Here is a 144,179-nt window from a genome sequence, read left to right on the forward strand (position 1 = left end):
CCCTCCCCATCCTCCCCCATTACCACCGTGCCCCCAACAATCCCATTCACTGGGGGTTCAGTCTTGGCAGGACCTAGGGCTTCCCATTCCACTGGTGCCCCTACTAGGCTATTCATTGCTACCTATGAGGTCAGAGTCCAGGGTCAGTCCATGTATAGTCTTTGGGTAGTGGCTTAGTCCCTGGAAGCTCTGGTTGGTTGGCATTGTTATTCATATGGGGTCTCGAGCCCCTTCCAGCTCTTTCAGTCCTTTCTCTGATGTTTAAACAGGGGTTCCGTTCTCACTTCAGTGGTTTGCTGCTGGCATTCGCCTATGTATTTGCCGTATTCTGGCTGTGTCTCTCAGGAGAGATCTACATCCGGTCCCTGTCAGCCCGCACTTCTGTGCATCATCCATCTTATGTAGTTTGGTGGCTGTATATGTATGGGCCACATGTGGGGCAGGCGCTGAATGGGCGGTCCTTCAATCTCTGTTCTAAACTTTGTCTCCCTACCCAATCCCAAGGGTATTCTTGTTCCTCTTTTAAGAAGGAGTGAAGCCTTCCCATTTTGGTCATCCTTCTTGAGATTGATGTGTTCTATGCATCTAGGGTAATTCAAGCATTTGGGCTAATAGCCACTTATCAATGAGTGCATACCATGTGTGTTTTTCTGTAATTAGGTTACCTCACTCAGGATGATATTTTCCAGTTCCATCCATTTGCCTATGAATTTCATAAAGTCATTGTTTCTGATAGCTGGGTAATATTCCATTGTGTAGATGTACCACATTTTCTGTATCCATTCCTCTGTTGAAGGGCATCTGGAATCTTTCCAGCTTCTGGCTATTATAAATAAGGCTGCTATGAACATAGTGGAGCACATGACTTTTTTATAAGTTGGGGCATCTTGTGGGTATACGCCCAAGAGAGGTATAGCTGGATCCTCAGGCAGTTCAATGTCCAATTTTCTGAGGATCCTCCAGACTGATTTCCAGAATGGTTGTACCAGTCTGCAATCCCACCAACAATGGAGGAGTGTTCCTCTTTCTCCACATCCTCGCCAGCATCTGTTGTCCCCTGAGTTTTTGATCTTAGCCATTCTCACTGGTGTGAGGTGAAATCTCAGGGTTGTTTTGATTTGCATTTCCCTTATGACTAAAGATGAACATTTCTTTAGGTGTTTCTCAGCCTTTCGGCAATCCTCAGCTGTGAATTCTTTGTTTAGCTCTGAACCCCATTTTTTAATAGGGCTATTTGTTTCCCTGAGGTCTAACTTCTTGAGTTCTTTGTATATTTTGGATATAAGGCCTCTATCTGTTGTAGGATTGGTAAAGATCTTTTCCCAATCTGTTGGTTGCCGTTTTGTCCTAACCACAGTGTCCTTTGCCTTGCAGAAGCTTTGCAGTTTTATGAGATTGCATTTGTCGATTCTTGATCTTAGAGCATGAGCCATTGGTGTTTTGTTCAGGAAATTTTTTCCAGTGCCCATGTATTCGAGATGCTGCCCTAGTTTTCTTCTATTAGTTTGAGTGTATCTGGTTTGATGTGGAGGTCCTTGATTCACTTGGACTTAAGCTTTGTACAGGGTGATAAGCATGGATAGATCTGCATTCTTCTACATGTTGACCTCCAGTTGAACCAGCACCATTTGCTGAAAATGCTCTTTTTTCCATTGGGTGGTTTTGGCTCCTTTGTCAAAAATCAAGTGACCATAGGTGTGTGGGTTCATTTCTGGGTCTTCAATTCTGTTCCATTGTTCTGTCTGTCTGTCTCTGTACCAATACCATGCAGTTTTTATCACTATTAATCTGTAATACTGCTTGAATTCAGGGATAGTGATTCCCCCTGAAGTCCTTTCATCGTTGAGGATAGTTTTAGCTATCCTGGGTTTTTTGTTATTCCAGATGAATTTGCAAATTGTTCTGTCTAACTCTTTGAAGAATTGGATTGGTATTTTGATGGGGATTGCATTGAATCTGTAGATTGCTTTTGGTAAAATGGCCGTTTTTACTATATTAATCCTGCCAATCCATGAGCATGGGAGATCTTTTCATCTTCTGAGGTCTTCTTCAATTTCTTTCTTCAGAGTCTTGAAGTTCTTATTGTACAGATCTTTTACTTGCTTGGTTAAAGTCACACCGAGGTACTTTATATTGCTTGGGTCTATTATGAAGGTTGTCGTTTCCCTAATTTCTTTCTCAGCTTGTTTCTCTTTTGTGTAGAGGAAGGCTACTGATTTATTTGAGTTAATTTTATACCCAGCCACTTTGCTGAAGTTGTTTATTAGCTTTAGTAGTTCTCTGGTGGAACTTTTGGGATCACTTAAATATACTATCATATCATCTGCAAATAGTGATATTTTGACTTCTTCTTTACCAATCTGAATCCCCTTGATTTCCTTTTGTTGTCTGATTGCTCTGGCTAGAACTTCAAGAACTATATTGAATAAGTAGGGAGAGAGTGGACAGCCTTGTCTAGTCCCTGATTTTAGTGGGATTGCTTCAAGTTTCTCTCCATTTAGTTTAATGTTAGCAACTGGTTTGCTGTATATGGCTTTTACTATGTTTAAGTATGGGCCTTGAATTCCTATTCTTTCCAGGACTTTTATCATGAAGGGGTGTTGAATTTTGTCAAATGCTTTCTCAGCATCTAATGAAATGATCATGTGGTTTTGTTCTTTCAGTTTGTTTATATAATAGATCACGTTGATGGTTTTCCGTGTATTAAACCATCCCTGCATGCCTGGGATGAAGCCTACTTGATCATGGTGGATAATTGTTTCGATGTGCTCTTGGATTCGGTTTGCCAGAATTTTATTGAGTATTTTTGCATCGATATTCATAAGGGAAATTGATCTGAAGTTCTCTTTCTTTGTTGTGTCTTTGTGTGGTTTAGGTATAAGAGTAATTGTGGCTTCATAGAAGGAATTCTGTAGTGAACCATCTGTTTCAATTTTGTGGAAGAGTTTGGATAGTATTGGTATGAGGTCTTCTATGAAGGTCTGATAGAATTCTGCACTAAACCCATCTGGACCTGGCTCTTTTTGGTTGGGAGACCTTTAATGACTGCTTCTATTTCCTTAGGAGTTATGGGGTTGTTTAACTGGTTCATCTGTTCCTGATTTAACTTCGGTATCTGGTATCTGTCTAGGAATTTGTCCATTTAGTAGTTCTCTGGGGGAACTTTTGGGATCACTTAAATATACTATCACATCATCTGCAAATAGTGGTATTTTGACTTCTTCGTTTCCAATCTGTATCCCTTTGATCTTTTGTTGTCTGATTGCTCTGGCTAGGACTTTGAGAACTGTATTGAATATGTAGGGAGAGAGTCGGCAGCCTTTTCACATCCCTGATTTTAATGGAATTGCTTCAATTTCTCTCCATTTAGTTAATATTAGTTACTGTTTTGTTGTATATCGCTTTTACTATGCTTAGTTATGGACCTTGCATTCCTGTTCTTTCCAGGACTTTTATCATGAAGGGGTCTTGAATTTTGTCAAATGCTTTCTCAGCATCTAATGAAATAATTATGGGGTTTTTATTTTTCAGTTTGTTTATATAGTGTATTACGTAGATGATTTTCCATATATTAAACCATCCCTGCATCCGTGGAATGAAGCTTACTTGATCATGATGGATAATTGCTTTGGTGTGCTCATGGATTCAGTTTGCAAGAATTTTATTGAAAATTTTTGGGTCAATACTCATAAGGAAAATTGGTCTAAAGTTCTCTTTCTTTGTTGGGTCTTTGTTTGGTTTAGGTTAAGAGTAATTGTGGCTTCATAGAAGTAATTCTGCATTGCTCCATCTGTTTCAATTTTGTGGCATATGTTGGATAGTATTGGTATGAGGTCTTGTATGAATGTCTGATACAATTCTGCACTGAACCCGTCTGGACCTGGGCTCTTTTTGGTTGGGAGACTTTTAATGACTGCTTCTATTTCTTTAGGAATTATGGGGTTCTTTATATGGCTTATCTGTTCCTGGTTTAACTTCGGTACCTGGTCTGTCTAGGAACCTGTCCATTCAGATTTTCAGGTTTTGTTGAATATAGGCTTTTGTAGTACGATCTGTTGGTTTTTTGAATTTCCTGTGATTCTCTTTTTATGTCTCCCTTTTAATTTCTGCTTTTGTTAATTAGGACACACTCTGTGTCCTCTGGTTAGTCTACTAAGGGTTTATCTATCTTGATGAGTTTCTCAAAGAACCAACTTTTGGTTCTGTTGATTCTTTCTATGGTCCTTTTTGTTTCTACTTGGTTGACTTCAGCTCTGAGTTTGATTATTTCCTGCCTTCTACTCCTCCTAGGTGTATTTGCTTCTTTTTGTTCTAGAGCTTTTAGGTGTGCTGTCAAGCTGCTGATATATGCTCTCTTCTGTTTCTTTCTGCAGGGACTCAAAGGTATGAGTTTTCCTATTAGCACAGCTTTCATTGTGTCCCATAGGTTTGGGTATGTTGTACCTTCATTTTCATCAAATTCTAAGAAGTCTTTAATTTCTTTCTTTATTTCTTCCTTGACCAGATTATCACTGAGTAGAGCATTGTTCAACTTCCATGTATATGTGGGCGTTCTTCCCTTATTGATGATTTCTATGGAATCTTCTGCTCCTGAGATTCTCTGATCTATCTCTTGTATTCTGTTGGTGATGCATGTTTCTACGGCTCCTTGTCTCTTCCTTTGGTTTCTATATCTAGGGTTGTCTCCCTTTGTGCTTTCTTTAAACATCTATTTTCATTTTTAATTCCTTCACCTGTTTGATTGTGTTTTCCTCTAATTTTTTCAGGGATTTTTGTGCTTTTTCTCTGTATAGGCTTCTACTTGTTATTTGTGTTTTCCTGCATTTCTGTATGGGAGTTCTTTATGTCTTTCTTGACGTCCTCTATCATCATGATCAAATGTGTTTTAAAATCTAGATCTTGCTTTTAGTGTGTTTGGATATTCAGTGTTTGCTTCGGTGGGAGAATTGGGCTCCATTGATGCCATTGATGCCATCTTGGTTTATAATGCTTGGGTTCCTGTGCTTGCCTCTTGCCACCAGGTTGTCTCTGGTGTTACCTTGTTCTGCTATTTCTGACAGTGGCTAGACCGTCCTATAGGCCTGTGTGTCAGGAGTGCTGTAGACCTGTTTTCCTGTTTTCTTTCAGTCAGTTATGGGAACATAGTGTTCTGCTTTCAGGCGTGTAGTCTTTCCTGTCTACTGGTCTTCAGCTGTTCCTGTGGGCCTGTGTCCTGAGTCTACCAGGCAGGTCACTTGAAGCAGAAAATTTGGTCTTACCTCTGGTCCCGGAACTGAAGTTGCTCCTGGGGGGCCATGTTTCAGCTCTCCATGAGGGAGGCAACCAGAAGGGCCTGCCCACCCTTCTCTTGAGTCTCTGTGCACAGGGGGCCAAGATGGTGCTAGGAGTTGTCCTCTAGAGTCAGAAATGTGGGCAGAGAGTAGTCTCCTCTGGCTTCTCAGGAGTGTCTGCCCCTCTGAAGGTCTAACTCTCCCTCCCACATGATTTGGGTGTAGGGAGATGTTTGACTGGATCCCTTCAGATCTGGGCACAGTCTGGACTGCAGCATTCAGTGCCCCTTTCTTCCTGTTCCTAGAGGCCCTGTACAGTTTTCTCTTGGGCCAGGAATATTGGCAAGAGTGGGCAGTACTGGAGGTCTCTCCTGCCTGCATTCTCAGTAGTGCCCACCTGTCTGGGTGATGAGCTCTCTCTCCCACAGGGTTTGGGAGCAGGAAGCTGTGGGCCAGGATCAGCGATGTTCGGGCTCCAGCTAGAAACTGGTAGTGTCCAGTCCCAGAGGAATTTTGCCTTTGTGTGTCCTGAGTCCACCAGGCAGGTCACTTGGAGCAGAAAAGTTGGTCTTACCTCTGGTCTCAGGCCTGAAATCGCTCCCTGAGGCTGGGTTTCAGCTCTCTGTGAGAGAAGCAACCAGAACATCCAACTTTAAAATCAGCGATTGAAGGGTGGTGGCCATGGCATGGTGTATGTAAACATTAAGAAACAGCAGCCACCTGTGGAAAGTCATTATCCAAATGAAGATACAATGAGACAGAAAGATTTTCTTGGTCAAACAAAACAAGGAATTAACATCAAGATGATGAATCCTAGGTGTTAGAAGAATTTTCCCATCAGAAGGAAGAAGGTCCCAAATGGAAATGTGGACATTCAGGTGGGATGAGGACACAGGTGAAGTGTTTGAAAAGATTATGCATTAAGGCTTGCATGAAGGAGTAACCACAAGAGGTTAGAATATTATTGTAACAGGAATATATCATGATTATATTATAAAGATGGGGAATTGTTTATGTTTAAGTGTGAAATGACCCTTTATGTCCTAGAAACTGGTAAATATGTTTGTCTGTGATCAACTGCAAGAATTGTATGTGGTGATCCCTATAAATGCCAGTTTAAAACAAAAACACAGAAAGAAACAAACAAATGATGCCTCTTCTGTCAACCTGAAGAGGGAGGCCTAATTTTCAAAACAACTGAATTATTAAAAGAAAAACATGGTGGCCCAAACCTCTCTGATCCCGGCCCACAGGTCCCTACTCCCAAGTCCCATGGGAGAGAGAACTGAACACCAAGAAGTGTGGGAAATCCTGAGACTTCAGGGCAGGACAGACTTCCACTTATGCCCACGTTTGCCCACATCCCTGACCCAACAGGAAACTGCATGGTGCCTCTGGACACAGGAATATAGGAGCAGTCAAGCTGCAGGAACTCCACTGCCCAGTTCTGCACCAAGATCTGAACTGAACTGGTCAAGCAGCTCCCTGCATCCATCCCTCGTGGGGGACAGTTAGACCCTCAGAAGTGTGGACACTACTGTGAAACCAAAGGAAACTACAATCTGTCAACATTCCCAACTCAAGAGGAAAATGCCTTGTGCCATCTGTGGTCCCTGAACCAAGGGACCTAGGAGAAGTAGGGGCAGGACCCTTCTGGTTGCTGTCCCCATGGAGACCTGAAAGCCAGCTGCCAGGAAAGGCTACACGCCTGAGAGCAGAACACTATCTTCCCATAAACTGGCTGAAAGAAAACAGGAAAATGGTCTCCAGGAGTGCTGACACATAGACCCACAGAAGAGTCAAGCCACAATCAGAAACACCAAGACAAGCTAACACCAGACACAACCTGATGTTGAGAGGCAAGTACAGAAACCCAAACAATAGAAACCAGGACTATTTGGCACCATCAGATGCCAACTACTTGGTCCAGTTCTCCCACCAAAGAAAACACTGGATATCCAAACACACCGGAGAAGCCAGATCTTGAATTAAAATTACATTTTATCATGATGATGGAGGACTTTAAGAAGGTCATAAATAACTCCCTTAAATAAATACAGGACAATACAAGTAAATAACTAGAAACCCTTAAAGAGGAAACTCAAAAATCCCTTAAAGAATTACTGGGGAAAAAAAACAATAAAACAGGAGAAGGAAAGGAACAAAATCATCTAGGAGTTAAAAATGTAAATAGAAACAATAAAGAAAGCACAAAGGGAGACAACCCTGGAAATAGAAATCCTAGGAAAGAGATCAGGAATGATAAAAGTGAGCATCACCATCGGAACACACGAGATAGAAGAGAGAATCTCAGGAGCAGAAGATCCCATAGAAAACATCGACACAACTGTCAAAGATAATGTAAAACAGAAAAAGTTCGTAGCCCAAAGCATACAGGAAATCCAGGACAAATGAGAAGATCAAATCTAAGGATACCAGGTATAAAAGAGAGTGAAGACTCCAAATTTCAAAGGCCAGTAAATATCTTCAACAAAATCATAGAAGAAAACTTTCCTAACCTAAAGAAAGAGATGCCCATAAACATACAAGAAGCCTACAGAACTCCAAATAGATTGGAGCTGAAACGAAATTCCTCTCATCACATAAGAGTCAAAACACCTAATGTACAAAACAAAGAAAGAACATTAAAAGCAGTAAGGGGAAAAGGTCAAGTAACATATAAAGGCAGACATATCAGAATTACACCAGACTTCTCACTAGAGGCTATGAAAGCCAGAAGATCCTGGACAGATATCATACAGACCCTAAGAGAACACAAATGCCAGCCCAGGCTACCTTATCCAGCAAAACTCTCAATTAACACTGAGGGAGAAACCAAGATATTCCATGACAAAACCAAATTTACATAAAATCTTTCTACAAATCCAGCCCTACCAAGGATAATAAATGGTAAAGCCCAACACAAGGAGATAAGGTATATACTAGAAAGACAAAGAAAGTAATCTTCTTACAACAAAACCAAAAGAGAGAAGGACCACAAGTACAATCCCACCTACAAGTATGAAAATAAGAGGAAGCAACAATCACTATTCCTTAATATCTCTCAATGGAGATCAATGGACTCAATTCCCCAATAAGAAGACACAGAATAAGAGACTGGATAGGTAGAGAGGATCCAGGATTTTGTTGCATATAGGAAACACACTGCAGAGACAAAGAAAGACACTGCCTCAGAGTAAACGGCTGGAAAACCAATTTGCAATCAAATTGTCTGAAGAAACAAGCTGGAGTAGCCATTCTAATATCGAATAAAATCAATTTTCAACCAAAAGAAATCAAAAAAGGTAAGGAAGGACACTTGATATTCATTAAAGGAAAAATCCACCAAGATGAACTCTCAATCCTAAATATCTATGCTCCATATACAAGGGCACCTACATACGTAAAAGAAACCTTACTAAAGCTCAAAGTACACATTGCACCTCACATAATACTAGTAGGATATTTCAACACCCAACTCTCATCAATGGACAGATCATGGAAACAGAAATTAAACAGAGACATAGACAGACTAAGAGAAGTCATGAACCAAATGGAGTTAACAGATAATTATAAAACATTCTATCCTAAAACAAAAGGATATACCTGCTTCTCACCACCTCATGGTACTTTCTCCAAAACTGAACATATAATTGGTCATAAAACAGGCCTCAACAGATACAGAAAGACAGAAATAATCCCATGCATCCTATCAGACCACCACGAACTAAGGCTGCTCTTCAATAACAAAAATAAGGAAAGAATGCCCAAATATACATGGGAGTTGAACCATGCTTTACTCAATGATAACTTGGTCAATGAAGAAATAAGGAAATAAATTAAAGACTTCTTAAAATTTAATGAAAATGAAGGTAACACATACCCAAATTTATGGTACATGAAGAAATCTGTTCTAAGAAGAAAACTCATAGCTCTGAGTGCCTGCAGAAAGAAACAGGAAAGAGCATACATCAGCAGCTTGACAGCACACCAAAAACGTTTTAGAACAAAAAGAAGCAAATATACTGAGGAGGAGTAGAAGGCAGGAAATAATCAAACTCAGGGTTGAAATCAACCAAGTGGAAACAAAAAGGACTATACAAACAATCAACAGAACCAGGAGCTGGCTCTTTGAGAAGATCGACAAGATAGATAAATCCTCAGCCAGACTAAACAGAGGGCACAGAGAGTGTGTCCAAATTAACAAAATCAGAAATGAAAAGGGAGATCTATTGATGATCAACAGAATCAGAATCAAATTGATGATCAACAGAATCAGAGGAAATTCAAAAAATCATCAGATCCTGCTACAAGATCCTGTATTCAACAAAACTAGAAAATCTGCAGGAATGGACAATTTTCTAGACAAATACCAGGTACCAAAGTTAAATCAGGAACAGATAAACCATTTAAACAACCCCATAACTCCTAAAGAAATAGAAGCAGACATTAAAAGTCTCCCAACCAAAAAGAACCCAGACCAGATGGGTTTAGTGCAGAATTCTATCAGACCTTCTTAGAAGACCTCATAACAATACTGTCCAAACTATTCGACAAATTTGAAACCAATAGAGCACTACCAAATTCCTTCTATGAATCCATAATTACTCTTATACCTAAACCACACAAAGGTCCCACAAAGAGAACTTCGGACCAATTTCCCTTATGAATATTGACGTAAAAATACTAATGGGGGTTGGGGATTTAGCTCAGTGGTAGAGCGCTTGCCTAGCAAGCGCAAGGCCCTGGGTTCGGTCCTCAGCTCCCCCCCCAAAATACTCAATAAAATTCTTGCAAACCCAATCCAAGAACACATCAAAATGATCATGCACCATCATCAAGTAGGCTTCATCCCAGGTATGAAGGGATGGTACAATATACAGAAAACCATCAATGCAATCCATTATATAAACGAACTAAAAAATAAAATCCACATGATTATTTTATTAGATGCTCAGAAAGCATTTGACAAAATTTAACATCCTTTCATGATAAACATCCTAGAAAGAACAGGAATTCAAAGCCCATACCTAAACAAAGTAAAAGCCATATACAGCAAACCAGTACAAACATTAAACTAAATGGAGAGAAACTTGAATCAATAACACTAAAATCAGAGAGTATAGAAGGCTGCTCACTCTCTCCCTACTTATTCAATATAGTTATCAAAGTTCTAGCCAGAGCATTCAGACAACGAAAGGAGATCAAAGGGTTACAGATTGGAAAGGAAGTAGTCAAAATGTCACTATTTGCAGATGATATGATAGTATAATTAAGTGACTCCAAAATTTCCACCAGAGAACTACTAAGCCTGATAAACGACTTCAGCAAAATGGCTGTGTATAAAATTAACTCAGACAATTCAGTAGCCTTCCTCTACACAAAAGAGAAACAGGTTGAGGAAGAAATTAGGGAAAGAACACCCTTCACAGTAGTTCCAAATAATATTAAATACCTCGGTATGACTTTAACTAAGCAATTGAAAAATCTCTGTGATAAGAATTTCAAGTCTCTGAAGAAAAATTGAAGATCTCCAATGCTCATGGAGTGGCAGGATTAATACAGGAAAAATGGCCATTTTACCAAAAGCAATCTACAGATTCAATGGAATCCCCATCAAAATTCCATCCAATTCTTTATCGAGTTAGAAAGAACAATTTGCAAATTGATTTGGAATAACAATAAACCCAGGACAGCAAAAAGTATCCTCAACAATAAAAGGACTTCTGTGGGAATTACCATTCCTGACCTCAACAGTATTACAGAGCAATAGTGATAAAAATTGTAGGTATTGGTACAGAGATAGGCAGGGATAGATTTGAAGAACCAGAAATGAACCCACACACCTATGGTCACCTGATTCTTTACAAAGAAGCCAAAACCTTCCAATGTAAAAATGATAGCATTTTCAACAAACATTGCTGGTTCAACTGCATGTCACCATGTAGAAGAATGCAAACTGATCCATTCTTGTCACCCTGTACAAAGCCTAAGTCCAAGTGAATCAATGTTCTTGCATCAAACCATATACACTCAAACTAATAGAAGAAAAAGTGGGGGAAGAATCTCGAACACATGGGCACTGGAGAAAATTTCCTGAACAGAACTCTAATAGCTTATGCTCTAAGATCAAGAATTGGCAAATGGGATCTCATAAAACTGTAAAGCTTCTATAAGGCAAAGGACACTGTCATTAGGACAAAATGGCAACCAACAGATTGAAAGAGGATTAATATCCAAAATATACAAAGAACTCATGAAGTTAGATTTCAGAGAGCCAATAACCCTATTATAAAATGAGGTAAAGATATAAACAAAGAATTCACAGCTGAGGAATATCGAATGACTTAGAAACACCTAGAGAAATGTTCAACATCCTTAGTCATTAGGCAAATGCAAAGCAAAACAACCCTGAGATTCCTCCTCACACCAGTCAGGATGGCTAAGTTCAAAAACTCAGGTGACAGCAGATGCTGGCAAGGATGTGGAGAAAGAAGAACACTCCTCCATTGTGGGATTGCAAACTGGTACACCCTCTTTAGAAATCAGTCTGGAGGTTCCTCAGAAAAATGGACATTGCACTATCAGAGGACCCAGCTATACCTCTCCTGGGCATATACCCAAAAGATGCTCCAGCATACATGCTCCACTATGTTTATAGCAGCCTTATATATAATAGCCAGAAGCTTGAAAGATCCCAGACGTCCTTCAACAGAGGATTGGATAAGAAAATGTGGTACATCTATGCAATGGAATACTACTCAGCTATCAAAAACAATTACTTCATGAAATTCATAGGCAAATGGATGGAGCTAGAAAATATCATCCTGAGTGAGGTAACCCAATCACAGAAAAACACACATGGTATGCACTCATTTATAAGTGAATATTAGCTCAAATGCTCGAACTACCCAATATGCACAGACCATATGAAACTCAAGAAAGATGACCAGAATGCAGGTGTTTCACTCCTTCTTTAAAAGGGGAACAAAAATATCCATAAGAGGAGATAGGGAGGCAAAGTTTAGAGCATAGACTGAAGGAATGACCATTCAGAACCTGCCCCACATGTAGCTTGTGATTCCGTAAGAACAACAATGCCAACCAACCAGAGCTTCCAGGGACTAAGCCACTCCCCAAAGACCATACATGGACTGACCCTGGGCTCCAACTGCATAGGTATCAGTGAATAACCTTGTTGGGGCATCATTGAAAGGGGAAGCCCTTGGTCCTGCCAAGGCTGGACTCCCGTGTATGGGACTGTTGGGGGGAGCGGTAAAGGGGGAAGGATGGGGAGGGGAACACCCGTATAAAAAGGGAAGGGGGGAGGGTTTAGGGGGTTGATGGACAAGAAACTGGGAAAGGGAATAACACTTGAAATGTAACTAAGAAATACCCAATTTAATAAAAATGGAAAAAAAGCCAGCTCCAATTGAATGCTCTTGTTTATAATAATACAAAAATAACATATTAAAAAAACAAAATAAAAAGAAATAATGAATTTAGTCTTCATTCTTATTTTGTACATGGGAATTAGCTAAAGTTTTTTATAAGCTTCAACTGAAAAGCTAACAGGATTGAATTCTTAGAACATGAGGTGGGAGTTGTTTGGTGGTGGGTGGAGTACCCTCATAGAATCAGGGCTGGGGATGGCATAAGGGGTTTGTGGAGGGGAAACCAAGATTGGGATAACACTTGAAATGTAAATAAATAAAATAACCAATGTAAAAGGAGAAAAAACGCTCAAATTAACAGCACTTTCAGGTGAAGGACAACTTCAGGGGACCTGAGTTCAGTTCCCAGAACCCTTTTTGGGTCGCTCACAATCTCTCCAACTCTGGTTCTAACAGTTTTGATACCTCAAGCTTTTATGGGCACCTACATTCTTGTGCATACATAAAAACAGGGATAAACATCCACATAAATAAAAATAGTTTGATAAATAAATGACTAGCTCTCTATGACCTGGGATAGGACAATGGTGTCTTGTAACAGTATCAAAACACAGTAATACCAGTTATGTGTGTATATCTAAATATATGAGACTCCATCAACATTTAATAATTTGGTGCCTGAGGTGAATTAGTAAAGCAAAAAAACTAACAGCACAGAAGATAGCATTTCCAATTCTGATAAGAAACTTATATAAAATGTTTTATCTACATATGTATCATCTTTCTGTCTGTTCTGTATGTTTATACATCTTACTCTTATCATTTGATAATAAAAGGTAATATTTCTAACATATTTTTGTTTTTTAATCCCTCCCCTTCCCCCCTAATATATTTTTCTTAAGTAAGTACAGAGACAACCTGTATACTGTTAACAGAAAAGTCCTGATATACTGGTCATTGGAAATCATGTGTGAATTCCTATTATACACTTATTAGTATGGCTATAATCAGAAAATAGATAATAACATAATAGATTCTGGCAGGATGTTGAGCAACTGGAATCCTTTCACATGGCTGGTGGCAAATATCAGTGCAACTGAATTGCAAAGCAGTGTGGTTGTGCCTAAACGTGTCTGTCACAAAGGGATTTGTTGCTGTAAAATTATTAAAAGGGCTGTCTTTTACCCTGCACTAGGTCTAGCACCTGAGTGCCCCAAGACATCAGTATGATGTCTTCATATCAGGCAGCAAAGCTTCCCACTTGCTCCATCCCATATCACACTGCCGATTGCTACTCTCTGAGCCTGGCAAAAATCTCTCTACCTGTCTAGTTCCCAAGGCAGGTTGCCACCACACACTCTCTTGAATTCAATTAAATCTCCACATGAAACAACACACAACACAATAACCTTTGATCCAGTTGATAATATGCAATTGCCCACCTCAACATACAAAGCCCTGTACATATCCATCCCTTAAGAATATTCATAACAACCTGTAAATGTGCAGAGAGGAATCTTAACATCAGCCTCCATGTTCTCTCTGCTACTTCCCCTCTCTCAGTCTCCTCCTTTGCTCCTGTCTCCTCCCCCTCTCCCAAACTTTTCTTCCATTTTCCTTCTCTTCCAATGACAGGTCTTGTTCTATCCTCTACCTGCCTTCACTTGCATAATGTTATCATCCTACAGTGACTGAAAATATCACCGAAAAATTGTTTATGTAGACATCAGCCAAATAGAAATGAAACTTCCCTGACCTCGGCTTTGTCTAGCAAATACATTTCTATCAGTCCATCTTCTTTCATCTGGTTTTCAAAAGGGTGGGGGGATCCTATTTATAAGGTGCTTAGAATAGAATAGTGATTAGTAATAGTGCTTAGAATATACAGACAGAATGTAACAAAGGTGTGTGTGTGCTCAGTAGGCTAGATCGTATCTTTGAAGTAGAAAAGGCCACATTAGAACCATGTTCCAGGATACCTGGACAGAGGACTTAAGAATCTCTTTGGTCTCCTAGCACTCTTTCTGCTTTACTCCAGTCCAGTCTTCTCAAACAGAGTATTATTCACATCCCTGCCAATAACCCAAGTAAGATGGAAATAAGGCTTACTTAAGATTTCTAAATCTTAATGGCAAAAGAAATCAAGAACTGACAATTCGCAGAGCCCTTAAGTTGCTCAACATTAGTTGCAGTCATTGAAATACCCTCATCTGCATTGGTGGTTTATCAAGAAACTGACTCAAATGGGAAGAAGTAACCCAGAATATCCATGATACAATTCACCATCCCTCAAAGATTTATAGAGGGAATTTGAAGGAAGTGGCCTGAAACAAACAGAACATTCTTGAATGGGTTCAGAAGACACCTTGCTGATTCTGTGGATAATGAGATAAATCTTGAACAGCTGTGAAGTACAATTGAAGCAAAATCCTCGATTGTCTTATCTTCCAGGTAGAATTTGGATGGATGGATCAGTAAGCAGAAATGGCATCCATCTGAATGGGCATATAATTATTGTGTCTATAAAGATACTAATATGAGGACTATGCCAAGTGATTTCATTTTAAATCTGTTTCATTTAAATCTCTCAGTGCTTGCTACCAATCAACATTTTTAAATTGAAAATAATTTTTCATACAATATATTCTAATTAAAATTCTTCAAGATCCTCCCCAGTTCCATACCCGCCAAATCTACACCTTTTCTTTCTCTCTCTCATTAGAAAACAAACAAGCATCTAAAAAAGAAAATGATGAAATAAGAGTCCCTGAGCCAATATTTGACTGTGAGTCCTTGCACCTTTCTGACTCAGCTGCTGGGTGGAGCCTCAGAGAGGGTAGCCATGCTAGACCTCAGTCTTAAAGGATCACAGAGTATTATTATTAGTGTCATGGGCTGGTGTTCACTCACAGAATGAGTTTCTAGATGGGCTGCTTATTGCTTAGCCATTTCCCCAGCCTTAGCTCTATTCCCCATCCCTGCATTGCTAGTAGGGAGGATAAATTTGGGGTCTAAAGTTTTGTGGGTGCATTCGCATCGCTCCACTGGGGTTACTTCTTGGTACAGAATGTGGCTTTTTTCTGGTTCCATATCTACACTGCTGTGAGTCTCAGCTACAGTCACCACCATTAAGTCTTGGAATCCTCCGCTATCCTAGGTCTCAGTCATGTCCTTGAGATAACCCCTATCCTCCACCAGGAACAGATTTTCATTCATTCTCATGGCCATCTGGCCATCTCCCAGTCTCTCTCTCTGCACCTGATACTGAACATTCCCCATTCTTCTCCCCTTCCCCTCTCCTACCCAGTTCCCTCCCTCTATCTGCATTTTATGAATATTTTCATTTTAGGAAGCTAAGTGGAATGCAATCATCCTTTCTTGTCCTTTCCCTCCTGTTTACCTTCTTTGGATCTGTAGAGTGGAGCATGGGTTTCCTGTATTTTATGGATATGTACAGTTATAAATGAGTATATCCTTTTAGGTCTGAGTTACCACACTCAGGATGGTATTCTCAAGTTCCATCCATTTGCCTGCAAAATGTATGATATCTTTGTTTTTTAATAGCTGAATAGTATCACATTTTGTAGTTGTAACACATTTTCTTTATCCATTATTCAGTTAAGGGACATCTAGGTCATTTCCAGTTTCTGGCTATTACGAATAAAGCTGCTATGAACATACTTGAGGAAATATTCCTGTGTTATGGTGGGGTGTCTTTTGGTTATATACACCCAGGATTGGTATAGCTGAGTCTTGAAATACAATATTCCAGGAGTAGGAGTTATCCCTATAGCTGTTGCCTGTTTCTGTAATATGTTCCTCTTGCTCAGCTGTCTTATCTGGTCTCAGTGGGAGAAGGAGCACCTAGCCCTGCAGAGACTTGCTGCGCCAGAGTGGGGAGATACCCAGAATGGTCTCCACTCTCTCAGAAGAGAAGGGGAGAAGGGAAGGTATTGTGGGGGGGGGGGGGCAGAAAGAGGGCCCATGATCCAGATGTAAAGTGAATTCAGAAAATAAAATAAAAATGAAATGAAATGAAATAAAATGAGATAAGTTGAAAAACAAACAAATTGGAACAGGCATAATGAACAAAAATGAGAAATAAAATAAAAAATAAACAGCCAAAGAAGCAGCACAAAAAACACATATAGATGAACGTGTGCGCGCACACACGCTCGCGCACACACACACACACACACACACACACACACACACACACACACACACTCTGACAGAGAAAACCATAGAAACAAAATTGGAAACTATAATATATGTATCAGAGATCTGTAAAGTTAAAATAAAATTCTCCACAAAAGCATTTTATTATATATTTTGAAATGGCAGATGTTTTATCCATGAAAATTATTTAAAAGCTCAAAGAAAAACATATTCTTAAAGTATATTGCAACATAATTTTGGTAATAATTTAAGCCTTTATGATTTGCCTATAATTGTGTGTAAGCCTGTGTGTGCATCCTGCTATGGTTTGACTCTGTATGTAAGTAAAAAGACAACCTTTTTTGTTAAAGAAGTACAATTATTTCTTCACTTCAGTGAGATAAACCTGTCATAGTTACAGACTAGATGCATGCATCCAGTATTCTTTGGCAACTTAAAATATGGTTGAATTCACTGTTTATAGAAAAGTAGATATATTTCTCTTCCAGGCTTTTAAAGCAGCATTGATTTTTCAGTAGATGAAGAAATAAATTGAACTGATTTTAAAGATGCCTATGAGACCTCCCTCCACCTATAATGAGCAACGCTAATATTTGTCATTGGGGTTTAAAATCTGCATTTTCATAAAAGAACCCTCCCAAGAAACATGAGAAATAGATGTTCTTGGATTCTCTTTCTTATGTGGTTTATCTGCTAGCACAATTTAATATAGAAGGAAGGGTAAGGGTGACACTTCATATTTTTCATTTATAATCTGGAGTCAGACTGGAGACCATGATGTTGACAACCTTGGCTAAGCCATATAATTTTGTTATACCTGTGGTTCCACCAGGCAGTAGTAATATCTGTAAATTTGATTTGATGATTATATACATTAATGCATTGTAGAGGTCACATAAAATACCAGGCAAATGGTCAACTTTCAATAAATGTGTCCATTGTTACTTTGTAAGAGCAAGGATATTCAGAAATAATAAAGAGACGAACCATCTTTTTTAATTCTGGGACCTTAAACTGTTTCTATGAGAAAATAACTGATAAATACAAAAGCTTGAAATTCCCATGATACAACTCACAGAACATATGAAGCTCAAGAAGAAGGAAGACCAAAGTGTGCATGCTTCAGTCCTACTTAGAAGAGGGAACAAAATAATCATTGGACATCAAAGGATGGAAGGAATTGGGAGGGAGAAAAGAGGGGGAAGGAGAAAAAAGGGGGAAGGATTAGGTGTGGGAGGAAATGGGGGAGATTCACAGAAGGTCAGGAAATTGAATAGAGGTGTGTAGCAGTGGGGGATGAGGAACTTGTGGCACCAGAAAGTCCCAGATGCTAGGAAAGCAAGAGTCTCTAAGGACCCAATGGGGATAACATTAGCTGAAATACCCAGTAAAGTGGAGAAAGAACCTGTAGAGATCATATCTAGAAGTTAGGCAATCAATGTTGAGGAATGGGGACACCCACCTATCTCCAAAATTTTATCACAGAATTGTTCCTGTCTAAAGGAAATACAGGGAGGAAGAGTGAAGCAAAGACTGAAGGAAAGGCCATACAGAGACTCCCCATCTTGGGGATCCAGCCAGCCACCAAACCCAGTCACTATCTCTGATGCCAAGAAGTGCTTGCTGACAAGAGCCTTATGTAGCTGTGTCCTGAGATGCTCTGTCAGAGCCCAACCAGTATAGAGATGCAGATGCCTGCAGCCAGCCTTTAGACTGAGCAGAGGGACCCCAATGGAGGAGTTAGGGGAAGAACTGAAGGAGATGAAGGGGTTTGCAAACCCACAGGAAGAACAAAACCAACCAAACCTCCTAGAGTTCCCATGGACTAAACCACCTACCAAAGAGTACACATAGAGAGATCGTGGCTCCAGATGCATATGTAGCAGAGGATGGCCTTATCTGCCATCAATGGGAGGGAAGGCCCTTAGTCATGTGAAGGGTAGATGCCCCAGTGTAGATGAATGGTAGGGTGGTGAGGTGGGAGTGGGTGGTTGAGTGCAGGGAGCACTCTCAGAATAGCAGGGGCAAGGGGGGATGGGATAGAGCTTTTACTGAGGGGAAACTGGGAAGAGCAATAACATTTGAAATGTTATAAATAAAATAACCAATAAAAGATTCTGAAAAAAAATAGATAGAAAAAAAGAGAAAAATAATAGAAAAAAATGTGGAAAGACTCCTTTAGTGAGAAGTCTTTGTATCAGACAGGTAGAGGGTCAGTCCGTCATTGTGGGGTAGGCAGGACCATAGCTAGGGCAGGTATGGTGAAAGGAGTGGCCAGAGTCACAGTACATCAGCAGTTAGGAAGCAAAGAGTGACCAGGAAGTCGGACTAGGCTACAAAACCTCAAGATCTGTGCCCTTTCATCCACCTTCTAACACAAATTTTGCACAAATTTCTGAAACAGGAATGCTAGCTGTGGACTGATGATTCCAAAGCTTAAAGCATTATGATGGGAGGAGATGCATTCCAAAGTGAAAGGCACACTTGACACAAGGAACCTGGAGAAGCAGGACACAATGGCTGTTGTTCTCGGGTGATGGATGAAGGTTTTCATGAGTAACTGATTTGGTTTAGGAATATTAATTGAAAAAATAATGTCCACTCCTCCAGCAAGAAACTAAGTGTTAAAAAGAGTTTTCTTTGTTGTGATTGAACACAGTTTGGGGGTCTAAGGCACAACCTGAGGGTAAGGAAATATTTGTAGTGGCAAAAACTAAAAAGGAATCTACCAACCCATGCTATTGCCTGCTCTGTTGGGCCACATGGCATCTTCGAGGTATTTTCATCTTAAAGAGTTGAGCGTCTCAACCCAACTCTCCTAGCTCACAATCTCCATCCCTAGCTGCGGCCCGCACCCCTGCAGTAATCTGGCCATTCATCTAGTTCCCAAGGTGGGAGGCCGCCTATCTTGGAGGCTCCCTTGCTTCAGAGACGACTCTTGTTCCCAGCCTCTGCCCTCTGTGGTTGCAGTCACAACTCCCAGTAAGGCAATAAAGACCAAACTCAACAAGCTTGTAATTTAACAATCAGATTTATGTCAGTAAATTCAAACTCCACAAAACATCTGCACAATTACTCACGACCAACTGATAATGTTATAAACTGCCCACCTAAATAAGACAAAATGTCCTACAAAAATTGATCCCTTATGAAATATTCATAACTACCTGTGGACATTTAAGACCACATGGATCTGGGTCATCCTACTCTGCCTCAATCTTGGTTCTTCTTCCTCTTTCTCCTCTCTTCCTCCTCTCTTCAAAATTCTGTGCCCACCATACTTTTTCACTGCCCAGTCGCAGACCTTACCTTGTGCCTGCCTTCATCTGCATAGCTATAATCTACAAATATTTTTGTACAATTATGGAAACCCCTGGAACAGAGAGTTTGAAATTCATAATTGTTTCTTACATGAAGTTTATGGAAAACTTATTTCTGAGAAAGAAGCTCAGTCTATGACCAGTTATCTATCTTTGATTTGCTATTTTCCTACAAAGTGAGTTCCTATGCTACCTCTACACCCGAGAGTTCTGGATTCTTTAGAATCCCTAGAACTGTTCTTGGACTTGTGATATCACCCATTCTGGGCTGCTCCCTTAATTCCTTTCAAGGCTCAACTCTGTATTTCATATACAAGATGGCTTTGGTTTTATTTTAGGAAAAATCTGAAGGGAAGGTATTTGTAGTGGAAGGAACAGAACAACAGAATGAGGAGAATGTTAATGAAACAGTAGCACAGTCCCCGGAGACCAAAGTGCCAGTGGCTTTTGTTTAAGGTAATAACCAGTTTTCTACCTGAGTGGTTTCTAAACACCACAGAAACTTGGCGTGGAACAGGGATGCTTTCAGATCTAAGGAACAATAAACAGCTTGTGTCGACTTTGAAACACTTTCAAGTACTGCAGCTTCCCCACCAGAGGGCAGTTCATTTGGAGCTCCATCATTGCAGGAGCTATGAGCTTGAGGCTGGCACAAGTACTGTGCCAGCTGTTCACACTTCAAACACAGACCTAGAAAGTGGCTGGGATCCCCTGGAGGAAAAAGAATCTCTGGCTTCTTTGTGTTGGTGAGCTTTCCTGAGTTTTACTTAAGGATGGTCTGGCACTGCTGGGTGGAAAAGCAGATGGGACATGGTCTGCAGAGCCCAGCTGATGGGGGTGGAGGGTGTAAAGGATGCCAGGAATCTAAGTGGTGACATAATGCATTTAGTAGGCTGCTAGCATGTACACATTGTGTTTAATTACCCATTTTGCAAGTCACAAACATATGCTCTGTCAATTATCATTGCTTTCAAGGTATGCTATTATCTATTATGTGCTTTAATGAAAGAGTATGTGCTCTCTGAATGAGTCCTGCTTATACTCAGCATATTAACATTATATATTACCTTTATCCCTTTTGTTCATGCCCATCATCCTCTGCCTGTCCCCTACAAATAGGCATTTTAGAGACACAAAGGAAATCTGATTTTGTCCTGAGTCCCTTAGTGTGAATTCAGTAGGGAAATGGGTCAGAGAAGGATTAACAACCAAAGGAATCAAACTGGGAAAGAGGATAACATTTGAAATGTAAATAAATAAAATATCCAATTAAATAAAAAAGAACAATTCTATGCCTTTTTGTATTCTATTCTTCTACAATGGAAATTATTTTCTTCATTCTGTTCATATTCATACAATGGAAAACATACAGATCAATAAAGCAGAATACAGAGACCCAAAATAAACTTTGACATACATCATCAAATGATTCTTAGCAAGGGTACTACAAAACAATGGTGAGAAGGGCTACTCTAGTCAACAAATGTTACTGGGAAAACCAGATTGTCCACAAGCTACAGGCTGAAATTTGGAGTTCTATTCCACACTGCACACACACACGCACACACACACGCATGCACGCACACATGAATGCACGCACGCACGCACACGCACACGCACAATCTTAAAATAGATTAAAGATGTAGCTACTGAGTATACATGACAAAGGCGAAGTCAGGACTGGGCATTGGTTCTGAGGCAGAGTGCTAACCCAGCATAGCTAAGGCTGTGGGTTCAATTCTCAATGCCAGAAGAGGCAAAAACAGGCAAGCATTCTGTTTATATTTATTAAGCACTCACTTTTTTAATGTACAGATTGGTTGGACTGATTGTAGAAAAATGGGCTTATGTTTATCTGCCATTTTGTTCTTTCATAAAATTGTATTAAAAAATTAGCAAGCATCACGTGCATGGAGAATTGAGACTGTAAAACTGGATCATTATGTGAAAGGGATTAAAATGCTTCACCAAATTAGAATTTCTCTTTTCAATGTAACATAATAATAATAACAAAATAATATTAATAATAATAATGATTATTATTATTATTATTATTATTATTATTATTATTCCCACCATTTCCTGACTGTTTGTCTGGACCTGGGACAGTCTCTTTGCATCTAGCTTAAAGTGAAAAACAGCTTTTAACATTTTAGAACAAATCATTTTTTATTTTGTTTTTGAGTAAGCATCTTAAATAAGTGCCCTTATCTCTTCCACACACACATGCACGTGTACACACACAGCATCACTACTACCACCACCAACACTACTACCCGAAACCAAATAGGGTACCTTATGTATCAATAAGAATTAATAGATAGGGGGTTGGGGATTTAGCTCAGCTTCGAAAAAAAGAAAAAAAAAAGAATTAATAGATAGACATACCATAGGGAAAGCCAACCATTTGTAGAGAGATACAACTCTGCATCAAAATAACAAAGGAAAGCCCTGAATCACTTTATTTAAACTACAACATATCATCAGTTTACAATTGAAGTAGGATTTTAATCCAACACAGTTTAATGCAAGGTTAAAAAAGGCCTTGCTGCATTGACTTGGATAGCTAATACACCAGTCAGATGTATTCTCTCCAAAATTAACCATTTTTTAAAAAGACAATTATTCTATATCATATTAAGAAACTACTGTACTTATCTTTCCTTTGTAGGGGCAAACATTCTCACAAAAGGCATAAATCAACTGAGTTCCAATGCCAGGATTATCTATGGCAAGAGAATCTTATCTTGTACTCAAAGTGTTGTTATGGGATTCAGTCTTATTTGAAGGCTGAATAGTGTATGCCCAATCTCAAATGCGCTAACACTGGGTGTGAGTGTGTGTGTGTGTGTGTGTGTGTGTGTGTGTGTGTGTGTGTGTGTGTGCACATCTAGTCTATGCATACGGATGTCAAAAGATAACCTGTTATTGATTCCCAGATCATCTTTTGCAAAAGAAGAAAGTGAGCAGAATAGTTTTGTGACCTCATCATAGACATGGAAACATTTTTTAATGTTTTCTTGGTTAGAACAAATCCACCAAGGGTGACCTTGAGGCAGTTGTAATACCAAAACAAGAAAAAACTTGAAGCTCTTTATAATGCTTCAAAGATTCCTTGAAGCCTGTAGTTAAATTGTAGAAAGCAAGCATATTCAGGAAATCTTGGCAGCTTAAAAATTTAAGTAAGTGCACATACTTAGAACAATTTGGTGGTGAAGTTACATATAAGCAATGACCACTGAAATTTGTTTCCACTGAGGGGACCCTCCCCAACCTTCACTAGGAATCTCTCTCTCTCTCTCTCTCTCTCTCTTGCTCTTGCTCTCGCTCTCGCTCTCGCTCTCTCTCTCCTCTCCGTATTCAGCATTCTATTAGCCTACCACAATCATAACCATGGCACAAGGTCCCAGAAGCTTGGGGGGAGGTTCTCCCGTCTTCACTTTTAGGCTTTTATTGCAAAATCTATACCAGCATCATCTTACAGAGCAGCACCCAAACGTTTATGAGTAGAAAGATAGGGACAGCTTGCTTAGGAAGCCACATGAAGTGGTAGGGGTAAGGGACCTTCAAATTCTAGGTTTCATTTATTCTTGCAAATTGCTCTTTGCAACACACATTCCTGGTTTTCTAGTTAGCTTGGGGGCCACAGTTTGGAACCTCTTCTATTTACATACTGTGTGCTTTCATTTGCACGTTTTTGTACCTGACTTCTGTGAGATGAACGGCAATCTTCCACTCAGAGGAAATATGGCTAGAATAAACATATTTAGTTTCCTAATTTATGTTCTTTAATTCCTTCTTTTCTTTCACACGAACAACTTTTTTCTTTTTATTTCCTAGAACTACACTGTAGGTTGGCCCAAATCTTCCCCTACTGGTCGTTTATTTAATTCACCTATTGTTACCTCAAAGTTTCTGTGTTATTTTGAATGGAATTCAAAGGTTTAGCTGGTATTCACGCTAAGAATGTTTTCTGGGAACGCTGTAGCTCAGTGTAGTGTGGTAGCATAGCACACAGAGCACCCTGCCTTCAATTTTCAGCATAGTAAACCAGAAATCACAGAAGCCTTCGCTGCAAGAAATATAATTTCGTATCAATAATATCTACTTATGATGACACAATTGTAACAAAAACTTCACACAGAATAGTTTTGTAACTTTACTCAATAAAATGTAACTTTTATATTCTAGCCTTTTTACTTAGAGAGTTATCTTAGGCATTATTCACAGACTTGACTTATTGGTGTTAACCATCACTAAGCTAAAGTCGTGTAAATCAGTAATCAGTATTTTATACAGTGTTTTAACTTTATTGCTTTCTTTTATTTTCAGAACATATATTTTCATAACAGTATATTTTCCACTTGTAATATCACTCACATGTGGCTCCTTATGTTTAAGTTGGCTGACTATAAATTCACAAATTTTATAGATTTTTTAAAAAAATGATTATTTCTATTTTGTGAATTATTTCCCACTGATTTTACGTTTTCCGTTTCAGTGAGTTTTGTCTTACCCTTTCTCCTCTGCTTATTTTACTATTTCATTGCTTGCTTCTTTTGTTTCCTCAGAATTAGCTTAGATTGTACTCACAATAGTTCTCAACCTCTGGGTTGCAAACCCTTTGAGTATCAAATAACACTGTCACATAGATTGCCTAAGAGCATCAGAAAACACATATAATCACATTATCATTCATAATAGTGGCAGAATTACAGTTATGAAGTAGCAACAAAAATTATTTTATGTTTGGAGTCACCACGACATGAGGAACTGTCTTAAAGTGTCGGAGCATTAGTAAGGTTGAGAACCACTACATTATAGGTACTAGATCTTTGTTCTTTTCTCATGCATTTCTCTAGCATTATCAGATTGTCCCTAAGCACTGGATTTGCAGTACACTTCATGCTTTAATGCATTGTATATTCATTTTTCAAACTAGTATAAGCTCTCCTGTGTGTTCTCTTTTCCATGTATTAGTTACAAGTGTCCACTTTCATCTCCAAAATTATTGAGATTGCTCTATTATGATTCTGGTTTTGCCTTGACTTTTAATTCCATTTGAGATGATAAAATATTTTGTATTATTCATCCATTTTCATATTTATTAGCAATTTGACATAACATGAAGACTGTTTCATTTAGACTTGAGAAGGATGTGTATTTTGCAACTACCTAAAGTATTCTTCATTTGCTGTGTCTTACATTGTACTAGGATTGCTTTATAATTCTCTACATATCCTAGGTAAGCTTTGAACTACCAGTAGCTCTCCTGACTCAGCCTTCTAAACACTGGTATTATAGATATGTGCCACCATACCAATCCTGGCTTGCTTTTTTCTATTTCCTTCTTTTTTAATAATTTATTTTTATTAGATATTTTATGTATTTCCATTTCAAATGTTATCCTCATTTCCCTCTCTCTCATACTCCCTCCTCCTGCTTTTATGAGGATGCTCCTATTCCCACACACCGACTCCAAATCAGTGCCCTCACATTACCCTACACTGGGGAAACAAGACTTCACAGGACCAAGGGCTTTTCCTCCCATTGATGCTGGACAATGCCATCCTCTGCAACATATGTGCCTGGAGCCGTGGATCTCTCCATCTGTACCCATTGGTTGGTGGCTTAGTCCCTGGGAGCTCTGGTGGGGTCTGGTTGGTTGATATTGTTGTTCTTCCTATGGGGTTGCAAACCCCTTCGTCTCCTTCAGTCTTTTCTCTAACTCCTCCACTGAGGACCCCTTGTTCAGTCCAATGGTTAGCTGCAACCATCCTCATCTGTTTAAGTAGGGCTCTGGCAGATCCTCTCAGGAGACACCCATATCTGGCTCCTGTCAGCAAGCACTTCTTGGCATCAGCAATAGAGACTGGGTTTAGTGGCAGCATATGGGATGGGTCCCCAGGTGGGCAATGTCAAGCATATTAAGTGGACTGATTATACTGGTCAAGTTAATTATTTACTTCCAAGTATTTTTCCTGCTGACCTATCTATTATAGAAATAACGGTGTTAAAGTGTTAAGGTATAAGTTGTCCCCAACATAAAATAGTTAAGTTTAATATCTTTTGACTTTGTAAATATGCAAAACCTTATATAGTCATTAATAAATACACCTGCAATGTATTCCTGGGCAATTAATTGTCTATGAAACTCTAAGAATACCTATAAGTGACAAGTAACCCTAGGAAAATAGTAAACGATACTTACTTCAAAGCATGCTCTGTCCTACTAACCTATGGTATTTGATGAGCTAGATGAAGTCAGATCAATTTGAATTGCTATGTTAGTATCTTACAGCGTATTTAGCAAAAGCAGCTCTGCTATAGGATCTATAGGAGTATTCTATTTCTACCGAAGCCCTGAAAAGTTTTTGCCTCATTGCTTTGTGGTTCTGCTCTCAGGCACATCCTCATAGAGAACTGAGCACCTTTAAGATTTTTCAAATGGTTCTCTTGATTCTCAATAATGTGCCGTTTTCTGAAATTGGACTTGGCTAAATTTACTCCAGTATATCTTTTTAATAATACCATGGCTTACCTTTCTCCACCCTTTTCCTTTTTTAACAAATGAATTTAAACTGACAGTCCTATGAGAAGCTGAGGAAGAGGAGGGTATACCCACAGGAAGCCCAGCAATTCAACTAACCTGGAACCACAAGATCTCTCAGACACTGAACTCTGAACCAGGCATCATACACTAGCTGATAAGAGGTCTTCAACATACATGCAGCAGAAGACTGCTTGGTCTGGCCTCAGTGAGAGAAGATGCACCTAAACTTGGAGAGACTTGAGGCCCCAATGGAGTCTGAAAAGTGGGAGTGGGATGAGCACATCCTCTTGGAGATGGGGGAGGAGTCCCATGGACCTCCCCAGATGGGTGTGGAGTTTCCTCTGACATAGGTTCTCAAAGCCTAGGCGGGTAAGGAGTCGGCGGTGACAAACAGAAACAAACACAGAAGCAGTTTGAATCTGAGTGTATTTTGCAACTTTCAAGTAGGGGTTTTTATACAGGAGAAACAGGTATTACAGTCCTAAAAGATATGTTCACTGAAGCAGTTACAATGAACAATTATCATAATCATCAGACACAAGGAATTATAAAATCATTCAGGTAATACAACTTCCAAAGAGTGGATTCAAAGAATCAATTACAAATGAAATAAATGTTATTATCACTTAACAAAATAAAATACAAAAAAGTCACTTATAGTTAATAACAAACTTCCAGGAGTGGATTCAAAATGTCTTCACGGGCACTTGGTTAATGATCCCTAGATCCTGAACAAGTTAATAAACTTCCATGGGTAATCTCTAACATCTAATGTCTGTCTTACTAAAAATGCTCGAAGTTCAATTTAAAACTATACTTAAAAATAATGCTGTCCATACCAAAATGTCAGAGCCCACCTCAATTACACATGCATAGCCATATGAGTTTAATATTTTGTCAGAAGGATTTTCATCAAAGTACTATTTTATAATTATATGATTATGAGGCAAGGCATTGGATATCTTGGAGAAAAGGTCATGATCAGTGACCCCATTTCAAGGCGTGGCTTTTTATCCAATTTTCTTGCTTAAAGTCTCAACTATGGTTATCAGGAACATTTCATAAATATAGAAAAGGAAATAGAAGAAGATAAAATAGACTGCCATGAGACCTACAGCTCAATATATTCCTCTGGCTAGAGAGTTCCACAACCAGTTCCAGGAGACCTCCTTCTTTTGGAATCAAACGCTTCAGTTTCTGTGGAACTTTTCGCACAGAATCTACTGGGGTTGGTATGGCAGAGGAGGAATAGGATAAGAAACAGTTGAAGGGCAGACTGAGAGGGGGATAATGACTGGACTGTATTAAAGATAGAATAATAAAAAATATAATTAGCTGACCCACATAGACACAGACACAGACACAGACACAGACACAGACACACACACACACACACACACACACACACACACACACACACTCACCCCACATACTGCTCTTTATGACACTTTCACATATGTAATTCATGTACTTTGTACACAGTTGCCATTTTTCATCTTCTGTCTACTATCACTGATTCCTTTCTTCTTTCCTATAATTCCCCCTCGATTTTCATTTTTTAAGCCATTTTGTGTATGTGGACCAGTAGGTTTAATTAGAACTCTGTACAGGAGCATGAGAAACACCTTATAGGACCCTGAAAACTCTAATTGTAGTTACATTAATGAAGAAAATGTCTCTCTCTTCCCCCGTTAAAATCCAGTTCTGCTTATCTCTTTCCTTTAACTGATATATTTTGTTCATTTACCAAGTAACTAGAGCACAAGGAGATATGAGCGTGAGTTATATATTTTATTATTGTGCTGTGAGATCTCAGGCCACAGTACACACAGAAGAGCCTCAAATGAGAGGAAGGAAGGGGCAGATGAGGAGAAAAATAGGAGGTCAGATGTTGACTGTGAGGAGAATATTCTTTTTGTTGTTGTTGTTGATCTTCCCATTGGGGTTCTTGATTTGGTGAGGTATATATCAACACATGGTGTCATCTCTGTACTCTAGGCCTTGAACTTGCAGACATATGGCAATTCTGAGATACAATTATTCTCTCTCCACCTCAGAAATCCTGCAGACACAGAAGAGTAAGAGGTCTAGATGTTAGGGTCATTGCAACATCTTTACCAGTGTCTCACCTCAAGGGAAGGAGAAACAAAGGGAGGAGAGACATGAAAAAAGGAAGAGAGGTCAACAATTGAAAACAGTTAAAAAGCATTGGATTTCAGAGAGGACTGCCCTCTGGCTTACCTGAGGCTCGTGTCAGGGTCCCACAGTGACTTCCAGAGACAGAAGAAGGATTCGTCTCCCAGTTGAAGTAATTCATCACATCAGCATTACTCCACTCCCATCCACCTCTGTTGGGTTCTTGGCCCTAGAATTGGGGCAACCATGGGAAAAAGGTAGCCATTAAAGCTCTGCTTACATGATCTCTTACTGGCAATAGCTGATACCTATGTTCAACACCATGAAAATTGATCTATTCTTTCAGATACTGCAAAAAATTCAACCTGAATGTCTCCCTCCTATTACCAGTTGCCTAGTGATAATCACAAATTCTTTAAACCCAGAAAAAATAACATAAACCTTGAGGAATATAGCCCACTATGCTACATGTTCCTGAACTTCAAGACACCTGTAGATTCTGTGAAGAACAAAGGCCGATATCTTCCCTTTTGTGTTCTCTCAAAATCTTGAGTACAAACACCCACAATCCCAGAAAAGAGATTTCAAACCTTCACTGAGAAAATTTGTAAAGGCCGTCCATAGTCACATGGACTTCATCTGAAGGCTAGGGACCTTCACAGAACTCAGGGACTTTTCTTTTGCCCCAGTTACAATCCATAATACTGTCTCTAGATGCAATGGGAGGTTTTCTCATGGAAACAGAGCAAATGAGATTGGGAACAGAATCAGTGAGAGTGAAATCTGTTGGGAAGATATGGTATCTCACCAGTGTTGGATCATGGAGCCCAATCCACACGTTTTGGCCACTGTTACCACTGCTTTTAATCAAGGAGGACACAAAGGAAGCTTCAGATCCACTGAGCACAGACACAAGGTGTCCTGATGGCCTCTTCTGGCAGGCCAGCTAGGTAAGAGGGACAGAATGAGTGACAGACTGAAACTTCATTAGCTAACAGTAAACAAATGTAGATGGTAGGGGTAATGAATGAAAGACAGGAGTTCATTGTGATTCTCAAGGAACCATGGAAATTGGAGTCCACTTCTTTTGAGACTGACAGGTACATCCCATTGTTTCCCTCCTCCACACCCACAAGCACTCACATCTGCATCAAACCAAGATTTGGATACACTAAACAAGGCATAGCAATAGGAGCCATAGGCACGCGAGCCCTTGGGGCAGCTGATACGTGAAGTGGGCACATCTTCCTTGGCATCTTCACCTGGGGTGGAAGGAGATAAAGAAAGCAAGGCGGTGAAATGGATAGGAAGGTCCATTTAGCAAAAGTTGATGAGGCCTGCCTTTTGAGATTAAGTCAAGAACACAGAGTATCAGAGTATAGACTACACAGAATACAGAACACCCTTTCTCTCTAACAGTCATCTGAGTCTTGAGATTGACCTACTTTATTGGAAATTTTATTCTTCTAATTTCATGTTTCACTCTTCTCATATTATTCATAGATTCCAAATTCCAGGGCTGTCAATTTCTAAATTGACTCATCCAGTCCTTCTTTTTCTCAACAGTTCATTAATGACTTCCACACATTCCTTCAACCCACCAATTAAAAGGAACCTCTTTCATTTCAGTAATGGACTGACATGATCCTGTCCATCATTAGTGACTTAGTGTCAAGCAGGAGGACAGTTATGTGTCAGACTGTTATCTGATGTGAGGCTCTCTTCTTATTTACCACATGAGTCTCTGCAGAACCTTCCTTTACTTTTTGGCTAGGGACACTCATGGGACATTTACTGGACACTTGAAATTTTACCTTGCACCTGAGATAAGAGCATCAGGCTGGACAGCAGCATCCAGGACATGGTGGTGAGGGCTACACGAGGCAGCATCTTGTCTGTGAAGAAGAAACAACCAGGTCATGGTGTGAGAATATGGTCTAGAGAGGACATGTTGAGAAGAAGAATCTGTTCTGTCTCCTTTGACTAACTGTAGGAAACACTAATTTTCACTCCATTTCTCTCCTTTATTGTGGAATGAAAAGAAAACATCTTATTCCCTTCCCCTGAAAACTCCCCAGAAAGCCTGTGCTGATTCTCAGAGTCCTCTGTTCTGTGTGGACAGGTACCCTCCTGTGGTACAATGGGTGAGCCCCTACAAAGCTCCTACTTACCTGTCTTGTGAACCTGGGATGATTTGTCAGGACTGAGATGACAGCTTTTATAATAGGATTGAAGGGAGGGACACCAAAATGAGTAAGCACAATGCTCATACAAGTCAGGGAGGTGGGTGGTGCTTGGCATGGACTCTAGGGGGTTCCCATCAAAAGCACAAATTTCTTCCCGGTAAAGACTGTAAACTGTTACGTGTGTGGCCCTTTCCTGTTAGCAGTCCTGATGTATTGTCAGGTATGGGTGCAGTTTGAACTTTCTCCACCCTCTCCCAGATACTTTGTTCTGGGAAACTTAAGATAGTGATAGCTGGGCTACAGATTAGGCTGTGACAACATTTTCAAAATATTCTAACTTGGATTTACTGAAGAAAATAAATATTAGCTGGGTACTTTTTTTATACCACAAAAAAGAAGTTGTTACTGTAGATTCACAGGTATATTTCTTGGTACTTTGCTTTGTAAGATTTAAAATATATTAATGATTAAATTTTTAATTAGTTAGGAATTATAACAATCGATGATGGTGGTAAAATAGTTGAAAAAATGGAAAAGTTTAAACCAAGGAGAAAATGTCTAAACTTTGTACCAAGACTTGTAGGAACCTTGATAATAATCGTTTGAGTTGATATTTTAGCTGAGGTTTCAAGGAACAGTGGTTGAATGGACTTGCTTTCCTACTGACTCTTTGTGGGAAGGTTGAGAGACAAGGCCTTGGTTTACTGTAATTCTGAATTGTCCACTTGATGTTCAGAGTCTTGTCCTTAAACTTTAATCAAGCATTCATGGGTCTTTTAGAATCTCTTAGAATGGTTTTGATGCAATTATCATAACTATACTTAAGTGCTGCATGTGATGATTTTATGGTACCAACACTTGTGTTCATGAAGTTAAGGAAATTGTAGATAAACAGAGTGTGCCTTAGCATTAATTCAGCCAGGGTCTTTAACTTGTGCTCATCACTGATGAATGTTCAGGCAGAAACGAGTTAACATTTCATATTAGAATGACCTTGAACTATATCGAACAAAGAAGATAATTAATGTTAAGAAACTTTATCATTTAAATACTTTAAAAAACTAGTCCATGAGGACTAATTGTTGTCCTGAGGTAAAGCAAGGCTTAAATGACACAACACAAATGATTTTCAAAATATGTGGACATTTAACAACATGCTTTAAAAAAGCTCAAATAGAACTGGTCAAACATTCAATATTTATTTATTCATTTACATCCCAAATGCTGTCCCCCTCCATGCCCCCTCACAGAATATCTTCTCCATTCCCCCTTCTTTTACCTCTGAAAGAGTGGGTCCCCCAAAATATCCCCCTACCCTGGCACATCATATGTGCCACGGGTCTCTGTCCAGCCTGAGTATACTCTTTGGTTAGTGGCTCAGTCTCTGAGAGCTCCCAGGGGTCCATGTTAGTTAACATATTGGCCTTCTGTGGGGTTTCTAACCCCTTCAGGGGATAGATACTTCCCTCAACTCTTCCATTAGGGTCCGTAATCTCTGTTCAATGTTTGGCAGTGGGTATTTGCACCTGTTTCAGTCAGCTTGTGAATAGAGGGCAGTAATGCTAGGCTACTGCCTGTAAATGACTAGTGTTACAAAAATTAATAATGTAAATAATATTGATAATTTGAGAATAATTGTGTATGTAAAGTTTTGTGGGAGGAAAATAATTTGAGAAGTTGTAATTATTACAGATGCAACCACTAAAATAAAAGTGTGAATTCAAACAATTAAGAAAATAAAATAACAAAAATTCAATATTTGAGGGAAATATATGGGAAGTCCATTATGTAAAATACATTAATACATTTAGATTCTTTTTTTTTTTTTGGTTCTTTTTTTCGGAGCTGGGGACCGAACCCAGGGCCTTGCGCTTCCTAGGCAAGCGCTCTACCACTGAGCTAAATCCCCAACCCCCATTTAGATTCTTATATGGAAAAATTCGATGGAAAAATAATAATTATGAGATTATGGGTAAAATGTGAACATTTGACAAAGTTAAGGTGTTATGTATTTACATGTTGACATGAAAATGGAAACCATATTACTTGAGATACTTTTATCATTTTGAGCTTAATACAATACTTATAAGTGATATATGATTCACAAACATACATTATGATATAGTCTACTGTGTTAGTCACAAAGATTGGGGTTTTGATGAAACAAGGGGCAATAATGGGAGCATGCTATCTCTTAGCAACAGACATGTAGAAAATCAACATGCTGTGCTCTTTCAATTTCTACGAATTTTTTCATAAAATGTTGGTTTAAAGGGAACATAGGGAGAAGAAGAAAACTGAGAACTGAATTGAGAAAGAAATTGAAAAACCAATTTCTCTCAAGAGCCTGTATGAAAATATACAACAAATGAAGAGAAAGAATTAATCTCAGAAATGCAAATATAGTTTCATCAGGAAGAATCATTTTTCTTTCTATCATATTGAGAAACTTAACCTTAAAGGATAATTTTAGAAAGAAAAAAATGTACTTAGTAATATCTAACCTTTATTAATGAGTTATGAAAGTTGGTAATAAAGTGTACATATTAGTACTTCAATAGAATAAAAAAAACTTCACTGACACAAAAATCAAAACACTAAAAATGTTCCCTTCAAAACCAGGAACCTAAGTTTCCCTTATAATTTGATTCAACAGTATTGGATTACATAAAGCATAATTTTCAAAGAAAAAGAAAATTAAACAATCAAAAATAAATAGAGCTATAAGCATTTGTACAAATGTTCCAATTCCACAAAGAATAAAGCATTGAACACTCTAAATTAATCATTAGAGCTAATAAAAGAATTTAATAACCATGAAAAATACTTTCAAAATATAAATTCTAATTAAACACATATATTTTAGCAACAGAGTTAGAAAAGGTGTTGTTAGAAATAGCACCAGTGTTTTCCTTTTTATTAAATATAGACTCTTTTCTCTTACAATACAATCTGAATAGTTTCCTCTTCCTCTATTCCTACCAGTTCTTCCATACCTTCTCTTCTCCAGATCTACTCCCTTTCTGCCTTTCATTAGAAAACATAAGGCTTCTAGGAGATAACAATGCATAACAAAATAAAATATATTAAGATAAAACAAAAGCCACCATAACAAAAGCCATCATATCATAATTTGAATAGGAGAAAAATAAAATAGCCACAAGAGAAGGCAGAAGAATCAGAGATTGATTTGGTCACAGACTAAAAAGTCAAATAAAAACTAAACTTAAAAGCTATAGTATAGAGAGGATATATATATATATATATATATATATATATATATTTATATATATATATATTATGCAGGGGAACTGTTGCAGATGGATGTAAATAAACCTTGCGATTACTGATTCCGTTTTTGTGAGTTTCTACGAGTTGTTTATAGATACTTGATATGGTGTTCCTCATTTCCACTATCTCCCCAAGTCCTTCTGCCTCCTCCGTCATGGGCTTGGTTCCTTGAACTCTGAGCTCAGAATTCCACATCAAATTCCAGAGGACTTTTATAAAGACATCTAGTTCAGAGCTGTGTGTTCCCAGAGGTCTTGCTCTCCCTCTCCTTGTCCCTCTCCGTACCTCCCACCTTCCTTCTTCCCTCCCTCCTTCCTTCCCTCTCTCTCATCCTCTGTCTCTCTGTCTGTTCCTGTATTCTGTCTCTGTATCTCTCTGTCTCTCTGTCACTCCATCTCTCTCTCTCTCTCTCTCTCTCTCTCTCTCTCTCTCTCTCTCTCTCTCTCCTTCTCTGCATAATGTTTGGTGGTGGGTATCTGTATTTGTTCCCATCTGCTCAGGAGTAAGGGCCTCTGATGATGTCTGATAAAGCAGTGATTTATCCATATAACAGAATGTCATTAAGGATGATTTTTACTTTCCAATGCACTAGGGCATGTATTTCAATCTTACCTATCTCTTTCCTCATTCCCTCCTTCAATTTCATCTTCTCTCCTTATTTTCACCTGATCCTCCTGTTCTTGCCACTCTAACCCCTACCCTGCCTGCCTCCCCTCCATGGAAACTTCTTAACTGATGACCAGTGTTAAAATCTAATACTTTGAAAGTTATAGGTCACAAATCACATATTCTATAGTGCTTGGTCCTCTTTCTGTCCCCACCCATTAAACATTTGTGCATCTATGAAATACCATTTGGATGCAGAAGAAAGAACTTCACTCAATTCCATTCAGAAATCTTCAAAACTCTCTACATAACTTAAATGTAAGGTAAATCAGAGGACAGTCTTCTCATCCCATACCTCCTCCCCCTCCCCATTTCAAAGAGGATGACCCCATCACTCCCCACCCTACCAGACCACCTCACTCCCTGGGGTCTCAATTCTCTCTATGATTAGGTGCATCTTCTCTCACTGAAGCCAGACCAGGCAGTCCTCTGCTGTATATGTGCCAGGGCCTCATATCAGCTGGGGTATGCTGCCTGGTTAGTGGCTCAGTGTCTGAGAGATCTCAGGAGTCTAGATTAGTCAAGTCAGTAATAAATGTAAATTTATCATGACCTTCCTCTTGAATCTCTCTGTGCAATCTTGCCTTTTTGTGTTTCTTTGATGACAGATTGTTGCAAAATGAACTTTCCCCAATGTTAGCAATGTTAGTGATTTGAAACAAGTTTTTTTTTTATTGAGTATTTCTTATTTACATTTTGAATGTTATTCCCTTTCCTGGTTTCCAGGCCAACATCCGCCTAACCCCTCCCCTCCCCTTCTTTATGGGTGTTCCCCTCCCCATCATTCCCCCATTGCCGCCCTCCCCCCAACAATCACGTTCACTGGGGGTGCAGTCTTAGCAGGACAAAGGGCTTCCCCTTCCACTGGTGCTCTTACTAGGATATTCACTGCTACCTATGAGGTCAGAGTCCAGGGTCAGTCCACGTATAGTCTTTAGGTAGTGGCTTAGTCCCTAGAAGCTCTGGTTGCTTGGCATTGTTGTTCATATGGGGTCTCGAGCCCCTTCAAGTTCTTCCAATTCTTTCTCTGATTCCTTCAACGGGGGTCCTGTTCTCAGTTCAGTGGTTTGCTGCTGGCATTCGCCTCTGTGTTTGCTGTATTTTGGCTGTGTCTCTCAGGACACATCTGGCTCCAGTTGGCCTGCACTTCTTTGCTTCATCCATCTTGTCTAATTGGGTGGCTGTATATGTATGGGCCACATGTGGGGCAGGCTCTGAATGGGTGTTCCTTCTTTCTCTGTTTTAATCTTTGCCTCTCTATTCCCTGCCAAGGGTATTCTTGTTCCCCTTTTAGAGAAGGAGTGAAGCATTCACATTTTGATCATCCGTCTTGAGTTTCATGTGTTCTAGGCATCTAGGGTAATTCAAGCATTTGGGCTAATAGCCACTTATCAATGAGTGCATACCATGTGTGTTTTTCTGTGATTGGGTTACCTCATTCAGGATGATATTTTCCAGTTCCAACCATTTGTCTATGAATTTCATAAAGTCATTGTTTTTGATAGCTGAGTAATATTCCATTGTGTAGATGTACCACATATTCTGTATCCATTCCTCTGTTGAAGGGCATCTGGGTTCTTTCCAGCTTCTGGCTCTTATAAATAAGGCTGCTATGAACATAGTGGAGCACGTGTCTATTTTATATGTTGGGGCATCTTTTGGATATATGCCCCAAGAGAGGTATAACTGGGTCCTCGGATAGTTCAATATCCAATTTTCTGAGGAACCTCCAGACTGATTTCCAGAATGGTTTTACCAGTCTGCAATCCCACCAACAATGGAGGAGTGTTCCTCTTTCTCCACATCCTCGCCAGCATTTGCTGTCACCTGAGTTTTTGATCTTAGCCATTCTCACTGGTGTGAGGTGAAATCTCAGGGTTGTTTTGATTTGCATTTCCCTTATGACTAAAGATGTTGAACATTTCTTTAGGTGTTTCTCAGCCATTGGGCGTTCCTCAGCTGTGAATTCTTTGTTTATTGAAACAAGTTTTTATTGTTTCACATGGTCTTCCAAGGTGACTGCATTTACCTTTTTGGTCTCTTTTGCAATCTCTAGAGCTCAGGCTACAAAAAGCCAGGTGGTGTGATGTTGTGTACTTGTAACCTCAGTGCTGGGGAAGCATGGATAGGTGGATCTCTGTGGCTCATTAGCCAAAAAGCTATGCCTCCTTGTTGAGTTCCAGGCCATGTAAGAGATAAGAAGGTAAATACCTGTGGAACAGCAGCTGAGATGGTATATCCTCCGCATACATGTATACCTGTCTGCCTGTACTGGTATACATGCCCTCTACTCACAGAAACCCAAAAGACAGGCAGACAAAAGGATTGACAGACAGACAGACAGAGATTATAAATCACATATTATCCTTTTTTCCATTTTCTTATGTCTAAATGTGTTTTTGTACATTTTCCTTCTAGTATATTAAGTCCTTTAATATTTATTCGATAATATATTTACTCATAATTATCTTAAACTCATAATGTATTTTAAGCTTTAAAATGAGACTTTGATATTATTTCCATAATTAAATGTATTATTTTGAGTAGTGACTTTATCACCGTTGGCATGTGTTTCTCAAATGTCTAATGAGATATTAGACACAAATTCTCTGAGGTACAATTCATCTGTTTTCTATTCTTAAGGAATAGTAGAATATCATGAATGTGGAACAGAGAGCCCCTGGGAAATGAGTTTGTTGTTCCCATGTTAAAATGTCAATCTATATGAAGAATAATTTCTTATTGTTCATTGAGGTCTTCTGTGGGAATCTGTGGAAATAGAAAATGATAGCAGAATTAGCCTGCAAGGGGAGCAATTACAGATAATTTTCACTGCTTTATTTTGAATTCACTTTTAGAAATAGCATTCTAAAACGAAAATACATTCTCTGGCCTTTCCTTGTAGCTTATGTAAACAAAATCTGCTTTAGAAAGTCATCTCATGGCAATGTAGATTAAATAACTTTATTCAAAGAGTCACTGTTTTCTAAGCCTTTGAGTTTATTCCCTAAGCGGCTTTAAAAGAAAGCCTACTTTGCATACACAATTTAGCATGGAAACTTGTACAGATATATTTGAATTACATCTAGGATCAAAATGCAGAATTTGCCCTCATGGTCAACTCTTAGATTGAAGTTTACTAAAAGGAAAAAAGGAAGTAAGAAAAAAGGAAGAAAAGGAGGGAGAAGGGCAAGAGGAACAGAGGGAGAGAATGAAGGAGGGAAAATAGGGAGGAAGAAAGAAGATCAGATAAAAACTCAGGGATGCTAGTTTCTTCAAGATATTGCATCTTGTTGGTTACTAAAACTCAAATGAAAATTTGCTCCATGGAGTTCACAATGAATGAGTTGAAGTAGCAAACCAAAAGTGACTTTCATAGAAAAAATTTCTTAGAAATATCTGGGATATTTAGGCTATTATCCCCGTGTCTCTCAGTGTCTTCTCATCATGTTCATATATTTCTTAGAAAAGAATTCAAATAATAAGATTCCATTATAACTGTAGGAAAATCAAGAATTAGGACATAAGCAAAATGCAAACACAGTCTTGTGAGTTATAAAAGGGTGATAAGAGAACCATGAATATACACTAAAGGGTAAAGAAAAATGTCATGGTGTGTCTCAGAGACAGATTTCACCCCAGAACACTGGAAAGTTCTTAGTAGAGTAGCATGAAGACACTCAAGACAAATCCAGGTGACCAAGGTTCTCTGAGGATGTACTGAGAAATACGAATTTCAGTATTCATGAAACTTTTGTAGTTAGGTCATTCTACCTGAGTAGGGAAGCCATGTTTGTTGCTGTAGGGTAATATGAGGTTGAGATTCCCCCCCCAAACATTCTAATTTGGAAATTGTCCAAGATATTATAGATCTTTTAAAAAAGTGGTAATACTTTATCAACCCATGGTATCCCGAAAATCTCTCAGATACCTATTTCATCCAACTGTGACACATGGCAGTCTAAATCCTAGACCAGCAGAAGGCACAGTGATTAAGGAATTGGACTTCAGGATAAGACGAGGTCTACTTCATGAGGTTAACGTGGAATCACGTAAAACAATGCATGCACGTCATTGATCATGGTGTCATAGTAAATAGAAGCTAATAATATTCTTAACACTGGCTCATGGTATAATCAGTGCTTAATTTTCAATGGAGAGAGCAACATTTGATCTGGAGTTTAGGTTATTGAAAAGAAGCCTCTCTGAATCAAGTTGTAGCTTAGTTATTAGCTGCAATCATTGTGATCTGTTCCTTAATCTTTAATAATGTTCCCTTGGGGGCAAGTGATCAGTACTTGTCTACCTCTCTTCATTCTCAGAATATACGTAAGTGTAGTGAAATTATATTAATTTTTATAAAGGAGTTTAGATGTTACTCATTAAGGAATTTTCTTTTTAAGATTGTTGTCAAAGAATTATAGGACTAATTTGTGAAAAACTTCAATAACTCCTATTTATTAAGCACTAATTTTGTGCTAGCCACTGTGCTCATAACTCTACACACATTAATGAAACACCCAAATTAACATTAGGAAACAACTATTCACACCTTCGTTTTTCACACAAAGGAATGCAAATCTGGAGTGACTGGGTAATCTTGTCATAGATTGGAAGAAGTAGCATTGAAGGTCAAAGTGATTCTCAGCTCACTACCGCCAGCTTCCTCTGAGGGCAGAAGGAGAAGGGAAGATGTAGGTGTATTGGATTTTGCTATAAACCCTTTATTGCTACATGAGGTGAAAGTAAAAGTGTCTTAAACATGTTTAATTTGCCATTGGATATATCTGACTTCAAGATGACTTAAGCATAGAAAATCAGAATCCTCTTATACATGGAGCGATTGAACACTCTGGGGAAATTTTGTGGCCAATAGTCCAGAGTGGATGTTTGCTAAGCCACATTACCTTAATGGACATTAAGAGGAAAAGTACTCAGTGGAGTCATTGGATATCCTTTACTTACTCAAAATACAATTGCACCAATATCTCTTTCTTAGGAAAAGATAGATATTAGTCCTCGTCTTCCTGTAAATTGTATGGATGCTTTAAGTTCCAGCCTTTCTTTAATTTAAGCTATTGTCTCATTTATTCATATGGTCCACTAGTTTTCTCTATCTTTAAATTATCCTGGATATTATGAAGGGCAGGTGTTATCTGTGTACTACAGTGAATGAACACAGGAAGACAGGAGGCACATGCCTTAGGTCTAGGCAACACTACATGTCAGAGCCTATGTAGGATATGCAATGAAGAATCCCAGTGAGTTCTTTCTTAGAGATATTGCACACTTATTATTTCATTTCAGTTAGGATTCTTCAGGCATTCATAAACCATGAATTAAATAATAAAAAGGACAAATTGTTTTCCTAGTTGGTAATATTAAAACTCACCTCAGTAGACAGATTTATTAATTTTAGGACATCTTATTTGCTTTCTCCTAATGGAATTTTCCACAGGTGATTGTTTAGTTGCTTTTTCTGAGTCTCATGTAGAGTTTAAATATTTTCTTTTATAAATATATGTACTTTAAGGAAGATTGGTGCAATTTATTTTTGAAAACAAATAGAAATTGCTCCAAATAATTCTTATAGTAGGAATGTTAGACTGACATTTTGGGGGAATTTTCTAGGCATGTTTAGGTTGTTATTTGTATACATATAAGCCCAAATCTATGCAAATACGGGTTCCATGTGCTGGTTATGCTTTGAGGAAACACTTGTTCTTGGAGTGTTCAGCCATTGTCTCTCCCTATAAGTCTTCCAGTTCTAGGCATTATAAGAGAATGATTTCAGCATATTCTGAGAAGCCATTCTGGATTTGGGAGATAAGAGACATCATAAAACACTACAGAGAAGAAAACATACAGACTACAGCCCTCGAAACCTATGAGAGTGATTCTAAGGGGTGGGTATAAGACAAAGTCCATGAGAAATAACTGTCTTCACCAAATGGAAGACACTGAGGGAGGACTGGAACCATCCGGGCATCTGGAATTATTGTTGACATTGAAGAAATTCTGGGGCTGTAATAAAGGAAGTCTCAGTATTCTTACGGGAAGGTATCAGGAGAGTCATTAGGGTTATATTTTGTTTGCTGGACTTTGTACCCACATAAACCACAAAGTCAAGGCTGATACTAGTGAATGTAGACTAAGCTAACAGAATGATTGAGAATCATTTGTCTCAAAAGCATAAAGGACCTAAGGAATTACTCCACCTTGGTATTAGCAAGGCATAATGCCATAATGTAGGAAAGTCAATGGAGTAAATGGAGGAAGCAGGAAAGACTGGTGAACCACTGAGATGTCACCACAAAACAAGAATATAGATAACATCATGGTACTAACTTCAAACTTATTTTCTTAGAAAATTGTATTCTTAGAAATGCAGTGAATATTTAGGCTTATGCTCTTATTCAATTTTAACAATTATTTTCCAACTGTTTCTCTGTATGGGCTAAGTGCTCATGTGTGTGGGTGTGTGAAGAGTGCTGAGGAGTGAGTCCAATCCCTGGAACTGTAGTAACAGCTGACTGTGAACTACCAAAACTTGGGCCCTTTGTAGTTTCTTACCTCCTACCCTGATGCATGTCCCCAGCTATACCTTTTTGTAAATGGTATTTTATGACTTGTTCAAAACAGCAGCAGAACTAAAGTTGATTTAGAACTACGTGAAAACATTTTCACATATAAACTTTTAAGTGGCACGTCATGTGCTAAACATCTATATTTGCCTTCCTAAGGGAAGATAGGACAACTCCATTTTCTCATTTATTAAAAGGAAATAATACGAGGAAGTTGAGTTGTTAAACATTTGTTCTCTAACTCCTCTGACTTTATGAATCTGACTTAAGCAAGTCAAGGTTTTACTTTTTAACCACTGGCTAGTTCTTCTGTTCTGGGACTGAACTTGTAGAGTGTATTTACCTCAGTAAAGCTTTTTTTTTCTTTTCAGCAAGCATGATTCAGATCTAAGCACTACTAATGGGGACTATGGATGTCCAAGAGCACTGCTTTGAAATAGAGAATGCAGCAGGTAAACCTCCAAGTGTTTGAGTTACTTTGTAGAACATCTGCTTACCTTGTTGCACTTAGCTTATACTTTACTTCCCCATGAAGAAAGCTTCACTGACAATGTCCATAAGGGAAGATTGCCTGTGGTAAATTAAGTAGTTTGGACTATGATTACGTACTTTATATATTCTTTTAATAAAGTGCTGAGTCTTAATCAAAGTCATGAAGAAAGAAAGACAAAAAGAATGTTTCTATGAAGACACGATTCTTTTAGCATGAAGAACAATATCAACATTCTCATTCTCAGTATACTGACTTCTCTCATAATGGAAAAGAAGCTTTTCTTTCATTTTCTTGTATAGTATGTGTATGCAGGCATTTGTGTGCCAATAATATTTATGTCAATATTTAATTTAACTGGACATTGGGAATGGATGACATATTACACTTATTGTACATACACTGAAATATTCTATGATTTCTTTCACACATTAAGTAGGCACACCCCCATATATACACACAAACTTGTATATGTAGAAGAATAGAGGATAGGAACAGACAGAGTTGACCAACTGGGAGAAAGAAGGGTCCTAGTTAGAAGTCGATAGGAGAAAGACCAGAGCCAAAGAGAAAGGTGGAGGCAGAGGAGCAGGAGGAAGAGTAGGAGGTTTCTGTAGTGGTTATTTAAAGACAAAGTGTTAAATTATTTAGCAAAGAAATGGAAAAGCTGTTCCCAGTTCCTTACACTGGTTGCATTCAGCGTCAACCTCATTTGCTTGGTGAATTTAATTACTTTAGAAATCATTTTGAAATTCATAAGTAATTCTTAAACAGTTCCCTTATCAGCTTTCCTTTTTTGTTTTCTTCTTCTTTCTTCCTTTCTTTCTTTTTTCTTTCTTTCAGTCTAAATGGCTAAATTCCTACATTCATCTGCTCATCTTCATTGTTTAAACCTCAACTATCTTGGAGCCAGGAATGGATATCACTCCAGAAGTAGGGATGACTCCCAACCTTAGTATCCAAAGAATGAAGGTTTGAAGATGTGGCAAGGGTCACCATCAAGGAGGAAGTAGGTCCCCGAGTATCCCTTTTTATAAAAGTATTGACTGTTAACGAGTTGGAGGATATTCTTAATATCTTGAGTCAACTCTTTCTAGACCTGTTATGTCCTTGATAGAGTACTTGCTCATGATGCCCATGGGCCAAGTTTCGGTATCTAGCCCAAATTGACAGAACTTATTCTAAACCTGTGTACCTCCAATGAGGAAGACTCTGTTTGACTGCTCACTCACACATGCTACTCATCCATTACAGTGGAACGATATGTCATAGATTTTTTGACTTTTTAGTAGAATAGCAATGGCTGGATGCTAACGTTAATGAGCACTTGTGTAAAGGCAGCAGCTGTTTGATGGAGAGATAACTGGAAGAACAATGAGAAGTATGTGATTCAGTGCTAGCAAGTTAGGAAAGTGGAGGATGATTTTAGGTGAAATAGCTGGGAGGTCAGTTCACGTAATTTTTTCCCCTGAAAAGGAATTCCTTTTGTCTGCTAAAACAGAGTCTGATTTAATCAAACTTCACAACAGTGCCAAGCACTCCTCTGAGCCTTCACTGACACACTCCTCATCCTTCCATATGTCTCTAACCCTCAGAATGAAAAGACAAACTACCTTTGAAGGAAATATATAGTTTGAGATGAAATTTTGAGTTCAGATTGCTATCTGAGCCCTAAATCCAGTGTTGTGTCAGCAGAGATGATGCTGTCTCTGGATTTCTATATAGAGATAAGGCTTTCTGTTGGCAAACTTCGTGGCCTATTTTTGCTGCTACCCTTGTTAATAGGAATAAATTACTAGCCTAAGTTGTATCATTTTTGAAATAAAGTGGAATAGTAGTATCACTTGGAATTTGATGGTCCAAGTTTGTAATTGAATCCTCAGGAGGCTGATACAGGAGGATCTCCATAAGTTCAAGACCAGTATGAGACACCTAGTGAGTGAGTATGAAATGAGACATAGCTAAGTCAGCTTCATCCTGGGACAGGATAGCAAAGGTTGGAGTGTATTTGGCCATATTAGTTACGTTAAGCATGGCTTTCTTCAACTGTGGTAAAGAAGATATTATTGCCATCAATGCCCTTAATTATATGGTCCACATGTTTCAGTACAAATCTACACATGGCAAGTTCAACCGCACAGTCAAGGCTGACAACAAGAAACTGTTATCAATGAGAGAGCCATCACCATCTTTCAGGAGCAAGACCCTGCCCATATCAAAGGGGTAATGCTGGTGCAGAATATATTCTTGGAATTTACTGATGTCTCACCCAACAGAGAGAAGTCTGGGGCTCAACTTAAGGGTGATACTGAATGGGTCATCATCTCTGCCCCTTCTGATGATTCACCCATGTTTCTGATGGGTGTGAACCACAAGAAGTATGGCAACTCATTTAAGATTATTGACAATGCTTTCTATATCGCCAACTTCAGAGGCCCTTGGTAAAGGTCATCCGTGACAACTCTAGTATTATGAAAGAACTCCTGACCACACTCTGTGAGATTACTGCCACGTTGAATACTGGGAATGTTTCCTTTGAGAAGCTGTTTCTTGATCACCATGGGGCTACCCAGAATATCTTCTCTGCATGGTGCTACCAAGTCTGTAGGCAAGGTCATTCTAGAACTGAACAGGAATCTCACTGCTATAACCTTTTGCATTTCTACCTCCAATGTATTCATCATTGATCTAACATAGCACCTAGAGAAAGCTGCCAATATAATGACATGAAGAAGTTGGTGAAGCAGCTATTGAGGGACAACTAAAGGGCAACCTGGGCTGTACTGTGTGCCAAACTATCTCCTCCAATTTTAAGAATGATGTCCCTTCTTCCATCTTTTATGCTGGGGCTAGCATTGGTCTTAGTGACAATTTTGTAAAGAGTATTTCCTAGTATGACAATGAATTTGGCCACAGCAAAGCAGGGGTGGGAATGAACCTCATAGACTTCATGGCCTCTAAGATTTAAGAAGTCCTTGACCATCCACCCCATCAAGAATATGAGACCAAGAAAGACAGTGTTACTCAGCTGCTGTGGTGTCCCTGTCCCAACTGAAACCACAATCTCTCCTCATAGTTTCAAACCAGATGCCCAGAAGAAGAGGAAGGGCTTAGGGTGTCCCACTCTCTTGTACATCAATAAAATTCACTGCACTCATACAAAGAACTGTTACAAATGTCTAAATTGGTTCTGTCCCAGAGAAATATAAAGGAACTACATGTATTGCTGTAATTTTTCTTATGACAAAAAGTATATTGCCTAAGGATATCCACAGATGACTTCATTATATAAAAGTGCTTTTCATTTGAGAACTTGAAATCAATACCAGAACCCAATTGCAGAAAGAGAACTGACCCTCAAATATTAGCCTCTGATCTGTATGTATATTCCATAGTACATGCATCTTCACTCAGAGACATATCACTCACACACACACACACACACACACACACACACACACACACACACACTCAAAATTAGTAATAATAACACATTTCAAATATAATTTACTTGGCCTAATAAGTCTTAAATAATAAAAGTATATAATTTTAAAATATCAGAAGGCCAACAAAATAGCTGTGTATAAAATGTGCCCCTGAATAAAGGACAACTCTTGAAAGGTTTTTCTTTGACCCACAAATACAGTAGTACATGTGTCTATAAACATAAAAACATACAAACAAATTAATGTGTGTATATAGAAATAAAAAAGGCGAATGGAGAGATGGCTCAATGTTTAAGTGCACTTATTGCTCTTCCAGAAGTCCTGAGTTCAATTCCTAGCAATGATATGCAGGTTCACAACCATGTGGGATTCAATTCCCTCTTCTGGTATGTCTGGATGTAGTTACAACGTACTCACATACATAAAATAAATAAAGTCTTTTAAAAAATCAAGAAAAGAGAGGAGGAAGTACAATGGATAAACAGTCAAAAGTGATGGCTAGAGACCCAGTGAAAAGAACAAGCTAGTAACCCAGCCTACGTCCCACCCATATTCCAGCACTGATGAGTGTAAGATTTTCCACTAAAGTCCAGACAGCAGAAATCCCCAGAAGGCCAGTGTGCCTCTGAATAAACAGAGATTGCTTGGAAAAGCTGGAAGGAGGAGTACTCCCATTCCTGGTCCTGAGCCGAATGGCTTCCTTTTCCAGCCTTCTGAATCTTTCCTTCAGGGAATATTCTTTTATCAGCATTTGGGGTATTACTTGAGTCTCTTAACCTCTCTTTCATTTGGTGCCACTTGGATGATGGCCTACTTTTCTCTGTGTTAGTATAAATCACCTTTCCAGATAAAGGGCTGATAAGAAATTATAAACACCAAGGTGTAATTAGGACCAGATCAAAGTCCACTCCTTTTCAAGGAAATTGAATTGACTAATCAAGATGCAAACAATACCAGGCTGCAATTACTAGTAATTAAAAAGTAATGATGGGTCTTTTTATGTAGTCCCTGGCCTTGTTGATCTGATGGCTCCCAGCATAATTGGAGTTAGGTTTTTAAGAAACTGGCTTTTATTATTAAATGGTATTGGGAGGAGAACCAGTTCAAGCAGTTGGTTTAAATTGGGAACTTGAGGCTTCCTGCCTCTTTTCCTTGTCCAGAAGATGAAAAGGCTTATGGTATTATAGGCAATTCTGTCCAAGCCAAAAGGCCAGAAATGCCCAAACCAGGTGGGAATTAAGGCTTTACCTCAAGCTTTAATTTGTTCTTCTTTTCCATAGTACCTGTGTGAACACAGCTGCTTGACAGTATTCCTGAGGGAGAGGCATGTCCCTGGGATTTCTGGACTGAACAGCTCAACATTCCCAGCCATTCTTTAGCACACTGAAGGTTTCTCAGCCCAAGACAGCAGCCTCAGGACCTGTTCCTGCTATACAGGAGCTCCCATACCTCTCTTTCATCTTTTCTCTATGTTATCACCTAGGAACTGAGAATGAACTTTCTTTATTTCCCCCAGAATCTCATCCTCTTGATGATCCTGAAAACCATTCTTATATTTAGTGGGACAAAGGTCTATGAAGCTATTGGCCTTTGGTGGCTCTGATAATCATTTTGTGGAGGACCCTAGAACTGGAGCTGTTTCTTACCTAATACAACTTTATTTCTCAGTGCCCCTGCATTCCCTTCCCCACATCAATGGATTTTTCTAATCTTTTCCTCTGTGGATTTGCCTTAACTTAATTTTGCCTTTCTGTCTCTGAAAGTCCATATGCTGCATCAATGTATAGTGGGTTTTCTTAGAGGAGTTTTGCATTCTGTAACAGGACTTGATGTTGCCCTTTGTTTCTTAGTGGGTTTCATTGTTCTAGTTGTGTTTTGGGGGGGAGATAATATTTTCATTTAGGTATTATGGTTTTACATCACCAAAAAGGTCTTTAGTGGTGGCAGCATTGAGTCTATGCAATGCCCAGAAGAGTGCTCCCTACCAGTGGTATAAGAGAAGCCAAGGGTCACTAGAAGGAGTAGATATTGAACTTCCAGAGAAGAAGAGATGGGATTTTCTGGGTTACACTGCCCATGGTGGTGATGTTGGAGGCACTTGAAAGTGGGAGATCCAGAGCATATAATAGGAAGGAGTGAGCAGGAAGCAGAAAACTGACTTGGAGAAGTTGATATATAAAAACAAAGTCAGAGATAGAGAATAGTTGGCCGTTTTTGGCGGGCTGCTATAACTCAGCCCTTGCCAGGTCCCATATGGTTCAATTCCATTCCACTATGTCTCTTATGTTTTTCACTTTTGAAAACCTGGCTATGTCCTGCAAGGTAAACAGTACACATAAGAGTAGGAGTGCAAGCTCAGCAGCTCTGAACACCAGAGAAAATGTAAATCTCAAGAGTTCCATCCAACACTTAGCCCCGAACTCTGAACACAGTTGACTGTAAACACCTTGGCGATCTTCTGGAATTACCCTTATCATTGACTCATCTACCATGTGGAAAATTTTTTACCCTTACTTTGTAGTTAATTCTTCACAATCTGTTCTCAATGTTGAGGGCAAACTAGGCTCTGGCTGTAACAGAGCAAGCTCCCATCCTCAATTAAAAAAAATTAAGAGATCTGAATTTATCTTGAAAAGCAGAAACAGATTTTATTAAATGAGGCATTTTGGGAAGAGATACAATGAACCCCTTTCCAAGTCAATCTTTAGGGGCCCTGTAATGGATCTGACATGAAAGTAAATGGTCATAGTTGTGCATAAAGCAAAGCAGTCTCAGTTAAAGCTGGATTCCCCACCCACCCCTCCCTTCCATCATTTATTTGTCAAGTCTCTTCTGCAAGGAGGTCTGATAAGTTACAAAAGTCTTTCAGGAGACAAGTATTTCCTTTGGTTGGGTAAGACTTCAGCCTTCTCAGTATAACATTCCATTTTCTTACTGTTACCATTTCAAAAATATAATTGCCAAAGTGAGTGGATATATATATATATATATATATATATATATATATATATATATATATCACATAAATATCTTTGCTTCTTATTTGATCTCACTTGTGTTTGAGTGCCAAAGGGACAAGGGGACAAGGGCAGCTGAGTATCCTGTCATGTTCAAGGCATATATATATTATATATATATATGGAAGAAATACATTTGTTAAGAATAATGAGGACTCTCCAAGAAATAATAATCCAAGAGCACCTGGAAAACGGTTTCTGGCTTAGGTGAGTGGCCCCTGTTGAGATACTTATACTGTGAGATAAAGGTGTTCATTTAATGGGTGGGAAAGGCATCTTGGAAATCTCTGGAATGAAGTTAATGGCAAATAAGGGAGTAGCAAACAATTCTTCCCACCAAGGTGTCCATCCTCACCAAATTCTGGAATGTCTTTAGTGCCCAATATATTTCCAGCAGTCATGCAAAGGTCTTTGAAATGTGAGGATGTCCATATCTTTCAAAAGTGTGCCTCTTCTACCTTTCTCATTTCCACAAATAGTATCAGTTTTTATCTAGATACCCAAAACAAATCTTGGAGGTCTCCTGAGTGTCCCTTGCTTTTATCACTTCCAATTCAATTAGTAAAATGGATAGACAGGACGAGAAAGATTGGTCAGCTCATAAAGGTACCTGCCAAGACTGATACATTTATTCCCTAAATCAGTATAATGGAAGTTGGAAATTGCACTCATACTTCATACGTGCTCTTTTATATACGTGTACCTACACACAAAAGCACTTACAACACCACACACACATGTGCATGCATACAAACATGCAAGCAATAAATAAATGTAAATATCATCAGTGTAAAAAAATTTTTGTAACCATATCCAGAATCATTATGGTTCACAACAACATCACGAGGAACCTAAAGCACAACTGATTAGCAAGTGTCTGTCCTCTACTTAGACTTCTGATCTTTAGAAACGAACTGTGAATGACCTTGAGAATAATTAAAGTGTATGTCCATGAATTACACTTAGGAAAAACAAGTGAATATCACCTCTCTGAATTAGTTTATTGTTTTAAACTCTACACCCTTCTCCCACACCCTTACTTCCAATCAGCTAACTACAAGCTACCAATCTGGAAGTCGTATAGTTTCTGTCTCTGGATATAGTCACATTCAAATCCTTCGCAGTGGCATGCACCACCCCTTACTCCATATTACTTGACCAGGCTTATATTTTAGGTCTTTACTTAAATGTGACTTCTTTAATGAAGACTTCCTTAGGATTTCTTTGACAATTCATCTTTGTCCCCAGTTATTCTCTATGTACTTGTCTATTCTATATCTCTAAGCTCACATGAAAGGCTTAGTAGGTGAGTTCAATGGTGTCACTTGAAGGCTGATGGATGAAGGCAGTAGTTTCCTAAGTTGTTTGTTCTCTTGGCTAATCTTCTACCCATTTTCCCTTCTTAAGGATCATCTTTCACTTAATTCATTTCTACTCCACATGGTGCTGTTAAGAGTATGGTTATAGTGTTGGCTACACATGTAGATTTGGGCAACAGTCACTCAGCAATAAATAATGAATCTTGAGAGGCTTAATGACAAAGATTTCCTGCCCTTTGGGAACTGTCAACGTAATTTGAGGGTTACTTTTTAATTTTATTTTTCTTGGATATTTTATTGTATTTACATTTCAAATGTCTGTCCCCACTACCATAACCCCTCCCCAATTCTCTGAGGATGCTCCCACTCCCACGAACCAACTTCCAACTCAATGTTCTGGCATTCTCCTATACTGGGGAAAAGAGACTGCACAAGACCAAGGGCTTTTCCTTCTACGGATGCTGAACAATGACATCCTCTACAACACATGGGGTAGGCATGGGTCCCTCCATGTGTACTCATTGGTTGGTGGTTTAGGCCTTCAGAGCTCTGGTAGGGTCTGGTTTGATGACATAGTTGTTGTTCTTTTGGCGTTTCAAACCTCTTCAGCTCCTTCATTGAGGTCCCCTTGTTCAGTCCAATGATTGGCTGCAAGCATCTTCATCTGTATCAGTAGGGCTCTGGCAGAGCCCCTCAGCAGACATTCATATCAGGCTCCTGTCAGAAAGCACTTCTTGGCATTAGCAACTGGGTTTGGTGGCTGCATATGGAATGGATCCCCAGGTGAAGCAGTCTCTGGATGTCCTTTCCTTCAGTCTTTTCTCCACTCTTTGTCCCTGTGTTTCCTCCCATGAGTACATTGTTCTGCCTTCTAAGAAGGACCGAAGCATCTACATTTGGGTCTTTCTTCTCATTGGCTTTATAGGATCTATAAATTTTTTCTTAGATATTCCAAGCTTTTGGGCTAATAGACACTTAGCAATTAGTGCATACCTGTGTTCTTTTGTGATTGGGTTACCTCACTCAGGATGATATTTTCTGGTTCCATCCATTTGCCAAAGAATTGCATGTAGTCATTGTTTTAATAGCTGAGTCTTACTGCATTGTGAAAATGTGCCACATTTTCTGTATCCATTCCTCTGTTGAAGGACATCTGGGTTCTTTCCAGTTTCAGGCTACTACAAATGAGGTTGCTATGAACATAGTGGAGAATGTGTCCTTGTTACATGTTGGAGCATCTTTTGGGTGTACCCCCAGGAGTGTTAAAGCTGGGTTTTATATTCAATTTTTTGAGAAACTGCCAGACTGATTTCTAGGGTGGTTGTCCCAGCTTGCAACCCCACTAAAAATGGAGGAGTGTCCTTATTACTCCACATTCTTTCCAGGATCTACTGTAATCTGAGTTTTTGATCTTACCCATTCTGACTGATGTGAGGTGGAATCTCAGAGTTCTTTTGATATCCATTTCCCTGATGACTAAGGATGTTGAGTATTTCTTTAGGTGCTTTTCAGCCATTTGGTATTACTCAGTTGAGTTTTTGTTTAGCTCTGTGCCCCATTTTTTTTTTTTTTTTTTGGAGCTGGGGACTGAACCCAGGGCCTTGCGCTTCCTAGGCAAGCGCTCTGCCACTGAGCTAAATCCCCAACCCCTCTCTGCCCCATTTTTAATAGGATTATTTGATTCTCTGCATTGTAACTTCTTGAAATCTTTGTATATATTAGATGATATCCCTCTTTTGGATGTAGGATTGGTAAAGATCTTTTCTGAATCTGTTGGTTGCCATTTTCTCCAATTGACAGTGTCCTTTGCTTTGCAGAAGTCTTGCAATTTTATGAGGTCCCATTTGTCAATTCTTAATCTTAGAGCATAAGCCATTGGTGTTCTGTTAAGGAATTTTTTCCCCTGTGCCTATGTGTTCAAGGATCTTCTCCACCTACTCTTCTATTCGCTTTAGCATATCTTGTTTTATGTGGAGGTCTTTGATAAACTTTGACTTGAGCTTTGTACAAGGAGAAAAGAAAGGGTCAATTTTCATTCTTATACATGCTGACCTCCAGTTGAACTAGCACCATTTGTTAAGAATGCTGTCATTCTCAAGTGGATACTTTTAGATCCTTTATCAAGGATCAAGTGACCATAGGTATGTGAGTTCATTGTTGGGTGTTCAATTCTATTCCATTGATATTCCTGCTTGTCTCTGTTCCAATTCCTTGCAGAGTATATTACTACTTCTCTCTAATAAACCCTGAGGTCAGGTATGGTGATTCACCAAGAAGTTCTTTTATTGCTGAGAATAGTTTTCACTATCCTGATTTTTTGTCATTCCAAATGAATTTCTAAATTGTTCTTTCTAATTCTATGAAGAATCCATTTGGATTTTTAATGAGGATAGCATTGAATATGTAGATTAGATTGCTTTCAGCAAGATAGCCATTTTTACTATATCAGTCCTGCCAATCCATGAGCGAGGGAGATCTTTCAATCCACTGAAGTCTTCTTTAATTTCTTTCTTCAGAGACTTGAAGGTCTTGCCAGACCTTTCAGTTGCTTGGTGAGAGCCAAACCAAAGTATTTTATATTATTTGAGGCTATTCTGATGGGAGTCATTTCCAGAATTTCTTTCTCAGCCTGACTATCCTTAGAGTAGAAGAAGGCTACTGATTTGTTTGAATTAATTTTATAACCAGCCACTTTGCTGAAGATGTTTATCAGCTGTACATGTTCTCTAGTACAATTTTTTGAGTCACTTAAGTATACTATCATATCATCTGCAAATAGTGATATTTTGACTTCTACCTTTCCAATTTATAACACTTTGATCACTTTTTGTTGTTTAATTCCTCTGGCTAGGACTTCAAGTACTATATTGAAAAAGAAGAGAGAGTGGGCAGAATTGCCTAGTCCCCAATTTTAGTGGGATTGCTTCAAGTTTCTCTCCATTTACTTTGATGTTGGCTGTTGGTTTGCTATGTATTGATTTTACTATTTTTAGGTATGGACCTTGAATTCCTGATCTTTCTAAGACTTTTTACCAGGAAGGGGTGTTGAATTTTGCCAAATGCTTTTTCAGCATGTAATTTGATGATCATGTGGTTTTATTTTTTTCTTTGAGTTTGTTTACATAGTAGATTACTTTGGTGAATTTCTGTATATTGAATCATCCATGCATCCCTGGGATGAAGCCTACTTGATCACGCTGCGTGATCTTTTTGATGTGTTCTTGGATTTGTTTTGCAAGAAATTCATTGAGAATTTTTCTATTGATATTCTTGAGGGACATTGGCCTGAAGTACTCTTTCTTTGTGGGCTCTTTGTGTAGTTTAGTTATAAGCGTAATTGTGGCTTCAAGGAATGATTTGGTAGTGTTCCTTCTGTTTCCATTTTGTGGAATACTTTGAAGAGTATCGGTCTTATATGAAGGTCTGATAGAATTCAACGGTAAACTCATCTGCTACTGCTTTTTTTTTTTTTTTTGCAGGAGGTGAGAGGGTTTAATGACTGCTTCTATTTCTTTAGGGGATAAGGGACTGTTTATATGGTTTATCTGATCCTGATTTAATTTTGGTACTTTGTATCTGTCTAGAAAATTGTCCATTTTCTCCTGATTTTTCTGTTTTGTTGAGTATAGGCTTCATACTAAGATCTGATAATATTTTTAATTTCCTCAGTGTCTGTTGCTATGTCTCCCTTTTCATTTCTGATTTTGTTAATTTGGGTACTGTCTTTGTGCCCTCTAATTAGTCTGGATAAGCTTTTATCTATTTGTTGATTTTCTCAAAGGACTAGATACTGGTTTTGTTTATTCTTTGTATAGCTCTTTTTGTTTGTTCTTGGTTGATTACAGCACTGAGCTTGATTATTTCCTGTCATCTATGCTGTTTCATGAATTTGCTTATTTTTGTTCTAGAGCTTTCAGGTGTGAGGTCAGGCTGCTAGTGTATGTTTTCTCCAATTTCTTTTTGGAGGCACTCAAAGCTGTGAGATTCCCTCTTAGCACTGTTATCATTGTATTCCATAACTTTGGGTATGTTGTATCTTCATTTTCATTAAATTCTGAAAAGTCTTTAATTTCTTTCTTTATTTTTCCCTTAACCAAGTTGTCATTGAGTAGAACATTGTTCAGCTTCCAGGTATTTAAAGTATTTCTCTTGTATTTTTTTGTTTGTTTGTTTGTTATTGAATAACAGCCTTAGTTCATGGTGATCTGATTGGATGACTGGGATTACTTCAATTTTCTTGTATCTGATGAAGCCTGTTTTGTTACCAATTATATAGTCAATTATGAAGAAGGTACCATGCAGTGCTGAGAAGAAGGTATATTTTTTGTTTCAGGATGAAAGGTTCTAGACATATCTTTTAAATCCATTTGGTTCATAACTTCTGTTAGTTTCACTGTGTCTCTCTTTAGTGTCTGTTTCCATCATCTGTCTATTGATGAGAGTAGGGCATTGAATTATTTCACTATTGTTGTGTGAGGTGCAATGTAAAGCTTTGTGAGCTTTTATGAGTATGGGTGTCCTTGTATTTGGAGCAAAGATGTTCAGAATTGAGACTTTATTTTGGTAGATTTTCCCTTTGAAAAATGAAGTATGAAGTATGCTTCCTTATCTTTTTTGATAACTTTTGTTTGAAAGTTCATTTTATTTGCTATTATAAAGGCTACTCCAGCTTGGTTCTTGGGATCATTTACTTGGAAAAAAATTCCCAGCCTTTTACTCTTAAGTACAGTCTGTCTTTTCAGTGTTTTGTGTTTCCCGTATGCAGCAAAATGCTGGGTCCTGTTTATGTATCCATTCTGTCAGTCTATGTCTTTACTGAGGAATTGAGTTCATAGATGTTAAGAGATATTAAGGAATAGTGATTGTTGTTTCCTGTTATTTTTATTGTTAGAGGTGGAACTACATTTGTTTGGCTCTCTTCTTTTGGGTTTGTTGCAATAAGATTACTTTCTTGCTTTTTCTAGGGTGTGGCTTCCCTCCTTGTGTTAAAGTTTTCTATCTATTTTCCTTCGTATGGCATCTATGGTAATTGAAAGTTTTGCTGGATACAGTAGCCTAGCCTGGCATTTCTGTTCTCTCAGAATCCATATAACTTCTGTCTAGGATCTTCTGTCTTTTATAGTCTTTGTTGAGAAGTATGGTGTAATCCTGATAGGTTTGCCTTTATGTGTTATGGGATCTTTTTCCCTTACTGCGTTTAATATTCTTTGTTTTGTATATTTGTTGTTTTGAAGATTATGCAATGGGAGGAATTTCTTTTCTGGTCCAATTTATTTGGAGTTCTGTAGGCTTCTTGTATGTTTATGGACATCTCTTTCTTTAAGTTAGGGAAGTTTTCTTCTATAATTTTGTTGAAGGTACTTATTGGCCCTTGAAGTTGGGAATCTTTGTTGGGTATCTTCTATACCTATTATCCTTAGATTTGGTCTTATCATTTTGTCCTGGATTTACTGGATATTTTGGGTTAGGAGCTTTTTGCTTTTTGCATTTTCTTTGACAATTGTGTCAATGTATTGTATGTTATTGTCTGCCTCTTGAGATTCTCCCTTCAATCTCTTGTATACTGTCGGTGATGCTTGTATTTATGACTCCTCTTTCATAGGTTTCTATCTCCAGGGTTATCTCCCTTTGTGATTTCTTTATTGTTTATATTTCCATTATTATGTCCTGGATGGTTTTGTTCAATTCCTTCATCTGTTTGGTTTTGTTTTCCTGTTACTCTTTAAGGGATTTTTTTGTTTTCTCTTTAAGAGCCTTTACTTGTTTACCTGTGTTCTCCTGCATTTCTTCAAAGGAGTTATTTATATCCTTCTTAAAGTCCTCTATCATCATCATGAGATCAGGTTTTAAATCCAAATCTTTTTTTCTATTGTATTGGTATATCCAGCAATTGTTGTGGTGGCAGAACTAGGTTCTGATGATACCAAGTAGTCTTGGTTTTTGTTTCTTAGGTTCTTGGGCTTGCCTCTTGCCTTCTGGTTATATCTGATGTTAGTTGGTCTTGCTGTCTCTGACTGGAGCTTGTCCTTCTGGTAGGCCTATGAGTCTGTGAACCTGTATGCCTGTGAGCCTGTGAGCCTGTGATCTTAGGATGAGAGCTCTCCTGGGAGTCCAGATCTCTCCGGGCAGGTTTTGGGTCTGGAGTGCTGTGGAACAGCCTTAGCTCTGCGTGCAGAGGGAAACCAAAAGGGTCCTGTTGCAGGATCCCCTTTTCTTTCACGTCACTCATGCTTTTGGCTGGTCTCTCCTTGGACAATCAGTGGAAGGAAAATTGGGTCCCACCTATGTGCTAAAGAGTGAGAGCACTCCAGGCAGATCAGATCTCTGTGGGCAGGCTTTGGGTCTGAGAGCTGGGACAGTCCCAGCTCTGAGTGCTGATAGAGATCGGAAGGGTCCTGTGGCAAGTCACCCTGTAGATCCTGCACCCTTTTGTGTTCCTGTATCATTTCTCCTTGGACAGTAGTGAAGAGAAAGTGAGATCCCACCTGTGGGCTGTGGGCTTAGAACGAAAACATTCTTGGCAGATCAATTCTCTGTAGGCAGTTTGGATCCGAGAGCTGTGGGACAGCCCCACCTCTGAACACAGATGGAGAACAGAAGGGTCCTGTCCTAGACCACCCTGATGCTTCATGCCCGTTGTGCTCCCCAGGTGGGTCTCTCCTTGAACAATCAGTGGAGAGAAAGTGGGGTCCCACCTGTGAGCTTAGGAGTGAGAGTGCTCCTGGCAGACCAGCTCTCTGGGGATAGGTTTTGGGTCTGAGGGCTGTGGGACAGTCTCAGTTCCGGGCATAGATGGAGAAGAGAAGTGTTGAATTTGAGTGTTCTAATGAAAAGGAAGACTCATACTCCAGTTAATTCATGGGCAGTTATTGAAAATGAACATTTGAGAATATGTTTTAGACAATCTTGGTTGCCTTTGCTTACCTGGGTTTTATATAGTTGTTGTCAATCTATTTTACTGAAGCTAAGTTTAGTTAGGGATACAACTTCAACCATTTTCCTCATTTTTGAATTTTTACTACATTTCCTGTTATATACAAGGTTCTCAAGAGACAATGGCTAAAGAAATTGAATTGGATGTCGTGAGATGTTCCTTGAAAATATGATTGATTTGGTATGGTTTAAAAGGAGGCATTTCCTGAGAGAACAAACTTTATTTTGCATAGGTATCTACTTAGTATCAGCTAATGGCAAGGAAAACCCTATAACTAGGGAAAACACCACTCAGACTAAAGGCTTAGAGTATGTGGTTAATAAATAGTCTTAAAAGTCTAATATTCTAAGTGAAAAGATTGTACATGAGTCTTCTTTTTTTTCTTAGTGTTTATTCATAGTCATAAACTTAACTCTGCTATCCAGATAGACCTGGACAGGAACGAGGAAAATATGGAACACAAAGGTCTTCCTTCAGAATCTAGATTACAGGGCATGGTGAGCAGATGGGCTGGGGCTTCTCTTCTAAACTACAGAAGGAGTGGCCTGCAGTAAAAAAAATAGAGTTGTGCACAGTCAGAATGGTGATCTTCTTACTGGTCTTGCCATTCCTGGACCCAAAGTGTGCTGTGGCTTCTTTTACCTTCCTAAGTATCACACACTTGCCATTAAGCCACTCAGTCTTGGCAGTACAAATAAAAACTTAAGTAACTGTTTGTGTTTGGTCTAGCATTTGCCATGGACAAGATACCATAACCTGTATACATCATAATGAAGATCTCATCCTCAAATTTCTCTCCACAGATGGACCCACTGACAATGCTATTATGGCCTGTGAAGTCAACGCACGGGCACATGAATCCTGAAATAATTCTATGAAAGAAGGAAGCATATATCCAAATACTTTCTCGCCAGTACTCAGAGCATCAAAGTTTCCTACTGTCCTTGGAACTTTGTCTGCAAATAGCTCAAAGATCTTGCCTTACCACCCAAGGTCTTGCCATGAGCAAAGATGTCTATGAACACTGTGGGTTTGACCATGGCAAGCTGGGACAGGGGGCAGCAGTGTCTGTTTATATGAATCTTTCAAGAACAAAGCTCTGTGGTGACTATGGTGATTTTATATGAAAATAAAACACATAACATTAATGAATCTATAAAACTAAAGTATAACATAGCCATGTAGAGAGAACATAGCCTATATCTCATCAAGTAGGAGGTAGGGGCAAGAAGGTCAAGAGTTCAAGGTCTAGCGAACAGGCTTAATCCCATTCTGGGTACATAGGACCATGTCTCCAAGCAAAACAAAAATAAGCATATTAACAATAAAAAATAATATCAACGTTTTCAAGTAGAGACTTTTGCGAATGTATGACCTTTAAGAAATACTTTCCTTCTCTTAACCCTGATTTTTACTAAAAGATCCTATGTTCAATAAAAGCTTAGTCTCCAGCTTTGTTAACACTGGCTACAGGTTAACAAACTTCCTCTACCATACACTTCCAGAACAATCTGCTGCCTAAATAAAGACTAAGCAAAAACAAGTCTGAACCCTTAAACAAGTCAAAGTAAGCCTCCTCTCTTCATCAACCAATGAACTTAGATGGTTGTGACATTAACAGAAGATAAAAAATATCTCATAACTAAAATGATATGTTTTATGAGATCACTCAGCTTTCTATCTCCCCTGTCTATCCTCCCAAGTGCAGAGTCAGTCCTCATCTTACTGAAATAGTAACTAAGGCTTTCTTGCTCACCTGAACTGGCATTTGCCTCCTTCTATGATTTCTTCAGACCCAGAGAATTGAAGATGAGGGTTGCTGAGCATTTTCTGCTATTTTCCTAGAAGTGAGGAGCTTTGAGCCACCAACTGAGAAGTCTGCTGAGAATGGTTCAAACTATGTTCTCACACAGGACCCCACTGTCATGCCCAAGAAAAAGTAGCATAAAGGAGGATAGGGATCTGTGCTCTGGAGTCAAGATTACCTCTGTGATTGAGCTAAAGGCCAGTTGGAAGCATCAGTTAATAGAATGTGATCTGATTCAATCTCAAGTGACATGACTTCTCACCTTCAGGGCACATCCCTGCCTGAGTGAGGAAGTCTATTCCTTGATGAAAACACACTGGTGTGCTCTTGTGTCACCTCACCATGACTTTGTAGTAATTGTCTTTGGCACAGCCCTGCAGGCTCCAGGCTCTTTGTGAGTGCTCACACAAGGTTAAACCTCTTAGGAAAGTCTGGCCATGCTTTTCATCTCTGCTTGGAATGTTCTCTTCTTCTTTGACTCTCTCCTTACTAGAGCCAAAATTCCCTCTTTGCTAGAGCCAAATTCATATCTCTTCTAGTTTGATTTGTTATAAGGTATTCTATATGAAGTAGTCACTGGAAATAGGAACATTGTGTTAACTCATCTGTAAGCCATCAGAGATACACTCAGTTTCCTGCACATTGTAATTAAATTAATAAGTTTAATTGATTTCCTTATTCATACAGGTCTCTGCAGCATGAGGTCATGTTTTCTGGCCTAACAAAGATCCTCTGTTCCCAATAAGTGTTCCTCACTGATTAGCTAGATATGACCGGCTGACCCAGTTTCCTTGGCTGAGTAGAGAACAGAGAAGGCTAGCCTCCTGAAACTCTGTGAATAATGATCCAACACAGGAACATCATAACAAATAGAGATAGAATTATAACTATGTTAACTTACAATGTACAGCATGAACATTAAAGGATGTATGTAATTTGTTGAGGATAACTATTTTCTGAGATGAAACACCGTGACCAAAAAGCAAGTTGAGAAGAAAAAGGTTTATTTGACTTATACTTCTATATCATTCATCATTGAAAGAATTCTTGACAGGAACTCAAGCAGGATTAGAATAAGGACAAAGGAGCTAGTACAGAGGCTATGGAGGAATGTTGTTTATGGGCTTTCTCTTCCTGGCTCTATCACCACCAGCTTGGTGATGGCAGTACCGACAATGGGCTGAACCCTCCCCATCAATCACTAAGAAAATGCCTAAAGCCTTCCGACAACCAGATCTAATGAAGGCACATTCTTAGTTAAGATTTCCTCCTCTCAGATGACTTTAGCTCTTTTCAAGCTGACATAAAACTAACCAGCACAACAACTTAAAGTTGCATATTAAAAGATTTCACCAAGTATCTGTGCCTCACTTGCTTTGTGGTGGTTTGAATAGATAAGCTTGGCGCAGCATGGCACTCTTAGGAAGGATAACCTGGTTGGAGTAGGTGTGGTCTTGTTGGAGGAAGTGTCTCACTATGGAGGTGGGCTTTGAGAGACCTTATTCCTAGCTGCTGGGAGCCAATCTACTTCTAGCTCACTTCTGATCAACATGCATAATTCTCTGCTCCTCCAATGCCATGCCTGCCTAGATGTTGCCATGCTTTCTGCCATGATGAAAATGAACTGAACCTCAAAGCTTGTAAACTAGCCAAGTTAAGTTTTGTCCTATGTTGCAGTTGCCTTGGCCATGCTGTTTCTTCACAGCAATGAAAACCCTAACTAACACAGAAGTTTGTACCAGGGAAGAATGGGTTATTGCTGTGCTATGTCTGACCATGCTTTCTTTTTCCTTTTTCTTTTCTTTTTTCTTTCTTTCTTTGTTTTTTGAATGTGGATTTTGTTACTCTGGAAAGCAGTGGAATGCTTTAAATGGGGCTTATTGGCTGATCTGAGTAGGAATGTAGAGAACATTGGTTCTGAAGGCGATTTGAACTGTGCAGCCCTGGCCCAGGAATTTTCAGTGTAAAAGAATTTCAGAATGTGGCCTAGAGACTACTTTTATGGTATTTTGCTAAAGAATATGGCTCTTTTTTTTGTCTAAAGAGTCCATCTGAGGCTAAACTAAAGAGATTTATATTAATTACGGTGACAAAGGAAGTCTCAGAAAAGCCCAGCAGAGACTTTGTTCTCTGGATTTGTTTCAAGAAGACTACTTTGATTAAGTGTAGCAAGCTTCAAAAGGAAAAGTACAAAATGGATAGTTCAAAGAATAAAGAAGCACCAAGAGGTGGAATCGAGCTCAATTGTATGTTCAAGGACCTAAACAGATTAAGGGAATGGTGACCTCTGGGCAAGATCCCACCCAGCTAAGCTTATTGTTTATGTGTTCGCCATTGAACAAGTAATTGTTATATCATGCTAAAATTTATTACCTTGCTATTGTTTTCATTTGACCTTTTAATTTGAAATGAACTACCATCCAGAAACAGGCTTTTGATCCACACCTTGAGGAATAGTGGTCATGAAAAAAGCTTAGGTTCAGGAATGGTAGTATACACTTTTAATCCTAGGAGACAGAGGTAAGCAAATCTCTGAATTCAAGGTCAGCCTGGTACAGAGCAAGTTTCAAGTAGGGAAAAACTTAGGTTCAAGTAGTGATATATGCCTTTAATTCCAGCATTCAGGATACAGAGCCACTTAGATCTCTAAGTTCGAGGTTAATTTACAGAGCAAGTTCCAGGACAGTCAAACCTACAGAGTGAAAATGTTATAAAACAAAAAGCTGGTGATAATAAAAAAGGGGCCAGATTCTAGCCCCAGCAAACAGAAACACTTGATAGCTTTAATCATGTAGCTCTGGATTTAGAGTAGAGAATAGAAGGGACTACTTGGACAATTGATGATGGTTAGGTGAAGTTATGAAATTAGCAGGTATTAAGAAGAGACTAGCATTATTGAGATGACATCTGGGAAGTGTTTTCTAAGAGCACAAAGAAGCCATGTTCTAGAGATAGCCAATATTATACCTGAAATTGCAGCTGGACTTGGTAATATATAAGAATCACCCAGACTGTACTGGTTTAGTGGGCATGAAGGAGCCATGGAGAGCAGGTGAGTCTTAGCACTGTATGAGGCCAGAAAATGCCATTGGTGAAAGGATGTAGCCTCGGGTATAGTTGATGACCCAGGACTGAAGGGGTCATGCAAAGAAGCTGAGGCTTGATACCATAAAGAGAGCCTATGAAAAGCTATTGTTGAAGCCTACTTGTGGCAGAAGTACCCAGTGAACTGGAGATGCTGGTGGCATGGAATGACCACCAGGTACAACAGCAGCAATGGAGTGGACTCAACCAAAGCCTAGTGTTCTATAGAAGGCAGAGCTGAAGAAGTGACCCAAGCCCTTTTGAGAAGCCTAGAAGATTGTATGTGGATCCCAGATGTTGAAACAAGAAGCTGTAACATTGAAGTTTCCTTAAAGATCCCAATGATGTTAGAGATGTCAGAGTTGTGAGATCCCTGCCATGGAAATCAGATAACAGGCAATGGAACCAGCCCAGGAGGAAGAAATTTGTTGCAGTTAAGAAAGATGAAAGGAGTTGAAGGTCTGAAGAGTATTTTGACATTAGACATGGAGATTCAGAGTTTAGAGTTTGCCCAACTAGTTTTTCTGTATTGCTCTCATCCAGGATAACCTCACTTGAATTTTGGGATATCCAGTGATGTTGGAGGTATGTGATCTGCTGTTTGATTTTGATTTCACAGGTGATTACAGTTAATTAATTGAATGAATCTCAGAAAAGTCTTTGAACTTCGGATTTTTAACATTGTTGAAACTGCTATAGACTATGGGGACTTCTGAAGTTTGACTAAATCTATTTTTGCATTATGCTAACGTTAGGCATGACTAAGATGTGGAATGTGATTAATTTCAATATACTTGACACAAAGAGTGGCATTATTATGAAGTCTGGCCTTGTTGAAGTAGGTATGGCCTTGTTGAAAGCAGCTTGCACTGAAGCAGTAGGTTTTGAGAGACCTTCCTCCTAGCTGCCCTGGAGCCAGTCTTTGCTTAGATGTCTTCTGATAAAGATATAGAACTCTCAGCTCCTGCAGCACCATGATTGTCTGGATGATGCCATGCTTCATACCACGGCGATAATGGACTGAACCTCAAAAAATGGGACTGATAATCAATTGAATGTTGTCTTTTATAAGAGTTGCTTTTGTCACGGTATCTCTTGAAAGCAATGAAAACCCTAGATAAGACAGAAACTGATGCTCAGAAGACAGCAAAATGGGAAAATCTGAATTTTCAAGATGCTGTTCTTGTAAAGGACATAAGACCAGAATTAAAAAGGAAAGGTAAAGTGCACCTGAGCTCTGACCTAGTTGTTATTTGTGAAGGTAGATCTACACTTGCAATCAACAGGACAAGTGATTTTTGTTTGAGGACAGGAAAACGTTTCCATTGAATGAATAACAGCAGTTTAATAATATGGATGAAGGAATTTTTAACTGATAGATTTTTTTGTCTGTGAAATTTAATTCCAAAAAGAGATTTTATTCTGTTTTGGAAAACTTTTGCAGCAATTCATGGAACATAGCAGAAGTTAACTTGGAGGAAGGTTTTCAAGTTGGTGATGTGTCCTAGCATGTTGCCATATTTGCCTGTCTTTGACCTGTGGGCACTACTGTTGCCAGTCAAGCAGTAGCCCAGTGACCTACTAGAGGGATTTATGGTGTGATAAGATGCTGCTACAAAAATTTTTAAGACATAATACATCTTTGTACTTTGTATCATGGTATTAATTTTTAAAAATGGATACACATTAGTATGGTTATTTTATAAGTTAATAATTTAGTAAGGACTGAAGCATAGATATTTCTGTCCATTCATCCACTTATCTATTTATCTATTATCTGACCCCAGTGCTCTCCTCAGTGACTGTCAGAGGAAAGAACTATCTTTCTTTCTATAAAGTACTTGCCACCTGTCATCTACGTATCAGTCACTCTATCATCTATTATCTTTCATCTACCTGTCTGTCACACAACTTCTCCCATTTCTCTCTCTCATCTCCATCAATCTTATTCATACCACATATTCATCTAGTGTGAAGGGGGAATCAAGGTTTTTATGTCTATGACCTTAAATTTCAAGCTGCCTTAATCCTTTACTAAACTAATGATGGAACAGTCTAGAAAACAATTGTTATATAGTTTACAATATTTCAAGCTAATGTTTGTACATTGAATTTGCCTTTTATTGCCTTTGAAAAAATCTACCTCCCTTACTGGTTGGCTATTTTTAATAAAGTAATATTTTAACAGAGTGCCTAGTTCCAATAAATAATAAGCCTTCAGCAAACATTTATGGTCCCTACTCCTGAAAACAAATTTGTTCATCTCTTGTTATTCTCCAAAGGTCAGACTCTATACACAGGTTTCAGATAATCAATATCCCTGTTGTTTAGTTATATCTTCTTCAATCTCTTAGGATGCAGGCATGATGGCCAGGCTCCAACTTCAATCTTCACTGTCTGCTGACCCCAGTGCCCTCAACAATGGCTGTCAGAGGCTGTCATACCAAAATGCTGTGATCTAAAGACTGACTTTCTGTAAGATGAGGGGTGTCCTAAGAGTAATCATTATAAAACATCATGTTTCTGTTCTTAGAGAGCCAACAGACATGCCCAGGGCCAGGCAGACTTTGATTAGAACAATGGTTTGTTGTTAAAATTTCTCTGGGTTTTTGTTTGTTTTGTTTTTTGTTTTGTTTTCATTAATTATTTAAGGAATCTCTGCCTGTACCCAGAGCTGAAAGCCAGTCACCAGGAGCACTGACACACTTAAGAGCAGAGGTAAGACCAACTCTTCTGCTCTTAGCTAACTGCCTAGAACCCTCAGGACACACAAACCCAAAAGCAGTCTGGGACAGGACCCTTGCAGATACCACTGGGAGAAAACAGGTTGCAGGAGTGCTGACGCACAGGCTTACAGGAGGTTCAAACCACTGGCCGAGGGACCAAGATAAGCTAACACCAGAAACAACCTGATGGTGAGAAGCAAACTCAGGAAACAAAACAACTGAAACCAAGACTGCTTGGCATCATCAGAGCCCAGTTCTCCCACCAAAGAAAATACTGGTTATCCAAACACACCTGAAAAGCAAGATTTGGATATAAAGTCACATCTCATGAGGATGATAGAGTACTTTAAGAAGGACGTAAGTAATTCTCTTAAAGAAATACTGGAGAACACAGGTAAACAATTAGAAACCCTTAAAGAGGAAACGCAAAAATGCCTTAAAGAATTACAGGAAAACACAAGCAAACAGGTGAAGGAATTGAACAAACTGTCCAGGATCTAAAATTGGAAATAGAAACAATAAAGAAATCACAAAGGGAGACAACCCTGAGGATAGAAAACCTAGGAAAGTGATCAGTACTCATAGACACAGCCATCACCAACAGAATACTAGAGATAGAAGAGAGAATCTCAGGGGCATAAGGTACCAAAGAAAACGTTAACCCAACCATCAAAAAATGGTAAATGCAAAAAGCTCCTAACACAAAACATTCAGGAAATCCAGGACATAAAGAGAAGATCAAACCTAAGGGTAAGTGGTATAGAGGAGAACCAAGACTCACAACTTAAAGGGCCAGTAAATATCTTCAACAAAATTATAGACAAAAACTTCCCTCACCTAAAGAAAGAGATACCTATGAACATACAAGAAGCCTACAAAATTCCAAACAGATGAAGAAATTCCCGCTGTCACATAATAGTCAAAACACTAAATATACAAAACAAAGAAAGAATATTAAAGGCAGTAAGGGGAAAATGTCAATTAAGATATAAAGGCAGACCTATCAGAATTACACTAGACTTCTCACCAGAGACTATGAAAGCCAGAAGATCCTGGACAGATGTAATACAGACCCTCAGAGAACACAAATGCCAGCCCAGGTTACTATATCCAGCAAAACTCTGAAATGGAGAAACCAAGATATTCCATGACAAAATCAAATTTACACAATACTTTTCCACAAATCCTGTCCTTTAAATGATAATAGATGGAATACTCCAATACAAGGAGGGAAACTGCACCCTAAATAAACAAAAAAAGTAATCTCTTCGCAAACATATGAAACACAATGAAAGCAGTGATAAGAGGAAAACACATAGGTCTGAGTGCCTCCAAATAGCAACTGGAGAGAGCATATATCAGCAGCTTGACAGCACATCTAAAAGCTCTAGAACAAAAATAAGCAAATACACCCAGGAGGAGTAGAAGGCAGGAAATAATCAAACTCAGAGCTGAAATCATCCAAGTAGAAACAAAAAGGACTATACAAAGAATCAACAGAACCAAGAGCTGGTTCTTTGAGAAAATCAAGAAGATAGATAAACCCTTAACCAGACTAACCAGAGAGTATGTCCAAATTAACAAAATCAGAAATGAAAAAGGAGACATAACAACAGAATCAGAGGAAATTAAAATAATCATCTGATCCTACTACAAAAGCCTATATTCAACAAAACTGGAAAATCTGGAAGAAATGGACAATTTTCCGGACAAATACCAGAGGCCAAATTTAAATTAGGATCAGATAAGCCATCTAAACACTCCCATAACTCCCACATGATCATCTCATTAGATGTTGAGAAATCATTTTACAACAATCAATACTTAACATGAGTTAAGTCTTGGAAAGATGAGGAATGCAAGGCCCATACCTAAACAAAGTAAAAGCAATATACAGCAAACCAGTAGCCAACATCAAACTAAATGGGGAGAAACTTGAAGGAACCCCCTAAAGTCAGGGACGAGACGAGGCGGCCCACATTCTCCCTATTTATTCAATATAGTACTTGAAGTCATAGCCAGAGCAATCAGACAGCAAACGGAGGTCAGAGAGATACAAATTGGAAAAGAAGAAGACAAAATATCACCCCAAAAGTTCCACCAGATAACTATTAAGGCTGATAAACAACTTCAGCAAAGTGGGTGGGTATAAAATTAACTCAATCATATCCATAGCCTTCTTCTACTCAAAGGATAAACAGACTGAGAAAGAAATCATGGAAATGACAGTCTTCACAATAGTCACAAATAACATAAAATACTTCGGTGTGACTCTAATCAAGCAGGTGAAAGATCTGTATGACAAAACCTTCAAGTCTCTGAAGAAAGAAAACGAAGATCTCAGAAGATGGAAAGACCTCCCATGAGGATGGATGGGTAAGATTAATATAGTAAAAATGGCCATCTTGCCAAAAACAATCTACATATTCAATGCAATCCCATCAAAATTCCAACTCAATTCTTCATAGAATTAGAAAGAGAAATTTTTAAAATCATTGGGATTAACAAAAACACCAGGAGAATGAAAACTGTACTTAACAATAAAAGAACTGCAAGAGGATAAACCCTCCTTGACCTCAAACTGTACTACAGAACAATAGTGATAAAAATGTATGATATTGGTACAGAGACAGGCAGATAGATACATAGAATAGAATTGAAGACCCAGAAATGAACCCACACACCTATGGTCACTTGATCTTTGACAAAGGAGTTTAAACCATCTAATGAAGTAAAGATAGCATTTTCAACAAAGATTGCTGGTTCAACTGGAAGTCACCATGTAGAAGAATGCAAAATGATTCATTCTTATCACCCTGTACAAAGTTCAAGTCCAAGTAGACCAAGGACCTCCACATAAAACCAGATGTACTCAAATTAATTCAAGAAAATGTCGGAAAGAGGCTTGAACACATAAGCACTGGGGAAAATTTCCTGAAGAGAACACCAGTAGCTTATGTTCTAAGATCAAGAATCGACAAATGTGACCTCATAAAATTGTAAAGCTTATATAAGGCAAAAGACACTGTCATTAGGACAAAATGGCAACCTTCAGATAGGGAAAAGATCTTTATCAATCCTGCATCCATTAGAGGGCTAATACCCAATATAAACAAAGAACTCAAAAAGTTAGAATACCCCTATTAAAAATGGGGTACAGACCCGCGGATCCCGGCCCGCAGCAGCTCTCTGCTCCCAAACCCCGTGGGAGAGAGACCTCACCGAATGGTCAGGTGGGCACTCCCGAGGCTGCAGAGCGGAGGAGACCACAACACTGCCCACCCCTGCCCACATCCCTGGCCCAAGAGGAAACTGTATAAGGCCTCTGGGTTCCCATAGGGGAGGGCCCAGGAGCAGCAGGACCCCTGCGCCTGAGACACCACTGGAACCTGAAGGAAACAGACCGGATAAACAGTTCTCTGCACCCAAATCCCGTGGGAGGGAGAGCTAAACCTTCAGAGAGGCAGACACGCCTGGGAAAACAGAAGAGACTGCACTCTGCACACACATCTCAGACGCCAGAGGAAAACACCAAACGCCATCTGGAACCCTAGTGCACGGAAGCTCCTGGGAAAGGGAGGCGCATATCTTCCTGGTTGCTGCCGCCGCAGAGAGCTCGTGGGCAGCACCCCGCGAGCAATCTTGAGCCTCGGGACCACAGGTAAGACCAACTTTTCTGCTGCAAGTGACCTGCCTGGTGAACTCAAGACACAGGCCCACAGGAACAGCTGAAGACCTGTAGAGAGGAAAAACTACACGCCCGAAAGCAGAACACTCTGTCCCCATAACTGGCTGAAAGAAAACAGGAAAACAGATATACAGCACTCCTGGCACACAGGCTTATAGGACAGTCTAGCCACTGTCAGAAATAGCAGAACAAAGTAACACTAGAGATAATCTGATGGCGAGAGGCAAGCGCAGTAACCAAAGCAACAGAAACCAAGACTACATGCCATCATCGGAGCCGAATTCTCCCACCAAAATAAACATGGAATATCCAAACACACCAGAAAAGCAAGATCTAGTTTCAAAATCATATTTGATCATGATGCTGGAGGACTTCAAGAAAGACATGAAGAACTCCCTTAGAGAACATGTAGAAGCCTACAGAGAGGAATCGCAAAAATGAGTGAAAGAATTCCAGGAAAACATAAATAAACAAGTAGAAACCCATAGAGAGGAGACACAAAAATCCCTGAAAGAATTCCAGGAAAACACAATCAAATAGTTGAAGGAATTAAAAATGGAAATAGAAGCAATCAAGAAAGAACACATGGAAACAACCCTGGATATAGAAAATCAAATGAAGAGACAAGGAGCTGTAGATACAAGCTTCACCAACAGAATACAAGAGATGGAAGAGGGAATCTCAGGAGCAGAAGATTCCATAGAAATCATTGACTCAACTGTCAAAGATAATGTAAAGCAGAAAAAGCTACTGGTCCAAAACATACAGGAAATCCAGGACTCAATGAGAAGATCAAACCTAAGGATAATAGGTATAGAAGAGAGTGAAGACTCCCAGCTCAAAGGACCAGTAAATATCTTCAACAAAATCATAGAAGAAAACTTCCCTGACCTAAAAAAGGAAATACCCATAGGCATACAAGAAGCCTACAGAACTCCAAATAGATTGGACCAGAAAAGAAACACCTCCCATCACATAATAGTCAAAACACCAAACGCACAAAATAAAGAAAGAATATTAAAAGCAGTAAGGGAAAAAGGTCAAGTAACATATAAAGGCAGACCTATCAGAATCACACCAGACTTCTAGCCAGAAACTATGAAGGCCAGAAGATCCTGGACAGATGTCACACAGACCCTAAGAGAACACAAATGCCAGCCCAGGTTACTGTATCCTGCAAAACTTTCAATTAACATAGATGGAGAAACCAAGATATTCCATGACAAAACCAAATTTACACAATATCTTTCTACAAATCCAGCACTACAAAGGATAATAAAGGGTAAAGCCCAACATAAGGAGGCAAGCTATACCCTAGAAGAAGCAAGAAACTAATTGTCTTGGCAACAAAACAAACAGAAGAAAAGCACACAAACATAACCTCACATCCAAATATGAATATAACAGGAAGCAATAATCACTATTCCTTAATATCTCTCAACATCAATGGCCTCAACTCCCCAATAAAAAGACATAGATTAACAAACTGGATACGCAACGAGGACCCTGCATTCTGCTGCCTAGAGGAAACACACCTCAGAGACAAAGACAGACACTACCTCAGAGTGAAAGGCTGGAAAACAACTTTCCAAGCAAATGGTCAGAAGAAGCAAGCTGGAGTAGCCATTCTAATATCAAATAAAATCAATTTTCAATTGAAAGTCATCAAAAAAGATAAGGAAGGACACTTCATATTCATCAAAGGAAAAATCCATCAAGATGAACTCTCAATCCTAAATATCTATGCCCCAAATACAAGGGCACCTACATATGTAAAAGAAACCTTACTAAAGCTCAAAACACATATTGCAACTCACACAATAATAGTGGGAGATTTCAACACCCCACTCTCATCAATGGACAGATCATGGAAACAGAAATTAAACAGAGACATAGACAGACTAAGAGAAGTCATGAGCCAAATGGACTTAACGGATATTTATAGAACATTCTATCCTAAAGCAAAAGGATATACCTTCTTCTCAGCTCCTCATGGTACTTTCTCCAAAATTGACCATATAGTTGGTCAAAAAACGGGCCTCAACAGGTACAGAAAGATATAAATAATCCCATGCGTGCTATCAGACCACCATGGCCTAAAACTGGTCTTCAATAACAATGAGGGAAGAATGCCCACATAAACGTGGAAATTGAACAATGCTCTACTGAATGATAACCTAGTCAAGGAAGAAATAAAGAAAGAAATTAAAAACTTTTTAGAATTTAATGAAAATGAAGGTACAACATACCCAAACTTATGGGACACAATGAAAGCTGTGCTAAGAGGAAAACTCATAGTGCTGTGTGCCTGCAGAAAGAAACAGGAAAGAGCATATGTCAGCAGCTTGACAGCACAGCTAAAAGCTCTAGAGCAAAAAGAAGCAAATACACCCAGGAGGAGTAGAAGGCAGGAAATAATCAAACTCAGAGCTGAAATCAACCAAGTAGAAACAAAAAGGACCATAGAAAGAATCAACAGAACCAAAAGTTGGTTCTTTGAGAAAATCAACAAGATAGATAAACCCTTAGCCAGACTAACGAGAGGACCCAGAGAGTGTGTCCAAATTAACAAAATCAGACATAACTACAGCTTCAGAGGAAATTCAAAAAATCATCAGATCTTACTATAAAAGCCTATATTCAACAAAACTTGAAAATCTACAGGAAATGGACAATTTCCTAGACAAATACCAGGTACCAAAGTTAAATCAGGAACAGATAAACCAGTTAAACAACCCCATAACTCCTAAGGAAAGAGAAGCAGTCATTAAAGGTCTACCAAGAAAAAAGAGCCCAGGTCCAGACGGGTTTAGTGCAGAATTCTATCAAACCTTCATAGAAGACCTCATACCAATATTATCCAAACTATTCCACAAAATTAAAACAGATGGATCACTCCCAAATTCCTTCTATGAAGCCACAATTACTCTTATACCTAAACCACACAAAGACCCAACAAAGAAAGAGAACTTCAGACCAATTTCCCTTATGAATATCGATGCAAAAATACTCAATAAAATTCTGGCAAACCGATTCCAAGAGCACATCAAAACAATCATCCACCATGATCAAGTAGGCTTCATCCCAGGCATGCAGGGATGGTTTAATATATGGAAAACCATCAATGTGATCCATTATATAAACAAACTGAAAGAACAAAACCACATGATCATTTCATTAGATGCTGAGAAAGCAGTTGACAAAATTCAACACACCTTCATGATAAAAGTACTGGAAAGAATAGGAATTCAAGGCCAATACCTAAACATAGTAAAAGCCATATACAGCAAACCATTTGCTAACATTAAACTAAATGGAGAGAAACTTGAAGCAATCCCACTAAAATCCGGGACTAGACAAGGCTGCCCACTCTCTCCCTACTTATTCAATATAGTTCTTGAAGTTCTAGCCAGAGCTATCAGACAACAAAAGGAGGTTAAGGGGATACAGATCAGAAAAAAGAAGTCAAAATATCACTATTTGCAGATGATATGATAGTTTATTTAAGTGATCCCAAAAGTTCCACCAGAGAACAACTAAAGCTGATAAACAACTTCAGCAAAGTGGCTGGGTATAAAATTAACTCAAATAAATCAGTAGCCTTCCTCTACCCAAAAGAGAATCAAGCTGAGAAAGAAATTAGGAAAACGACACCTTTCATAATAGACCCAAATAATATAAAGTACCTCGGTGTGACTTTAACCAAGCAAGTAAAAGATCTGTACAATAAGAACTTCAAGACACTGAAGAAAGAAATTGAAGAAGACCTCAGAAGATGGAAAGATCTCCCATGCTCATGGATTGGCAGGATTAATATAGTAAAAATGGCCATTTTACCAAAAGCGATCTACAGATTCAATGCAATCCCCATCAAAATACCAATCCAATTCTTCAAAGAGTTAGACAGAACAATTTGCAAATTCATCTGGAATAACAAAAAACCCAGGGTAGCTAAAACTATCCTCAACAATAAAAGGACTTCAGGGGGAATCACTATCCCTGAACTCAAGCAGTATTACAGAGCAATAGTGATAAAAACTGCATGGTATTGGTACAGAGACAGACAGATAGACCAATGGAATAGAATTGAAGACCCAGAAATGAACCCACACTCCTATGGGCACCTGATTTTTGACAAAGGTGCCGAAAACATTCAATGGAAAAAAGAGCATTTTCAGCAAATGGTGCTGGTTCAACTAGAGGTCAACATGTAGAAGAATGCAGATTGATCCATGCTTATCACCCTGTACAAAGCTTAAGTCCACATGGATCAAGGACCTCCACATCAAACCTGATACCCTCAAACTAATAGAAGAAAAACTAGGGAAGCATCTGGAACACATGGGCACTGGAAAAAATTTCCTGAACAAAACATCAGTGGCTTATGCTCTAAGATCAAGAATCGACAAATGGGATCTCATAAAACTGCAAAGCTTCTGTAAGGCAAAGGACACTGTGGTTAGGACAAATCAGCAACCAACAGATTGGGAAAAGATCTTTACCAATCCTACAACAGATAGAGGCCTTATATCCAAAATATACAAAGAACTCAAGAAGTTAGACCGCAGGGAGACAAATAACCCTATTAAAAAATGGGGTTCAGAGCTAAACAAAGAATTCACAGCTGAGGAATGCCGAATGGCTGAGAAACACCTAAAGAAATGTTCAACATCTTTAGTCACAGGGAAATGCAAATTAAAACAACCCTGAGATTTCACCTCACACCAGTAGGAATTGCTAAGATCAAAAACTCAGGTGACAGCAGATGCTGGCGAGGATGCGGAGAAAGAGGAACACTCCTCCATTGTTGGTGGGATTGCAAACTGGTACAACCATTCTGGAAATCAGTCTGGAGGTTCCTCAGAAAATTGGACATTGAAGTGCCTGAGGATCCAGCTATACCTCTCTTGGGCATATACCCAAAAGATGCCCCAACATATAAAAAAGACATGTGCTCCACTATGTTCATCGCAGCCTTATTTATAAGAGCCAGAAGCTGGAAAGAACCCAGATGCCCTTCAACAGAGGAATGGATACAGAAAATGTGGTACATCTACACAATGGAATATTACTCAGCTATCAAAAACAACGACTTTATGAAATTCGTAGGCAAATAGTTGGAACTGGAAAATATCATCCTGAGTGAGCTAACCCAATCACAGAAAGACATACATGGTATGCACTCACTGATAAGTGGCTTTTAGCCCAAATGCTTGAATTACCCTAGATGCCTAGAACAAATGAAACTCAAGACGGATGATCAAAATGTGAATGCTTCACTCCTTCTCTAAAAGGGGAACAAGAATACCCTTGGCAGGGAAGAGAGAGGCAAAGATTAAAACAGAGACTGAAGGAACACCCATTCAGAGCCTGCCCCACATGTGGCCCATACATATACAGCCACCCAATTAGACAAGATGGATGAAGCAAAGAAGTGCAGACCGACAGGAGCTGGATGTAGATCGTTCCTGAGAGAGACAGCCAGAGTACAGCAAATACAGAGGCGAATGCCAGCAGCAAGCCACTGAACTGAGAATAGGACCCCCGTTGAAGGACTCAGAGAAAGAACTGGAAGAGCTTGAAGGGCCTCGAGACCCCATATGTACAACAATGCCAAGCAACCAGAGCTTCCAGGGACTAAGCCACTACCTAAAGACTATACATGGTCTGACCCTGGACTCTGACCTCATAGGTAGCAATGAATATCCTAGTTAGAGCACCAGTGGAAGGGGAAGCCCTGGGTCCTGCTAGGACTGAACCCCCAGTGAACTAGACTGTTGGGGGGAGGGCGGCAATGGGGGGAGGGTTGGGAGGGGAACACCCATAAGGAAGGGGAGGTGGGAGGGGGATGTTTGCCCGGAAACCAAAAAAAAAAAACATTCCGGAAGATGGAAATATTTCCCATGCTCATGGACAGCTGGGATTAAAATGAACATCTTACCAAAAACAATAAACAGATAGAATGCAATCACCAAAAAAAATGGGGTACAGAGCTAAACAAAGAATTCTCAGCTGAGGAATACTGAATGACTGAGAAGTGCCTAAAGAAATGTACAACATCCCTAGTTATAAGGGAAATGCAAATCAAAACAAACCTGAGATTCCACCTCATAACAGTCAGAATGGCTCACATCCAATACTCAGGTGACAACAGATGCTGGCAAGGATGTACAGATAGGGGAACACTTCTCCATTGTTAGTGGGATTTCCAGCTGATACAACCACTCTGGAAATTAGTCTGGTTCTTCAGAAAATTTGACATAGTACATCATGATGACTCAGCTTCAACATTCCTGGGCATATACCCAAATAATGCTCCAACATATAACAAGGACACATGCTCCACTATGCTCATCGAAGCCTTATTTATAATAGCCAGAAGCTGGAGTGAACCTAGATGCCCTTCAACAAAGAATGGATAAAGTAATATTCCACACAATGGAGTATTACTCATCTATCAAAATCAATGTTTTAATGGAATTTTTAGGCAAATGGATGCAATTAGAAAATGTCATCCTGAGTGAGTTAACCCAGTCACAAAAAAGAAACACACACACACACACACACACACACACACACACACACACACACAACCCACACATTGTATGCACTCACAGATAAGTGGATATTAGCCTAAAAGCTTGAATTACCCAAGATACAATCCACAGGCCACATGAAGATCAAGAAGAATGACCAAAGTGTAAATGCTTCAGTCCTTCTTATAAGGGGGGACAAAAATATTTATAGGAGGAGATTTCTATATCCAAAGTTTGGAGCAGAAACTGAAGGAATGGTCATTCAGATCCTGCCCTAACTGGGGATTCAACCCATAAACTTACAGCCACCAAACTCACTCACTTTTGGGGATGCCAAGATGTGCATGCTGACAGGAGCCTGATATAGCTGTCTCCTGAAAGGCTCAGCCAGATCACGACAAATGCAGAGGTGAATGCTAGCAGCAAATCATTGACCTGGGAATGGGTTCTGCATTGGAGGAGTTAGAGAAAGAATTGAAGGAGCTGAAGGGGTTTGCAACCACATAAGAACAACAATAACAACCAGAGCTCTCAGATACTAAACCACCATCTAAAGAATACACATGGACAGACCCATGGCTCCAGCTGCATATTTAGCAGAGGCTGCCCTTGTTGGGCACCAATGGGAGGAGAAGCCCTTGGTCTGCCAAGGCTGGATCCCACAGTGTAGGGGAATGTCAGGGTGGGTACTCAGAAGGGAGTGAGTGAGTGGGAATACCCTCCTAGAGAAGGGGGAGGGGTGATCCGATAGGGGCATAATGGATGGGAAACTGGGAAAGAGAAAAACATTTGAAATGTAAATTAAAAATGTCCAATAAAAAGATTATTTAAGGAATGCCCATTGCAGGGCTGGGAATAAGGTTTAGCCTTTGAAGTACAAACTCTTCTTGCAGAGGACCCTCATTCAGTTTTGAGCACTCATGGCAGGCAACTTCCAGCCATCTGTATCTTCAGATTTAACTTTTAACTCCCTTTCCTTGCTTCTCTGTCAAGGAAAATTTTAGTGAAGTCTTTTATTGCTGTGATAAACTGCCATAACCAAAAGGCAAAATAGGGAAGAAATATTTCATTTGGCTTACATTTCCATATTGCTGTTCATCATTGAAGAAATTCAGATAGGAACTCAAACAGGGCAGGACCCTGCATTCAGCACTTATGGAGAGGTCATTGAAGGGTGTTTCATACTGAAGTACTCTTCCTGGCCTTTTTTCTTATAGAACCTAGGACCAGGAGTCCAGGAATGGCACATCCCACAATGAATTGGCCCCTCCTTCATTCACTAATTGAGAAAATGGTTACATCTGTATCTCATGGAGGCATTTCCTAAACTGAGGCTCCCCCCTGTCTGATGATTCCAGCTTGCGTCAACTTGACATAAAACAAGTCATTAATAGCCTGTACTCAGATGTGCATTGGCTCCAATACACATAAATATACAAAAGTAAATAACTTCTTAGAGGAAATATCCAATAAAATGAGAGATTTACCAATAGATATTGAGTTACCAATATAAGAAACAAATATTAATATATATACCAAAATATATACATTTGAAAAGGGGATTATGAATATTTGACCACAAAGTCATGACAAATGCATGAAGTGAGGTGAAAATATACTTTGTCTGATTCGAATATTGCAGAATATATACAAGTATCATATGGTAGGCAATAAATATAAAAATGTTGAAATAAAACCACTGAGATGCAAAAGAAACGTGCTGAATAAAAGATTTGCTGAACTAAGCAATATTTCATTTGGGGTGGAGAATAGAAGAGTTGATGACCTGAAGTGAGAATTTACAGGAATTTTAACTTATGCTGTCAGAGGCTACTTTGGAAGCCTAGGTTGTGGATGAATCCTCTAATGAACGTAGGAAACAGTTGAGCAATCTGTATGGGATATCCCTCAGTGCAACCCTTGAGTGAGGTAAGACTTCTCTATACAGGAAACTCCATGTTTATAATCACAGAACATAGAAGGGAGATAGGAGTCAACATCTTTGGATGTGCCCACTCTCTTGGCTATTAAAAGGAGATGCTCTTGACTTTGGATGAAAGCCCATTCATTTGCTCTGTGGAAGCAGAGTTCTGTGATGTAACCCACATGAAGGGATATTTTCTGTGATGCAGGTTATTTATATCCCAGCTGTGTGGCCCCAACCGTGAAGTGGATGCTTTCCTTGGCACATACATACAGGCATTGACATCAGCCTAGCCCTGCCTGCCTCTGCTCCTTGGGCGTTTCTACCTATCTTTCTATCTAATGCATTTATCTATCTGATATATCGGATACTCTCTAGCACATATATTCTGTATTTGTGCTCTCTAGAAAATGGAACTGATGGAATGGATATATATTAAATCACAGTTGTGATTCACAATAGGATAAACACACTAGTTGTACTGGGTTACATAGTATAGTTTCAGAAGTATAACAATGGCTCACTCACTCCAGAAAGGGTGACCTGTGTGTGCTGTCTAAGGTTCTGTAATCCATATGTGTATTGAACATATTGGTTTAGTGGGCTTTGGTTTCTTGTTGTCCTCTATTGCCTGTGTCTCTTATACTTCTGGTCTTCTCTTCTGCAAGGTTCCATAAATACTGAGATGAGAGATTTGATGCAGGAATACCATTTAGAGATAGTGTTCCAAGGTCTCTCACTCTTTACTTATTGTCTGCCTGTGGGTCTCTGTATTTGTTTCCCTCTGCTTCTGAAGGAAGTTTCTCTGATGGTGTCAAAGGAATGGACTAATCTATGAGTATACTAGAATGTCATTAGGAATCACTTTATTTGGTCTTCTAGGTCCATACCTAGCTAGTATCAGGTTCTTGGTCAACAAATATTGTTGGTTATGACCTCCATCTCATAAAGTAGACCTTAAGTAAAATCAGATGTTTTTTTCATTACTCTCACAATTTTTGCAATTTTTGCACTAACATAGCTTGCATGCAGAAAACCACTGTAGATCAAAGAGTGGGAGCCTTTCCCCTGCTGACAGTGTTCCCTGCAGAGGAGATAAGGAACCAGCAGCAAGCAGAGGGAGGAAGTTAACTGAGATGGTCAGAGGAATCTGGCAGCTCTGACTGACTAGCAATCTGGCCACTTCAATGGCTCCGACTTACTAGCAACCACTATTTCTTTATTTATAAATCTTGACAGAAAAAAGACAGTATATTGATCATCCAAGTGGTACAGATTATGTGTTTTATTTTCATTATATGGCCAGGGCTACAAGTTCAGTTACAATTATAAAATACAAACAAAACATATTTTATTCTTATTATTAGCCCTTTAACTCCAATTTAAAGAATCTAAAGAATGTTTCCTACAAAGCAAACACACATATTATTATAGTATTTCAGACTGGAAATGTTTATAGTTTTAAAGCACCCCAGAAAAACTGAAAATATCGTAAATGATGTTTTTATAAATAGCAAAGACTAATATCTAACTTCTTTTTTAAATTATTATTTTATTTATTTACGATCTAGGTGTTGTCCCCCATCTGGTATTTCTTTTCACAGTTCCTCATCCCATTCTTTTCCCATAAGGCCTCCCCCTCCCTGGGACCTCAAGTCTCTGGAGCACTAGGGACATCTTCCACTGAGGCCAAACCAGGCAGTCCTCTGATATATATATATATATATATATATATATATATATATATATATATATATATATGTGTGTGTGTGTGTGTGTGTGTGTGTGTGTGTGTGTGTGTGTGTGTGTGTGTGTGTGTAAGGAGCCTAGGACCAGCTGTATAAGCTGCTTTGTTGGTTGCTCAGATTCTGGAAGTTCCCAGGGATCAACGTTAGTTGAGACTGCTGATCTTCCTATGAAGTCACCGTCCACTTCAGCTTCTTCCATTCGCCCCCTAATTCTACCATAGGAGTCCCTGACTTCAGGCCAATAGTTGAGTATAAGTATCTGCATCTGTCTCAGTCAGCTACTTGTTGGGCTTCTAAGAGGACAGCCATGTTCATCTCCTGTCCATAAGTATATTATAGCATCAGTAATAGTGTCAGTCTGTGGTGCCTTCTCATGAGATGGATCCCAAGTTGGGCTGGTCATTGGACCACCTTTCCCTCAGTATCTTCTCTGTTTCTGTCTCTTTCGTTCTTTTAAACAGGAACAATTCTGAGTCAGAAATTTTGACTATGGGTAACTATATGGTACCCCATTTGTGCTATGAAGTATGAAATAGGAAAAGTTTATTTTAGTCAATCTGCCTTATTTACTGAGCTCTATTCCTCCAAGGGTATATGCTATATGATCGCCCCCTCCATCATTAAACTACCTTTTCAGGGAGCTTTAAGCTTATGACAAAAAGAGACCCTGAATCTGTACCCATTTTCCTGGCCAGTCAGAGTTTGTCAATTGTCTCTATTTATCCTGCACCAATTATACAATTTGAGTTTTCTCAGGGGCAGATACCCCAAGAAGATTCCTGGATTCAACTAGCTATGTGATTATCTATGTGCTTATGATCTCCAGGGCATGAGGAAAATGTCCAAATAGTGAGATGGAGTTCATTTTAGGATTTTACTAAAAAATTCAGACATTGTTTTCTCAGGAAAAGCCATAAAATGAATTGTAAAGAAGAAAGTGCCTAAGACTGAAATTCCTAACTTAGGGGAGTAAGAACCTGTAAGACCATATTCAGAGGATAGGCAAGGCCCCCAGAAGGAGGAAGAGGGCACCCATTCACCTACAAAACCCAGGATTGCTCCTGTCTAAAGTGTGTAACAGAGACTGAAGGAAGTCCAGAGACTCCCCCATCTGGGGATCCATCCCATATACAGACACCAAACCCAGACATTATTGCAGATGACAAAAAGTGCTTGCTGACAAGAGCCCCATATAGATGTCTTCTGAGAGGCTCTGACAGAGTCTGACAGATACAGATATAGATACAGGTGGGGCAGCCAACCATTGGGCTGAGCACAGAGACCTCATTGGAGGAGATAGGGAAAGGAGTGAAGGAGCAGAGGGGGTTTGCTTGGTTTCCGCTGCATCTGTAGCAGAGGATGGCCTCATCCACTGGGGAAGAAGCCCTTAGTCCTGTAAAGGCTCAATGCCCCAGTGTGGAAGAATGCCAGGGCTGCAAAGTGGGAGTGAGTCGGAGAGCACCCTCATAGAAGCAGGGGGGTGGGGATGGGATAGGGGGTTTGCAGAGGGGAAACTTGGAAAGGGCATGGCATTTGACATGTAAATAAATAAAATATCCAATTAAGAAAAAGAATGCAACATGCAAAGACCAAAAACCCAAAATTTACAGGTAGAAGGACAGCAATTGAAGCACACAGATCAACTTCTCTGGAACTGTGTCAAGCAGTCTTGCAGGCTTCATGATTCTCCCTGTTTTCAGTGGATAGCAGTGTTTTCACTGTGTCAAAGCTGCGTTGATTTTTGTTTCTCTTTTGGTAACCTGTAGAATATCTTCCTGTACTAAAGACACTAGAATGTTGGAGTGAAGGCTTTATGTTGGCACCAACTCAACTTTTCCATTTCAATGAGTTGTGTAGGCATCGTTTCCAAAAGGAGGAACTTAATGTCCATTTTTGGAGAGTAACTTAGAGTCTTGGCTAAAGCTTAGGTTGTTTGTAGATTCCCATTGGACTCATTTGGCCCAAATCTCAGTTAGGTATAACACATTCCCAGTACTACTTTATTTGATGACAAGATGTCTACAATTGTGGCTTCTTATCCCCCAGTATTTGCTGATTTTTTAGATCTCTGTCATATGTGTTTATATTTAGGAAGCTTCCACTGTAATAGGTTTTCATACTACTGGTCAAATGGCCCTTAATTTTAGCTGTCCCTTTTGACAGTCTATCCCTACAGCACTCTTCCCTTCACTTCTCTCTTTAATCCTCCTGCTCCAGACTTCCAACACCCCCTGTCACTGATAAACCCTTAACTATCTATTGCAATGGTTTCTTTCTTCACACTTTGTGTGGATATTGAATTATTAGACTTTTTTCAATATGCAAGTGTTAAAGTGATGAAGAAATGGCTTATTTACTGCCCTTCTAGAGGACCTGAATTACTAACACCTAAGTGGGGTGTCTCACAGCTACATGTAAGCTCACCTCATCCAAGAAGATCTGTTGCCAACTTCTGGATTCCATAGGCACTGAAATAATGCTGCAATAACATACACCAATAATAATAATTAATAATAATAATAATAAATCTTTCAAAATATATACATGTATGAAACTTTCAATGAACTAATTTTATTAAAATGTTCTAAAGATATTCTACATAATGTCAGATACATATATTGAAATTTCACATAAAATATTTGATTGTCTAGAAGATTAAAAAATACTTTGACAATAAGAGCATCACATCTCAGATGAAAACCAGCTTGTCTTAGAAATTATCACAAGAGGGCACCATCATCCCATGCTAAAAACCTGAAATTCTATAGCATGCCTTTCTGTTTTCAATGCTGACTCAGGTTTCTGTGCCCACCTGATCTAATGATCTCCAAGTAGGGCTTGACAAGAGAGGAGAGTGCGCCAGCTGCCTTTCTGAGTGTGCACCTCCGGAGTGTGGGTTTTTCTGCACTCTGAAGATCTTTTTCTTAGTTCTGAAATTGAGATCTGTCTTGTAACTTATATGGTTAATCTGTCCATACAATAACTAATATCTGGAAGATATTACTGTTCAAAGTTTAGTGACTTACCCTGGTCAGAGGGATTTAAATCATTCAGAATCTAGAGCCAAGCCCTGTAGTGGGGACTAGTGAAAGTTTTAGATGTGAGAACTACAGGTGTGGTGTGGTTGGAGGGTAGTCAGGCCTGAGGTTGTAGGCTATCCCTAGATATCCCCAGGAATTGGACACCTGAAGATACGAAAACCCATACATGTTCAAGCTTATTATATAAAATAGTGACATGTGTCCTTTTGGAGAACAGAGGAGAATGATGGAGTTGCAGTCTGTCATGAGCTGTCCAAAGTGGCTACTGGGAACTGAACTCAAGTTACTTGCTTTTTATTGTTAACGACACGAACTAGACACAATATGAAGAGAAAGCCTCAACTGAAGGACTTCTTTCATTATATTGGCTGTGGGTATGCAGATGGGCATTTTATTGATTTATAATTGATGTAAGAGGGCCAGCCTAATGGGAGCAGTACAACCTTTATGAAGCAGGCAGGCCTGAGCTGCATCAATTTATCTGGGCTCATACTCCATCATGGTAGGGATGTGTTCCTGGTATTATCATGTGGCTGGGGCTCCTCACATTCTGTTGGACCAGGAAACAGAGACAAATGGTTGCTGATGCTCCTTGTGCTTTCTAAGTCCCCCCCTTTTTTTTCAATTCCTCTCTATAGCCCATAGGTGAGTCTTCCTTCCTTAGCTATACCTTTCTGGGAATGTCCAGACAGGTATGCCCAGAGACATGCTTCTGAGGCAATTCTAAATCCAGCCTATTTGCCAATAAAGATTAATTTTCATGAGTGGAATGGAAGTCGAAATGAAGAGAAAAGGAAAATTGTGTGGTGGTCCCAGGGATGCCCCTAACCTGGGTTTATCACAAACCAGGCTATGTGTAAGCTCCTTATCTGGTTCCTGCTGTTATTATAGAAAGGAGTCACTAGTCAAGGTTCACAATTTACAAAGGTTGCAGAACATTTGTCATTGCAATGTAAACACAGTGTGCATTATAAACACAGGGTACAATGTTCCTGCCTGCCACACCTGGGACACATTGCAGATAGATATGGCATCATAGTTATCCAAGGGAAGCACTTGGCCAGGGATAAAAGAAGTACTTTTATTGACTTGTCTCCTTGAGCCCTTAATTTCCTCTCACACTTATAAATTTTTTTAAAACCGCAATAATAAATCTTTGTTTTACTAGTGGTGTTATTGATTATTGGAGACAATTTGTAAGAATTATAGTTCATGCTTGACTAGAGGTGAAGTAGAGATGGTCACACGAGCATCAGACTGGGTACTCAAAATGAATTCTTTAAGTTTTATCTTTGTGTTTGCCTGTGTTGTGTGTGAGTATGAGTCTGTGCACATGTGTGTGGAAGTGTACATGTATGTACATGTAGAGGCCATAGATTGACAGCAAGTATCTTTTAGTACACTCCATGTTATTTTTTGAGATGTGTTCTCTCACTGAACTTGGACCTTCCTACTTCTTGGAAATGGTTCATCTCTGTGGGTAAAACAGGTATGTGAACTGTCTCTCCAGTCCCATCTTTCTCCATATATGAGAACCACTAAAGAACATTCTGAGGTGGGATTTTTGTAAAGGCATGCAATGGGTTCACTGTTAAAGACTGCCTCAACCCAAATTGAATACTGTCACTCCTTTGTGTTTCACAGCAAGGTAATCCAAACTTCTCTTATGCTTGAAAATCAATGTCTCCTGTAGATGGAATGACAAAAATGAGGCAGTTACTAAGGTGAAAGTTTCAGCAACACTGCAAATACAAACGTGCAACACTTCCTTTGAGTAGCTCATGAAGTGCCTTCCTGATGCAGGAAAAGTCAGCTCTCTTAATCTGTTGACTGAAATCAAAGACATCAAATGCACTTGTATAAGTAATATTTACTTCAAAGATCTTGATTGTTATTTGCTTTGTTGTTTTGTTGTTTGCTTGTTTGTTGGTCTTCTCTTTCTGAAAGTAAAAGATGGGTGGTTTTATTTGGTTCTGTCTCCCTGTGATTTCTGTGATTTCTTGTTAGAGACCAATGGGTGGAGTGACCAGAAAATGAAAATCAGTTTATACAAATGTAATTCTGGGTCTATGAGATGGCTCAGTGGATAAATGTAGTTATCATCAAGGTTGATGACCTGAGTTCATTCCCCATAACCCACATGGTGGGAATGAGGGAGCTGATTCCCTCTAGCCATTCTCTGACCTTCCTCCATGCAACACGAGACATGTGCACATGACTCACATACACATAAACCACACACATATACAAAACAAATATAAAAAAGAAGGAGGAGAAGAAGGAGAAAGAGGGGAAGGGGAGAAGGAGAAGGAAAAGGAGAAGCAGGAGCAGGAGAAGAGAGAGCAGGAGCAGAAAAAGAAGGAGAAGGAAGAGGAGGAGGAGGAGGGAGGGGGAGGAGGAGGAGGAAGAAGAAGAAGGTGAGGAGGAGGAGAAGAAGGAGAAGGAGAAGGAGAAGGAGAAGGAGAAGAAGAAGAAGAAGAAGAAGAAGAAGAAGAAGAAGAAGAAGAAGAAGAAGAAGAAGAAGAAGAAGAAGAAGAAGAAGAAGAGGAAGAGGAAGAAGAGGAAGAAGAAGAAGAAGAGGAAATAATTTGCTAACTGGTCATTTTTAACACATGCCTTATGTTTGGAATCCAGCACTCAGAGGTGGAGGGAGGAAGAATTTTAAAGTCAAGACCAGTCTGAACTGGTGAACAGTGTGATCCCACCTCAAAACAAGTAAAACAAAAGCAAGCATGAAAAAGAAAATAACATTTTCAAATATTAATAACTCTTGGGAGAAATGTTTTAAAGGGTTGAACAGAGGCCAAAGCAGTGAATACCTCCCGCTGCTTTCAGAAGATCTGAGTTTGCTTGTGCTTTTTTCCAGTGATGTCCTTTACCCTCTTAGAGGCTTCCTAATCAAATCCATTTCTCCCTGGTGTTTAGATTTCTCATAGAAAAGCAGGCAGGATCAGAAAGCAAAAAGATCCTTAGTTGCAATTGAAAGAAAAAATAAAACTAAGGAGAATTTGACAACGGAGCTTAACAAAAAGCAGATGATTTGATGTTGTAGATACACTGCTCTTCAACTGAGAGGACACTGAGAGGGTGGTTAGCAAAGCAGCTGGAACGTACTTGCAGAGGCTGTTGTACAAGACAGAGTTCAAGAAGTTCTGCGGCTCAGAGCAGGGACTAGGCGCCCTCTGCTGGAAGTGAAGATCCATTATTCTTTGAAGGCTGGAGGTGGGGAGTTTGAAGTTCCTAGAAAGAATGCAAGATTACCTGCAGGGCACAGGGTGAGCTGTGTGGAGGCTAAATTGGATTCAGGGAATGGAATCTGTTTTCTCTTCCTCTTTCTTTCAGCCCTGTAGGGTATTATGGGGTATCATTTAGAGAAGTCATTCTCAACCTGCGGGTTTGAACACTTTGGGGATTAATGAATCTTTCCACAGGGGTTGCTTAAGACCCTGGAAAAACAAACAAATAAACAAGCAAAACCAGATATTTACATTATAATTCACTACTATAGCACAATTACAGTTATGAGGTAGCAATAAAAATAACTTTAAGGTTGAGAGTCACTACAACTTGAGGTACTACTGTTCTAAAGGCTTGGATCATTAGGGAGGTTGAGAGCCTTTGACTTAGAGGTATGTGTGTTAAGGGAAGACTTGGGCTGGAAAGTTAACATACAAGGTGCTCTTTAAAGGTAGCCAAGTAAGTCTTCCTCTTTAATTCTCAGATTCAACAACAGTCTTTTCTATCATCTGTCTGTCCGTCTGTCTGTCTGTCTACCTACCTACCTACCTACTTAACCTCTATCTTTCTTTAAGTCATGGTGCTGTGTATTTCAGTTGATGTTGCCTTTGCTTCACCAGTGCTGGGATTACAGATGTGTGCCACCAAAGCAACCTTATATTTAAAAAATGAAAAATAATATCACTGGCTACACAGACCTTAGGCTGCATAGTTTTATGTCAACTTGAATCAAACTAGTCATCTACAAGGAGGAAACCTTAATCAAGAATATGCCTCCAAAAGATTGGGTTGTAGGTAGGTTTATAAGGCATTGTTTTAATTACTGTTTGATGGGGAAGGCTCCAGCCCATTGTGGGTGGTGACACTCCTGGGCTAGTAGTCCTGGGTTTTATCAGAAAGCAAGATCGACAAGCCACGAGGGGAAAGCTAGTAAGTAGCATCCTTCCATGTTCATATCAACTCCAGCCGCCAGGTTTCTGACTGTTTGAAAGCCTTTAAAGCAAAGCCATCCCACATGGGAAAAAGCCAGAACAGTTGGGAGAGCTTGAAAATGGAATAACTACCTGTCTTACATCTGGATCCAGATCTTCTCTGATCCTTGGAGGGCAAGAAAGTGCACATTATGTGAAGACCCATGGATGTTACAGAAGCCTGCCCTTGTAGTCCCTCCTACTGTATCTGGAAATTTTAGGTTCAGAACTAGTGATTTCCTGGGTGGGTCTAAAACCATCTGGAGATCTCTGCGTCATCTGAAGATGATAGGGTAAATTCTCAAGGTTAACCTAGAATATACAGGGTAGGATCTTTCAGAGTGAGACTAGAAGGCAAGTACATGGCCTCTGTAAGGTGGCATCCTGGGTGCCTGCAGTGACATCTGCTGGCGTTGAAATTTAGTACCAAGTAATGAGAGGTGAAATCCCATATTGCCAAGGACAGGTATCCATATGGTCAAGGGACAAGATATGGAATCTGGCCATGATGCAGCAACAACGAAGAATATTTGGAAGGAAATCTCAATGCTAAGATTCTCTGCTGGAAAGCAGAGAAAGTAGCTTAGAACCTGCAGAGGTTAGCATCTAAGACATTTTATAGGGCTGGGAAAAGTTTGTGGAGCCCTGCACAGAGAAATGGTACTTAGGCACTTATGAAAGGCAGAGATGAACATTTGAGAAATTAAAAAGAAAAAAAAATTCGAAATATAGTATTGTCCTCCAAGCCTCAATGAATCTTAGTAATTTGGTGCCCCCTCTGGTGGCTATTGAGAGAAACTCAAGTAATTTCAACTTTGTAGCTAAAATGCAAGAACATTTGTTAAGATGATATAGAGAAAATAAGAGAATGCACAGGGTGGAAGAATCAGAGAGTAGGGAGAATAAGTTGGGGAATAACTATCAGTAAGACACTTATAAAAGCAAGATCCAGGGACTACTAGTGTTCAAGGCCAACCATCTGTGCACAGAGAAGGGGTTGAGCCTGAGAATCCATCCCAGGCCCTCTACCCCAGACATTGCAGGAACATGCTGCAGCTCCCTCCCCCTCCCCCTGCACAGATATGCACTATAACAGAACATGTTGGCTAAAATAATGAGCAAGAAATTCAAGAAAGTCAAGCAAAAGTAAACATATTTACTCTGAAACATAGCTAAGTGTACAGAAGCTAGCTAAAAACTCAGAACAAAATACTGGAACCTTTGATCTCTATGACCAACAGAGTCCCAGTATGTGAAAGGAGAGGGGAGACTTGGGTAAAATGCTGTTTTTCTTTTCTTCTTGCTTCTTTTCTTTTTTTCCTTTCCTACTTTCTTTTTTTATTTTCAGTTTTAGCTAATGCTTGGTATTATCCAGTTATCGGCCATTCATATTAAGTCTGGCCAAATACCACACCATACAGGAATGATATCTCTGTCCAGGGCATACTCCCTTTCAACAACCCTGAAAATGTAGCTTCTCTCTGTATCATCATTTACAAATAAAAACCACTGGACAAAGGATTTAGATCCACAGCAGGTCATGTAATGTTCTCCACCCCCAAAAGAAGACCTATTTTAGCTATGAGGCCTTTGCGATACAGGGAGGACATCAGAGTCACAGACCTACATATGACAACAGCTGCTGTTCTGTAAGCTTCATGCTTCAGTGAAGAGGACCTCCGGACTCCCTTACTATAGTAATATAACACCACAGGATCATTTACTGCCTTCCCACTATTCCCTATGACTTTAGGGAGCACAGTATTGATTTGTTCCAAAACTTGGCATTATGAAAGTAAGTGATAGTGTGGCTGATTAACTTTTCGTAAGCAAGCACAGCTCTGGCCTTGAAAAGATCAACAGAAACTTGAGTTTAGAGACAAGTATTCGTGACCATGGTAGTGGAACACAGATTTAGGTTTTCTCAGGTAACATGTCCTACTGAAGACGTGGTTAGATGAGATTTCCTTAGCTACAGAACAAAAAACACAACAACAAAATAATCCTAAAGCAATGTACTTAGTAATATGTGAAGACCACAGGAAGAGGGGTTATTTCAAAGAGGGTAAACTGTGATGTACCTTTGAGATGGCAATGACATCAACAGCTTTGAAATAGTGGAAGTCAGTGGTTCTCTAGGAGTATACCTTAAACAATTAGCTAGACATGGAGTCTTAGGTCAGACATAAGGGAAAGCAATGAACATCCTGAAAATGTCCAAGAACACCTTAAGGGGATTTGTCTGCAACACTTTACATCTACACGAATACCACATTTATTCATTTGGCCTCCTAGAATCTTTAGCACCCCTACAGCTCTTTTTTAAGCCCATTGGAGCTTCCTTAAGACTTTTTTTGGGTAAAAATTTACCTGTGAAGGCAGGCAAGTTGACTCACCAAGTAAACGCATTTGCCCTGCAAGCCTGGTGGCCTGAGTTTGATTTCCTAAATCCATATAATAGAAGAGAACACAGGCTGCTGCAAGTTGTCCTCTAAAATACGCATGTACATCCTGGCATGCATGTGCACAACAACAACAACAATAACAACAACAACAACAACAACAACAACACACACACACATGCACGCACACAAGCATGCATGCATTCATGTATGCCATTAATAAGAAAACATGTAAACAGACCTATGGTACTATGTAATCTACCCCTAACTATTCTGCATTTCTTCTCAGGGCTGTTTCTACTTCCTTCTATGAAGGACAAAACCACATAGTGGGAATACATACTGTGCTTTTGGGCTTGCCTCCTCCTCTCCTCTCCCCCATTTTTCTCTCCTTTCTCAAGCTCTCCTCACCTTTCCCATCCTATTCCTTCCTGTCTACTCATTTTCCTTCCCTCATCTCCTTCCTTCTATCTTTATGTCTCCCCTCTCTTTTTCCCTTCCTCATCATTTTACTTTACCTTTCCCTTCTTTGCTTCACTCCAATTTAGATAACTGACAATATCTCATCAATGCTTTTAATGTCAGTTTAAAACTTAGTCTTTGCCAGTTTAAATCTTTCCACTAGAGTCATTTATTTATTTATTCTTTATCTTTTAAAACATGATGGAAAAGCTGGAACAAGCTGTGGAGGAGGACCAGCATCTCAATTTAACCTGGATCTCCAAGATCTCTCAGACACTGGATCACCAGCCTGACAGCATACACCAGCTGATATGAGGCCCCCGCAACATATAAAACAGAGGACTGTGTGTCTGGGTTAAGTCAGAGAACATGAACCTAATTCACAAGTTTCTGGAGGTCCCGGGGAATTTAGAGGTCCAAAGGGGTGGGGGTGGAGTGAGCTGGAGGGGCATCCTCATGGAGACTGGGGCAGGCATGGAATAGGTATGGGATGTGGAGCAGTTGGAGCATGGACCGGGAGGGGAGTAAAATCTGGAGTGTAAAAAAAAATTAAAAAATGACAATGTTCTTCATAAATCCTGAAATCAGAAAATGAACAAAGCAAAAGATGAAGACAAATATATAAACTGTTTTCAGTAATTTGTAGCCCATATATTAATTTGAGGATGTGTCAAGTGTCGTTGGAAAACTGGGAAGACGATTTAATCTGACTTGGAGGTCTGAATTAAGCCTGCAAATGCAATAACATATTTAATTGACTTTGAATGATGGAGAGAATGAGAGTGGGGGGCAAAGGTATTCAGCAGGTACTGAGCAGGAAAGAAATCACACAAAATATGAAAAACACAGAACTGCCGCAAACACAGATGGCAAAAGACACTTCATTAGGGCTAAATTGCAGGGGTTGGGGCAAATGCAAGGATAATGTTTTGGAAAAAAGCTTGTCTGCTTTTATGACAGGACAGAGATTAGATATTACTCTGGACATGGTGGGGCACCAATAACATTAGGGGATATTAATTGCCCAAGGTTTCTATTGCTTAGATATAACACCATGACCAAACATAACTTGAGGAGGGAAGGTTTAATTTATTTGGTGTACATGCCTCTGTCATAGTCTATCACTGAGGGAAGCCAAGGTATGAAGATAGAAACTTGGAAGTAGAAACTGAAGCTCAGACCATGGTGTGCTCTAATGGAGACTAGGGATCAGTTTACAAGTCAAGGAGGTGGAGCTTATAGGCAGAGCATAGAAGACCTGTAGTTAATGGAAGAAGAGAATTAAAATGGGCAAGTGGCTCCTCGTGACATGGAAGGGAGTAACTGGACAGGATGACAGAAATTAAGAGGAAGGTGACCACTGCCTGAAAGCAACATTCAACTCTGGCATGTTGTGATGGCCATATTGAGAAATAAAAAAAGATGAATGAATAGAAAGGCCCTTTAGGGTTTTGAGAGATTCATTTTTAGCAAATGTTTAGAAACGAGTTTGATGGAAATATATGTCATCATTGAAGACTATAGAATGGATTAGTAGATCATCTCTTCCAGAGGTTCACATGTAACAAAATACATGCTACATCTCTAAACATAGGATTCAGAAATATAAGATATAGATTTTACTCACTGTATTTTGGCATTTATTTTAAAAGAATAGTCAGTTGGAAAGGGTTAGACAAATAATACAATAGAAATAATTAATTCTAAAACAATGTGAATGGTAACATTTGGTAGCCAGAGATGGGGTGTGATGTTTGATACCATTTAAACATGTGTATGATAGATAAAGGAACAGGTGAGTAAAATTATGTCAAGACCCATTATTTTAAAACAGGTCTTTAGAGCCCATTTTTGAAACCACCTTTTCTATTAATATTTGCTATTGTTATGCATAATGTCTGTGTGACCTTAAATAGTAAAGAAAACCTTTAAAGAGACTCAATTGTTTATATTTCAATGCTTCCTAGCTAATGAATGAACAGATGCGCGTGCGCCCGCACGCATGCGCGCGCGTGCGCGCACACACGCACACACACACACACACCCCCCACACACACGCACACGCGCACATGCACACCTGCACATGTTAATTAAAACAGAGCCTACGGCTGGAGAAATGGCCCAGTACTTAAAATAGTTTGTTGTCTTTGTGAAAGATCCAGGTTTCTATCATCCACATGACTGCAGGTTTACAACCATTCTTATTTCCACCCCAGGGGATCTAGCACCATCTTCTGACCTCTGAAGGCACCAGGCACCCCAGGCATTGCACATACATGCATGCAAGCAAATACTTATACCATAAACTAAAAATAAAATTTAAAGAAAAATTGAAAATCATCATAGTTCTGTCATCTCTGACTGTTACAACTGTGTAATAGATGATTGCTATCTTTAAAAAAATTCACATAGATCTAAAGGCTGAGAAGTTGATGATGAAGGTACCAGAAGGTCTGATGCTGGTGAAAGCCTTCTTCCCAGTTCATAGTTAGGTGTCATTTTTTATGAGAAAACACAAGGTGCCCAGTTCCTTTATTAAGAGAGTTAGACTCATTGTGAGGCTTTTCCTTGTTACCTAACAATGATCCAAAGTCCTTTTCTTCAATTACCAGAATTAGGATGTCAACATATAAGGGCAGAGAATTAGGAGCAAAAATAACATGCCATATCATAACACATCCCCAGCCCATGGTAAGTGCCATTAGCAAAAGAATGTTTAAGCCTAAGATGAGATCATTGACGGAGAATGGTTGAAAGAAGGCAGCTGGCGCTTCTGGAAGATACTACTAAGGATTGGAAAGCAAGTTCTTCAAGGACACCCAAATGCTTGGCAGATAGTGCTGCAGGCTAATGGTACAGCCGGTGGAAACTACTACAAAAGGCTACATGATTCATATTCTTCTCAAAGGTACAGAGAGTCATAGAAATTGTTAGACTCCAGGTGACTATAGGAACCCACAATCTGGGGCTGCGATTGGCCAATTCGTGAAAAATAAGACTGCCTTCTGCTTGCTCTAATGACTTAGTAATTAGATGTCAGGTTGATATTTTTTGATTCACTAAAATAATGTAATATAGAAATAAATTGTTAAAGATTTTCATATAGAAAACTAGGAATTGTGTGAGTGCTAGAATGCTGAAGAAGTTAGAGATCTTGGAGTAAATGGCTGAACACACGAGTTGGCACGTGATTGGGATTATTAATATATATTTCATTTTGTGTATTTTATCAGAATTGTAGAGGGTTTACATCCAGTGAGGAATTTCTAACAAATTTGTGTGGTACATGCATGACTTTAATATTCTACAGCCATAGGATGAATTTATAGGTGTCAGTTTTTTCTAACACAGTAGCTTCCGAATAATTGAAACAGAGGCTTATAGATTTATTCAATAAGCTTTAAGCACAACAATTGAATAGATATTTCTAACCCTCTGTGCTATTTAGACATTTCACAGCTCCATGCCCTATGTTACTTGCATTTAGTCTCTCCTTGGCTCACTTTAATGTAGCTGTCTGTCCTAATGGAGAACTTGGCAACTTGTTCTCATGTCTGATCTCATGGTGACCTTCTTGCTTACCTGCTTTATGCCTCTTCTTCTTCTGGACCCTCACCTACCTCATGGTGAACCCTTCTATCTCATCCTTTTCCCCAGGACCCATGGCTGGGATTGAAAGTTTAGTCTTTCTATGTCCTCTGCCTAGTCACTGGCTATTCAATCTTTTATTAACTAATCAGCGATAATTGGGGAACACTTTTCACACCACATTGATACAAGTGACTCTTCAGTATTTATGACAATGCTCATGGATATGTCATGTACTTAGATCTTGGGGCACAGAATTTAACATCTTAATACATGGAACATAAGAACAACCGCCAACATAGAGCTGTAGGGGATGATTATGGAAATGAAAGTCACCCAGTGGATTCCATATACATATCATTAATGATCTGCATGAGGTTACTTTTTGGGGGGCAAACCAGAAAAAAAAAACCAATGCTAAAGTGACTAGTTTTGGAAAACCCAACATCATTTTTTGGCATTTATGGGCTCCGGTATACATATAGTGAACATACATGCACTCAAACACACACATACACAAAAATAAATATATAAGTAAATAAATAAAAATAGAATTTTCAATTATGTATGTTCATGAAGGGTTATGACATCAAATGAATGCCTTCTTGTAGTTTTCAAAAGTTTGAAGGAGCAATATAAAACTATATTTGGACAAGAATAGAAAATCATAAGTAACCACAAGAGAAAGCTATGAGAAAAAACCTCCTACCACATTCATTACTCAGTCTCTGTAAAGCAGAAAATTAAGTGACATTTGAGAAGTTCCATGAGGATAGAAGGTTGGGGGTAATGTCCAAATTGACTTCTTCTGTTTTAGAAATCATCACTACACTGGATTTATTAGCACTAATCTTACTACTAGGTTCAATGAAAAATTATCAATACATCTATCAATAAGAACAAGTAAGACTTACCCAATATCTGACCACTTAGCTATATTTCTCAAGCTGAATACCTATTACAACCTAAAATGTATGGAAGACTTCATTAATTAGAAAAACTGGTGTCTGCCAGATGCACATTGATATTTTTATTCCTGATCAGCTCCTTGGTGATATGGCCATTATCTAACCTTTAAGAACAGTGTCTCCTTTCAGTAGCTACCTACCTGGGAAGGTTTCAGAAGTATTTCTTTAAGTTACAAGTTCTTTTTACCTGGCTTGTGAAATAAAGGGGTTGTCTTAGCGAACTGAAAAAGAGTTATGTTTTGGTGCTCAGGGACTCAAGAGCCTATTTCTTTTCAGATGTGACACAGTTCATTCTGTTCTCTATGTTGGTAGTGTATTCCTTAGATTCCTTGAGTCCATTATGGTTTTACATTTTGTTGCTGTCATGGCTAGTAAACGCACAAACACACACACACACACACACACACACACACACACACATTAACATGTCTAGTTGAGCAGCCTGTACCATTGATTCATGTTTGCCGACACATACCTACCAACTTGTATTTCTGAGACATTGGGTCGTATGGTCATCTCTGAGTCAGTCATTAGCAAAGAACTGGGTACACAGGCTTAAAGTTGATGAATGTGCTCTGGATGTTGGGAAAGGAATTTTAGTGTGGTATTCCTATTCCTATGAATATGTAAACAAATTCTTCTCCATTTCAAATACTGCACCAATGACAGACCAAGATATTTTTTCACCCACTTCCATCTGATAATGCTAGTGTGTGTGTGTGTGTGTGTGTGTGTGTGTGTGTGTACTAGCTTGGACAGCAGCAAACTGTTAAACCATAATTGACACAAGGAATCTAAGGAAGAAGCTAGTGGCATAGAGAATAGAATGAAATGTTTTGCAACAGAATCCACTGTTCTTATTTTGCAGGATCATGACTGGAGTGCTGCTACTCACCACAGCAGAAATGACCCCAAGATAGCTATAAAACTGTCAAGCCCCAACATAGACACCATCAGAAGAAAAAGCTTTCAACAATGATGTTTGACTTTCAGCTAGCTTTTCTCCTCCTATGCAATTTCGCAGCTTCAACTGGGGCTCAGAAAGAAGCAGTAACTGGAATTGCAATAAGTGTTCCATAACTTTCTCCTCTCTCATTTGCAGAGGAAGCGTCACCAGTCTATTGTCATCAGCACAGACCTAGTTATCACAGTATTGATCTTCTTGTTTTATTTCTGTGATTACACAGCCAAGGTTAATGTAGGTTGGCAGTGCAGCCTTTGTCCTTGATGGTAGGTCCTGTTAAGCCCGGAAGAAGAAGCTATATTTCACACCTTGCACCAACACAGATCAGAAAGGAAAATCAGATTTGACTTTCCTGGATATTTTTGACATTTTTTTATTGGAGAAGTAACACCATTTATCATTTATCCTGTAAATCTGGCCTCTGTTGGATTCTACTGAATGTACATTTCAGGTATTAGAGTGGCCTCCAATTCACCACATGTCTATTAGACTGAGTTGCAGTGGTACCAAAGGAGAGGGCAATTAAGTCCCAGTGCAACCAATTTCACCAGGATTTCATAGATTCAAACCAAGCTGAAATTTTGTATTTGTGATTTCTCCTTAGAAAATTTTTAGAGATTTGCTCTAAGACAATACATTTGGTAGAGTTCAATTTCATACAACGCTTCATTGTACTTTGTAGACATAAAACTCTATATTATGATAGACATAATTGCTTTTTTAATTTTAGTTTTTTCAAGATAGTGTTTCTGTGCATCTTTGGCTGTCCTGGAACTCTCTCTATAGTCAAGGCTGGCTTGAACTCACAGAGATCTGCCTACTTCTGCCTCCTGAGTGCTGATATCAACTGCATATTCCAATGACACCCAGCTTCTTTATCCTTTTAAAGCATGTTTGTTTATTGATTGATTGATTGATTGATTGATCTATTTATTTCATATGTGGGAGTTCTGGGCACATACAGGTGCCACTGCACTCATCAGTGGACAACCTGCTTGTGCGCATCCTTTCAGATCTCTCTTTTCTACTAAATCTATTGATTTCATCATTTTTCTCCCTTGATCTTGCTTAGGGTTACTACATTTTGAGACTTTTCCTACTGTCAATGCACAAGTAGAGCTGTCACCTCAAAGTTGATAAGATATAGTTTGTTCTGAAGCTAAATACATCACTAAGACCAGGAAACATGGGTATCCTAAATACCTCCGTTCCAGTTGACAACAGTTTCCTGAAGGTTTTATAATAACTAAGAAAACAAAAATGTCGGGGCTGGGGATTTAGCTCAGTGGTAGAGCGCTTGCCTAGGAAGCGCAAGGCCCTGGGTTCGGTCCCCAGCTCCGGGAAAAAAAAAAAAAAGAACCAAAAAAAAAAAAAAAAAAGAAAACAAAAATGTCAATAATTAAGACACTTGTTGAATAGTTGGTGGATGATCAGGTTACAGAAAAGCAGGGAAGTCTGCTTTAGATCTCAGATGCTGTCTGATAGCTTTGTTAACCTTTGGTTTGTTAGAGGTTAGGAGTTTATTAGTACATTCCGAAAGAATTTCATTAGACAATAACAAAGTTTTTATGTCCAATGCAAAAGTGGGCAATGAACAGCTAACGCATGATGGGGGGGGCAATAATGACAGCCACGAATAATTTAGTTCCAGACATACAACATTACAGCTCTCTCAAATCATGGCTACGCAGTCTGCCTTATAAAATCTCCTCTGCCACAGGTGACGCTTCCCCTCAAACCCCATGGGTTTTAGCTTATGGTACGTTTCATAATACCACGCATGGTACAAATACAATGTATCTTCCAGGCTTTAGTGTGTTCTGTTCTTTTTGGAATAAGCCACAAAGATGTACCTAATAAATAACAGATCACACTACATATAAAGCTAGAATGGGTCCCTATGTTTTGTGAATCTTTCCAGTCCAAGCTGAAATAAGTTATTTTGACACTTTAGTCAGAGCCAAAAGTTCATGGACTGGGTTAGGAAAGGGGTGACCCAACATGTTGTTATGTAGCAAACTGGTATTTTTAGAATAAAGCTTCTGAGGCTCATGATAGGTCTGTTCAGTCACCTCAGTATAACTTCAAGGTAACAGACGCCAATGTTTTTGACATAGAGGCCAAGTCTGTGAGATGGACCTGTGCTGCTATGCTGCCTACATAATTCACTTGCCTTTCAGCCAAACGTTGAGCTCAGATTCTTTGCGATAAAACTACTTTCCAATTCCTCCAGACACTGATGAATCTACTTTAGGAAACAGTGTACAACAGCAAGAACAGGTGGTTGATCCTTCCCCATTAGGGGCCCCTCTTGTAGAAAGATGGGTAGACAGCGCTGTCACTAGGGGCTGTGCAGAACTGTCAGGTGTAATAGCTCATCTTTGAATCCCTTTGTTTTGAGAACCCATTCCTGTCAGACCTGGAATAAGTAATTTGAGCACTGTACTTACAGCCAGCAGAAATGGGATCAATACATGCCAAGATTAACTCCAGTGATTAATCCCAGAATCAATGGACCAAATGATCATCATTTCTGTCAGCTGAAGATTCTGGGCTGCACAATTGTGATTAAAGAGGTGGGTTAATTTTCCTTGGCTGACTTCAGCAGGAGACAAACCAGAACTTACTGAATTTCCCTTCCCATTGCCTTGCAGTGATTTAGCTTTGTGTTTGTACCACTACCAATTCTGGTGTCACACAGAGGAGTGCACAGAACCCAGATTTGACAGTGTGGGAGGCCGTGCCATCTCCAAGGATAATGCAAACTAGTAAAACTTCTTCTATTAAATCAAACCGATTGTTCTGACTCTGTGTTATGGATAGGCAGGTATGGGTTGCTGTCTCGCAAAAAAGAACACGCAAAAGCTAGAGAAAATGCTGTAGACATGATTGCCTTGTTGATGGTTGTGGACATCCGTCTGCTGGAGAATAATCGTTTCTTTAGCCCAGGCACGTCCTAGGAGAAACACTAGACACAGCATACGTCTGCAGGTAGGACTAGAGAATTGTTATGGGCCAAGCCGAACTCTCTCATTTGTGATTTATTTTATTTGAAAAGCATGTCATCTATGGGTAGGTATCAATATTCTTATTTAACAGGTAAGGCTAAGGCTGATTAGCCCCTCAAGTGCTTTCCCCTAAGATATGCCCAAACGTGTCCCAGTCTTTCTAACTTTTTGTTCTCTTATTTCCTTCTCTCATTTCAAAGCATCTAAGGTGGGGTCTGAGGGTGATCTGTTAGTCAGCTCTGTCACCTAGTGTGATTCAGCTGTTTTGTTTGGCTAAGTAGCGAAACCTTTTCTCCCTCACCACTCAACACGTACCCTACCTGCAGAAGCACAGTTATTCAGAGGTCTCTCTTTCAAAATCGAGGAGGACAATTTTATAATCAATGTAAAGGTTACAATGAAATTCTTCAGGAAATCAAAGTACTCAACATGATAATACTTTAGAAAGGACATGGCTCTGTTTACCTTTTAACTATAAGCTTTCTATAACAGCAAGACTCTACATGGTTGATATTTCAAACTTCTGAGTTAATGATGCTATGTAATCGCAATTTAAGAAGAAGCTTTAGTTAAATATGTACTTATGTATATATTTTTGGAATGGCAGAACAAAAGAAACAACTGGTCCTCAAAGCCACTTATGTATGGGATACAATGTCAAGTACCCTGATACTTTGATAGTAAAGTCACAAACTTGTTCTGTGTTCTTGGCTAGCATAATCCATAAGATTGATCTTCTATAAACTAGTTTTCAGGCACAGTCTCTAGACTTTGGAGTCTGTGTTTCAAAATGAACTTCATCTCCAGTGTCAGGTCTTTATTGATGTGAGGCCCAGAACACACTCTATTGCTTAAGGACAAATGTTGTAACTTTCCCCTTTATCTTTGTCACTTATCTAGAAAGTAAGAAAGCTGGGGAGAGAGCCAGGAAGCTAATGTTCAGCACATGGAGAAGTGAATGATCTTATCCTTATGTCTAGAACAACCATGGTACCTTTGGGAAAACAAAGTCTCAAAGGTTTGAGGAATTTCCATAGGAATGCAGATGCTGTAAGTGCTAGAGGGACCATGCAAACTTCATACATAGTTATTCAAAGTTGGAGTTATGCTCCTTCTATTCCAGGGCTTCTTATATTAGAACATACCACCTTACCTGCCAGAGAAGTGGTTGCTACATATTAGGGATATCAATGCAAGAAGGGAGGAGCATATTGAAAGGAATACCATGAGTGGTTTTGAATGTGAGCTGGAAATGCTGTTCTCATCAGGAATGCTAGACAGAAAAGAAGAGAATGTAAAGGTTGATCCACAGCCAGCTGTATCCAAGGTACAAGTTGGGATATATGGTAATCTGTTTGGATAGCTTCAGGTATATAAGGCATGGTGCATGACTGATAGCATCCTTTCTGTCACAGACAATGGGTGCCTTCAGCATCAAAGATCGTCCTGGAGATAGAAGAATCTCAATATGTTATCATCCTCTCAACATTAATAGCATAACTGATGGGCAGTAGTCCAGTTTGATGACTTTTCCTTAGGGATGTATGATCAAAAGACTAGACATAACCCCACCCAAGTCTAGCTCTATAAATTAATGAATTCATTTGTTTTACTTACAACAGCATGGGTGAAAAACCCATCCTAGAATGAATATTTAAACTGTGGAGTTTCCTGCCCAGTTTGTAGATTTCTCCATTAAGAAAAAAAAAAGCTTTTTTTTTTCTGCCTAAGCAACATTGGAAAGGGATACTGTGGATCTTGTAACTTTCATGAGCTTCCTGTGGCAAACAGTTTTCATTTAGTTATTGGATCATTCAAGCCTCTGGGCTCTCTTCCTGAGGGAATGTTTCAATTCCAAGGTAAGAGTTATAAAAAAACCTTTCTTCAAATAGCTTCATTGAAGCCCCAAACTGAAAAGAAATATAATGTAATTGCAGACATGGTAATAACATGCATGGAATATTTTGTTCATAAGAAATGTCAATTTATTTCCTGAAAGAAAGACCCTAACTCAATGAAGTGGCTTGAAGACTCACTGTAAAGCCTGCCTACTTTCTGCACTCACTTTCCTAGCTGTAACACAAAGCCTTCTCCTTTTCCTGCCACATTACAAAAAGCATCATTTTCTATTACCTTTCCTTTACTTCTCCCAACGTACCCACCCCAAGTTAAATCATGAACTCTGTTTATTTAGTTGTTATTTTTTATACACACACACACACACACACACACACACACACACACACACACACACACATGCTCTTGCTCTGTGGGTTTAGTGTTACTAGTATTCATCATAGTGTATACGTATGATTTATGATTTCAGGGCTGATAAAATGGAGAATACTATTTCTTCCCAGCTCTCAGCATTCCTAATTCTTTGTCTAAGGGTGGGGTTCCATGAGATTTCTTCCTTCCATGCTAGTGTGTTGATATAAATATTGTCACTGTTCTGCAGCCATTTCATGGAGATATCACAAGTGAAGCTTCCCTGCCATTCCTAGGAGCTGTGATCTCATCTGCCTCTTTCAGCCTTTCCTATCCCCACACCACCACTGCAGTTGTCCCAGAGTCTTAGGTACAGGAGTTGTGCTGCAAATGTTGCAGGGTCTGGGAACCCATTGTAATTTATGAGTTTGTCTTTGAATTTTATTATCAAAACAAGTCTAAAACCTGTAGAAAAGGTTCAGTGTGCATCACCACCTTCTGATTCTGTTCTTCTGGAATATCTAGGTATTTTCTGTGGGTAGGAAGGTTCTCTCTTCATCTGTGAATTTGGTTTTCACTTATTTAGTAACTCGGGGAGAGTTTGGTACCTGGACAGAATGAAAGGAAACACCAAGGAGAGGGGATGCTGAAGATGGGTGAGTTTCTTTTCTTACCCCATTAGGTTTATGAATTAAGTTGATCTGATGCTGGATATCAATATTTTTAAAAGCCTTGCTGGCTAGAAATGACAATACCACCCCCACACCTAGTTGCTGAAAGAATGGGATGTTTAAAAGGGAGAAAGGGGCCAATATAACCTTTTAATGGATACTATCTTTATGCAAAGACAAAAATCAAAGCCAAACGTAGCTGTGGATTGGAAGAATACAAGACAGTGATGAATGGGTGGTTTGCATAGAAAAGAATGCAAATGTTTCTAGTGGTTTTTCAAGGTGAAAAGAGAAAATGGTGTCTCAGTTATTAAATATTCCACATCCACTAATCACATAGACTGTAAACATTTAGTTCTCAGGACACTTATCGGGGTGTAGACAGATAGCACAGGCAGTCAAGAGCTTCCTGCAAACATGAGGTGTGAGTTAACCTCTAGCATCCCCATGGAAACCTGGGTGTCAGGAGATGCTTCTGAAGTCCCAGCCATGGTGTGGAGGATACGAGCAGATCTCTGGGACTTATAGCAGCCCGGACTAATCTACTTGCTAAGCTTCAGGTCAATACAATACTTTATCCCAAAAGCAAGGTGCAAAGCGCTGGTGGAATGTTACCAAGAGTGACTTGGGCTTCCACATGCACAAATGTCTATGCACCCATACATGAGCACACGTGTAAACATGCACACCTGCACATTGCCCACACAAAACTACAACTATGAAATTCCCAGAGTTCTAGAACCAAAGAGTAAAACAAATGTAATTTCAAATAAAACACTGCTCCTGAACCCCGGATCCAAAAGCCTTTCAAATATAGAACTCTTGGTGTTTGTGTCTGTATTAACTTTTAGCCTCTGCACCATTCTAATTGGAGAAAATTAATCACAGGGCCTAATGGCCTGAATCAACGAAGTACAATCAGAATTTTTCCTGACAATACCAAATGCCTAAAATGAAAATACCATTTTATTACCGATACGTGGCATGCATAACAACTCTAAATGTAAAAGAACTCTCAATTACCTCATGTGATAGCAGACTGACAGGATTACTGCAAGCTAAAATCTTCTATTATGCAAAAATGAGCTACTGCAATTTTCTGAAGGACTTTTTATGAATATCAGTTACTGTTTTTTAGTTAACATTTCCTTTGTGAGACTCTAAATATAAACATAAAAATTAACATAGTTATTACATCTATAACACTCTCAGGATTTTATCAGGCTTACAAAATTAATAGATTAGTAACTACTGATAGACTCTGGTGTATCTGAACTTATTTTGACTTTAGGAAACATTTCTTGTAAAGAAGCAAGGAACCAGCAGGTGGCAGCATATCCTCACCCTTGAGGGGAGAACCCTTGGAGAAAAGCCCCTACCTGGGCTGGAAACAACATAAAATGCTTCTTTTCTGCACAAGGCTGTAGAAGGATGGTAAAGTACTCTTCTCAGAGTCCTTGTTTCCTAGGAGTGACTGTGCATTTGTCCTTAACTGGGTGACCTTGTCGTTTTGTTGGACAAGTGTGCAAACTTCTGACACAGCCCACTGCTCTAAATGCTGAGTCACAGCTATACCCGTAAAGTGTGTGTTCTCCAGAACGCAAGACCTTCAAACGTACTCTAAGGGTGATAAGAACAGCCTAGACAACAGCGTATCATCGTGTGAACTCAGCACCACAAATCTCCCTGAACCTCGGAGTCCATAGCTAACCTCCTCGCTTCACAGGCAAAGAACCTGAGGCCAATAAATAGGATTTACCATTTTGCAAAGAGGAGTGCTTCAAACATTTCTGATAGCTCCACTATCAAAGTACCCCAATTTCATTTCACTCGCTATTGAGATTAAGAACCACTGCCCTAGCAGAAAAAGGTTAACAGAGAGAACTCACAGACGATCTGTCTCATGGACTTCTGATTTACTGACTTTAGTTCTTGAACTCTTGATATGGTTTGAATAAGAACTGTTCCTTACAGACTCGGGTATTTTGAATTCTCAGTGTCCAGTTCAAAGCTCTCTTTGAAGAGGTGCTACAAGCATGTTGACGGAAGTGTGTTTCAGAGAGTACCTTTCAGAGTCTACAGCTTCATCTCACATCCAGTTTGCTCTCTTTGTGTGGCCTGTGGAAGACATGTTTTTTAACACCCTTTCCCAGCCTGTGCTGCTGTGTACATTCTGCCTTTCAGGATTCCTCTTCTGGAGATATGAGTCCAAATAAGTCTTTTTCTAATTAGCTGCCTTAACTATGATGTTTTACCATAGAAACAGAAGAAACACTAACATATCTCTGATCTTAGTCAACTCGGATTGCTTGAATGCCAGTTGTGCTGGTGAGTTTTATGTCAATTTGACCCAATATAGAGTCATTTGAGAATTGGGCTCTCAGTTCAGAAAAGGCCACTTGAAGGGTAGCCTATAGGCAATTCCATCAAGATTTTTTTTTTTGACCCACAGATGGGGTATGGCCCAGGTCATTGTGCATGGTAACATTAGTCAGATGATCTTAAGTTGTGTAAGATTGCAAATTAAGCAAGCCACGAGGAGCAGGCCAGTAAATACTGTTCCTCCATGGTCTTTGCTTCGATTCCTACCTTCAAGTTCTTGCTCTGATTTTCTTCAGTGATGAAATGTGAGCCATGAGTTGAAAAAATAAGCCCTTCTTCCTAAAGCTGCTTTTGCTCATAGTGTTTTATCAAACCAACAGAAAAACTACTAAAACCGTAGTCATCCCTCTGTAGTACAAAAGCACTGTGATGTCATTCTTGATTTGGCCATTTAATCATCAACTCTACTCATCAGTTATGAAACAAATATCTGAAGCTGCTTAACTTTTATTTCAAATAAAACTCTGTTAAATAATGAGTTCTACTCCCCTGTTTTACGCTGACAGAAACAAAATATCTCAGGAAAAAAAACAGAATATATTGAGAAGACACAGAAAGCCTTCCTGTTTCCATCTATGGATGGAGCTGACTTTGTGCTACAGCACTCTGTACACAAATCCCACCTGGAGAGGTCTAGTCTCCCAGGAATGCTGATACACCTGAGAGCACAAAAAAGGTCACCACTTCTGCTCAAATACCTGGCCCAAGAAAAACCTGCCCAGAGTCCTCAGAACACAGTAACCTAGGAGCAACCTGAGACAGGATCCTTCTGGTTTTTAATCAGTGCTTAGAGCAGACCCTGTACCACAGCTCTCCTTATCCCAATCCTACTGGAAGTGAGATAGTCTCCGAGGAGGACTTAAACAAAGGCTTACAGGAGAGACAAGCCACATTCAGAGACAGCAAGGCCAGCTAACACCAGAGAAAAGCAGATGGCAAGGAGCATGCTCAAGACATAAGCAACAAGGTTGGGGATTTAGCTCAGTGGTAGAGCGCTTGCCTAGCAAACGCAAGGCCCTGGGTTCGGTCCCCAGCTCAAAAAAAAAAAAAAAAAAAAGACATAAGCAACAGGCATAGCAAGGCTACTTGGCATAATCAGAAACTAGTTCTCCCACATCAGGAAATTGTGGATAACCCAAAGCACCAGAAACACAAGATTCTGATTTAAAATAAGATCTCATGATGATGAGGACTTCAGGGACATAAATAACCCTCTTAAAGAAAACACAAAATCCACAGGTAAACAGGTGGAAGCCCTTAAAGAGGAAACACAAAAAATCCCTTAAAGAATTACAGGAAAACACAACCAAACAAGTAAAGGAATTGAACAAAACCAACCAGAATCTAAAAATGGAAGTAGAACCAATTAAGAAATCACAATGCTCTACTGAATGATAACCTAGTCAAGGAAGAAATAAAGAAAGAAATTAAAAACTTTTTAGAATTTAATGAAAATGAAGATACAACATACTCAAACTTATGGGACACAATGAAAGCTGTGCTAAGAGGAAAACTCATAGCGCTGAGTGCCTGCAGAAAGAAACAGGAAAGAGCATATGTCAGCAGCTTGTCAGCACACCTAAAAGCTCTAGAACAAAAGGAAGCAAATACACCCAGGAGGAGTAGAAGGCAGGAAATAATCAAACTCAGAGCTGAAATCAACCAAGTAGAAACAAAAAGGACCATAGAAAGAATCAACAGAACCAAAAGTTGGTTCTTTGAGAAAATCAACAAGATAGATAAACCCTTAGCCAGACTAACGAGAGGACACAGAGAGTACGTCCAAATTAACAAAATCAGAAATGAAAAGGGAGACATAACTACAGATTCGGAGGAAATTCAAAAAATCATCAGATCTTACTATAAAAACCTATATTCAACAAAATTTGAAAATCTTCAGGAAATGGACAATTTCCTAGACAGATACCAGGTATCGAAGTTAAATCAGGAACAGATAAACCAGTTAAACAACCCCATAACTCCTAAGGAAATAGAAGCAGTCATTAAAGGTCTCCCAACCAAAAAGATCCCAGGTCCAGACGGGTTTAGTGCAGAATTCTATCAAACCTTCATAGAAGACCTCATACCAATATTATCCAAACTATTCCACAAAATTGAAACAGATGGAGCCCTACCGAATTCCTTCTACGAAGCCACAATTACTCTTATACCTAAACCACACAAAAACACAACAAAGAAAGAGAACTTCAGACCAATTTCCCTTATGAATATCGACACAAAAATACTCAATAAAATTGTGGCAAACCGAATTCAAGAGCACATCAAAACAATCATCCACCATGATCAAGTAGGCTTCATCCCAGGCATGCAGGGATGGTTTAATATACGGAAAACCATCAACGTTATCCATTATATAAACAAACTGAAAGAACAGAACCACATGATCATTTCATTAGATGCTGAGAAAGCATTTGACAAAATTCAACACCCCTTCATGATAAAAGTCCTGGAAAGAATAGGAATTCAAGGCCCATACCTAAACATAGTAAAAGCCATATACAGCAAACCAGTTGCTAACATTAAACTAAATGGAGAGAAACTTGAAGCAATCCCACTAAAATCAGGTACTAGACAAGGCTGCCCACTCTCTCCCTACTTATTCAATATAGTTCTTGAAGTTCTAGCCAGAGCAATCAGACAACGAAAGGAGATCAAAGGGATACAGATCGGAAAAGAAGAGGTCAAAATATCACTATTTGCAGATGACATGATAGTATATTTAAGTGATCCCAAAAGTTCCACCAGAGAACTACTAAAGCTGATAAACAACTTCAGCAAAGTGGCTGGGTATAAAATTAACTCAAATAAATCAGTTGCCTTCCTCTATACAAAAGAGAAACAAGCCGAGAAAGAAATTAGGGAAACGACACCCTTCATAATAGACCCAAATAATATAAAGTACCTCGGTGTGACTTTAACCAAGCAAGTAAAAGATCTGTACAATAAGAACTTCAAGACACTGAGGAAAGAAATTGAAGAAGACCTCAGAAGATGGAAAGACCTCCCATGCTCATGGATTGGCAGGATTAATATAGTAAAAATGGCCATTTTACCAAAAGCAATCTACAGATTCAATGCAATCCCCATCAAAATACCAATCCTTTTCTTCAAAGAGTTAGACAGAACAATTTGCAAATTCATCTGGAATAACAAAAAACCCAGGATAGCTAAAGCTATCCTCAACAATAAAAGGACTTCAGGGGGAATCACTATCCCTGAACTCAAGCAGTATTACAGAGCAATAGTGATAAAAACTGCATGGTATTGGTACAGAGACAGACAGATAGACCAATGGAATAGAATTTAAGACCCAGAAATGAACCCACACACCTATGGTCACTTGATTTTTGACAAAGGAGCCAAAACCATCCAATGGAAAAAAGATAGCATTTTCAGCAAATGGTGCTGGTTCAACTGGAGGTCAACATGTAGAAGAATGCAGATCGATCCATGCTTATCACCCTGTACAAAGCTTAAGTCCACATGGATCAAGGACCTCCACATTAAACCAGACACACTCAAACTAATAGAAGAAAAACTAGGGAAGCATCTGGAACACATGGGCACTGGAAAAAATTTCCTGAACAAAACACCAATGGCTTATGCTCTAAGATCAAGAATCGACAAATGGGATCTCATAAAACTGCAAAGCTCCTGTAAGGCAAAGGACACTGTGGTTAGGACAAAACGGCAACCAACAGATTGGGAAAAGATCTTTACCAATCCTACAACAGATAGAGGCCTTATATCCAAAATATACAAAGAACTCAAGAAGTTAGACCGCAGGGAAACAAATAACCCTATTAAAAAATGGGGTTCAGAGCTAAACAAAGAATTCACAGCTGAGGAATGCCGAATGGCTGAGAAACACCTAAAGAAATGTTCAACATCTTTAGTCATAAGGGAAATGCAAATCAAAACAACCCTGAGATTTCACCTCACACCAGTGCGATTGGCTAAGATCAAAAACTCAGGTGACAGCAGATGCTGGCGAGGATGTGGAGAAAGAGGAACACTCCTCCATTGTTGGTGGGATTGCAGACTGGTAAAACCTTCTGGAAATCAGTCTGGAGGTTCCTCAGAAAATTGGACATTGAACTGCCTGAGGATCCAGCTATACCTCTCTTGGGCATATACCCAAAAGATGCCTCAACATATAAAAGAGACACGTGCTCCACTATGTTCATCGCAGCCTTATTTATAATAGCCAGAAAATGGAAAGAACCCAGATGCCCTTCAACAGAGGAATGGATACAGAAAATGTGGTACATCTACACAATGGAATATTACTCAGCTATCAAAAACAACGAGTTTATGAAATTCTTAGGCAAATGGTTGGAACTGGAAAATATCATCCTGAGTGAGCTAACCCAATCACAGAAAGACATACATGGTATGCACTCATTGATAAGTGGCTTTTAGCCCAAATGCTTGAATTACCCTAGATCCCTAGAACAAAGGAAGCTCAAGACGGATGATCAAAATGTGAATGCTTCACTCCTTCTTTAAATGAGGAAAAAGAATACCCTTGGCAGGGAAGGGAGAGGCAAAGATTAAAACAGAGAGTGAAGGAACACCCATTCAGAGCCTGCCCCACATGTGGCCCATACATATACAGCCACCCAATTAGACAAGATGGATGAAGCAAAGGAGTGCAGACCGACAGGAGCCGGATGTAGATCGCTCCTGAGAGACACAGCCAGAATACAGCAAATACAGAGGTGAATGCCAGCAGCAAACCACTGAACTGAGAATAGGTCCCCTATTGAAGGAATCAGAGAAAGAACTGGAAGAGCTTGAAGGGGCTCGAGACCCCAAAAGTACAACAATGCCAAGCAACCAGAGCTTCCAGGGACTAAGCCACTACCTAAAGACTATACATGGACTGACCCTGGACTCTGACCTCATATGTAGCAATGAATATCCTAGTAAGAGCACCAGTGGAAGGGGAAGCCCTGGGTCCTGCTAAGACTGAACCCCCAGTGAACTAGTCTATGGGGGGAGGGCGGCAATGGGGGGAGGGTTGGGAGGGGAACACCCATAAGGAAGGGAGGGGGGAGGGGGATGTTTGCCCGGAAACCGGGAAAGGGAATAACACTCGAAATGTATATAAGAAATACTCAAGTTAATAAAAAAAAAAAAAAAAAAAGAAATCACAAAGGGATACAACCCTGGAGATAAAAAAAAAAAAAAAAAAAAAAAAAAACTTAGGAAAGTGATCAGGAGTATAGACATAAAAATCACCTACAGAATAAAAGAGATAGAAGAGAGAAAATCAGGTGCAGAAGATACCATAGAAAACATTGGCACACAGTCAAATAAAATGCAAATTAAAAAAGCTCCTAACACAAAATATCCAGGAAATCCAGGACACAATGAGAAGACCAAACCTAAGGATAACAGGTATAGAAGAGAGCAAAGATTCCCAAGTTAAAGGGCCAGTAAATATCTTCAATAAAGTCACAGAAGAAAACTCACCTAAGGTAAAGAAAGAGGTGTCCATAAACATACAAGAAGCCTACAGAACTACAAATAGATTGGACCAGAAAAGAAATTCCTCCTATCACATAATAGTCAAAACACCAAATACACAAAACAAAGAATATTAAAATCAATAAGAGAAAAAGGTCAAATAACATATAAAGGCAGTCCTATCAGAATTACACCAGATTTCATCTTATCAGATCACCATAGACTAACAACAATGAATAACAATAAAAATAACAATGAAAACAGCAGAAATAAAGAAAGAAATTAAAGACTCTTTAGAATTTAATGAAAATGAAGGCACAGCATACCCAAACTTACGGGATATCTCTGAGTGCCTCCAAAAAGAAACTGGAGAGAGCATACACTAGCAGCTTGACACACACTTAAAAGCTCTAGAACAAAGAGAAACAAATACACCCAAGAGGAGTGGATGTCAGGAAATAATCAAACTCAGGGCTGACATCAATCAGGTAGAAAAAAACAACTTTACAAAGAATCAACAAAACTAGGAGCTGGTTCTTTGAGAAAATCAACCAGATAGATAGCCCTTACCCAGGCTAACCACAGGTCCCAGAGACAGTATCCAAATAAACAAAATCAAAAATAAAATGGAGATATAACAAAAAAACTGAGGAAATTAAAAAAATTAACAGGTCTAACTGTAAAAGCCTATACTCAACAAAACTGGGAATCTGGATGAAATGGACAATTTTCTAGACAGATACCATGTACAAAACTTAAGTCAGGAACAGATAAGCCATCTGTACAGTTACAAAATCCCTAAAGACATTAAGAGTCATTAAAAGTCTCCCAGACAAGAAAAGCACAGGACCAGGTAGGTATAGTGCAGAATTCTATCAGACCTTCAAAGAAGACCTAATACCAATAATCTTCAAAATACTTCACAAAATATTAACAGAAGTAACACTACCCAATTCGTTCTATTAAGCCACAGCTACACTGACAGCAAAATCACACAAAGACCCAACAAAGACAGAGAACTTCAGACCAATTTCCCTTATGGATATCGATGCAAAAATACTTAATAAAATTCTCACAAACTGAAACCAAGGACACATCAAAACAATCATCCAACATGATCAAGTAGGCTTCATCCCAGGGATGCAGGGATGGTTCAATATATAGAAATCCATCAATGTATCCACCACAAAACAAACTTAAAGAAAAAAACCACATAATCATCTCATTAGATGCTGAGAAAGCATTTGACAAAATTCAACACCCCTTCATGTTAAAATTCTTGGAAAGATCAGGAATTCAAGGCCCATTCCTAAACATAGTAAAAGCAATATACATCAAACCAGTAGACAACATCGAACTAAATGGAGAGAATCTTGAAGCAATCCCACTAAAATCAGGAACTAGATAAGGTTGCACACTCTCTCCCTATCTATTCAATATAGTACTTGAAGTTCTGCCTCGAGTAATTTGACAACAAAAGGAGGTCAAAGTGATACAAACTGGGAAGGAAGAAGTCAAAATATCACTATTTGCAGATGATATGATAGTATACTTAAGTAATCCCAAAGATTCCACCAGAGAACTACTAATGCTGATAAACAACTTCAGCAAAGCAGCTGGGTATAAATTTATCTCAAACAAATCAGTAGCCTTCTTCTACTTAAAGAGCAAATGGGCTGAGAAAGAAATTAGGGAAAAGACACACTTCACAATAGTCACAAATAATACAAAATATATTGAGGGTTTGTCTAACCAAACAAGTGAAAGATCTGTAGCACGAGAACTTTAAGTCTCTGAAGAAAGAAAGTGAAGAAGACCACAGAAGATGGAAAGATTTCCAATGCTCAGAGATTGACAGGATGAATATAGTAAAAAATGACAATCTTGCCGAAAGCAATGTACAGAGTCAATGCAATCTTCATCAAAATTCCAACTCAATTCATCATAGAGTTAGAAAGAACAATTTGCAAATTCACTTGGAATAATAAAAAACCCAGGATAGTGAAAACTATTCTCAACAATAAAAGAGCATCTGGGGAAATTATCATCCCTGACCTCAAGCTGTACTATAGAGCAATAGTGATAAAAACTGCATAGACAGGTAGATCAATGGAATACAATTGAAGACCCAGAAATGAACTCACACACCTATGGTCATTTGATCCTTGACAAAGAACCAAAACTATCCAGTGGAAAAACACACCATGTTCAACAAACACTGCTCATTCAACTGGTGTTCAGCATGTGTAAGAATGCAAATGAATCCATTCTTATCTCCCTGTACAAAGCTCAAATCCAAGTGGATCAAGGACCACCACATAAAAACAGATACACTGAAATGAATAGAAGAGAAATTAGGGAAAATTCTCGAACACATGGGCACAGGGGAAATTTTCCTGAACAGAACAGCAATGGCTTATGCTCTAAAATCAAGAATTGACATATGGAACCTCATAAAATTGCAAAGCTTCTGTAATGCCAAAGTCACTGATAATAGGACAAAATGGCAATCAAACAATTGGGAAAAGATCATTATAAATACTACATCCAATAGAGGCTAATATCATATATATGAAGAACTCAAGACGTTAGACTCCAGAGAACCAAATAGCCCTATTAAAAAATGGGGACTAGTGCTAAACAGAGATTTCTCAACTTAGGAACCTCAAATGGACCCAAGTCACCTAAAGAAATGATCAACATCCTTAGTTATCAGGGAAATGCAAATCAAAATGGTTTTGAAATTTCACCTCACCCCAGTCAGAAAGGCTAAGATCAAAAACTCAGGTGACAACAGATACTGGCAAGGATGTGGAGAAAGAGGAACACTCCTCCATTCTTAGTGGGATTGCAAGCTGGCACACAACCACTCTGGAAATGAATCTGGTGGTTCCTCAGAAAATTAGACTTTGAACTACCTGAGGACCCAGCTATACTACTCCTGGGCATATACCCAAAAGCTGCTCTAACATATTAAAGGACACAAGCTTCACTATGTTTGTATCAGACATACTTATAATAGCCAAAAGCTGGAAACAACCCAGATGTACCCCAGCAGAGGAATGGATACAGAAAATGTGGTGCATTTATACAACTGGCTACTACTCAGCTGTTAAAAACAATGACTTCATGAACTTCTTAGGTAAATGGATGGAACTATGATATGTACTTACTGATCAGTGGATATTAGGCAAAGAGCTTGAAATACCCAAGATACAACTCTTGGACCACATGAAGCTTAAGAGGAGGGAAGACTGAAGTGTATGCCTCAGTCCTACTTAGAAGGGAGAACAAAAAAATCAAGGGAAGTAGAATATGGGAGGGATTTGGGAGAATGACAGGACAGTGAGGGGAAAAAGACGGGCAGAATCATGTATGGGAGGAAATGGAGGAGATGTATTGAGGGTCAGGAAATTGAACAGAGGTTTGTAACAACTGGGTACAGGGAACTGGGCGTAGCACCAAAACGTCCCAGATACCAGGAAAGCAAGAGCTCCCAGGAAGCCATGGTGATATTAGCTGAAATATCCCACAAAGGAGAGGGAGAACCTGTCTGGGACCATATCCAGAGTTTAGGCAACGTCCCCGGTTGAGGGATGGAGCCACCCATTATTCTCCAAAATTTTAACCCAGAATTGCTCCTCTCTAAAGGAAATACAGGGACAAAGAGTAGAGCAAATCCTGAAATAAAGGCCATCCAGAGACTGCCCCACCTGGGTATCCATCCCACATGCAGACACCAAACCAAGAATCTATTGTGGATGCCTAGAAGTGATTGTGACAGGAGCCTTGTATAGCTGTATCCTGAAGGGCTCTGCCAGATCCTGACCAATACAGATGTGGATACTCAAAGCCAGCCATCATACTGATCACAGGGACCCCAATGGAGGAGTTAGGGGAATGACTGAAGGAGCTGAACAGGCCTTATCTGGCATCAGTGGGAGAGGAGGCCCTTGGTTCTGTGAAGGCTTGATGCCCTTGTGTAGAGGAATGCTAGGGCAGTGAAGTGGGAGAGGGTGCATGGGTGGGTGATTACCCTCACAGAAGCAGGTAATGGGGGATGGATAGGGGCTTTGCAGAGGGGAAACCGGGAAAAGGCATAAAATTTCAAATGTAAATACATAAATTATCCATTTTTTTAAAAAAGACACAGAAAGCTCAATGAGGCAGAAGGGAAAAGAAAAAATATTAGATGCAGATTACAAAAGTACAGCAATTTAGGGAACAAGAGGCTGTCTGTGGGTGACAAGTAGGTGTGAAGATTTAACAGGTGAGTGGTGTCTGATCATGGAGAAAAAAGTCACAATGATCAGCACCAGCAGAATACTTAAAAATCACACAGGGTCAGTGTAGTGGTTACTGTGCATTGTAGTAGCTCAGTAGCCTGAGTAAGGGATATCACATCCATAAGGATCTTGATACTTGGGGAAATGGATTCAACATGGCTGAAGTTATAAAGCTTGCATAGCTAATGAGGATGGCATGAATTGCTTTACATATCATAGGAAGCAGGCATGTCTGGTGCTGTCTTTGAAGTCTCTTCTTACCTGTATATCAATACTAAATATATGGGGTATGCCTTTCAATACAAGTCAAGCAGAGAATATCCATCTGAACATGAGATTTCATACTACTTATATGCCAATAAGGAATAAAACATCCGAAAATAAGACTAATGAAAAGGCTGTAGTAGGATCTCCTAAAGGTATTCACTTTTCAAGAGGTTAGTTTTTCAACTCTACTTCTGTTTTGCTAGGAAATAATCCCAGTTGTGACTTCCGCGTCTTCAATCAAGAGTCAGTCCTGACTTTAGATAAGAACATTAACCTTCTTAGCCCTCAAATCATTCTTCTTTCAGAGTTATTTTTTGCCTTTGAGCAACATCAGTTTCTAATCAGTGGCTTTGCATGCCTGTGCAGCCCTAAGAGGGTCCACAGAGCTCTGTGAGTCTGCAGGCAAAATCAGTTCACTGCAAATGATTCTACTGATTATTTTAAGTACAACGTTTGTCCCTGTGTCCTTTGTGGACAAGGAGGCACCAGCATTTCCTTTTGCAGAAAAGAATCCCTAGAAGTAGTACTAGGAACAATGGAAGATCTCATATAAACTTTAGTTTTTGAAATAAAACTGCTCAAAATGAAATTCTCTTGACTTGGGCAAGGACACCGAGTACCATGGGGCTTTATTTATATTTCAAACCAAATCCTTCAGATGACCAATGTCCTGAATTGTGAAGTGCAGTTTCTGCAAAAAGATGACTAATGATCCAAATTCATGATTTAACCATTCTTTCCACTGAGGACGAGTTAAATAAGTTGAATTGAACATGTGATACCGTCAAGGCAGAAGGTGGTTTAAACTTTTCAGAAACCTCATTACTTTTCTGGCCATAGTTACATTTCAAATTCAAATTGGCTTCTGTGGCTGTTATTCAAGAATATTTTACCTGTTGTGTGTGCAGTTCTTGTGATGGGACAGCACAGCTTCATGGGCCTGCATGATGTGGTACTGTGCTGGGACGGAGCTGAACCGAACTTGCACCACAATGACTGTGGGTTACCTTTTTTTGCCACCTTGTCAGTATTCATTACTTTGACATTTCTCATGCTTTGATAGGTGATAAGAAATGGTAGCATTTTGCAAAAGATAAGAAAATGAGGCTTCAGAGGGACACAGAACATTTGCCAAAGGAAGCTAAAGAAAATAGATGTTGCTTTCTTAGGAAATTTTGGCTCAGTTGTTTGCTAGGATGCCCCCATTTCTGTATCACCTGGGTCGTGTGTTTCTCTTGCAAATTTGTCATGGATGCTTTTCCCATCTCTGTGTACATGGCAAGTTCTGCCTTATAGGGAAAATGAGTTGCTGGCTACCCAGAAAACATTAATCCACAATATTAATTTCCCTTACAGCTGCTGAAACCTCACAATTATTGGTCTTTCATTTTAATATGGGTATTGCTGACTCTCTTTTCATGGGTTTTATTTTTATATTGTTTAGTAAGACTCTCTGGGTCTTTTGCAAGGATTCTTTTATCCCAAAGTTGTCAAACATGCAGACTGCCTTGGGTTCTTTTCTTCCCATTTAAGTGTTATAAGGAGAATGGCATGCTGATGGAACATGGGAATTCTAATGAGAAATCCAACACAAGTTTCCAGAAGGCATGGGAAACCAGTTATGATCTGGGATGGGATTGCTATCTGGTGGGGGTTTTAACAGTTGGCTGTTGTAGGCAGATGGGCTGTGACAGTGTAATTCCAAATGATGGATCTGTTTGGTGTTGAAATTCTGTTCACCAGTGGCTTGAAGAACAGTGTGTGTGCATGTGTTTTTCTGATATCTGACTTCTACGGTAAATTAATTTTTCTATTCCCCCAAAGCCAGTTAGCACAAATGGAAAACTTAAAGCATTAATGCAAATTCACTTGTTAATGTTCACTGAAAACTTTGACAATTCCATCATTTAGCTTCTTTTACATATACTATTATTCTAGGTACTCCTGTTGCCTTCCTAACCATATAAATTTCACATGCTAGAGCTGGGAGTCATGCCAAGAGCATTGCTCACCACTCTCTGGATCTACTTTCTCCAAACTTTACTGCCAAAGGAGGAATATAGGGACTGGAGTGCAGGGCATGATATTTGCAGCCAAATAGATCTGACTCTCAGTGCTAATCATGCCAAAGCTACTCTGGAATACTACTATCATACTGACAGGAACTGAAAATGGAGAGGCATTTCTTTTTGTTGGTTTTGTGCCCCAACCCCAACCCCTTGGTGTATTCCCATTTCTTTAGTGTCTTGTGATGGCAGAACACAATCGAATCCATTAGTTTCTGTCAAAAAAAGTCCAAGAAATACAAACTGATGGACTCGTCTCCAGATTAGCACAGAGGAAATGGGTGCGGAGCTGAGAGGCAATATACAAATAGTGTGCACTGCGATTTATCCATCAAAAAGTACAGTGACACTGTTGAGCAAATACAGCTGAACCTCCAATAAATTTCAACCTAGAGTAAGAAACTGCCCCTTAGTGGATCTTAGCTTTCGAGTGGCAAATATTGACTATTCTTTTGTGCTGGGATATCTCTGTTCTGTAGCAAGAAGCTCTTGTACTATATGGACACATCACCTGTCAATTAAAAAAAAACTATGGCATATAGGAAATGGTAGATTAGAAAGTGTGATATCCAATAGGAAGAAAAGATTTGGGGATAGCATCAAGGCTAGAAGGACTTACTCTGGACATATAGGCGAACATACATGTGAGAGCTGAGCAGAGGTAAGCAGCCTTGTGACAGAAATTAGGTTAGAATAAATGGGATATTAAGTTATGAGCCAAAGCTTATGACCAAAGTGTAAATACATTTGAATCTCAGAATCATTATTCTGGGAGTTTTCCTGGAGGAAAAAACACCACACAGCATTGTCCATTCCCTAAGGGCTGTCCGAGAGGCCACATTGACCTCTTAACTCACATTGGCATCAGCCTAACACAGGCTATGGGATCCTGGCTCTTTTTAGAGAGTTTCATCTGTAACTATCACAACAGAAGTAAGGATATTGAAAACACGCACTTGGTCTCCTCCCTCTATCTATCATGTTATGGAAAGAACGGACACCAAGAAATTGTGTTTCCTTAGCAATCTCATCATGGAAGCAGGTAAAGCCTGGATTAAGAGCTGTGGATAACTGAGTTCGAATGTGCTTGCCTCAACTACACAGCACCCTGAGTCCTACTACCTCAGAAGCATCAATCAACAACAAAAACCCTAGGGGGAAAACTGAATCATGGCACTATCCAGAAAAGGAACTTGTCTTCCAGAAAAAAAATTTATCCAACCCTCATAATTTGTCAGACTACCTTGTTGGACAGTGTCGTGCCCTTGCATAGCTCCAGAGAATTGGATCAGATTTGAATGATGATGGAATAAATAAATGCCAGAGAAAGTTAGAGTCAGGTGAGCTGTGCTTTCACACGGAGGGGTTACAGCACCAGACTGACAACCTGTTTACAATATAGATATGCACAGACTGGTGGGTTTTTATATGTACCTGAGCAGCAGGGTGACATTGTTACATGCAGATGAACACGAAGGCAGGGTTATCATACACAGTTGGAGGATAGGAACAAGTTTAGGTAATCGCTGTAGAAGCAATCTCTCCAGGGGAGCAGTCTTCAGTCATAAATCTGGATTAGCGGAGAAAATCATGGTGAACATTTTCTATTGATCTTCACTCCCCCCCCCAGGGAGGTTTTTCCATTCCTCCATGGTTTTGCAGCTTTGGGCTCCTTGACATGACCATGACCATGTTAGTAGGGCAGATTTACTGAGGACTTCAACCACTCAGTGCTTTCTTCCTACAGGACAGACAGGAGCAAAGACAATGATGGGTCAACAAAGGATAAGATCACACAACTGGATTAGCACGACTTAGTTGGGCATCCCTCTTACCTTCTAGCTAAACCTAGATTTGATGACAGGAACTTGAAGATGGACTTCAGGTGGGAGTGTTAATGGACATTTTTGTTCTTCTTAATAAGGCCCCATGGCACAAGTCACCCCTCCCAATTTTCATTATCTATTACCTTCATTGATGTACTGAGCATGGGTAGGCAAGCCTAGCTTTTATGAATGGTAGGGCCCAGGCTCTCAGTCTAATAACTCTGGTCAAATAAACTATTAACTTTTTTCTAGAATAATTTTAAAATATAGTTTTATTTATTTGTTTGCATGTGCATATCTGTCTCTGTGTGTGCACATGAGTTTATGTGTAGGAGTCAAAGGACAGCTTGTTGGTATCAACAATTCTGTGATTAAGGTCCTGAGGAATGAACTTGGGTCATCAGGCTCTGTGGCAAGTGTCTTTCTTTACCCAGTGAGCCATCTAGCTGGGCCCTAAGTGTATTTTGCGATTGGTAGACAGTTGAAACTTTTATGGAGTGGCCAATGATGTTTTTGGCACATTTATATATTGTGTAATGATGAAGTCAGGAAATTTAAGCGATCCATCATCCAAAGCACCATCTCTTTGTGATGAGAACATCAAATCTTGTCTTTGAGGTTGTTAACTGTAATCACCTTTCTGTGTAATAGCACATCAGAATTTATTCCTTTGCTCTGCCTATGACTTTGAGTCACTGTTTTGTCCCTCTCTGAACTGTTCCTTGAAGCTCAGCCTCCAGGAGCCTTTGCCCCCCATCCCTAGTACTTTGAAATACAGAAGTTTGGCAAGCAGCAGGCTTCACAGCAGGCTTCACAGCAGATGCAGCAGCAGCAGAAGAAAAGTAGCCGCTGAAGCAACCCTGATGTGTGCCACTGCTCACAGCATTCAGGGCTAGCTGATGATTTGACCCACTTTAAAGCACAAGTCAGCAAGGCTGGGAAAGACCAGCCCCCATGGGTTAATCCACTCAGACATAAAGCCACCCCTTTCCATTGTTCCTTTTATTGCTTGGGGTTATTGTAAGGGTGCAGAGATTAATTAGCAGATTGAAAACCTTGAAAGCTTCACCACATAATTTTTGTCATCAGCAAACTTGGGAAAACTTAAAAAACAATGAAGGCACTAAATCATTTTAATTGCAAATTGAGCTGGTGCATTTATAGGATATTTTATTGCTCGTCTTCTGAAGAGGCAGCCTGACTTAATGTGTCCTTAGACACTAGGGTTCACCGCTGGCATGCTTCATGGAAATTCTCATGTTGGCGTGAGGAGGTGGGATTTGCCAGTAGCAACTGGCCTCATCACGCACAAGCTGTTTCTGCTTTAAGAAACGCCAGCATCTGAGAGCCAGGAGGTGCAAATAAAGTATGTCAGGGCATTGCACCTGGCACAAAAAGTGTCTCCTTTTTAATAAAGAACAATTAGGATTCTGAGATAGTGCTTTCGATCCTCTTCCCATGGAGCTCTTTAATTGGGAGGATTTATTTTGCTCTCAGGTGCTGCCGAGACATGCATGCTGCCTTCAGGAAAATGTGGGACACCTGCAGAGCATGGTCCCCACAAAGCTGCATTGACAGTGAACCCAGGTGCAGAAAAATTGTCTCCCAGCTGTAGGCGCACACTGTGCCCTCATCAGTGCCAGGCTGACATTCTCCACCCACTCCACCTCCGTTTGCTCTGTGATAACATTTGAATGTGCAATGACCCCGTGCCTTGAACACTTACTTGTTCCCTGGAGTGGCTCTGCTGTTGGGGAACTTCTGAAACCTTCTGCTAAGATCTGACAGGTGGAGGAGGGTCACTGGGGACAAATGGATTTAACTTCCATTTGAAACTGAGTCTTTTTTTTTCCTGTTTCCTGATGACTACTGCAATGCAATTGGTCATTAGTGGGTTATATGACCAAAACGGACCACATAACTTTAGATCACAAGCCAAAATGAGTCTTCTCTTCCTTAAGCTGTGTTTCGTCTGGTGTTTCCTCACAAAACTGGCAAGAGTAGCTAATGCACTGGGCAAGATGAGGGAAGAGGTAACTTCAGAGGTCCTGTCACTTGCTTATTTAAAAACAATAATAAAGCAAATGAAAGCAGAGAAAGAAGACTGAACAATGTGGGTTTTGTGAGTGGTGTCTATAATCAGCAGTTTAATAGCAAGCTGGAGACCAATCAGGGCTACATGAGGCCCTGTCTCAAACAGAGAAAGTCCGAGAAGACCATTCATAAACAATATTCTGAAAGTAAGCAGTGGTGTTAACACTTGGCAGCTGCCTTTCCTCTGAGATTTATGATCTGCTTAGATTGCATGAGATCATGATGACCACATCCTCCTGAACTTTTGACGGGTGGGAAGCGTGCCCTTTATACTCCTATCTGGCCTACAAGGTCATGTCTTATGCCACTTCTACTCCTTGAACCACTATCTTTCCAGATTCACAGTATTTCATCCAAGTTGCTAACAATTGGAGGGGAGGGGCTGTGCTTGGCTCCCCAGTGACCAAAAGGGATCATTCTGAAAGGCTGTGCCTGCATGTGGTTCTTTGTGCTGTCTATGGCAGTGTTCCCTGTCTAGTTTTTGTGGAAAGGCCAAGGGGACAGAGCACATGCACAACAGGGACAAAAGTACCAGAACTATCTTTAGCTCACGTCTGTCGCTGGCTCCCGTTTCTCAGCTTTTGAGTGTGTGCCTTCTCGCTGATTCTTCCAATTAATATGCAGCTTACTCAGATGTTATGATGCCTGCTATTTTCCAATTAAACAAAAAGTCAAACATAGACATAGGAGATGTACTTCATAGTTGTGTTTTATGTGTGAACAGTTCCATTCTCAGGACAAGCAGCTCTCTAAGAGCTACTGTTTTAACTATATGAGTAGGTAGCTTCCAAGGATGATATTGTACTTGCATGGTTTTTTTTCCTACCATGTACCTAAATTAAATTGTTTTATAATTAATACCAATTACAGAAAAATAATCTCTACCTTCCAAAAGTTGAAAAATGCATGGAATTTTTTAAGAAAGGATTCCATAGAGAGTTCTTTTCTTAAATAAGCGAATCAATATGCTTTTGGCGTGCATGCCTACATGACTTTATGTGCAACACACGCATGCCTGAGCCCACAGAGTTTGTTACATGCCCTTGCAATTGGAATTACAGGTAGTCGTGAGCCACATTGTCAAGGCTAGGGTAATAAACCTTAGTTCTTTGAAAGAAGAGGTAGCCCTTTTAACTATTAAACCACATTTCCAGCTCCTGTATGGAGAAAATGTTAAACCATAAGACTTCCTGTGTTTCTAGTCATTCTACCTCAATGTGTTCCCTGATGTCAGCTCCAAACCTCTTCTCATCCGGATTGTGTTTCTGTCCAACAGTGGCTGTGAGTCTGCATTGTTGTTAAGTGTCTTTACCAGCCCCACACCACTCGGTCTTAGTCTTTAAATATTAGCTCCCATAAAGTGTAAGTTACTGTCCTCCTCTCTTAAAAAAGAAAATCCCTGAAACAGTTTTTGCTTCATCAAGTATGACTCCATACCTAGGCTTGTTTTTCTACACGCTTTCTAGGGATTCAGAAGATTGTACGTTGAGCTCTCTCAGGAGTCTCTGCTGGACATCTAATGCAAACAGCTCCGGTAGAGCTGCACCCTTCTGAAGCTTGGGTGCTTATATTCCCATTGCCTTCATTTTTTTTTTTTGTTTTTCAATCTGACTAAGCTCTTTGTAAAATTACTTTACTATTCAAGAGAGATTGGATCTTCCCTCATTTCCTTTGGATAGAATTATGTCACTTTCACTACTTTGGAAAATTTAAAGCATATGGAAGTGTTTACTGCCTTGTAAGGTCACTTTTATTCTGTGAGTTTGAATATGAACTGTACCCTAGGCTTAGGTTTTCCATATGTGTTTCCCAGCTGATGATGCTACTTTTGGGAAAATTTAGGGAAGTTAAGACTCATCTTAAGGGTCACAACCCATTTGGGGTTTGAAGGACCTTTTAACAGGCGTAACCTAAGTCCCTTGGAAAAGACATATTTAGCTTACACTTCATAACAATAGCAAAATTGCAGTTATAACATAGCAACAAAAATAATTTAATAGTATTAAAATATTAATAATTTAATGGTGTTAAAGGGTCACAACACTAGAAAGATTGAAAACCACTGCTTTAGGAGATATGGTATCATGGGTGGGAGAGGTCACTAGGGATTAGCCTCTGAAGGCGATACCCATCTCTGACTCCTATTGTGCTATTTCTGCTTATTGGTCCACTGTCGAAATAATTATCACAGTGATGTGAACAGCAACACCATGTTTGCACTGCAATGAAATGAGTTGTTTTAATACATGCATGTGCATGTACTGGTTAGATTTAAAAATGGTCTTAACATGACTGATAAAGGCTATGATGTGAAGCTTTAAGTTCATGCTTTGACTTACCCATAGTAATGAAATATCATTTGAAATTTTGATTCAAAATAGCCCTTTCCACTTCTGTATTGGCTTGGGTTGGGATACTTTATCACAGTAACAAAAATTAAACTAGGGCAATATAACCTTCCCCCACTTAGAGTTCAGTCATTAATAGTGGACTCTAACATTATATATGTTTTATCTTATGTCTATCATTAAATTTGGGTTTGACTAGCAACCCATCTTCGTTGAGATGAATTTAAAGGATATTTCACACATTTCTATACTTGAGAGTGGCAGCACTGAAATGGCTCTCAGCTTTTCAGTTCCTCAGTCTTCTTCCACTGCCTCTGGTGCTTAATCAGAGTTGCTGTCTGTGATGTATGGAATGTGGTAGGAGAAAATATATGTGACTTGAAGGCCAGAGCACAAAGTAGGCTATGGCTTTAGTAGTCATTTCTAAACAGTTGAGGCTGTGTTAAGTCTTGGGCTAAGAGTGATCATGAAAAGAGAACTCTGTGGTCTGTAAAAAGAAGATGTGAAGTTGGGAACAGGACTTGGTTCTGGATGGAATCTGGGAGAATTTGGAAAGATAATAGGGATTGGTGTGATCAAATACATTGTATACATATATGAATTTTTCAGATATGAAGAAAATAAACCACAAATTACTTTGGTTTATGTGAGAATCTTATAGCATGTCTATTTTGGTATAGCCTGTGTGGTAACCTTTCACAATAGAGCCATACTTTACACCACAGTTCTTTCTATCATTTATTCAAAAATATTGGGGTTAAATTCAGTTTGAGGCATTGGGTGGAAAACTATTGCTTAGGCGGGGAAAATAGCTCACTGCTATAATCATTTGTACCAAGAACAGAAAGTGTGTCCAATTCCTGGTTCTTCAAAACAAGGCAACAACAATCAACCAAACAAACAGATATTACTTAGATGTCTTAATACAAAACAGTGAAAGATATATGCTCCATTTTTGAATATCATTTTTGTGGACCATATAATATCTTTTGAAAGCCGTAAAGTAGGAAATTGTTCACCAACTACTGTCCCCAGACCCAATCCTACCTTTACTATAATAAGATGACACTTGTTCTGAAGCCAGATGTTGCATCTCAATGTAAAAAAAAAATTTCAGCACACCCATGATATATCACAGAAACTATAGTAACCAATCTCCAAAGTAATGACTTTGGAGACATTGAATTATATTTTATTCTAAATACCGAGCTAAGTTTCTACATAGAAGCTTTCAATTTCCAAGGGAGTATACAAGAAGAGTATGGGCATAGGCTTGCCAAAAAATATAGGAGGAAATAGAAATAGAAATGGAAATAGAAATCAGAGATGATCAGGGGACAGTTGTAAGAATGGAAAAGTAGATATCAAATTATGCAGGGAAATGTGTGAATTCAGCATGAACCAGAGTCAATGTCACCCTGTGGCTCTCACCCATAGCTGTTCATTGGCTTTGCTTGAGTAACTGAGAAAGCTTGGGCTATAGAAGATTTGCAATGTGTCTTTGTTAGAAGAGAAAAAGGCATTACCTCTAAAGGTTGCACTTATTAGTCCAAGTAGCCATCAGTGACATCTTTGTGTGAACTAGACACAAACCTCCTTTTTTCTGGGTAAATTTAGCCTTGGCCACAATTCAGCCTTGTTGGCTGAACACTTTGCTTGTCTTTTCAACTTATCCTTGTCTAGAGAAGAGATAAGAAGACTGTTTGTGGAAGCCATGAGGAGTTCCTATCTCTATCTCTGGATAGCAGAAATTAGAAAATTATATGTAAAAAAATATCTCCCAATATGCAAATGATTCCAATGAAGGCAGGAAATGTCAAAATAGATACCAGGCAAGAACTTGGCCCATACATTCTCTGTTCCTCCTTTTCGCAGTTATGAATTCCATGTTTAAAGTATGTATCTTTAATAACAACCTGAAGTTATAGACTTCTCTATAGAGGTAGAGTTTTTAGAAGTTTCTGGTATCTCTCCTCATTAAAAATACGCATTTTACTAATTCTATAAGAATTTCCTACAATGTGTTTTGATCATATTCACCCAACTCCTTTCATACTAACTCTTCCCAGATCCAAGCTTTGTTGCTCTTAGCTTTTATATAATGAATTTTTATCATATCCTTTTTTCTCCAAAAAGTGTATGAATACAAATACATATTCTCTCTCTGTCTCTTTCTCATTCTCTCTCTCTCTCTCCCTCTCTCTCTCCCTCTCTCTCTCTCTCTCTCTCTCTCTCTCTCTCTGTGTGTGCATGTGTGTGTGTGTGTGTGTGTGTGTGTATGTGTGTGTGCATATGTTTATGGGTGTATGCTTGGATTTCTTGACACAGGGTCTCATTTTGTAGTCCCGACTAGCCTGGAGCTTGCTTGCTATGTACACCAGGCTGGCCTTATTCTCATTGAGAATGCCCTATATCTGTCTCTTGGGAGTTGGAATTAAAAACACGACCATACCAAGAGCTCTTTCCTGTTCAACACACACACTCTCTCTCTCTCTCTCTCTCTCTCTGTCTCTCCACAAAGAACAACAAAAAAGAACACAAACTGAAAAACAAAACAAAATGAGACAAAAAAAACCCCATTCAGTCTAGTCCATTTTTATCAATCCACTGAACCCATTTTGTTACATCCATCTACTTCTATTTGTGGGGTATTCACTGGAGTGTGAACAATGTACCGAGAACCACAATCTTAAAGTGCCAAGGACCAGCCTCAGCTTGGAAAGGGGTTATGAGGTAGCAGCAAAAACAAAGGACTCCAAGTCAAATTGTGGGTCAAAGCAGGTGGCCTATACTCTTCTCAAGACAGCTTTCCAGCCTGTTTTCTCTCTGCTCTGTTTTCTTTCTCTCTAATCTGGTTTCTCTGGAGATCTCCAGACAGCTCTCTCTTGCTATATTCTGCTTGAGACAGTTCTCCAAGCAATTTTCTCTTGCTATTCTAAAAAATTCTTCTGGATAGCTCATCTCTTGCAGATCATAAGCCCAGTCAATCCAGTCATTTACTTCAGGTTTCCTTTTGATTATCCTGTAAATCAGTATCCTGTGTCCTCAGCCCCTCAGCTCTTAGGAAACAGAAAGTGCACATTTTCTTTTAATATTACAAGAGAATTCAGAGATCTGCCCTCCTCTATTTAGCACAAATGATAAGCTAGCTGGATGGGACTCCATCAAGAAATTACCATTTTTACCACATCTAGGGCTGGTCTTGCTGTGCCCCTGGCTGATTTTAATTTATATTGCTTCCCTTATATTTTGCATAGTCGAGAAATTATATATTTTTGAACTCATGCTTTTAAGAGTTATTTTCCACAGCCTTAAGGGCTATGGACACTGAAGTTTCCAGCTTTTTAACACTTTGATAGCCTATTACCTCATCTTCACCTCCCTGATTGAGCTGTCTCTGATGATCATGGAGTCATTAGCTTTAACATGGAGGAAATTTCTTAAAGTAGAAACCAGCCTTATGTCCATGGCAGCCATCAACACTCATAGAAGAGGAACATCTCCTCAACCCTGTCCCAGAGGCAGGAACCATATCATTCTTTCCCCACCAAGGCCAGGCTGGAACCAACATAAACAAACAACAAAAACCTGGATTCTCTTCCATAAAACCCATCATTTATCAATAGTGCATAAATGTCCCCAGGAGCAATCAGATAAGGTTTCTTCCATGGTGAGCATGACCACATGCTTCTCTAGAGAACAGTAACCAACTTCATCTGAATAGTTCCTTCTCAAGGTCATTCTGAAGCAGTAATTATAAGGGGACTGACACAGTGAAAAGCATGTCCATAGAACACTATTCCATACCCCACTCCTTCTGCCTCATCCAGATTTAGGTGCTTCATGCTAAAATTCCCTGGAAATCGCAGAAGGATTAAAGTTCATAGTGACAAACAGAGAAAGAGACATTCTCTTTACTTCTGAGTTTATTTGACAGTTTATGTCATTCTAGCCTGAATGCCAAGATTCTGGGGTGGTGTTGACTTTATTCTACAGTCTCATCATATGGAGCCCTACTTTCATTGTCATCAGGATGCAAAATGATAAACAAAGTATTAAGGACTGAGGGGTATAGAATCACTTTATGACTGTAAATATAATGTTTTTTTTTCACAGAACTCCACCATCTGGAGAAAGCCACATTATAAACCTTGATATATTCTGCAATTAAATACATTTATGAGGGGATCAGCTAGCCACCCCACCCCTTCCTGTCTCCCAGGAGGCTGCTCTAATGTAGCCAGATCTCCCAAGAGACCTGCTCTAATTTGTAGCTTTCCCTGCTTCTCAGAAGACCTGTTCCAACCCAGGACTGCCAGGACAGCCAACACAGAGACAACCAGATGGCAAAAGGAAAGAAAAGAGCATAATCAACAGAAGCTAATACAATATGGCAAGCTCAGATCCCAGCTCTCCTACAAAGGAAGCCCTGAGTATCCCAAAATACATAAAGAGCAAGATGGTGACCTTAAATAGAGGCCTTTAAAGAGGATATAAATAATTTCCTTAAAGAAATACAGGAAATGCAATCAAACAGATAGAAGATGTTAAAGAGGAACAAATAAATTCCTTAAAGAAATATAAAAAAGAAAGAAAGAGAATAAAACCCACAATCAAACAGATGAAGGAAATGTATAAAATGCCCCACAACCTAAAATGGAAATAGAAGCAATAAAGAAATTACAAACGGAAGCAACCCTGGAAATGGAAAACCTAGGAAAAAGAATAGAACTACAGAAGAGCATCACCTATAGAATATAAAAGATGGAAGAGAGACTCTCAGGCATAGAAGATGCCATAGAAGGAATTGATACATCTATCAAAGAAACTGTCAAATGCAAAAAGTTCCTAGCACAAAACATGAAGAAAGTTTGGGACACTATAAAAAGGTTAAACCTAAGAATGAATAATAGGAGTAGAAGAGAGTGAAGGTTCCCAGTTCAAAGTGCCAGAAAACTTCCCTAACCTAAAGAAAGACACGACTATAAAATTATAAAAAGCTTAATAAACACAAATAGATGGGGGCAAAAATGAAAATCTCCCTGCCACATAATAATCAAAACACTAAATGCAAAAAACAAAAGAAGAATACTAAAATCTGCAAGGAAAAAAATTTAAGCAACATATAAAGTAGACCTATCGGCAATGCACCAAACTTCTCAACAGAGAGTCTAAAAGCTAGAAGATCCTGGATAAGTGTCTTGCAGACCCTAAGAGAGAACAGATGCCAGCACAGTCTACTATACTCAGAAAAACCCCAACTCAGCGTAATTAGAAAAACCAAAATCCAGCTCAACAAAAGAAGGGCAGTTCCAACACAAGGAGTGTTACTAGACCTAAGAAAACACAGGTATTTACTCATCTCACAGCAAAACCAAAGGAAGAAAATCAGAAACACAAAAACTCTTCCAAAATCAAAATAGCAGAAACTAGCAATCACTAGCATCCAGGACTCAGCTCACCAATAAAAGTGCACAGGGTAACAGACTAAGTATATAAATACAATCCATCATTCTACTACATACAAGAACCACACCTCAGTAAGAAAGATATCATGGGAAAGAACTGGAGAATGTATTCCAAGAAAATGGTCCCAAGAAACAAGATAGAGTAGCCATTCAAATATCTAATATCTAGAATATCTAGAATAAATATCTAGAATAAATTTTCAACCAAAAGTTATCAAAAGAAAGGAGCAACTTCATACTCATTTTTAAAAAGGCATTATAATGACATCTCAATTCTGAATATCTATACCCCAATTGCAAGGGCATCCAAATTCATAAAATTAATCTTACTAAAGTTCAAACACACATTGAACATTGCATAATAATACAAGAAGACTTCAAGGGGTTGGGGATTTAGCTCAGTGGTAGAGCGCTTGCCTAGGAAGCGCAAGGCCCTGGGTTCGATCCCCAGCTCCGAAAAAAAGAACCAAAAAAAAAAAAAAAAAAAAAAGAAGACTTCAACACCGAACTCTCACCAATGGACAGGTAATAGAAACAAAAACAAAGGAGAGAAAGCATACAACTAACAGATGATATGAACCAAATGGATTTAACAGCTATCTAGAGAATGTTTCACCCTTTTAAAAAATAATATATCAATCAATTAGAAATAATGAGAACAATACAAACAATCCACAAAACTAAGAGCTGGTTCTTTTAGAATCAACAAGATAGACAGACCCTTAACCAAACTAACTAATAAACATAGAGGCAGTATTCAAATTAACAAAATCAGAAATGAAAAGGAAGACATAAAAACAGAAACTGAGCAAATTAAAAATATCATTGGGTTTTACTTCAAAACCTGTACTCAACACAACAGGAATAACTAAAGAAAATGGATGATTTTCTAGACAGGTAACACTTACCAAATTTAATCAAGACTAGGAAAACTATCTATACCATTGCAGAACCCCTAAGGAAATAGAAACAGTCATTAAAAGTCTTCCGACCAAAAAAAAAAAAAAGCCCAGGTTTTAGTGCAGAAATTTAATATACCTTCAACAAAGAACTAATACTGACACTCTACAAACTATTTCACAAAATAGAAATAAAAGCAACATTACATAATTCATTCAGTGAGACCACAATTACCCTGATATCATAAACCACAAAGATTCAACAAGGAAAAAAGAACTTCAGACCAATTTCGCTTATGATCATTGACACAAAACTATTTCAAAACCATCATTCACCATAATCAAGTAGGCCTCATCCCAGGGATACAGGAATGGATCAAAACCTAAAATCAATTAATGTAATCTACAACATAAACAAAGTGAAAGAAAAAAAATACTGGATCATCTCAGTAAATGGTGGGAGAAAAACCATTTGACAAAATCCAACACCCCTTCATGTTAAAAGTCTCAGAGACATAAGGGATTCTAGGCACATATCTAAACATAATAAATGCAACATACAGCAAGCGGATTGTCAACATCAAATTGAGACACTTGAGAGAAACTTAAAACAATCCCACTAAAATCAGGAACAGGACAAGGTTACCCACTCTCTTCCTATCTATTATAATACTTGAAGTTTTAGATGAACAACAAAAGGATATCAAGGGGATACAAACTGGAAAGGAAGAACTCAAAGTATGATTATTCACAGATGATGTGATAACATACATAAATGAAAGCCCCAAATTCTACAAGAGAACAATTCCAGCTGATTAACACATCAGCAACGTATCTGGATATGAAATTAACTCAAATAAATCAGTAGCCTTCCTGCTTACAAATGGTAGATGTTCAGAGAAAAAAATAGATAGCAACACACTTTATAGTAGCCACAAATAATATAAAATATCTTGGTGTAACTCTAGCCAAGCAGGTGAAAGGTCTTCATGACAAGAATTTCAAGTGCGTGAAGAAAGACATTGAAGAAATCAGAAGATGGAAAACCTTCCGTGCTCAAGGATAAAGATTAACATAGTGAATTGGCAGATCTGCCAAAAGCAATCTGCAGATTCAGTGCAATCCCCCTCAAAATAAGAACACAAGTTTTTATAGACCTTGAAAGAGCAATTCTCAACTTCCAGAAATCCAAATAAACCTATTAAAGATGGGGTACAGAGCTAAAGAAAGGATTTTCCGCTGAGGAATTTGAAGTGGCCAAGAAGGACCTAAAGGAATTATTAACATCTTTAGTTATCAGGGAGATGCAAATGAAACAACAACACGGAGACTCCATCTCACACCAACCAGAATGGCCAAGATAAAAAACTCAGGTGACAAAAAATGCTGGTGAGGATGTGGAGAAAGAGGAACACTCCTCCATTGCTAGTGGGATTGCAAACTGGTACAACCACTGTGGAAATTAATCTAGAAGTTCCTCAGAAACCTGGAAATAGATCTGTATGAAGACTAAGTCTACCACTCTTGCTCATATACCTTAAAAAATGCCCCACCATGCTACAGGGACACATGTACATGGCGGCCATATTTTGTGATAGCCAGAAGCTGGAAGCAACCCAGATGTCCCACAATGGAAGAATGGATACAGAAAATGTGTTTCATTCACACAGTGGAATACTATTCAGCTATTAAGAATGAGGATACCATGACTTTTGCAGGCAAAAGGATGGAAATAGAAAATATCCTGAGTGAGGTAACTCAGACCCAAAAGGACATACATGTGTATGTACTCACTAATAAGTGGCTTTAGCCAAACAAAAAGTACAGAATACCCAGAATACAATCCACAGAACTCACTCAAGAAGGTTAAGAAGCCAATAGGCCCAAGTGAAGAGTATTCAATCCCACTTGGGTGGGAGAAGAAAGCAACCATGGGGGACAGAGGGAGGGAGGGAGGGGGAGAAGAAGGGAGGAAGGGAGGGAGGGACCGTGGTGAGAGAGAGGACAAGGAGGGGAAAAGGGAAACATGATCAAGTATTGGGGGGACAGGAGTGAAGTCTTGACGCACAGCAGAAAAAATGGAAACAGGCAACCTTGGAAGGTAGAAGGTGGGAGGACCTTCCAGAATGTACCAGAGATCTGGGAGGTGAGAAACTCTCAGTACTCAAGTGGAAGGACCTTAGATGAAATACCCTACAGTGGGGAGAGGGGACTTGTAGAGTCCACCTCCTGAAGAAAGATAGTGCATCAAGTGGAGAAATGGGGTTGCCACCCCACAGTCAAAAACTCTGACCCAGGATTGTTCCTATTTAAAACAACTTCAGGGACAAAGATGGAGAAGAGACTGAAGGAAAGGAGTTCCAACGACTGGCCCAAATTGGGATCCAGCTCAAGGGGAGGCTCCAAGGCCTGACACTATTACTGATATTATGCTGTTCTTACAGTCAGGAGCATAGCATGGCTGTCTTCTGGGAGGCACAACAAGCATCTTAAAACTCAAATGCCAATAGTTGCACCCAACCAATGGACAGAATCTGGTAACTCCTAAGGTTCAATTAGGAAAAGGCTGGAAGAAGCTGAGGAGGAGGAAGGCAACCCCATAGGAAGACCAGAAGTCTCAACTAACCTGGACCCCCAAGATATCTCAGACACTGAGCTACCAACCAGACAGCATACACTAGCTGATATGAGAACCCCAACACATATATATGTGGCCTGGTCTGGCCTCAGTGAGAGCAGATGCACCTAACCCTGGAGAGACTTGTTATAGGGGGTAGAGAGGACTTGTGGGATGTGGGTGGGGACATCCTTTTGGAGAAAGGGGAGGAGGAATGGGATAGGGAACTAATGGAGGGCAGACTGGAACAAGGATAGAGACTGGATTGTAAAAAATATTAAGGAATAATAATTTTTTTTAAAAAAAAGATGAAGCAGAAACTGAAGAAATCACCAACAAATAACTGGTCCAACTAAAAATCCATCCTCTAGGGGAAACACCAGTCCCTAACATTGTTAATAATACTCTGTTATGCTTGGAGACAGGAGCCTAGCATAAGAATCTTTGAGAGGTTATATTGAGTAGCAGACACAGATATCCACAGTCAAACATTGGATGGAGGTCCACAGACTCTTATGGAAGAATTGGGAGAATCACTGTATCAGCAAATAGGGTGGGCGCATACCCCACTGCCCCCTGGGCTGGAATGAGGACACCCAGGACATACGCAACAGATGTGCAGCTCAGTCTCCATGTGTGTCCCACAACAACTTGATCAGAAGCTCTCCATAAAGTTGTAGCCTGTCCGTGGTGTAACTTCCGCAACAGGCTGTCTTATCTGGCCTCTGTGGGAGAGGATGTGCCTAATTTGGAATAGGCTTAATGAGCCAGGGTAGGGGGTATACCCAGGGTGGGGGGACCCTCTCAGAGGAGAAAGGGAGGAGGAATAGGATTGGGTCTCAGTGAGGGGTGTCCGGTAGGGAGGCAGTGCTTAGGATAAAAATTAATTTACTAATTAAATAATTTGGCCTCAGTGGGAAAGTGAGGTGCCTAATCTGGCAGACTTGATGTGACCAGCTGGGGCAGGGTCCCAGTGGGTCTCATTTACTCAGAAGAGAAGATGAAAAGGAATGGAGAAATGGGTCTCAGTGAGAAGGCACTGGCAGGAGAGTAGCTCTTGGGATATAAATTAATTAATTAAGGAAGGAAGTAATGAAAATACTGTTATGAGATAGCACATAGTTTTCTATTTTTATTTAACACTGTTATTGCTATATTACCTTAAATAAAATTTGAAAACCTAAAATTAAATTGCTAAATAATACAATATTTAAAAATCCTTGATATTCAATTTGCAAGAAACTAATTAAACTTTAACATGGACTGACCCATGGCGCCAGCTGCATTTGTAGCAGAGGATGGCCTTGTTGGACACCAATGGGAGGAGAAGCCCTTGGTCCTGACAAGGCTGGACCTCCCAGTGTAAGGGAATGTCAGGGAGGGAAAGGTGGGTGGTTGGGGAGTGGGAACACCCTCATAGAAGAAAGGGAGGGTTGGGACAGGGGGGTTTATGGACAAGATACCAGGAAAGGGACTAACATTTGAAATGTAAATAAAAAAATCTAATAAAAGAAATTAAAAATAAAGATATCCAGAGCCATCAACAATGAACGCTGCTAATATTGTCAGTCTAGGGATAGGGATGTTCATTAATATTAAAAACTTTATATTAAACTTTATATTAATAAAAAACTTATTAGTTTCGAGGTGATTGTGTATTTTATGATTTTTTTTTACAATTTGTTCTTTTGATTTCTATGAAGAAATTCTTTCTTTTAATTTTGCTTCATTTATGTTGCCCATTTTCAGCTTTTAGAGTTAATTTAAGATTTACTAAAACTTCATAGGAATTTATTATTTTTTTAAAAAATCACACACTATATCTTCCCAGTTTATTTTTAAATCATTATAAATTATTGAAGAGAAAAATGTTACCTAGTATTTTCAACGCTGCGAACATTTTTGCTCCTTTCCTGTTTGATTCTTTGGTTAGTCATTTCCCACTATGAGCAATCACACTACCATTTGCCTATTTATTTATTTATTTATTTATTTATTTATTTATTTATTTGTACTTTTTAGTGTAAGTACAAAATTCATTCTAAACCCTACTTTGGTTAAATAGTATGCCGTATATATGCCTGTTATTCTTAATGTTTAATTTAATTATAATTTACTGACATATACTTTACCAGGTCATGACACATTAGCTTCATCCTGTATTTAATTACTGCTTTATAATGGTGCTTTTGTGTGCCTTCTATTCTATGTCATTGATCTGTCTTTCTATTTTTGCATCAGATTTTAATATTTAGTCAGGGCCAATCATCTTAGTTTTCATTTAATTTCCAATATTTCTTTATTCATTTATTTATCTGTTCAGACATATTGTAGGGTAATTTTATTAGGCCCTTATTTGTCTTGCATTTTTACCTAGAGGCTTATAAGCTCTTTATATTGATCCTCAATATTCTAGAATATTAGAATGTAAATCCTTCAAATTAATTTAATTATCTTAACAAGTGCAATAAGAGAGTATACCTCATCTATACTTCTGAAAGGGGAGCTAAGGTCATCTGCATTAAAGGTAAATTGAATATATATGAGTTCTGCTCATAGTAAAGACAGAATACTATGGATAGCATGTTCCTCTTGCCTGGCAAACACAAAAATAGATAAAACATTTAAAACTACACTTAGAAAGAGGATATTAAGCATGATTAAAGCATATGAAGTATTTAAAACATTCAATGTTCTATCAGTAAAGTGTGTGTGTGTGTGTGTGTGTGTGTGTGTGTGTGTGTGTGTGTGTGTGTGTTTGTATACATGGAGATGCCCATTCAGGTTGAAGCCAGATGTCAACCTCATATGTCATTCTTCATGAGCAGATCACCAGTTTGCTGATACAGTGATTCTGGTTCACCTAGAACTTGTCATTTAATGTGGGCTAGTTGGCTAGCAAACCCTAACGAGCTTTGGATCTCTGCCTTTTCATGTTTTTCACAATGATAGCTTTATTGTAGGGCCTAAGGATCAAAATCAGTTCTCCATGATTTAATGCAAGTGCTTTTTTGACTCCCAAGGCCCCAAATAGGATCATAATTAATAACGGATTATATACTTAAGGAGAACTTACTATCTGGAAGTTTAATCTTAATTGACAGCCTGATGTCCTTTACAATGACCTACAGGAAAAACCCTACACGGGTGCTGATCAGGATGTCCCTAAGGAGACGTAAGTGAGGAAAACTTACCCTGAATAGGAGTTGTACCATTTAGTGGCCTAGTGTCTTGGGCTGAATAAAATGGAGAAAGGTTGTTGAATGACTACTGAGGACCAGGCTCAGTCATCTGTGCGTTCCAGACAATGAGAGGACTGGATCTGCGAGAAGTCAGGTTCAGGCAATGAAGCAAGTACAAGCTGACAAGTTACTCATTGCTCTCCTGAAGCTGCACTCAGAGACAGCTTGTAGCTTCACTTCTCTCCCCACCTCCCAGTTTCTCTTCCATTCCCTCTCAGGTTTTCTTTCTTGTTCTGAATTCTCCTCAGACTTTTATTGGTTACACATGTCTTTGGTACACAATAGTACACAATCCATCTACAAACCGCAAGCTTACCAATCCTCCTGCCCTCTCGTATCCCCCTTTTCTGAGGCATCAAGTTTCTACAGGGTTAGGCACATCCTCTCCCACTGAGGCCAGACAAGGCAGTCCTCTGCTACATATGTGCTGGGGAACCACAGACCTGCCCATGTATGCTCTTTGGTTGGTGGCTTAGTTTCTGTGAGCTCCCAAGGGTCTGGGTTAGTTGATACTGTTGGTCTTCCTATGGGATGCCATTCCCTTCAGTTTCTTCAATTCTTCTCCTAACTCTTCTACAGGGATTCCTGACCTTAGTCCAATGGTTTACTCTAAGCATCTGTCACAGTCTGCTGCTAGTAGAGTTTCTCAGGAGACAGCCATGCTAGGCTCCTGTCTGCAATAAAAACCTGGTATCAGTACTAATGTCCATATTTGTTGCCCATTCATGGGATAAATCCCAATTTGGCCAGTCACTAGATGGCCTTTTCTTAATCTCTGCACCATTTTTGTCCTTGTATTTCTTTTAGTCAGGTACAATTCTAACTCAAAAATCTTAAAGGTGAGTTGGTGACTCCTTTGTCTACTGGGGGCCCTGCCTATCTACTGGAGGTGGTCTCTTCAAGTTCTACCTCCACACTAATGGACTTCGGCTTAGGTCATCCACATTGATTACTGGGAGCCTCTCATATTCCAGTTCGCCTGAACTTTCTAGAAGTTTCCCCCACTCTCCACCCCCCACAGCTGCATATTTCCCTTCATTCTCCTGACCCCTCTGGGCTTCCTCCCTGTGTCTCCACCCATACCTTTTCCTGCCCTCCTTTTCTCTCCCTTTCCCACATAGGTCTCTCCTTCTCTCTGCCTCCCTTAGTTATTTTGTTACTCACTCTAAGTGGGATTGAAACACTTCTTATGGTCTGTGGGTTATATCATGAGTATTCTGTACTTTTGGACTAATATCCATTTATCAATAAATACATATCATGCATATCATTTTTGGTCTGGATTACTTCATTCAGGATGATATTTTTCAGTTCCATTCATTTGCCTTCAAAATTCATGATGCCCTCATTTTTAAAGGCTAAATATCATTTCTTTGTGTAAATGAACCACATTTTCTGTTGAATGACATCCACATTGTTTCTAGCTTTTGATTATTTTGAATAAGACTAAATGAGCATATTAAATTACATGACCTTGTGGTATGTTGGAGCAACTTTTGGGTATATGCACAGGGGCAGTGTAGCTGAGTCTTCAGATAAAATTATTTCCAAATTTCCCAGGAACTACCAGACTGACTTCCAGAGTCAATACCCCTCACCAGCAAAGGAGGGGTATTTCTCTTTCTCAGCATCCTTGCTAGCATGTGTTGTCACTTAAATTTTTGACCTCAGCCATTTTGATTGGTATAAAGTAGAATCTCAAGGTACTTTTGATTTCCATTACCCTGATGACTAAGGATGCTGAACATTTCTTTAAGTGCCTCTCAGCCATTCGGGAGTTCTCTGTTGAGAATCCTCTGTTTAGCTCTGTAGAAAAACTTGAAGTAATCCCACTACAATCAGGGACAAAACAATAGTACCCACTCTCTCCTTATCTATTTAATATGATACTTGAAGGTCTACCTAGAAAAATTAGTCAACAAAAGGAGATCAAGGGGATAAAGATTTGAAAGGAAAAAAATCAAGCTATCACTATTTTTGGATGATATGATAATATATATTTGTGACCCCCAAAATTGTTCCAGAAAACTACAGCTAATAAACAACTTCATGAAAATGAGTGGATAAAAGTCAACTCAATCAAATGAGTAACCTTCCTTTATATAAATGATAAATGGTCTGAGAAAGAAATTAGGGAAACAACTGCCTTCACAATAGCCACAAATAACACAAAATATCTTGGTGTAACTAACCAAGCAAATGAAATATCTGTATGACAAGAACTTCAAGTCTCTGAAGGAAGAACTTGAAGACCTCAGAAGATTGAAATGATCTCCCATGCTCATGGATTAGTAGGATTAACATAGTGAAAAGGGCTATCTTACCAAAATGATAATCTACAGATTCAAGGCAATCCCCATCAAAATTCAAACAGATTTTTCATAGACGTAGAAAGAACGGTTCTCAACTTCACATGGACAAACACAAACCAAAAACAGGATAGCCAAAACAGTCATCAAAAATAAAAGAACTTCTGGGAGAATTATTATAGCTGACCTCAAGCTATATTGCAGAGCAATAGTGATTAAACTCACATGGTATTGGTACAGAGACAGACAGGTTCATCAATGGACTCAAATCAAAGACCCAGAAATAAACCCCCATGCCTATTAACAAAGAAGCCAGAACCTTACAGTGGGGAAAAAAGAAAACATCTCCAATAAATGGTGCTGGTCTAACTAGCCATTTGTCTGTAGAAGAATGCAAACTGATCCACATCTATCACCTTGTACAAAGCTTAAGGTCAAGTGGATCAAGGACCTCAATATAAAACAAGGTACATTAAACTATTAAAAGAGAAAGTGGGGAAAAGCCTGAAATGCATTGGCACAGGGGAAATTTGCCTCAACAGACACAAGTGGCTCAGACTCTAAGATCAACAAGTGACAAATGGGATCTCATAAAACTAAAAATCTCCTGTATGGCAAAAAACACTGTCAATAGGACAAAATGGAATCCTACAAGTTGGAAAAAGATCTTCACAAACCCTACATCTGATAGAGGGATAATATCCAAAATATATAAAGAACTCAAGAAGTTAGACTCCAAGAAACAAGTAACCTAATTACACATTAACTTAAATCTCAGAGAAACCTCCAACTCACAGGTCAGAACGGTGCTAAACAAGTCAAGGTAATATTAACAGTTTTAACTTGTCTATGTTTGCAAAATCTTGAGTAAAATCATCCAAATATCTATTTCTACAATACTTTTTAAAGGTTTTCCCATATGCAATATTAATTCCTCTTGTAGCTTCTCCAAGGTCTCTTTCACAAGTTCAAATTCTATCTCTTAGAACTTGTTCTCCAATTTCCTTAGGCAGGCAATGACAGGGGGTCAAATCATTATGTTCCAACCTTTCCAGGAGGATCAGTTCAATTATCCAATAGACCTATTTCTTCCTCTATCTTGCCCCTTATATTTTCTATGGGTATCCCTGTCCTTAGTGACTAAGACCCAAAGTCTTGAATTCCATTAAATATGAAAACTTCAGGTTTCTCAAAAATATTTCCGCCTTCAAACATTTCCTGGTGCAACTTAATCATCATGAGTTGACTAAAATTTCTCATAAAACAAGTAAGGCAGTCAGTCTCCACAAGGCATCAGAACCCCTTGTCCCATTATGCCTGAGTTGACTGCAGTAATGGTCAGGACCAGTACAGTTTGTTCCTAATAGACATCAGAACACTTTTCTTTTCTATTAATGGCTCTACTCCCTTTTCCAGATAATAGAAAGACTCTACTAGCCATCTGTCTGTAGAAGAATACAAACTGATCCACATCTATCTCCTTTTACAAAGCTCAAGTTCAAGTGGATCAAGGACCTCAATATAAAACAAGATACATTAATCTATTAAAAGAGAAAGTGGGAAAAAGCCTGAAATACATTGGCACATTTTACCAGATTTATATTCGAAGACAAACATAGTATAGAAAAAGGCAAAACAAACAAGCATACAAGAAAGAACAATGCCATCTGGAAAAATCAGAAATTCATTAATCAGATTGATGATGCCCCTGCATCTGAAACTGTTACGCAGCCACATTCACAACCATGTTGCACCTAACATTTATTCTTCTCTACTTCTGGATTAGGACGAGCCACTCCATGTCCTTACCTGTAAGAGTGTCCTAGTGTAATGGATTGTGTTCCTATGAACTGTGAGCAGGAATAAACACTTCCCTCCTTAACTGCGTTCTTCTGAACTATGGGTAGGAATGACCCACCCCTGCCCTCCTTAATGTGCTATTCTCAAGTGTTTTAGTACAGCAGCTAGAGAAGTAATTAATAGCAGTACCAAACTTGAGATGGCATGGAAACTCTTCAAAATAAACACCCAGAGGAAAGAAATTAAATTTGGCAATGTTTCAAGTGCTGTGAGAAAATGTTGCCTGACAGTGAGTGCAGAATCGAAGTCTGTGAAGAACTGAGGACAGACACTTTTGTAGCTCAGTTCATTTTAAATATTAGCAAGACTATACTGATGCACTATACAATTACATTGCTTTAAAACTAGAAAGAAAAGAATTAAGCAACTAAAACCAACCAACCATCTAACCAACAAAACCAAATCAAAACCACAACTCAACATTAAATTACCCATTAGGCAACATATGTGTCTCTTTCCCTTAAGGGACTTTGGACAAATTATTTTTAGAAAACAATATGATTTTTTGATATTTAATGTCAACTCAGCATTGTTTTCTCATGAAATGCTTTACAATGTAAAGACTAGCAGAGGACCACAGTTTCAAATGCCTAAGGTTATGACATCTGCTGAAGCTTCTGATAGGCAATAAGTAAGACATCAGCTTCTGTTCCTTATGTCACTAGCATTTCACTCTGGTCTCCCTTAAGTTCCATAAGCCTTGTAGTGACCTTCAAAAAATTCAAATGAGACACAGAGCGAGTATTGTACCAAAGAGAGTTTACTGTACTGTACAACACTTAGTGGGGTAAAGTTGGGCGATGGCCTTTGGCTCCATTGTGCTGATTTGCATTTTGGGGAGGCTTTATTTGACTTCCAAACTTCTAGAACAGACAGCTTTATTTGAGGGAGGGTATGTTATTGTTCTCCAGGTGATTGACTGGCCCACATGGATTAACTGCTAAGGGGGTGATTGTATTTCTTATTCTTTACTAGAAAAGTTCTAGATAGACATTAATTTTATTATTTTTCTGGACAGTATAGAATACTATGTCTCCATTCAGACACCATTCTCTTGCTCAATAATTAACGTCCTACATTTCTGCTCCTGGATTTATAAGTGCTGAATGTGAAAAAGTGATCCATCCTCAGTGACCTCTAAAACTACTCAACTAGCTGCAAATCACTGATGCCTTTACAGACTGTTAAGCATATATTTAGTGTCAGAGGTAGGGAAGGCTTGTGCAAATTATTTTCTTCCGACTATCTTTAGAACATATCTTTTTGCAGTTTGTGTTAGACTGGAAGAAGGTGTTGCAAACTTGGCAGTTTGGGTAATTTTGGTAATAAGGTTTACGTTTATTTGGTCTTAAATGTGTTACGGAATAGACTTGTGAATTAAAAGCTTCTGGTTTAGGAACAGCTAAAGGCACACATTGTTAAGTGGACAATTTTTCCAGCTAATGATACTGCAGAATTACATGTTCACATGTGCAAGAATGATCCCTGTTACCATTTCTCACCAGTTATAAAATTTAACCAAAAATGAACTGAGGACATAACTCTGAGATGTGCAGTTCTGAATCTGTAGGGATCACATAGGGGAAATACTTCAACCCTTGCAAATGGGCAAGAATGTCTTTGGAAAAAATTCAAAACCATAGGATGCAAAAGGAAAAATAAAATAATGAAGTTATAAAAAATAAAGAAAAAAACTTTATTTTCATCAAGGGCAAGATTCAAAAGGAGGCTCAAATAACCTGTTTAATGGGAGAAAGTATTTGTAACCTATGCAGCTCAGAGTAGACTAATATTCAGAATCTATAAGAAATGCAAAGTTCAGTAGCAGAAAATATTTTAAGTATCTTGATTTCCAAAAAATTGGATGGTAGTTCTAAACAGACATTTCTAAAAAGAACAACTTGCAACTTCAAGACTCTGAAGAAAGAAATTGAAAAATCCTCAGAAGATGGAAAGATCTCCCATGCTCATGGATTGGCAGGATCAATATAGTAAAAATGGCCATTTTACCAAAAGCAATCTACAGATTCAATGCAATCCCCATCAAAATACCAATCCAATTCTTCAAAAAGTTAGACAGAACAATTTGCAAATTCATCTGGAATAACAAAAAACCCAGGATAGCTAAAACTATCCTCAACAATAAAAGGACTTCAGGGGGAATCACTATCCCTGAACTCAAGCAGTATTACAGAGCAATAGTGATAAAAACTGCATGGTATTGGTACAGAGACAGACAGATAGACCAATGGAATAGAATTGAAGACCCAGAAATGAACCCACACACCTATGGTCACTTGATTTTTGACAAAGGAGCCAAAACCATCCAATGGAAAAAAGATAGCATTTTCAGCAAATGGTGCTGGTTCAACTGGAGGTCAACATGTAGAAGAATGCAGATCGATCCATGCTTATCACCCTGTACAAAGCTTAAGTCCAAGTGGATCATGGACCTCCACATCAAACCAGATACACTCAAACTAATAGAAGAAAAACTAGGGAAGCATCTGGAACACATGGGCACTGGGAAAAATTTCCTGAACAAAACACCAATGGCTTATGCACTAAGATCAAGAATCGACAAATGGGATCTCATAAAACTGCAAAGCTTCTGTAAGGCAAGGACACTGTGGTTAGGACAAAACGGCAACCAACAGATTGGGAAAAGATCTTTACCAATCCTAAAACAGATAGAGGTCTTATATCCAAAATATACAAAGAACTCAAGAAGTTAGACCGCAGGGAGACAAATAACCCTATTAAAAAATGGGGTTCAGAGCTAAACAAAGAATTCACAGCTGAGGAATGCTGAATAGCTGAGAAACACCTAAAGAAATGTTCAACATCTTTAGTCATAAGGGAAATGCAAATCAAAACAACCCTGAGATTTCACCTCACACCAGTGAGAATGGCTAAGATCAAAAACTCAGGTGACAGCAGATGCTGGCGAGGATGTGGAGAAAGAGGAACACTCCTCCATTGTTGGTGGGATTGCAGACTGGTACAACCATTCTGGAAATAAATCTGGATGTTCCTCAGAAAATTGGACATTGAACTGCCTGAGGATCCAGCTATACCTCTCTTGGGCATATACTCAAAAGATGCCCCAACATATAAAAAAGACACGTGCTCCACTATGTTCATAGCAGCCTTATTTATAATAGCCAGAAGCTGGAAAAACCCAGATGCCCTTCAACAGAGGAATGGATACAGAAAATGTGGTACATCTACACAATGGAATATTACTCAGCTATCAAAAACAATGACTTTATGAAATTCGTAGGCAAATGGTTGGAACTGGAAAATATCATCCTGAGTGAGGTAACCCAATCACAGAGAAACACACATGGTATGCACTCATTGATAAGTGGCTATTAACCCAAATGCTTGAATTACCCTAGATGCCTAGAACAAATGAAACTCAAGACGGATGATCAAAATGTGAATGCCTCACTCCTTCTTTAAAAGGGGAACAAGAATACCCTTGGCAGGGAATAGAGAGGCAAAGATTAAAACAGACACAGAAGGAACACTCATTCAGAGCCTGCCCCACATGTGGCCCATACATATACAGACAAGATGGATGAAGCAAAGAAGTGCAGGCCGACAGGAGCCGGATGTAGATCGCTCCTGAGAGACACAGCCAGAATACAGCAAATACAGAGGTGAATGCCAGCAGCAAACCACTGATCTGAGAACGGGACCCCGTTGAAGGAATCAGAGAAAGAACTTGAAGAACTTGAAGGAGCTCGAGACCCCTTATGAACAACAATGACAAGCAACCAGAGCTTCCAGGGACTAAGCCACTACCTAAAGACTATACATGGACTGACCCTGGACTCTGGACTCTGACCTCATAGGTAGCAATGAATATCCTAGTAAGATCACCAGTGGAAGGGGAAGCCCTTGGTCCTCCTAAGACTGAACCCCCAGTGAACGTGATTGGTGGGGGGAGGGCGGCAATTGGGGGAGGATGGGGAGGGGAACACCCATAAAGAAGGGGAGGGGGAGGGATTAGGAGGATGATTGCCCGGAAACCGGGAAAGGGAATAACATTCGAAATGTAAATAAGAAATACTCAAGTTAATAAAAAAAGGAATAAATAGGTTTCAGATGTTTTCTGCTCAAAAAAAAAGAAGGCATAGAAATGACAAATAGGTTTACAAAGATGTTGAACATCAGTAGTCATCAGGAAATTGAAAATTTTGAGAAAGGAGATATAACAGTGAATAGGGAAGGAGGGACAGAAAGGACAATGTGGGGAATGGAGTTAAAATACTAGCTGTACTTGATGAGAATGTCATTGTGAAGCCTGCCATTTATACAGTGGATACCCTATTACAGTGTTTGCAAAAGGAAGGAGAGATTACTCAGGGGTTGAAAGTGATTAATGTTCTCTCAGAAGTTTATTTCCTAATACCCACGTTGGATGTCTCATAACCAAGTATAACTTTATCTCTATGGGAGCTTATGGGCTTTTCCACCATCCATAAGAAAAAACATACATGCAGCTCACCCATGAGACACAATGCCACATACACACAAGCACACTCAGGTAAAAATAATAAGAATGATACCTTAGAAAAATACCTTAAAACTCTACAATGTGGCACAGTAAGACGACTCAATAACTAAAGCCAGATGACCTGAGTTTAATCCCTGGATCGACATGTTGTAAAGAGAGAACTGAGTTTTAAAAAAATGTCTTCTGATATCTGTACATATACTGTATCAAGTGCACATGACAATGATGATGATCATGATGATGACAGCAACAACAATAATTTCGTAAAGATTTAAAATCCCATAATGAAATATTATTTTATCAAAGTGAGAATAGGCATTATCAAAAGGACTAAAAGTTATAAGTGCTGGTGAGATGTGAATAAAAAGGAATTCTTGTGCACCTAATGAGAATATGAATTACCACAGTCATGCAAAACATACTGAACTTCTTGAATAAAATGAGGAGTTGATCTATCTTATACTCCAGAAATCCCATGATTCTATTCAGTATGTATCCAAAGGACATACAATCATATCAAGAAGGCATTTGCAGTTCGGTATAATATATAATTACATTGAAATTAGCTAAGCAAGTATAAGTGGATAGGTTAATAAGGGAAAAGTGGTACATACGTACTGTGGAATACTATGTAGCCACAAAACAGAATGAAGTCCCATCACTATGACAGCATGGTTGCAGCAAGAAGATCCAACAGAAAAAAACCAATTATTTCAAAGAAACTGAGACTCTAGAGATGGTTGCCAGGAAGTGGGTAGAATCAGGTCTGGGAGTAGATGGCCAGCTGTTGACTAATGTGTGCTCATCAGTGGGTAGACAGAACTGGGAAGTTGTAGTATACTATTCCACCATAGGTAGAAATAGTTTGTAAATGTGCGTTTCCAAATTATAGGTGGAAGAGACCTGAAAGTTTTTGTTGATCCTCTGGTGTTCATCTAATCTGGGCTTGAAAGTGCATATTTCAATACTTTTCTGGAAGTTGTGAAATTCCTTGCTAAATATGCAATCGTGGGGCTAAAATGATGTCTCTGTGGTTAAGAGCACTTGACAACCATATCGGGTAGCTCACAACTCGCCGTAAACTCCAATTCAAGGGGATCCAACTCCTACTTCAAGTCTCCACAAGTGCCTTCACAGATGTAGCAGACGCTTGCTCACACATATAGATGAGTAAAAATATTTTTAAAACCTTTATAACATAAAGATGCATGTTTAAGTCATGTGCGTCCCTAAGGCCCAGTATGAACCAGAATATTCCAGCTGACTCAAAGTAGAGACAGAGTGATGATGATGATGATAACGATGTTGATGTTCTTGTTGTTGTTTTTGTTGTGGTTGTTGATGTTGATGATGATGATATTGATGATATATGTCTTTTAATCATGTGATTATATTTGGGTGATTTTGTCGGTTTTTGGATCCCACTCTGTGTGTAGTTGTTAGTCTGTTTCAATTAGTACACTTACAGATATCCCTACCGTCTTAGATTTAGGAAAGCAGAGATATTTCAGCTTGTGAAAGTCTCATGTGTTTCAGTGTGTTATCTTCTTAGTGAGATCCTAATGCTAGGAAGCCTTAGCTTCTAAGGTGGTAACAGAAATCAGGAGTTCCACAGGGAACACCCTCCTTTAGTGCCCAGAATTTCCACTCAGCAGCTGGATAAATTATGGTCACTTTGTATTCCTGTTTTATATAAAATGAAATAGCATTTTTATTTACATCCTGGTGCTCAACTGAGGATGTATAGACACAAATAAATACTAAGACCAGTGAGTGTCACTGGTAAGAAAAATGTCTTAGGGAATCTATGCTGTTAGTACAGATACCTGGACAGTTAGATAGAAAAAGACTTCTAAATCTCCCACAACGGTTTATACTTAATGCTTCCTACTGGGCAGACTCTCATGCCTCAGTCTCCATTGCTCTCCTATTGCTGTCTCAACATTGGCTGTGAAGGTGCTGCCAGGGTTCAGTGTTCTTGGTAACTTACCATAATTCTGTCTCTGTTTTTCTTTTATCCTTGTTTCCTTCTACAAGGAAAGTCTGGGTAGAGAAACAATAAGGATGGTATGCAAAAGGAAAGATGCAGGCGGTAAAAGAAACAATCCCATCCTGGCCAGACATTTACTCATTGAAAGTGATTTTAATCGGGTTATTTGAGAAGTAGCCTACAGTGGCCAGAAGACTTTCTTATTTTCTTCTAAATATGTGTCTAGTGGAGAATCGATTTGCTGAGAGTGAGGAAGTATAGTCTAGCAATGTAACCAATATGGAATGATTTCTCTGTACACTTAAAAATGATGTATCGTATACTTAGTTATGTGTATGTACCTGGGAGGTGGTGTCTCAGGTGTACTTGTGAGTGCAGGTATTTAAAGAGGCCAGAAGAGGCAATCGGGTCCCTTGGAGCTGGAACTATAAAAGGTTGGGAGTTACCTGACGTAGATACTAGAGACTGAATTCAGGTCCCCTGGAGAAGTAAGCGCAGCTGAGCTATGTCTGCAGCTCCTCTGTCCTCCTTTAAAACATCACGGGTAATAACAGCTCATGAAATGTATGGACATAGTATGCGTCTACATCTAAATCAATTTCGGTTTGTAACTCTGAATAATTAGAACACACTGAGAGTTCTGCTATTTGTTTGCCTTTGTATTTCAGCACTTACATATTTATTACCAC

The 144,179-nt window shown here is 39.2% G+C and overlaps 1 protein-coding gene and 1 long non-coding RNA gene across 5 annotated transcripts; one reads left to right on the top strand and one right to left on the bottom strand.

Annotated features, from left to right (window-relative positions):
- The first annotated feature begins 20,323 nt into the window (after positions 1 to 20,323).
- On the top strand, positions 20,324 to 89,050 carry LOC102556035 (uncharacterized). 4 transcript variants are annotated; one of them, XR_005503652.2, is made up of 4 exons: positions 20,324 to 20,909; positions 41,951 to 42,031; positions 42,913 to 43,078; positions 44,177 to 46,114. It is a non-coding gene; the product is annotated as an uncharacterized LOC102556035 (long non-coding RNA). The 4 variants fall into 4 exon arrangements; XR_001837616.3 differs by having other exon boundaries at positions 20,410 to 20,619; XR_005503651.2 differs by lacking the exons at positions 42,913 to 43,078; positions 44,177 to 46,114 and adding an exon at positions 88,622 to 89,050 and having other exon boundaries at positions 20,410 to 20,619.
- Positions 28,488 to 31,043, bottom strand: Reg3g (regenerating family member 3 gamma). Its single transcript, NM_173097.1, has 6 exons — positions 31,024 to 31,043; positions 30,667 to 30,747; positions 29,996 to 30,114; positions 29,661 to 29,798; positions 28,958 to 29,081; positions 28,488 to 28,778 (listed from the first exon to the last, which is right to left on the bottom strand). The coding sequence occupies exons 2-6, from the start codon at positions 30,740 to 30,742 to the stop codon at positions 28,711 to 28,713; spliced, it is 525 nt and encodes a 174-aa protein (NP_775120.1). The 5' UTR covers positions 30,743 to 30,747; positions 31,024 to 31,043; the 3' UTR covers positions 28,488 to 28,710.
- Positions 89,051 to 144,179: the final 55,129 nt, after the last annotated feature.

This window comes from Rattus norvegicus, chromosome 4 (assembly GCF_036323735.1).
Source record: "Rattus norvegicus strain BN/NHsdMcwi chromosome 4, GRCr8, whole genome shotgun sequence".
NCBI classification, from domain to species: domain Eukaryota; kingdom Metazoa; phylum Chordata; class Mammalia; order Rodentia; family Muridae; genus Rattus; species Rattus norvegicus.

Bases quoted from the DNA above. Each gene is read 5' to 3' on its own strand.
- Reg3g (NM_173097.1), bottom strand. From the start codon at position 30,742: ATGCTGCCTCGTGTAGCCCTCACCACCATGTCCTGGATGCTGCTGTCC. The intron at 29,799-29,995 runs GTGAGTGCTTGT...CCTCTTACCTAG, and splicing joins AATCTTGGTTTGATGCAGAT to CTGGCCTGCCAGAAGAGGCC. The intron at 28,779-28,957 runs GTAAGCCAGAGG...CTGTGTCTGCAG, and splicing joins GACCCTGACACGAGCCTCAG to GATTTCTGAGGTGGAGAGAG.